Below are 144179 nucleotides of genomic sequence, written 5' to 3' on the forward strand. Positions count from 1 at the left end.
TTTCCTTACTCCACACGCCTAATAATAATCCCTCCAAAACCAAAAACAATAATAAATCGGTCATTTTCAATCTACGACTGTTTGTGGGACATTGCTGTGCGCAATTGGCTGCCGCGTTCACCCACAAATATACAGTCAATTCACTTTACAGTGTGTTCTGTGAAGCGCTTTGGGACGTCCTCCCGACGTGAAAAGCGCTATATCAAATGCAAGGATTATTATTAATGGCTCTATTCACATCCTACTTCGAGCACACAATTAACAAGGTTAGTGACAATCCCATTCACAATATTTGTTGGTCAGCCAGTTGTCTGAAATTTGCAGAAACCCATCTATGTGTTCTAAAAATATCAAAACCAGATTGGGTTCCACAATGTCACCTACACATGGAATACCAGACTTTCCCTGGAAGCACCCTGCTTATCAAATTCTGAAGCGCATTAGGCTCAGGTTGGCAAGAGCCAAGGCTTGGAGATCCCAGAGATTGCGATGGAGTATTGCTGGAGTTTACCCAGTTAAACTCGAACAACTAGTCACTGAAAGCATTGCCTAATAAACTTTCACTGCTTGCCGGGCTAGGACTATCTACTTATAGGACTTTGTATGTACTCTCGCGCTCCGCGACCCCATCACTCCCACCCTCACCCGACTCCACTGGCTCCCCATCCTTCAGAGGATCGAATTCAAGATCCTCGTCCTCACTTTCAAGGCCATCCATGGCCTCGCCCCCTCCTACCTCTCTGACCTGCTGACACCCTACCAACCTGCCCGCTCCCTCCATTCAGTGGGCTCCGGCTGCTCCATGTCTCCCGTCCGACCCGCTCTACCATCGGTGGCCGAGCTTTCAGCCTCGCACTCTGGAACTCCATCCCACAGTCCCTCCACCTCGTTTCCTCCCTTGCCTCCTTCAAGGCCGGTCTCAAGACCGTCCTCTTCGATCGTGCCTTCGGTCACCCTCCCACCTCTCTGCCTTCCCTCACCCCTACCCCACGCTTCGGTCCTGACCCTGAATATCCAGCGCCTTGGAACGTTCTCCAGACGTGAAAGGCGCTCTATAAATGTAATTTTGTTGCTGTTGTTTGTATTACAGGGTTAACAGGAGCCAACCGGGAAGAAATCCCTGCTGCGAGTATATGCCTCTCGAGATGAGCCAGGATGACTGGGCTGTCATCAGCAATTCCCTGGAGCACTGTGACCTGCCTGGGTGAGGAACTGAACCAGCTGAGACAGCTAGAGAGGGTTGAAACAATTCCAACATTCAGTTGCCAAAGCAAGTCACTTCTGTGGGCAAACGTGGTAGCGAATCTGCAAACAGCAATGCCCCACACACAGTCATGAAGTCACTGATCAATTTTATTATAAGAATAATAATTCTTGCATTTGATAGTGCCTTATCAAAAATTATTTGAGGCATCACTAGGACACCTGGAGAAATTACCTTTTTTTTTTGAATAGTGCCGTACTTATCATTTCACCCACAAAATATACAGTCAATTCACTTTACAGTATATTCCGTGAAGCGCTTTGAGACGTCTCGAAGATGTGATAAGGCGCTGTATCAAATGCATGGATTATTATTATTATTTAATGTCCACCTGACTTGTCAGATGAGAATTAGATGTTTAACATCTATGAGATGAGAATATGAGATGTTTAACAGGATGAAGGATGGCACCTCAAACAAAACAGCATACCCCAAGCACTGCACTGGATTGTCAGTCTCGACTATGCGAGTTCAAAGTCCCAAAGTAGAACTTGAACCCATGAGAGTGTGACTAACTAACAAGGCTCATCCATAGAACCAAAACTTTCAAGCAACTTTAGGTACTAAGGAGCAAAATGGCTAACTTTAGAAAAAAATCAATTTAATTAACCATATATGGATCGGATAGTGAACAAGACAGAGTTCAAAGCTATCTTTAGGACTACTTGTGTTGCATTCAGTTTGCAATCCGAATGAAGCACTCAGCAAGAACTCTCCCAGTAACAGAACTGTATATGTCCACTTTAAAATGCTCCTTTGCAGTGAACCCTTTTAACACTATTATGTAATATTTTTTAAAAATCAGAATAAGTATCAAACGGACTCCCGAAAAGTATCTGATGTCAGAATTTTTTTTCTTGGCAAACAATCTGAAGGACATAGTGAAGGACACACTTCACAAACAGGTTTATCCCACTCCCCATATGTAACTCAGAAGAATAGCAAAAACAGCTCAATGCAGTGTTTTGCCGCTCTCCCCCACCATCACATCTCCCCATGACGTTCGCACACAACTCTGCAGCAGCGATCAATGAATTGCAGTCATTCCCCCTCCATCCAGTGCGTCGTCCCCTTTCCTGTGTCCTTCCTGCCTGCAATCAGCTGATCCAGTGCAGACCCAAGTATCAAATCCAATTAGACTAATTAAACATAGACCTTTTTTTAAAAAAAACATATATATCATATATATATATAATTTTCGAAGTGTGCAGCACTGGTACAGTTCCTGCTGCACTGTATCCCATGAGGGCTGCCATTTAAAATGTGGGATGGCTTGGTCCTGCCCCCCCCCCCCCCCCCCCATCCCAGCAAACACACTCAATAGCAAGGTGACCATCAGCAGGCTGATGTGTAATAACACACACACACACACACAAAAAAGCTTCTAACATGTCCAAGCCTCCCCGATGGCGTGGGAAAGGAAGCTGAGAACGAAAGGCATCTCAGATGCAAAATGTGTGTGTGTGTGTGTGTGGTGTTTCTCACCCTCCTGGAGAAGTGAATGGGAAGAGACTGAGGTTCAATTATATAAAAAAACAAGATACCTACTGTTAGTTAATCCTGGACAGGCAGGTCTGCTGTTCTGCAAATGGTGTTCAGGTACTCCCATCGTTTATGAGCCAGATACCATCTGGAAAATAATCCATAGTATTTGCAAAGCTCTCGACCGGCCAGGGAACGGCGGTAAGGAAAAGGCACCCGATCCCTCACTTTCTCCCGTGGGTATCCATTGCAGGAGGCAAGTCTTCCAACAGTTTAAACCGGGATTGAGAAAGTAAAGCCCAGAACAACGCTTTCGGATGCACCCAAACCAGACAGCGCATCTTTGCTTTTTTTTTTCTGGTGTTGTGTGTCTTGAGTTTTTCTTGTTTGTTTTTTTTCTTTTTCAAATGAAAAAAAAACAGGAGAAAAGACACACCAGCCTCAGGTAAGTAAGTTCCCTGTGGGCAGAGGGGGAGGGGGGAGTGTGACTGTAAATAAATACTGTGAGATTCCCCTTTACTTCAGCAGCCGAGTGCTTCGCTGGTGAACCGAGCTCTGGGAATCGGACCCCGGCGACACGACATCCAGTTGCTTTTCCATTTTTTTTTTATTTTTCTTTTCTTTTTTTTTGGGGGGGAGAGGAGTGGAGGAGAGAGAGAGACGAGAGGGAGAGAGAGGGAGAGAGAGAAAGAGAGGGAGAGAGAGGACGGGGAAGGAGAGATGGTGAAGGAGAAGGAGGAGAAGAAGGTGGAGGGCAGAGAGAGTGAGGAGAGAGAGAGAGAGAGAGTGAGAGGGGAGGACGAGGGATGGGATTTTTTTTTAGTTTATTATCAATTCACTTTGTTTTTTTTGGTCGTTTCCTTCCCTTCCCCTCTCTCTCCCCTCTCTCTCTCTCTCCCCCACCCGCCGGCCAAGGCTTCTCAGTCGAAATAACCGTCGAAAACATCCAACTCGCCGTCCGTGTCGTAAGTCACCGACCCCGGGTCCGACAGGACGCCGAGGTCGACCAGCGCCTGGTCGAAGTCGTCGGGCAGGAAGACGATGCCCACGTTGAGGAGGATGTACTCCATCAGGAAGGCGTAGTACAGGATCAGCACGTTCACAAAGAACAATCCCACGTAAAACATATAGGGCAGCTCATCCGCCACGGGCTCCACAGCGAATCGCGGGGCTCAGCGGCCACCGGTACCCGGCGATGGCGGCGGCGGCGGCGAGGAGATGGGGGGACTGCGGCAGTGCTGGTGGCGCTGCTGCTGACTGACTGACTGACTGACTGGCGTCGCTGGAGGGAGGCGGCACTGACATTTGTTGTTGTTTTCTTCCTCTCTGATTGTTTTTTTGTGTGTGTGTGTGTGGGGTTTATCCTCTTCCTTTCTTTCTTTCTTTCTCTCTCTCACAGTTGCTGCTCTCGACGCTCTCTCTCTGTCGAGTGGCTGCTCTCTCTCTCTCTCTATTTACCTCACTTCACTCCCTCAGTGTGTGTGTGTGTGTGTGTGTGAGCCGCTACCCTGACACGGGCGCCATGACTCCCTCCCCCGCTCTCTCTCTCTCTCTCGCGCGCTCTCTCTCCGGCCCGGTTCCCGCCGCCTCCTCCAGCTCCCGCCCCTTCCTCTCCCTCTCATTGGCTGAGCCCGGGAGGTGGTGGTGGTGGTGGGGGGGGCCGGGCTGAGGCCCCGCCCCACACAATGACGCCCGCCGCTCATTGGCCGGACGCGCACGTCACTCAGCCTGACGCCACAACCCGGCTGGGGGGGGGGTGGACAACAGAACCACAACGACCACAACAACTTGCATTTATATTGCTTCACAGTGTGTGGGAGGGGGGGGGAGTGGGGGAACCTGGGGTGGGTGGGTAGGTGGGGGGGAGTCTGACCCCCGAGCCAGAGGCGGGAGAGGGATTGGAGAGGTGACTGTAAGCGCCATCACGGACGGGATTTGAAAGTGGGGAGGGGACAAGGTGGAGGGATCGGGGCGGCCGTGACTGATCGTGACTCCGCCGATGGTGGAGCAGAGGGGGCGAGGGACGAACAGGAGGCCGGAGCCGGCTGAGCGGAGGAGACGCGCCGGGTGGCGGAGTGTGGGGGTGAGCAAGTCGGAAAGGTAGGGAGGGAGAGGGGGCACGAAGGGATTTGGAAACGAGACGGCAGCAACTACTCGCTGCTGCCTTCTGGCACGCAGGGGTGACGTCCCACAGAGCTGACCGCACTGCCCGCCTCGCTGAGTCCGCAACCGCCGCGTGAGGCAGTGAGCCTGAACCCCGCAACCTCTCCCGCCACCGCCGCACAAGGCGGTCAATCTGAACCCCGCAACCTCTCCCGCCATCGCCGCACAAGGCGGTCAGTCTGAACCCCGCAACCTCTCCTGCCACCGCCGCACAAGGCGGTCAGTCTGAACCCCGCAACCTCTCCTGCCACCCGCCAAGGCGGTCAGTCTGAACCCCGCAACCTCTCCCGCCACCGCCGCACAAGGCGGTCAGTCTGAACCCCGCAACCTCTCCCGCCACCGCCGCACAAGGCGGTCAGTCTGAACCCCGTAACCTCTCCCGCCACCGCCGCACAAGGCGGTCAGTCTGAACCCCGCAACCACCTGAGTTAGTGCCGTTTACCTGTACCGCGGTTAACTCCCATCACGCGAGTCACCAGGAGCCACGGTCCCAGAGGAGGATTGTGATTAAAGTTATGATATAATAATAATAATTAATGCATTTGATATAGAACCTTATCATGTCGTTGAGATGTCTCAATATACGGTTAAGTGCAGTGATAGGGTGTTTTGTGATTTGATCCAATCTCCTCTCAGGCTGGAAGCTGTGTGTGTGTGTGTGTGTGAGAGAGGGTGGGGGGTGGGGGGCTGCTCCTCAGCCTGCAAACAGTTACCTTTTCATTATACTGGGCTTTCTGGCTGTCCGAGGGGTGTCATGAATTAAAATACGTTTGTAGCCCAAAGTCGCCCAATATTATAATAATAATAATAATCCTTGCATTTGATACAGCGCCTTGTCATGCCTTCGAGACGCCTCGAAGCGCTTCACAGGATATACTGTCTATCTTGTGGGTGAAAGTATGCTTTGCCCCCCCCGAAGCTGGCCAGGTTTTTAATTATATTCAAACAAATCGAAAAAAAATTAGCCCCACCTCTTTCAAAATCTTTCACCTGCCCCCCCCCCCCCTCCCCAAACTCCCCCCCCCCAAACCTTGCACAGGACAAGAAGGAAACAAAACCCGCCCCGTTTGGGCGCAAAAACCCGCCCAATTGGGCGAGAACCCGCCCGGCGGCCGATATCTGACGCGTCGACTCGAACTGCATCTCCCAGCGGGCTGTGCGGCGGTGGTGACGTCCGGTGACGTGACGGCGGTTGTGCCCGGGAGGGGAGGGGGAGGGGGAGGGGGAGAGCGGGCGCGGGCTGTGAATGTCACCGTCAGCCACACACACTCACTCCCTCACTCACTCGCTGCTCTCTGTAGGATGCGCCCGACAAGTCTCCTCCAGAAGTGATGTTCGGCCGTTCGAGGAGCTGGGTCGGCGGGAGCTCCGGCAAGTCCCCCCGCAACATCCATTCCCTGGAACATCTGAAGTGAGTGGTGCGGTTTGAGGGGGTTGTTGAGGGTGGGGAGGGGGGGCCCGGGCTGTGCCGGCCGGCCGGGCAGAGGAAGAGGATATCCGGGGGGCGGACGAGGCCTGTGGGTCCAGGCCGCGCGGCGGCGGGTGGGGGGTGGGGGGGAGATAGACACCACCGCGGTTTGAGTGTTAACTGACGTTCGCCGCGGCCGCTGCCGCCCTCACTGCCCTGAGGGGGAAAACATAATATATTTTTTTAATCAAAAAGAACTCTCCGCCGCGGGGATAGGGATTATCAAACGGCTTGAAATGGACTGTGTGTGTGTGAGGGGGTGAGGGGGTGGGGGGAGGGGATGGGGGGAGGGTGAGGGGGTGGGGGGGAGGGTGAGAGGGTGGGGAGTGGGTGGGGGGGGAGGGTGGGGAGGGGGGGTGAGGGGGTGGGTGTGGGGGGGGGATGAGGCTGTAGGATTAACCTTTGTTTACAAATAGTATCGATGAGTCCTTTCACTGCTGATGCGACAAACTAGTTTGTGTGGGGGAGGTGGGGGGTGGGGGGGGATGTCTTAAGATGTCTTCAAATACTGTATAAGCCTTTATAACCGCTCTGACCGCAGAGCCTCATCGCTCAGATTATTTTGTGGTTTGGTGTAACGGCGCTTAACGACATTTTTGCAGCGCCGTCTCCTTGGCTGGAGACGAGCGCTCGCAAAACAGCGTATGAAAAGTTCCAGGTTAAAAGTTGCAGAGTTGACTTCCACGGTACAGAAATATAGGCGCTGCTTTCGGTGCTGCTGATGCCACAGGACGAGGAGCTATTAGGATATATTGTGGACATATCATTGTCCGTCCGCCGTGCCCAGTTTTGCCCATCTTTAAGCGCTCCGGGACTCTATCCCGCATGAACAACGCCACCACAATTACATTTGTATTGCATCTTTCACATCGGGAGGATGTCCCAAGGCGCTGGATAATCAGTGTTCCAGACCTGAGCTGGGGGTCGAGATCGGGGAGCGCGTAGGGCATAGAGCATGATCTCAGGCACAGTCGAAGAGGAGGGTCTTGAGCCGGGTCTTGAAGGAGGCAACGGAGGGGGCGAGGTGGAACGATCGTGGGACGGAGTTCCAGAGGGTGGGGGCAAAGTGGCGGAAGACCTGCCCGTCCATGGTGGGGCGGCGAGGTGGGGGACGTGAAGCAGGCTGGAGCCCACTGACCGAAGGGAGCGGGCAGGTTGGTAGAGGGTTAGAAGGTTGCAGAAATAGCAGGGAGCGAGACCATGGAGGGCTTTGAAGTGAGGACCAGGATCTTGAACGGTATCCTCTATGTGATAGGAAGCCAGTAGAGTTGGACGAGGATGGGGGTGATAGAGTGACGGAGCCTGGGTGTGGGAGAGGACACGGGGTACAGAGTTCTGGATGATCTGGCCTATGGAGGGAGGAGTGGGGAGGCCGACAAGTAAGGAGTTTGCATAGTCAAGCCTAGATGTTATGAATGCGTGTATGAGGGTTTCGTTGGCCTGCGGTGTGAGACAGTGGCGGAGGTGGGGGAAGGCAGAGCGGGTCATGGCACAGTGTGGAGGCATTGGTGGGAGCCAATCAGGAGAGCCTTGGTCTTGGCATTCAACTGAAGAAAGTTAGCTCTCATTCCAGGACTTGATGTCTGACAGACATTCTGTCAGGACAGCAATGGTCCTGGAGTCGAGGGTGGAGGCAGAGAGGTACAGTTGGGTGTCATCCATATACACGTGGAAGTTGACCGCGTGTCTGCAGATGATGTCACCAAGAGGGAGCACATAGGAGAGGAGGAGGAGGGGAGTTGAAGAGGAGGGGACCAAGGACAGAGCCCTGAGGAACGCCGCACGAGACGATGCGGGGGTAGAGGAGAAACCATTTGTGGGCACAGTGTGAGAGGTAGGATCTGAACCAGTGAGAATACCAGCAGTGGAGTTCTGAATCAGTTGTAGTTGTGGATAGTAGAACATCACCATGGTTCAGTGCTCGGTGAGATGCTACCCCAGGTGAAGGGGGCCATATAAATGCAAGTTGTTGTTGTTTACCATTGCTTATTTGTGAGTTTACTTCTTTGTTAAAGTAAACCATTTTTTTTGTTTGGCCTTCACATGCAGAAACCCATCACCGTGCTTAAAAGTATCCTAAACAAACTGAATGTTCCGTGCATGCCACTACCACGTGGAATTTCCCATGTCCCAGAATGTAATGCACGCTCTCCGTGGAGGAACGCATTGTGCTTAACTGATGCTGGAGAGTTTTAGGCCCAGTCTGGCAAAAGCCAAGGCTTGGGGCCCTCCTGGAGTCTAACCAGCTAAAACTGCATAATTTACCACATTGAAACAGTGCCTGACAAGCTTTTCTGCTATTTATCCAACCCTGTCCTTTAAGGCTTTGACTTGCATGGTTAATAGGAGCTGAGTGGAAAGAATCTCTGCCCCCAATTGTCTGGTCTGCCCCTCCAAGTCATGGTGATGGGCCAGGCTGGCTGGGCTGTCATTAGCAGTGCCCTGGCATATTATACCTGGCTCAGGAACCGGACTACCGAGACTGCCATGGAGAGTTGACTCAATTACGACATTCTGTTGCCGAGCATGTCACCTTGGAGCTCAGAGGGGGACGCTGAAGAGGCATCTCAGCCAAAGGTCAACAAAATAGTTGTGCAATATAGATCAAACTTAATTTTGTTTGTTGTTTTAGAGACTTCTCACAGATAACAGTTTTTATAATAATGTGAAATCCATTTATATTTCTGCCTTTTCACCTTGATAAACCTTTTGACAGCGAAGTTGTACAACCTGCTCCCACAGCTTTGCCATTGTCATGTCTCAAAATACTTCACAGAATATACTGTAAAGTGGATTCACTGTGTATTTGTGGGTGAAACGCGGCAGCCAATTGTGCACAGCAGTGTCCCACGAACTGACGTGGATGAAAACCATCCCATTTTGCCTACGCTCTCTGGAGCTCCATTCCCGGAGTCCCTCCTACTTGCTCTCTGCCTACCCTGTTTCAAAGTACATCAAGATCCAACTCTTTGATGGCATTTTTGGTCATCTTTTCCTCTCCCCACCCCATCAACTCCCACTCCAAGCCAGCAGTGTTGAGCGCTTTGAGATGTCCTTGTGACGTGAAGAAGGCGATGTGTAAATGTTATGTTTCTAGAAGGGAAATACAGAAATATTGCTTGTGCGACTGGCAGATGTTTCTCAAATTCGGCATCTGGCCCACGGCAGCCAAAAGGTTGGATCCCCCTTCTCTACAGTGGAGATCTCTATACTGAGCTCTGTGCTAGTTCAGAATACTGAAATTCCTGCTTGATTTGTATCTCTATCTTTAGTGGGCACAATTATATAGAACAACAACAATAATCCTTGCATTTAATATAGGACCTTATCACGTCTTCGAGACGTCTCAAAGTGCTTCACAGAATATACTGTATACTGTAAATTTCGTGGGTGAAACATAGAAGCCAATTGCGCACAGCAGTGTCCCACAAACAGTTGTGGATTGAGTGACCAAATTTTTTTTAAGGGATTATTTATCTGGCCGGAAAATGTGGTTGTACAGCTACAATTATCAATTCTGTTTTTGCTTTTTTGATCATCTGATTTGCATCGCCTTGAAATTCTGGCTTTAATTTGTGTTACCATTTGTGCTTTAATTTGGGTTATAATAATCCTTGCTTTTTTTATACACTGCATTATATTTTTAATTTTCTTCCATTAATCTGTGTACTTTCTTCTGCTGTATCCTTAGTTAGTAAAAATAAAAGTCAAATGTACTAATCTCAACTATTCAGATATAGCCACAAGTCAAACAAAAACCTATTGGGTGTTTTGAATGCTGTCCTGGGGTTCTCTCGTACAAGGAATAGTGGAACAGAAAAAGTTGCCAGAAATACTGTCCTTGTGTGTCAACATGACCACAGCTAGAGTGGTACATATTTCTGTTCTATTGAGGAGGAAGGATTAATTTAGTTACATTGAAGGGTAAAGATGCTGACCTGTCACCTGGAAGAGCCAGATTTTGAACAGAATTGGTATGGTATGTAAGTAATGTGGAAATGCTCTGATGTATTTCTGTATTTTTGAATTATAATTTGAAAAAATATTTTCTCCAGATACATGTACCATGTCTTAACGAAGAATACGACTGTGACGGATAGTAATCGCAACCTCCTGGTGGAGACTATTCGGTCCATCACAGAGATTCTTATTTGGGGAGATCAAAATGACAGTTCTGTGTTTGAGTGAGTACCTTACTGTTTATTCTTCATCTGTTTTGCCTATGGAGAGTTTTATTATCAGCTCTCCCAGTGTGAGAATTCATCTGTAGAGTAAAATTTTAAGATTGTCTAGTGCCTAGAAATTTCTTTTGAATTGTTTTTTTTCCTCCTCTCCCTCTCTCTGTTTTGTTTGTTTTTCTTTTGTGTGTGGGTGTGTGTGTAAATATTAATAAAGAACGTTTTTTGTTGCAGCTTTTTCTTGGAGAAGAACATGTTTGTTTTCTTCTTAAACATCTTGCGTCAGAAATCAGGGCGTTATGTCTGTGTACAGCTGCTTCAGACTCTCAACATTCTTTTTGAGAATATTAGCCATGAAACCTCACTATGTAAGTTTTTCTTATTTTCTTATTGTTACTCCAAACTGTGCTGCCATGCGTTCTTCTTTTGTTTTCTCAAGACTGCAAAATGGGTGCATAGCACTGCCATTAAATATAGCAAATTGTTCTTTCTTTTCCTTGTTCCAAACACACATACGCAGACGATGCTGTTTGTCATCTAAATATGATTACTTTCCGGTATCCATTGAGTCCTGCAGTGTATTGTTAGTACGTTCATCTCTTCTAAGCCAGTCTGACATACTAAGAAAGTATTGTTTAGAGCACTCGTCTCAAAAGCGAGAGGAGACAGGTTCGGCGAAACTTAAGGCAACTTTCCTTACGCCTCTGTTTACCCAGCAGTAATTAGGAACCCCATTTGTTAATCGATTGGCGGATCACTTTCCAGGGATAATAATCCCTTAAAATAAAATGATTTGGTCACTCAATCCACAACTTTTTATGGATCACTGCTGTGCGCAATTGGCTGCTGTGTTTCACCCCCACAAAATGTATGGTATATTCTGTGAAGCGTTTTCAGATGTCTCAATGATGGGATTAGGTGCTATATCAAGTGTAAGGATTATTATTATCTGACCTATGATTTGTGTGTGCAAACTAATACTGTCTAATAATAACCCTTACATTTGCTTATAGTGTCTTGGATGTCGGGAGATCATCCTAAATAGCTGCCTATTGTAAAGTAGAATGACTGTGTTTTGTGGGTGAATCTGGGAACAAAAGAGGGAGAGAGGAAGGGTAAAGGTGGGTGAAAAGAATAACTAGATTTGAATCCTCATCCTAGAGGTGAAAGGAGGATGTGGCAACCTTCTGTACCACCTCACCTCTCTTCCACTTTGATTGCCCTAATTACACTTAATTCATTACAATTTATTTTCAGTTTATTCATCTGTCTTTCCACCTTTAAGAATTTATGTATGTTAATCTGTAGTTCTTTCTGCTCTTTCACTCCTTTTAAAATGTTATCACCTGTCCTTATTCTTCCAGCCAAAATATATAACCTCAAATTTGTCTGCATAAAATTTCATTTGCCATTTCTCTGCCCAATCTTTGTCTCTCTGAAGTTGCTTACAATCTTGCAGGTCAGGTAGCATCTATGGAGAGAGGAAAATGAGTTAACGTTTCAAGTCTATGACTTTGTCAGAACTGGGGGATGTTGATAAGGGAACAGATTATAAGGACAAGCAGAGAAGGGAGCGGGGAAAGAAAGACAAAAGATTTTGCCTTTTGCTAACAATCTTGTTCATTGTTAACTGCACTCTCTATATTTGTCAGGATCACACACTCTGTTAGCTTGGTTAGTTGCAGAGAAAGTGCTTTAACTTTGCTTCCGATGCATCTCAGTAAAACACTCAGAAAAATCCCCTGTACCTTCCGTACCTGGATCTCTGGTCTCTCTGAATGCAACTTGGTTGAGACTGCCCCAAAATCTTTACGTGTCAGATATTTACACCCTTCAGTCAAAGGACATTTTCATCTCATCCTTCTCACTTAGGATTGATTCATGACTCAATACTTGCTCAGCAATGCAATTCCACCTACTTAATTGGCATACTTTACCTGAAATTGAGATGGCAGGTCCTTTAACGTATTTTGATTAACAGATATTGGCTGCAAATTAAATAAAAACAACTTAAATCTCTGTTTTGTGCAGTGTGGTGTGGAGTTTGTGTATTTTGAAGAAACTTTTTTCTGCTTTGGATACTCTTGATTGCTGTGAAACCCATTCTTGTTGTGAAACCCAAACTTCATGTGTCTCAGCTAAAGTACTTTGAAAAGTACTTTTGTAACTATCATTTTTAAAACTTAATGAAGATTGCATAGTGGGGATGAAGTCAACTATAAAATCAGTGTGGTATACGGATCACTTACAGATATTCCTGACAATTGACTTCCCTATAGACAGTCTGCAAATTTAACAGTACTATTAATCTTTTACAGATTATCTGCTGTCGAATAACCATGTGAATTCCATCATTGTGCATAAGTTTGACTTCTCCGATGAAGAAATCATGGCATATTACATCTCCTTCCTGAAGACGCTTTCCCTTAAACTGAATAATCATACTGTACANTTTTTTTACAATGAGGTAAGAGTTAACATTGGAATATTTAACATTACATTTACTTTGTAAACGTCTGTAGGAAATTCAGCCGCTGGTTAGTAATGAATGTACTTCAGTGTTGTCGCTTGGCATAGTGTCGATAGGTGGACGGTAATGGACTTGAGCTAAAATTATTCTCACAACCAGTGATAGACCTGGAGTAGACATAACTGCATTAAGTAAATGCTGAAAAGGAAAAGCCAAATCTATAATATTTTTAAATTAATTATATTTCTTCTCCAGTAGAGGGCTCCCTAGTCTAACACCCAGGGCACATTACAAACCCAGGGTGATGTGCCACAAATATGGTATTTCAACTTAATTTTGATCTTTCCCTTATATTCACTTAGCATCCATTCTCTCCCTCCCCCCCCCCCCCCACTCTCAAATCCAACATTCCTAAGAGAAAGATTCACCCCTAATTATTGGGGCGCTCATCCACGTTTGGAATCCCATCATCATCACCAGACAGAGTTCCATGTATGTCACCAACACGTGGGAATTTACGTGTGTGGAATGCTCGGTAGTACAGTATAATGCATTCATTTACTTGTTTGTTTTTACCATTATAATGAGCTGTGTATTGTGGTACCGTCTCATATAGTGTAAGAAAGCATTTTGCTTTGTTACTCATAGTTTTATACATACATTGCCGGATATTTGAAAATACTTTCCAATGCATATTCTCCGAACCTAATTTTACTGTGTGCAATCATGCAATCACCCAACAATACACAGTCACTCCACTTTACATTATATTCTGTGAAGCACTTTGAGACGCCTCAACGATGTGATAAGGCGCTATATCAAATGCAAGGATTATTATTATGACAATGATATCATTTCCACCTTATTCCGAATAATGATTACTATTATATATATTTAAGGGTATAATTATTGTTGCTTTTTGAGGTCTGTTGCATAAAGAGGAACTGGGCTGAATATTGCCTCGTGCAAATGGGACATCTGCTGCACGCTTATTTTCACCAATAGGCTGTAAATAGAAGACCGTACCAGAACTAACTGCTGCATGAGTTTATAAACTGTCATTTTCTCATGTCGATTTACTCTTTTTTTAAAAGTTGCACTCAGATAAAAAAAGGTTTATAATTTGGTTATAATTTAAGCATGGGCTTACTAAACTGAAGGATGCACCATTAGTACCAGAATATCATTCACTTGCATTCTTGCTCAATAATGTCTCAAAGTTGGACATGTGCTGCAAGAGTTAAACTATTATAGCTATGTCTAGTTTAACTTGTTCTCCAATTTGCAGGATTAATTGTTCATAATTCCTTAGGACAAACCACTTATTTCAGTTTTTTAAAATAATATTCATTGTATTAACAGCTGTTGGATCTCCTGGGTTCAATAGCTTCAAGGGCCACATTCTAAGCAAAGTTCAATCAATGGCAGACTTGTGCGTTGTCAGGGTGCCACTGATATCCCTTCCTGTGTGCTCTAAGACGCTACCCTGCGTAGAGGGCACTATGTAAGTGCAAGTTGTTGTTGTGTGCTGTGTGCGAGAAGTACCACTGACGTCACACCCATTATTAAATGACGTCATCAGCGCCTCCAGCTTATAGCACACAAGCGCGATGCGTGCGACGTAATGGCTTAAGCCAGCTTCAGCACCAGAAACTGGATTTACAGTCCACAACAGACCCTCATTATCCCTTTGGGAATGGGTGCTATTTTTCTGTGCATAATTCCCTGGCGTGTATAGTGTTGACTGCAGGAAAATGAAGTCACTCCAGTTTGTTGAAGCTTATGTTGAAAAGAAAATATGGAGAATCATGGTTGCAAACGTGTACAGCACTCCCACAAGCTAAACCATTCTGACACACGTTTCGCCCACGAAATACACAGTCACTCCACTTTACAGTATATCCTGTGAAGCGCTTTGAGATGTCTTGATGACCTGATAAGGCGCTATATCAAATGCAAGGATTATTATTATTATGGCATCTCAAGAGAGTACTTTGAAGTGAAAATAAAACTTCAAGGAAAATAAGAAGATTCTTGAGAACTAGTTTAATCAATTTAATATGATCTGCAGTAGATTCCTGTTAGAAGGTAATGAATACCCAGTTGCTTTCTTGCTCACCTTTTATTGTCTCCTATAATTGCAGCATACTAATGATTTTGCTCTATACACGGAGGCCATTAAATTTTTCAACCACCCAGAGAGCATGGTCAGAATTGCTGTCAGGACAATCACCCTTAACGTGTACAAAGGTGAGTGCAGCACCTTAGGATTTTACATATTCTGTATTAACCCTTTTAATGAACGCTCACTGGACTCTAATGGAAAGTAGTATGTAGTGAGAACTGTATCAAAAAACCGAGAAAATGCTTTTCAATTAAGCACTACTTTAGTAGCTTTAGACCTGTTGTTTAGAAATAACATTTATTGTTAATAACGAAGTTAATTAATTCTAATACTGAAACTTGCTGACAATTTATTTTAAAACTTTTTTTTCTGGAAAAGGTACTTGTCTCAGAGTGCCAGAAAATTATAGTTAACCCTCTTCCTCTTCTCTCATCTCCACCCTCACCCCCCCGCCCCTCGCTGCAAGTAAATTTCTCTGTGCTAACCTATTAGATTTAAACTACTATTCGCTTAGATCATAGATAGATACAATTGGATCTAGCTTAAATTTGAAATCTATAGCCAGAAACTACTTTAGCTTTAATTTTTCTCCTTGGGTTAATTGCATGCTGACAGTAATACCATGTTGAAATGTAATTTGTAGTGCAGGCATCTTGTCAAATATAAGCAATTGCTTAAAAGGAACGGTGTGATGTTTTCTTTTAATTGATAAAAAATGAAAGTTCCATTTACAGATTTTTTGCTTTCTGTTTTTTGCAGTACCAGTCAATATCTCCCATTATTTTTTTTCTGCAGTACAGTCCACATTTTCTGTCACTGTATTACTGAAGTGGTGAAAAAAATATTTTTTGAACCTTTCTAATTTGATTCTATTTGGTTGGTTTAGAGTTCAAATACATTGTTGAAGCAGTTTACAGTTAGCTTTACTATTCATTTAAACTACTGAAGCAACAAATGGAAAAAAAAGGCAAAATACTGCCGATCCTGGAGATCTGAAATAAAGATAGAAGTTGCTGAGAAACCTCAGCAGGTCAAGCAGCATCTATGCAGGGAGGAAAGTGAGTTAACGTTCCAGATCGATGATCTTTCGTCTGAACTGGTCCATCAACTTCAAAATCATTCATTGCCCTTATAAAAACTAGGTTAGACAAACTTGCCATGCCCAGCCATTGTCACCCCTCACTTTGATAAGCAGACCAAATATGTTTTGTGTTCCTGTCCTTCCCCTCAAATAAACTGTTCAGTGAAATAACCATTATTTAGTTAATCTGGAAATCACATGCACTGTGCAGATGATCCTTTTTAAAGACTTTCTACAGTGCAGTTTCATTTGTTTGTTTTCAGTCGATTTATTTCCTGTAGTATAACTGCTGCTAACATGCTATGTCTTTTAGTCCCATGTGCTTCCTATTTCAGCCAAGCTAGTTATCTTCTGGAAGATGCCTTGCTGTCCAGTGCTTGTCTTAATAATTGTTATCTATTTTTGCCCTTCCTTCAATGATGATCCTCCCTATGTACCATCCCAGTCTCATGTAAGTTGATTAACAGCTTAGGTTTTTTTCTTAAGATTTTTTCATGTGAACTTAAAAAATAAACAAGGTTTCCTTAATAATTCAAAGATGCCGATATAGTACAGTAGCTGCATTAACTTGTTTATTTGTTGGAGATTAAATCTTCTATGGGGCAACTAAACCTGAAGAGAACTTGCATCAGAATAAAATTGATCTATAAAAACCTTTTATAAGGCTGTGTTTTTCTCAATTCGGACAGAAAGGTAAACACTCTTCTTATAATGGCCACAAAGCAGTCACATTTAAGACTGATGCATTTGTGAGTAACAGTAATAAATCAGACGATCTTAATAAAACCAGGAAATGGTTAATTTTTAATAGCAAGTTTGTTTAAGTCCTATTTGCCTTCCATAAAATTAACCAGGTGTTTGCAATGCATGTATCAGAAACCGTTTTATATTGCATTTAAAATATATAATTGTATTCCTCTAATTCTGTTTTAATTTTTGTGCAAATTTTATACAGTGACAAACTATTTAAACCTTTGGTGCATATTTTGCGAAGTTGTAGTCCAAGGTGAAAACACCAATCAAAATACAATTATTAAAGGTGCCAGCATATAGTCCCAAAGCATGAATCATGAAATCAGAACTAAATATAGTGCAGCCCCACTATAAAGCGCTTCATTAAAGCACAACTTTGCTACGTGGACTTCATTTATTGCACATGTGTGCAGCTGGCCTTTTTGCGCTAATGTGCATGTGCAATGAATGGTCACCAATGCCATGTTATAATGAGGCTGTATTACAGAGCAGCCCCATTTAAACTCACCTCAGATGGGTGTAGGTTCACATCGAATTCGGGTCTTCCGTGCACCAGAAGCGCAGGATCAGCCAGCACTGACCAGCCAGCTTCTTGTGCTGGAAAGTGGCCAACTTCTGTGTTGTCCATTGATGCAGATGCTGCGCAGAAAGTATCTTTGTCATTTCCTGTATGCTATGCTATGAGGATGGAATGGCAACTGACATTTTCAGAAGGAAGTCACTTGGGTTGTGAATTGACCGCATGCACATCGCACAGGAAATGATATCATTGGGGACTCGCTAACTCCTCGGTAGTAGGTTATTTCTCAGGCTTTGTTATACTGGAGCCTCTGCAATACTGTACCCAGACAACTGTGTTATAATGGGGTATGGAGTTTCATTGTATGTGGAGTCTGCACGTTTCATTGTAAAATTAATTATTTTGTCCCAAATTTAAGAATTAAATTGATGGCGAACTTCTCAATTGTAAATAGATATTGTGATATGCCAAATTAATATCAGCTTTGATGGCCAAATGATGATGATTCTGATGACCTCCAGTACTAATATTAATTCATGGGTAAAATGATGCAATAAATGCACTTATCATTAAATGCACCGCTAACAAAATTCAGCTGGTCCTAAATCTACTTAATTGTGGTTGTACTCCCAATGCATATGTACTTTGTAAGTACAAGGCAAGTAATGAGTTCAGAAGAAATACACTTGGAGTTTTTGAAGTAGATTATATGCTAATAACTTGGGTGTCATCAACATTGGTCATTCACTTCATGACTGTTTGCGGGACATTGCTGTGCGCAAATTGGCTATCGGGTTCGCCCAAAAAACATAGTCACTGCTCTTTACAGTATATCCTGCAAAGCCCTTTGGGCCTCCTCCTGATGTGGAAGGCGCTTTACCAAAAGTTAAAATGATTATTATTATTTCAGTTAAGAAGTTCAAATGGAAAATTTCATTTTTAGATTTTGTTAACCAACACCATTTATTTACTTTTTACATGGACAGTGGACAACCAACTTATGTTGCACTATATCAGGGATAAAACAGCAGTGCCCTACTTCTCCAATCTAGTTTGGTTCATTGGCAGCCATGTGATCGATTTGGACAACTGTGTGCAAACTGATGAAGAGTAAGTTTTTATAACTTGATAATTGCCGATTATATGCACTTTCTTCTCCATCTTAAAGACCCTAGGCAATCACCTACCTCTAAGCATGTGTTTAGTCACTACATTTTACAGTGAATCCTGTGAAGCCCTTTGATTCGCCTTATTGATATGAAAGGCATTGTATCAAATGCAAGGAATATTATATAATTGATATTAATAATTATATAGTAAGAAATGGAGAGGTTGGGTTAATTTGTTGCAGCATTACTCTGTGTTTGACATTTCTAAACTGTGCCAATTTCACAGATTTTGATTAGATTTCACTTCTGAGAATCAAGCTTGCTAATTAGATGCTTCTTAACTTTTTTTTCACCTTTGTGTTTCGTAGGCACAGAAATCGGGGAAAGTTGAGTGACCTGGTGGCAGAGCACTTGGATCATGTGCATTATCTGAATGATATCTTGATTATTAACTGTGAATTTCTGAGTGATGTGCTGACGGACCATCTGCTGAACAGGCTCTTCATTCCATTGTATGTCTACTCCTTGGTTAATAATGAAAAGGTAAAGACTATTTTTATATTTACATAATAATTTATAAATAATGTGTTTGTTACATATACAAAACCATACGAGGCAACTCGTTACAATGTGGCTCCAATATCTGAAATTGTCATAACTTCTGTGAAGTGACCTCACTGGTGCTTTCTCCAATTAGTGGAATCCTGAAGCTCAGTGGTTAGAGCACTCACCTCACAAATGAGAGGACCCAGGTTTGATTCCCGGCAGGGCGAAATGTTGAGCAAATTTCCTTACTCCACACGCCTCTCTTTACCTAGCAGTAAATCGGAACCTGGTTGTTAGTCGATTGGCGCATCGCTTTTCCGGGGGTAATAATTCCTTCAAAATAAATAACAATAATTTGGTCACTCACGACTGTTTGTGGGACACTGCTATGTGCAATTGGCTGCCACGTTTCGCCCAAGAAATATACAGTTAATTCACTTCACAGTATATTCTGTGAAGCGCTTTGAGACATCTCAAGCACGTGATGATGTACTTACTATGCAAGGATTACTATTATTATTTTATGAGCAGTTGAACAATGACCCACCCAACCTGCCATCTAGGTTTTCAAAAGAATTCTTCAACATACCCACTTATCGATCAGTATCCCAGAGTGTGGAATTTAGGTTATGTCATTATACAACTTTTACAGCGTAACACTATCTGATGTTCCACAATCTGTCGGAACACTTTGCTTATGTCTCCATTTATAATGGTGAAACTAAAATATTCCAAAAAGGCCAAGTGGCAAACCTACTTTCAGTGGGTGTGTTGTAGTTCAGCAAAATCCCAGACGATGTCACTATTGTAGCATTGCACATTTGGTGTGTGATGTACAGAACAATATTATATTGCATCTCTAACGCAGTGTGCATGAACAACTTCAAAATCTATGTTCAGCCATAATAGCCTCAGCTCAGGATATCTGTTTAAGCATCAGATGGTTTGCTATGTTTACCTGTCATAAAGTTCAGAATTTGATCCCATCAATTCTGGAGTCCTGAAGCTCAGTGGTGAGGGCACTTGCCTCGCACGTGAGAGGACCTGGGTTTGATTCCCAGCAGGGCAAACTGTTGGGCAAGTTTCTTTACATGCCTCTGTTCACTAAGCAGTGAGTAGAAACACAGTTGTTAGTCGATTAGAAGATCGCTTTTCCGGGGGTAATAATCGCTTCAAAAAAATCAATAATCATAATTTGGTCACTCAATCCATGATTGTTTGTGGGAGACTGCTGTGAGCCATTGGCTGCTGTGTTTCACCCAATCTAGTCAATTCACTTTACAGTATATTCTCAAAGACATGATAAGGCTAACTAATCTAACCAAGATTTTAATTTAATATTACTTCCCTGCTTTTACCCCAACAACTAGGTGACACTTTTCCTGATCACAAGCAGTGGGTGGGGTTGGTCGCTGGGAGTTGATGCTGAGGTTAAATATTCATGTTTCCCTTTCCAGCATTAGCAGTGCTGCAGAGACAGCAATCTCTAATGAAGATTTTCGGTTGCCCTATTGAATTCAGAAGATGAATTTTGCAACAAATGTGCAAGCCCATTATAGGGGCCCATTGTAAGGGCTTTTTCTGGTATATTCCTTTACTGCACATGGTGAATGTGTTACAGCTGAGAGTAACCGATAGTCAATGGAGGGAAGAAGCAAAGAAAGGATTTGAAAGTGAGGGAAATAAAATTGATGAAAGTGAAATTGAATAGGGAAACTGGAAGCTCAACTACTATACAAGAAAAAGAAAGTAAGACCAAGAGAAAAGTCAGCCAGCAGTGTTGAGGAGAAGCTGAAAACTGAAGTGGACTAGAAACCTATGACAAATGAGTTTCATCGGTTTTACTATGTAATTCTTATGAAATGATGTTGCTGCTCCTCTCATTAATGTAGCAGTGGTTTTGATTGGTAGTAACCGTATTGGACATTACTGAGCTGTGGTAATAATTAAAGTAAAAGTTTTGGTTTTTTCTGAATTTTAAATTTCAGGAAAATGACATTGTGGAGTCCTGTAGCTCAGTGGTTAGAACACTCGCCTCACAAGCGAGAGACCTGGGTTCAATTCCCGGCAGGGCAAAATGTTGGGCAAGTTTTCTTACTCCACACGCCACAGTTTACCCTGCAGTAAGTAGGAACCCGGTTGTTAGTCAATTAGCGGATCGCTTTTCCAGGGGTGATAATTCCTTCAAAAAAAAATAACAATAACAAATTAGTCACCCAATCCACAACTATTTGTGGGACACTGCTTTGAGCAATTAGCTGCAGCATTTCGCCCACAAAATATACAGTAAATTCACTTTACAATATATTCCGTGAAGCTATCAAAGAAGTGATACGGCGCAATATCAAATGCAAGGATTATTATTATTAAAATAATACATTGTGTATGCATATGTGGAACTTTATTTGGGTTGGATTCTCTTAAGCATGGTGAAAGTGTTTACGTGTTTCAGATACCCAGGTAACCATAAAAAAAATGCTGAATGTTACTTTCCTCTCCCCTTCTCCAAATACAAATTTCAATTTTTTGAAACAATCCTTTTTATAACTTAATGATGTGTAGAACAAAAATATTTATTGAATCTATTTTATTTCCCTCCACCCCAGACTGCTGATCGTCCAAAGATCAGTCCCCAAGTGTCGCTCTATCTCCTCTCCCAGGTATAGTACTTCAACATTTACTCCTACAAATTTTAATTTAAAATTTTTATAACTCAACTCGAGATGAATGCAAACTAACTCTGGATAAGTAGTCATTCCAAGGGAAAAGGATCCAGTGATGAGTTATCTGATGTGATGAGCTAGCCGTTGGTCCTCGCAGTCACAGTGACAAGTTAAGCCAGGGTCGAGTTATCAGGCGTTTACTGTACTTTACCCCATAGATAAGGAAAATTGTAGAGTCGGAGAAGATTACTTCTTTTTACATCACAGTGACCAATAATTAACAGCAGTAGCCGGGGACAGGTTGACCACTCAGCTTTTTGACCATGCAGCATGGAAGAAATGACAATATTGTGTTTGATGGGGGTGGGGGGAGAGTGTCCTTTTGTGAAACGTTTCTCTCTTTCCTCCCTGTCACCACACCACCTCAAATTTGTTTCCTACCTTTGTTGGTCAATTCATATTGAGTTTAAATTCTGTGGTTTGAATCTACCTTTTTATTACTTTGTTCAATGGGCCATTCATCAAATGTGTCTCAATTGTGAATGTTTTTTGTTCCCGGTTGCACAGTGGGAGCTTATGGTTTTAAGTTACTTAATAAATGTATGTGGTTTTCAATTAAAATGTACACATTCTCAAAATTGTAAGAGAATAATGTCTTCTTGAAATGTTGTATTTTTAGAGTTGTCTAAATTTTACTTTATTCCTATTTCCCCGCCAAAGAGTCGCCTCAATGACTTAATCTCCTTGGTCGTTCTTGTGACACAGCCAATAGGTCTTTGGACCTATTCAGGGTAAAGTCCGATGATACCATGGTTTGCCATAGTGGGATTCTGACACTTTGTAATTTAGCTGAAGTTTATTAAATTTGAAGATCATTGCATTAGAAGTCAAACCACTGCTGAGCTTAAAACCTTGAATCGCAGAGATCAAATAATATCTCCAGACAACTTACAGAACTATTAAAGGAAGAAGCTGTTGGTAATTTGCCACCAATTTTACTTGGTATTTGTTTTATTATGATCTGTTTTTAGATTTGGCTTTAGCAGTACATTTAATTCCTATCTAATGACAATCTTTTTTTGGAGTCCTGTAGCTCAGTGGTTAGAGCACTCGCTTTGCAAGTGAGAGACCTGAGTTCAATCCCCGGCAGGTCAGGGCAAAACCTTTGGCACGTTTCCTTCTCCACACAGAGCCTAATAATAATCCCTCCAAAAAAACCAAAACAATAATAAATTGGTCATTTTCAATCCACGACTGTTTGTGGGACATTGCTGTGCGCAATTGGCTGCCGCGTTCGCCCACAAATATACAGTCAATTCACTTTACAGTGTGTTCTGTGAAGCGCTTTGGGACGTCCTCCCGACGTGAAAAGCGCTATATCAAATGCAAGGATTATTATTATTATTATCCTGAATATTATGATGCAATACTTACTGTAGTGTATTGTAGCTATTCAGTGATTTTGCATGGCTGTGTTTTTAAAAAAATAAAATTCTCTCAAACTTGTTTACATGGTAGTTTGCTATTGCTTGTGATATGGTGTGAAGCCAGGATTATTGGATAGCAAGAAGAGTAGTGGTTAGCGCCCTCGCTTTGCAAGCAAATTCTTCCCACTCAGTTCCTGTAAATCCTGCAAGTCAAAGCCCTAAGGATTAGGGTGGTCACTACATAAGCTTTTCATGATTAGGTAAACCAGGTGCATCTCTCTGGAGAGACTTACATTCGATTCCTGACACAGAGAAATTTCCGTGCAAAGGTGGAATTTATAGGTAGAATTCAGTCTGGATTAGATACTGCTCGACAGGGTGATGTGTTTCTACAACCCACAAACTATAATAAATGCAAGACAATAACCCCTTAAATCAGTCAAGAGTTCTATAATATTATTAAAGCTTCCATTGCACTCTAGAAAGGCTAACACATGATGCTTCTTTTCTAATTGTTAAAATGTCTCTTTCAGGTCTTTTTAATTATACACTATAGACCATTGGTGAATTCTTTGGCTGATGTAATCTTGAATGGGGATCTTTCAATCTTTAATCTCCACTCTGAACAAGATGTTCAGAAGCGTGCAGTAAGTATGTCTCCAGTGATCACTTTCATTGAAACTGATATCACTTTAGGGATAACCGGAATAAATTCTCTGAATCAGTGAATTACATTTCCATTAATAGGCAAAATTGAGATCAGATTTTCATCTTCTGTTGTGTATTCAGGTACTCTGCATTTCTTGCTATCAATTTTAAATAATTTCATCTTTTGTTTCGAACTCAAACTGTACTAATTTTTATAAAATTCAAGAACAATTACGAATGTTTTAATTGTTAAACCGTTTGCATCACATCCTGCTTAGGCTTCTCCAGCGCTCTTCTCTCAAGTTTCCTGAGTTCCAAATACTCAGCAAACACTGGACAACTTCACGTCCCCCTCCCCCGTTTCATGTCCCTCACAGGATTCACCCTACCATTTCTGTCCTTACTCTCACAATTGGCTGCTGCGTTTTGCCCACAAAATATACAGTCACTACACTTTACAGTATGTTCTGTGAAGCACTTTGAGACATCTGGAGGTTATGATGAGGAGCTATTTCAAATGCAAGGATTGTTATTACTCTTAATTTTATCCCAGAATACCTCCAAATGGATTGTTCCAACTCGCTCCCTGCTTCCCCTTTTCAAAACATACCTCTTTAACAGTTCCTCCATCATCTTAGTTTTATGTTCAATTTAATCTGGAACATCTTCCCTTGCAAAGTGAAACAAGTGAAATGCTTTATATTGTGAAATGGCAATGTGTCCTATTGTGAAATGGCTATTTGTCCTCTTGTGAGAAACATCAGGGTATTTCTTTTTTTCTAACGTCAATCTTTCCTTCTTCTGTTTTCTTTTTGCATCTGATCCCCTGTGACTGTTGTAGCTTTCTCATTCCTCACTGACTAGCTCTTCGTCTACACCAAAGGTTTGTATTATTCCTTTTTTGATTATATTTTTTGATATAGGTTCTGTCATAAACGATAAACTTTTATTAAACTTTAAGACCTTTCAATCCCAACACTCCTTTTGTTTGTGCATGTCTGTCAAAAGGTTCATTTCATAATTTGCAGCACCTTCAAATGTTAATACACAGAAAAAACTATTTTTGTTTGGTGTTTACTGGCTATCTAGTAATGGAACTCTATGTATAACATACCTTTTATATCCCTGACATAGAGAAATGCATATAAAAGAAGTTTTCAGTGAGGGTTGTTGAAGTGTTCAGTAGTAGTATTGCTGACATTTTTCTCTTTTATTCTTTGTTTTCTCATATTGCTACACTAGCTGTATCAAGAGTATTTTGCTTACAGTCAGTTCACTTTACAGTATATTTTGGGAAGCTCTTTTGAGACATCTCGAAGACGTGATGAGGCGCTATATCAAATGCAAGGATGATTATTGTCTCTACTCCTTCTGCTGCTGGGCCAATTCTAGTGCTTGGCTGATATGTGACATGCTAGGGTTGAACCAGGAATCTTTCTAGTGTGCATATGTGAGTATGACTGATTTATCAGGAAAAGATAAACGAGGATTATATAAACGTTAGCAATGATTGTGGATATAAGTGGATGTGCTTTCAGTTGTTATTTCTTCTGGAGTCCTTAAAGTATCAAATGGCAATGTCAGTTCTACTATATCAAGCTTTACAAACCATATCCTGTAGAATGCAGTAATGGACTGGAGTAAAATGATGATAAATTCATCAGATTTGTGTTTCTGAGATATGGATACTAATTTAAGAGTTAAACGTTACTTGCTATTAAGGTTGTTATTGATGGAATATGCAATTCAGATTCCCAGTGTTGCTGTTTCCCTAGAGTTTGATATATTTTTAATTAAGTGATGCATATTGTCTAATTTTCTGTGTATACGGTTAGTCCACCTGATTGGGTATGCTGAAACAGCAATGGAGCACATGCAACAATAAAAATAATTATGATGTGGTTTGGCTCCATAAAATCTGACCTCACATTATACCTAAGATTGCCTTCCAAGACAAACTAGTTATAAAATAAGAGATATAAATGAATTGTGGCTTTTGTTGAACCCAAGGCATCTCCTCCCCCGCCTGCTATCCACTCCCTACGCTCAGCAGGCTCTGACCTGCTCCACGTTCCTCTCCCGGCCCGCTCCACCATCGGTGGCCGAGCCTTCAGCCTTTCTGCCCCCACCCTTTGGAACTCCATCCCACAGTCCCTTTGCCTCACTTCTTCCCCAGTCTCCTTCAAAGCAAGTTTCAAAACCCTCCTCTTCGACTGAGCCTTCAGCTGCCCTCCACCCTCCCCGCTCCTGACCCCCAGCTCGGGACCAAATGCCTAACTATCCAGTGCTTTTGGACGTCCTCCTGACGAATAAACTTTTTTATTCATGCCTCAGTGAACATAATCTTACTTAGTTAATTCATTAAATGTACCAAAATCCACTAGAGTTTTCCTTTGATACCTCAATCCTCTGGTTTACGTTTACTCTGCAGGTTTCCATTGTTGGAGACATCTCCTTTAAGTGGAGTTCTTGCTTTTTGTGCTGTTGCTAAACTGCAAAATTATTTTCACCCTGAAAATATCATTGTATCAAAGTTGAAACAGTAAACCATAAATGTCCCAGTACCATCTGCTGTAACTAGAAATTGAAGTTAGTAAGAGGTGTTATCTTATCGTGAGGGAGTTAATCTTGTAATCCTACCAATGTTTTTTTTAAAACATTTATAGTCACGGGTTGGGCTTTCCTGGTAACTACCCATTAATCTTACATACTTATTTTATGGTGGTGTTCACGTGGGATAATGGAGCCATCCAGTCCATTGAGCCTGTTTCACCAGTTTAGGAGGTGTGTTAGATCTTTGCAAATCTTTTAATCTCAATCCCTGACTTTTGCCATACTACTTTATCTTTGCTGCTACTATTTGTACAACAATTTCCTCTTAATTTTTTTAAAAAGCTTTTCATCCTTTTGGATGAGACGTTAAACTGAGATCCTGCCTGACTAGTCACAAAGCTTTGTTCTGGCACTCCCTGGTACATCTTCACCCTTCTTGTTTTCCAATCCTTACTAATTCCTTACTAATCCATATGGAGATGAAAGAATGCACCTGAATATTTTTTAAATGAAAGAAAGTGAATGTTAACAGTGGTTCTAGATTGGTGAGTTAGGTTGGGTTGAGGATAGGGTGTGTTTGTGGTAATGGACACAGTTTTGCATTGGAAGCAGTTGGATCTCATCATCCGGATTTTTCTAGTAAAACTGAAATTTACCTACTGTTTGAATTTTCTGGGAATACAGAATGCTCAGCAAATATTCTCTACTGCACATTTGAATAGAATGCATGCATACATCATGAGTTACTCAGCTGGGACTAGAGCCAGTGCAATTGCCAACTCAGGTGACCAGAGCTCTAACTCATATTGGAGTTGCTGTGTACGCCAAAGATAAACCGGTATTCAAGTAGTGGCTTGTATCTGTCTCCCTTCATTCTACAATAGAGCGTATTGAGGTCCATAAAATCCTAGCTACCATTGCAATGCGGCACAATTACCAGTTAGCGCTTCAGCATTCACCGCCCGCACACGTACAGATCAGCCAGCAGACTTCTAGCTTGTCTACTCGCTCGTCAATTCACTTCCTACGTACCTCCAGGAAGTGCCTTTGGCATCATTTCACAAAGGAAGTAACTAACATAAGCAGTGCATGTGTGAAACGTGCAGCAAGTGATGGCAGCGACAAGTCTTTGCTTATAATAAACTGCTAATAATAATAATAATCCTTGCATTTGATATAGCGCCTCACCACGTCTTCAAGACTTCTCAAAGTGCTTCACAGAATACACTGTAAAGTGCAGTGACTGTATATTTTGTGAGCGTAATACAGCAGTCAGCGCTAATGTATCAATGCTCTGTATCAAGTTATTTTCCGTTGAAGCTCAGAGCAATATGCTCTTTCATTTAGTTTGAGATGTTTATCCAGCATTCTAACAGGTGCTGTTTGAGATACTGGATGTCACTATGCCAGGTGCCAATGTAAATTAAACAAAAATTGTCTACGGTTATTAGCTGGAAACATTGCACTTGCCTTTTTTTTACAGGAAGTCCCCAAACTTTTTCAACCACTTTGTTCACCTTTCAAGTGCTGCTGTTCTCAGTGGCTCAACACTCAGGGTGGATTGGTTTGTCATTACCTCCTCAAGAGTGTGCTTTGGGATCCCACCGGAGTTTTGTCAAACTAAGACTGCATAGCCTACCGTTGAAAGCACTGTCTGTCGAGCTTCCTGCTGCTTGTCCAGCTAGGACCACCCTACCCATTGAGGCTTTGGCTTGCAGGTTAACAGGAGTTCGGTATGAAGAACCCTTGACTCCAGTGACTGGTCTGTCCCTCCCAAGTCCTGCCGATGAGCCAGGCTGCTTGGGCTGCTATCAGCCACATGCTGGAGTACTGCAGACTTGACTGGCTCAGGAACCACAGAGACCGTCACATAGGACTGACAATCCATTGGTGAGCCTGTCACCTTGGAGCCGATTCAGATTCAAGGTAACCCTGCTTACCTTACTTCCCCCCCTCTCCCCCAGCCCCTGGAAGGTTTGAGCACACGTCTGTGCTGAACATTCTAAATGGCTGAGAAAATAGAGTAGATCGAGACTCTGGTGGAATTTCTTGCTTTGTTTTATTTGCTGTGTGTCATTTTCATCAACAGCTCAGCATAAGCAAGTAACTACATTATATCACTCTATGGTTAAGGTTTACATTCACCTACACATTACATAGTCACTGCACTTCACAGTAAATCCTGCGAAGCACTTCAAGATGTTGCCCCAGCATGAAAGGCACTATAACAAATGCAAGGATTATTATTCGTGATGATGAACAACAAGGCTGCCAATTTCTTTGGACTCTTGAAGGTTGCACATTATTTTTGTATTGTAGTATCATAGACTGTCTTCTGAATGGGAAGAATTTTCTTTTAAGTGCAAAGTTTATCGCTATATGAAATGTACTGTGATGATCAAAATCTGCCGAATGTAAGAGCTGAATTCTTAATCCTTTTTAGGGAGTATAGAAGAGCTCTTTCAGGGAATCAGTACAGGCACGATGAACTAGATAGCCTCTTGTGCTGTAAATTTCTATGTAAAACATTAATAATATTTCACTTAAATGTTTGAATCTGCAGAATATTTGAAACTCAATTAAATTATTAAGATTGTATCTATCCTGACGGTAATGTGCTAAAACACATCAATATAGTCTTATTGCAATCTTACAGTACATTTAAGGCCTTTTTTTTGTTTTCAACATGACTTAACTTTGTATATTGTTTCTCTATTTCTTAAAATTCAAGCACCAAAGCCACTTTGTGATTTTTGTTTTCATACTGTTACGTATGAGTAATAAATGTGCTTTGGGGAGGTGGGATGGGGCTGTAATTTAGTAATGGCTGCTGCAGGTTTCACCTTCCTTCCTGTTTGGTGAAAATTGCCACAAGTTGTTTCCTGAATAATTGATGTGCGGTGTGATTATACCTGCTTTGGGCTTGTTTGGCTTCTAACCTACTTTCTCTTTCCTGTAAAGACTGCACAATTTACGGGTATTGCTGTTGTACCAGTAAATTGCAGAAGATCAGACCAAGAGGCAGATGGACAGAATTAGTTTCTTACCGTACACTGATTAGAATTAATTACTGTAGACCATGGAAATGTAGACCATGTATGTGTTAAGTTTTGTGGCAGATACTGATAATTTAAGATTCAGTGGTCAATTTGACTGTTTCTTTGCAGATTCCTCTTAGAATCTCTAAGCATTATGCATTGTATTAACCACTCTTCAACTCTGTGTTTGCCTGCATTTGCAGCACCAATTTCTGAATGTTTAAAAAAAATTCTCAACAGTTCAGAGGATTCAATTGAACCATTGGTACAGTGTGCAAACACCTGAGAATGTTCACATTGGACAGGTCCACTGAATGCATTATATTGGATGGGCATCCCTTACATTTTATTGAAGAAATGTCTTATGCTTACAAGACTGAATATGGTTAGTCGGAAATTGTGACTTTAGTTTACCATTTTCATATTGATTTTTTAATATTCGTACAAAGATGGAATGGAATAAGATTCAATGTCGATATTGTTTAAATGACCAAAAGCACTTGTCTATATTATAGGCAGAGTTGGATTAACCAGGTTAACCCATAGATTGGGACCCTGAGGTCTGAGGGGCCTTGGGATATGATTAAAGTCCTTAATTAATACTTCCCAGCCGTGTCTCTCTCGGCGTTGCTCTCCACTATGAGGCAGCGAGGTAGGCGACGTGAAGAGGGGCGAGGCTGGAGGTATGACTTGTACTTCCAGCTCTGCCCCTCGTACCTCATACAGTCTGATGAGATGGAGCAAGAGAGCTGGAGCTGGAGGAATGAGTCATATCTCCAGAAGGTCAAACAAGGTGAGAGACAGCTGGAGAACAGTAACCATGTCTAGCAGCAATAGAGCTTGCTTTATTAGTGCCGATAAAAGATTTTGATGCAGATAGCAATGATGAATTTGTGCACTTTCTGGATTTCATATCACATATTACATGGGTGAAAACTGCAAGAAATGCTAAAAGTATATAATACAGAATCACTCAGTGGAATCAACATTCCCAAATGTGGCCGTCACTCTTTGTATGTTCTTAACACCAACAGAACCCATCTGTGAGGTGAATGCTCGTTCTCAAAGATGAGTCTAATCAAAAACCTCACTCAGATCTACAATGATCCAGGATAGATTGAATGCACTTGCAAACATGTCTATGCAGCACAATTTGACAAGCACGCTAAGTTTTGATCATTTAGCCGAATGTTTGCAAGAAAGTATTCTAAAAAGGTATTGGGTCCCCTGATCCCTTATTCTGACCCTGATCATAGGTGCTTGTTCACTTGACAAGGATATAATGAATAACACGAGTGAATCCCACATCCAGGTGGGCTTTAAACAAATGCGTGTTACATACTGTATCTTGATTTTCTTTTAGCACCTGGAAGTAGTTGGAGTTGGAAACAGATATTGGCGAGTTGGATTGCGAGTTATAGCAGATGAGGGAGAAGTTAATGAGGATGTTCGTTCTCTTTATACACGAGTTTCCAAGAAAATATGTTTATTCCAAGAAAATATGATTATTCCAAGAAAATATATTTATTCCAAGAATGGTACAGCTGCATTAATACCATGTCATTATTCTGTGAATCTATTATTGAAGTTGATTGGTTTTGAGACTGATGTTGTGAGTATTTCTCAAATATTGCAATATGAATGGAGTAATCCCGCCATTTGTTAAATCGTGGTGCAACCGTACGTGGAGTATAGTATATAGTTCTAGTCACCGCCAGTGCAAAAAAGATATTGCAGCAATTGAGAGGACGCAGAGGAGGGCAAACAGGACTGGATTATGAAGAGTGATTAAGTAAACTGGGCATGTTCACACTAGAAAAGAGAAAGGTTGAAAGGTGATATGATTCTAAAGATACCAGATAATGTTTGATGCTGCTACAGTTTTTTTAAAGTTGCAGAGCTCACATCTCAACTACATAATTCACTGCAAATTTGGATTTGTTCCAAAATTTGTTCCCAACCCAATGCAAACAGTCTAGCAGGGTGTATTTTTATATGTAATTCTCCATATAAGGTATTCTTGGTGTCAGCTATGCTTGAGTAAGTTCCAAACAGAAGTAAGACACTTTGTCATAGAGATGAGTACCTTATTGTGTTTTACCTTACCTTATTGTGCTCTTCCTAACTATGGAGTATTGAGTGCTAAGCCTTCTTGTCTACTGGTTATATTGAGACAGAATTTATGAGATTAACATTGGCTGGAAAATACCTAGTAGAAAAAAAAGTTAAATCCTCAAATGTCCTTGTGCAGAAAGTGTTGAGAACATCAACAGAAGCTGTCATCACTTTCTTCCGAAGAAACTCTTACTCAATTCCTCCAAGCTGTCCAGCTACTTACCCATCTCCAACATGCCTTTTCTCTTCACAGTGCTGGAATGGATCATCACCTTCCTGCTTTGTTCCTTCCTCTTCCACCACTCCTTTTCTGAGGCCCACCCCAACCCACTCCCCACCCCCCCAGCCATTGCATGGAGACTGCCCTGGTTAACATCACCAACGACCTCACCATCTGCAACTAGGGCTTTCGTTTCCTCTTTGTTCTTCTCAACCTCTCTACTGACTTCAATTTCATAGACCTTTCCATTCTCCATGGGCTCTCCTCCTTGCTTCATCTCTACAGTTCTGTCCTTCCTTGATTTCCCTCTTGGCTACTCTAGTGACTTCATTTCATCTCTTTCAATGACTTCCTCCTGCCCCTGCACAGTTACGTGCAGTGTTCCTTGGGGCTTTATCCTTGGTTCCTCTCCTCCATCCCCACTTTACTCCCCCTGTAGGCATGAGGTCCACTTCCACATGTGACATCCAACTCGTTATTTCTCTGCCTGTACCCTAGTTTCCAAGACTACTGCTGTTCTGACTGATTGCCTGGCAGACATCAATTCTTGCATGAGCTGTAACTTTCTACAGCTTTTTGTCAACAAGGCCAAGTCTTTTCTGTTTGGCTTCCATCAGCACCTTCTCACTTCAAGCACTGACTGCATCGACTTACGTGGTCACTCAATCCACCTCATGGAGCCGGTACAGAACTTTGGTGTCTTCTTCAACCCCAAACTGTATTTCAAACCCTAAATCCAAATGCATCAGCATCCAAGGCTGCACTCTCAACCTCTCAAAATCGGTCAGGAACCTCGAGGTTCTGTTCGACCTTGAGCTGTCCTTTCTCCCTCATAGTCCTGGAGTCCTGTAGCTCAGTGGTTAGAGCACTCGCTTTGCAAGTGAGAGACCTGAGTTCAATTCCAGGCAGGGCGAAACCTTGGGCAAGTTTCCTTACTCCACACGCCTAATAATAATCCCTCCAAAAAAACTAAAAACAATAATTAAATTGGTCATTTTCAATCTACGACTGTTTGTGGGACATTGCTGTGCGCAATTGGCTGCCGCGTTCGCCCACAAATATACAGTCAATTCACTTTACAGTGTGTTCTGTGAAGCGCTTTGGGACGTCCTCCCGACGTGAAAAGCGCTATATCAAATGCAAGGATTATTATTATATCCGCGCCACAACTGGCACCGCCTTCCATCACCTCCGGAATATCGCCAGACTACGGCACTACCTCACCCCTCACGCTGCTGAAACTCTGGTCCACGCCTTTATCACCTCAAGGCTGGACTATGGGAACTCTCTCCTCGCCGGCCTTCCCGGCACCTCCCTCCACAAGCTGCAGGTCATTCAGAACTCTGCAGCTCGTGTACTGTCCCGCACCAGGCTTCGGGACCACATCACTCCCACCCTCGCTCGCCTCCACTGGCTCTCCATCCCCCAGAGGATCGATTTCAAGATCCTCATCCTCACCTACAAGGCCATTCACGGCCTTGCTCCCTCCTACCTCTCTGACCTACTATCCCCCTACCTACCTGCCCGTACCCTCCGTTCCTCTGGCTCCGGTCTGCTCCACATCCCCCGCCCCAACCGCCCTACTATCGGTGGCCGGGCCCTCAGCCTCTCAGCCCATAGGCTCTGGAACTCCATCCCCCAGTGCCTTCGCTGCTTCCTCCCTTTCCTCCTTCAAGGTCGGTCTCAAGACCTTTCTCTTTGACCATGCCTTCAGCTCCCCTCTCGACTCTCTACCCCCTCCTCGCTCCCTCCTTTCCCTCCCCTCACCCTGACCATTTCCCCCTTGCTTGAGTCCTGACCCAACTGTACAGCGCCTTGGGACGTCTTCCCGACGTGAAAGGCGCTCTATAAATGGAATCTTGTTGCTGTTGTAAATCCTGGCTCTCACATTCAGTTTTCCCTCAGCTGTGCAACATTATTCACCTACAGCAATATTTCTCCCTCTGGGCTCCTGAGAACCCCATCCATGTGTTCATCATGGCCAAACCTGATTACTTCAATGCCCTCCTTGCTGGACTCCTTAGTTCCTCCCCACACAAGCTGCAGAGCATCCAGAACTCTACAGTCCAGGATCTGCTAGCCTGTAACCTCATCTTCACTCAGATTCAGGGACCCCTCTCACCCCCCAGATCTTTGTTTTACTTTCAAATCCCTCCATGGTCTCAGTGTCTTCTGTAACCCGACTGCTTTGAGATGTCCTCCCAACATGTAAAGCGCTAAATAAATATAAGTTGTTCTCAGCAGATGGGTGACCATCAAACTTTTTTTTTAGAATCGAAAAGGGGGATAGATATCCAGTCAGTTGAAGTTTCCTTGTGAGCTTTATGTTTGAGGTTTGGGAGTTTTATCAATGCCATTTCTCCAACAATGTGGCACAGATAAATTGCTTCTATTGGTTCAGGTGGGACAGAGCATTGGTGTACCAACCTGCTTTCCAAGTAGCAGGACATTACCTTACATTCTCAAGGTATGAACACTGCGTAACACAAGTTTGGATGGAGTTTGCCTTCAATCAGTCAGCAGAATGAGATCTGAAGATAAAATAACACAATAGACTTTTGTTCGTATATTTTTTACAATGAAATCTGGATTGCAATGCATTTCTCTTGGTGCGTTAGTTAGCAGGCTAGAGTAATTCATTACAGCATACTGTAAGAGACTAACTGAATATTAATCAAGTAAGTTAACAGCCGTACTGGGAAAGAGAAACCTAATTTAACTGTCATAACGAGACTGCATTGGTCATAGTGTGGTCATGGCTTATATGAAAATCATGTGAAGCCTCGTGGAAATAAGCTAGTTTAAGTGTGGTAATTGTATGAAAAACGCAATAGAACTCCTTCCTGAAATGAACAGATGGTAGTTCCCCAAACTCTTATCAGGAAGTAAAGCTTTATAAGTCTTAATATGGACAGACTTTGTCATATCAGTTTTCAGCCTGACTCAGTTGGTAGTTCTCCCACCTCTGAGTCTGAAGGTTGTGGGTTCCAGACCCACATTGGGACCTTGAACTCAATTCTAGGCTGATTTTTGTGGGTCAGCCAGGTGTCTGACACACACATGGAAACCCATCACCCTGCTAGTATCCAAACCAAACTGATAATTCTATGCATCCCACCTACAAATGGAAATTCCGGAGTAAGAACTCTAATGCAGTGCTTGAAGAGTGCAACATTTTCAGAGATCCTGTCCTTCATATTGGCTACATATTTACGTTAAACTCCACTGTTTCGGTGAACACTAAAAATCCCATGGCACTATTTGAAAAGAGAAGGGTGTTTCTTCCAGTGACCTGGCCAACAATCCCCCAGATCAATTCACTTCCTGGCTGTTTATGGGACATTACTGTGAGCAAATTGGTATTTTTGCCTACAAGTAGTCACTAGACTCTACAGAAAAATAGTGTTTGAGACGTTTTGATGTGCCAAGGTACTATATCAAATAAGATAGACGCAAAATGAGTTGCTTATCTTACAGGGGTCTACTTTCGTATACAACTGAAAGTCAGTACTTTGATGTGTGGTCGGGGAAGGGAGGGGAGTGGGGTGGGTAGGGCTAGGACTGATCTTTGATGTGGAGTTACTGTAAATGTGTAATCAATATCAGCAAGGGGAAAACTTCTTGCGACGGGGTTTATTTTAAGTTGCAAGTTTGTGATTTACAGTAAGGAACTGTACTTTCCATTAGAAATGCTGTAAAATAATAGGTTTGTTTCTGAATAGAGCCTCTAATTGTGGACGTGGTCAATCATTTCCTTACTTGAACTTCCAGGGGATGCTTTTGATGGTTGCATTTTTTTACAATCAGCGATAAACAGTGGTTTAAGTTTGGCCCAAAGGGGCAAGTGCTGACATCAGCATAATGGGCCTGCCAGTGATGAAAGGTTGAAACTTGAATGTCCTAGTCGGACGTTATGGAAACGTTTTTAAAATAACATTGCCAACATTGCCAGGTGTCGAGCTTTCGATGTTTCACCAAACCCACAGAGTCTTTGGAAAGATCTCTTGAGATCAGTCGACATAAGGGAAAAAAGAAACTGCAGAAAAGGGCAAGCAAGGTTAAACTCATTAAAAAAAATTCAGTGATTTTTGCAGCCAAATGTCCAGAAAACTCCACTGGGAGTTGCTAGTTTCCAGCGGTGTGCTGCATTGTCTGAGGTGTCACAGCTGTGAGCTAGTAAGTAATTCATTGGAAATCACTGTGCAGGAATTAGATCAACAAATAGCGACCTAATCCTGGAGGCAATTTCTGTATGGCCAGGAGGCGGGGATGTTCCAAGTTTTGTTCCAATGTCCAAATATTCCATATTTTTTGAAATATGGTCAAAAAATTATTTGTCATTGGAGATTGAATTAGGAAGCACATCTTAACTATGTATTGAAATTAGTAAGCAGTTCACATAGGAGTGGAAAAACCCTGTAAGCCCATCACCCCAGTCCGAGCCAGATTCCTTGTCTCTCAGCAGATCGATTTCTCAAGGACTTCACTCTCACTTACAAATCACCTCACACTCTGGAACTTCCCTATCTCTCCGACTTCCTCCAACAGATAACTTGGCCTTGATGCATATCCTCTGCTTTATCCATACCACCATCGCTGCCCGAGCTTTCCAATTCTTCAACCCGAACCTCTGGAACTTCTTCCCTCAACTAATCGGTCTTGCATCCTCTGTCTGCACATTGTTAATAATAATAATAATCCTTGCATTTGATATAGCGCATTTCACGTCTTCAAGACGTCTCAAAGCGTTTCACAGAATAGACTAAAGTAAATTGACTTTATTTTTTGTGGGTGAAATGCGGAAGCCAATTGCACACAGCAGTGTCCCACAAACAGTCGTGGTTTGAAGTGACCAATTTATTTATTTTTTCTTGAGGGATTATTATCAGGCATATGGAGTAAGGAAACTTGCCCAAGGTTTCATCCTGACTGGGAATTGAACCCAGGTCTTGCATGCAAAGCGAATACTCTAACCACTGAGCTGCAGGACTCCACGAACCACTTCCAAGACCTTGTTCTGTGTAAATAAATGCAAGTTGTTGTAAATAGGGTGGATGTTAGCAACTGTTTGTTTAGTCCAACATTTCTTGTGTTCAAAATTCTTTTGAATTTTATTCTGTGGATTGAATTTTGACCTTGGTTTTGTTTTGGCCAGGTGTCGAGCTTACGATGTTTCACCAAACCCACGGAGTCTCTGGAAAGATCTCTTGAGATTAGTCGACATAAGGGAAAAAAGAAACTGCAGAAAAGGCCAAATTATAAAAATGTGGGGGAAGAGGATGAAGAGGAGAAGGGTACAGAGGAGAAGGAGGATGACGCCGAAAAGGTCAAAGGTACAGAGTCTAGTATGAAAGGCATCAAGACGAGTGGGGAGACTGAAGGTGAGTGCTGTCACAACCAATTGTCACAATTGGTCATCCCCCTCACTTCCCTACAGTCCAGTGATCATTCAGGGCCTCTATCCTATTAATGCCACAGCATTTTCTGGAGAAAGGTTTATGAAGAATGTAGGAGGATCATTTAATGTTTAATCTGTGTATTGTAACATTGTGCATTTCTGCATTGCATCACAAGTGGCCAAGCATAAAAATTACGGACCAATTTTATTTGAAGTAACATGTTTCAAGCAAATCTATATTTATTAAGGGTAGCACCCTTAATGCTGGGACGATGTCCCCAAGGTGCTGACAGTCCAGGATTTGCACCCAAGCTGGGAGTTGGTATTCAGGGTGTGTGTGTGGCCCAAAACAATAAGAATGGGGAAACTTTAGTTCATATGCAAAGTGCTCCAGTATTATATGCTCTTTGGTGGTTCATTAGTGACATAGGGCTATAAATAGATTAGCTTTTTGTTGGTACACGGGGAAATCTAAGGAAGGAAATAATGCTACCAATTGAGGGAAGCCTAATTGAGATCCATGGTTAATTAGAGGTAGATTATATTGCCCTGGTTTGCTCTAAGATGCTGAGCTCTGAAATCTCTGATAATATTAGCTATAAGACTATTGTCTTAATTTAAGAATGTGCAAAGTTTGGGAAAATTCTTGAAGATTATTTTTAGTTTAATAGTAATAATAATAATAATCCTTGCATTTGATATAGCGCTTTTCACGTCTTCTAGACGTCCCAAAGCGCTTCACAGAATATACTGTAAAGTGAATTGACTGTATATTTGTGGGCGAATGCGGCAGCCAATTGCGCACAGCAATGTCCCACAAACAGTTGTGGATTGAAAATGACCAATTTATTGTTTTTTTGTTTTTTGGAGGGATTATTATCAGGCGTGTGGAGTAAGGAAACTTGGCCAAGGTTTCGCCCTGCCTGGAATTTAACTCAGTAGGCTGATGCAGCTGCAAATATGCTGCTGTATGTTATGCAGGGACTTTTGGTCCTCCCAACATTTTAATGCCCCTCCCCTGCCTTTAGTAAGAAATGTTGTTAAGCTTTTCCAAGTAAATTACATGTTATCTCAGGCCCAATGCATATTCATATTAAGAAAATGATGAAAATTTCAAAAATGCACTTGCATGTAGATGGATATCCTCCTACATCGTTGTAAACACTTTAAAACACTGTGACTAAATTTACCTTTAAAGCACCATGGTACTGATCTCGCCCTATAAGCCTCAGTTTTGTTTGCGAGTTTCCTAAGTTATTCTAAATAAATGGATTAAATCATAGATAAATACATATACATTGTTATAAATGTATTAAATAGTGCTGATGTATTTTGATATACATGTGGTTGATTCAGTTTACAAAGTCAATTGTTGCTGAAATAGAGTATGTACACTTGGCAAAGGGCAAGATCAGTTTAAATTTCATACCATGTTCTTTTTAAAGGAATTGTGGATGTTTACTCTGAACTATGCTTTCCTTTTTCTTTTGCAAATGCACTAATTCGGGGCAGAGGCTAACATTTCCTAGCTGACGCTCAATGCTTTTGTTATCGCTTTGAAACTTATCTCATTAAACAGGTTTACTAAGAACAGTTTTATATTATAGCTTCAAACTTTATCCTAAGTTTTTTTCCTTTTCTTCTGTAATCTCACTAAATTTCAAACTATGAAATTATTGTGTTTCTAGCTGTTCTATGTTGCAGTGAATTTTGAGATACCTGTTATAAAATTCACAGAACACAACCACATTTAATACTGAGGGCGAACTATCTTGAAAGTGTGATTTCAATTAACTTCTGGATTGTATTTGTTGGATTGTTTAATCGGGTCATTTTATCTTCCTGTGAAAGAATTCCATCACTTTACTTAAGTGAAATGGTTTGTGTACATAGGAACAAAGGAGATTAGTTCTCTGCTTTTTGACCGTGCCCTCAGCCGCCCTCCTACCTGTCTGTGCTCCCTGATCTTAACCCTGACCCCCCCCACCAATGCTAGGGTCCTGATCCCCGACTGCTCAACGCCTTGAGACGTCTTCCTGATGTGAAAGTTTTTGTAATGTAATGTTTTTGGCAGTAAGTTTACCAGTCTTTAAGGGTTTTTCTCACTCTCCATAAACACACACTGGTACTCAGTAATTCACTAACTGGGAAGAATAGCCACTAAATGTTTCAACATTGTTCTATAGAAATTTATAGTATGAAAGGCCACTTGGCCCATCATACCTTTGAATGGCTCTTTAAAAGAGCAATCTGTTCATAACCATTAACCTGCCTTTTCCTCATACTCCTGCAAATTATTCCTATTTAAATATTTATCTAGATCTTTCTTAAAAGCTAATCCGTACCCTGCCTTGACCACCTCAACAACCAGCAGGGATTTACACATCCAAACAGCTCACTGTATTTTTAGAGAAAAAGATTCTAATTGTTTCCTTTTGTTCTCTTTCTAACCATCTTAAATTAATACCCTCTTGTCATTGACTCACTGACCGATGGAAATACATTTTCCTCTCAACTCTATCAAAACCCTTCATTTTTAAGATCTCTATCAGGTCTAGCCACAATTTGTTCTGTTCCAATGAACAGAGAAAATTGAGGTTGAGACTTGATGCTTGGTAAGAGACCTGATATTTGGCAGTAAGTTTATCAAGCTTTAGCAGTGCGGAGTGTAAAAAGGCCTTTATCTCACTTCTTTATGTGACATGCGCTGGTAGGTTATTGTAACGATATCACCTCACTTTCCTGTTTATTGTAGCTTCTTGTGGGGATAGCAGGCGAGAAACTTGCAACGGTTTCTGCCCCTTTGTCCTTTTTTTGGATGGGGGAGGGGAAATATTGTTTTTTTATGTTTTTACCTTGAATTCAATCTAATAATGTATTCTAATATAGGAAGTGAATTTAGTTTAAATTGTCTGACTTGTTTCAGTTGTCTGAAAGCATGACTTTGCTGCTACTTCCCCTCTTGCTTCGTCTTCGAAAGGAAAGGAAAAATTTTCTTAACTGTCATTGGAATAATGTAAATGTCTCAATATTCAGATTCCAGAATATGACGTGATCTAATTCCATTCTGGTTGATGGGAATAAAGGAATAAACCAAGGTATTAAAAGAGAGGAAGGGGGAAGAGATTCACAGCCAAGCCTGACAAGAGTCCAGAGCAGAAACTCTACCCTAAATGCTCTGCTTCATATGTAGAGCTTGTGGTGCAGAGGCAAATTGCAAATTTTCCCCTGTCTGAAATAAGGGGAATTCGTAAAGTTAGCATTTGAATCTACAATCTTTAAAATTGTATATGTTCCAGAATGGCTATTATCCTCAAGAGGTTAAAACTTGTTAAGTAACTTTTTTTAAAAAAAACTTAGACATCAACAGTTGAAGCGCATTTTGTTTTTTTTCACAAAGTCGACAAAAGTTATTTTGTAGAATTTTAAGGATCCTAACCAAAACTTGCTTCTGCACTAATCAAATTTCTGCAATAATATACTGTGCATGTAACATTAATTGGAGTAAAACCTGTTGTGAATGATTTATTACAATTGCCTAATTTCTTTCTTAGCAAAAGCCTGATGTCTGACACCGATTTTAAACTATTTGCAGTTGGACTTCCTCAATTACCTGACCAGCTAAGCCAAAAATTCGTCCTGGTACCAGGGGGTCAAAATCCTGTACACTGTATTTAGAAGCAAATTGCATTCTCCAAAATGTTGACGTGGAAATTTACAGCACACAAGAAAGCCATTTGGCCCAGTGTATCTACTCTTTCACTGAGCACATCTTAAATCAGCTCAAAAAGATGCCAAAAATAAAATTGTAATTTTTATTGTTCTAATGTACACAAAGTAGATTACGTGGGCAAGGCATGAATTAAAATGAATGAACACGAAAGAACATCTAAACAAGAAATTATTCATCCAGATTGTATGGAGAGGACCAGAAACTTACACAACTAATTTTAAAAAGCCTTGAATCATGTGCACTGACAATGTAACACAAAACGTATGATATTTACTGCTGCATCATGCGCATTGAACATGGGACACAATACATATGAGTTGCTATCCCAAAAATATATTTGTTCATCAATCTATGTATGAGACTTAATTTCACCAGGACATCATTAGGTTAATTGTATTTCCGTTGCAATAAGATGCTGAATTACCACTAGTCTGCCTTTTTATTAAAAAAAAGCAGAATAAGCCAAGTTGATTGTAACATAGAATTTGCTTTATATATATATATATAAAAAAAACTAGGGCATGTCCTGAGCAGTCGTACAGTATTTCAGATGAGTAAACATTTTCATGCTTTCAAAAAAAGATTTTGACCCTCGTGTCAAATTCACATTTGAGGTTTACACTTCTTTGATGTGCTGAGCAGTTTTAGGCTATTTGATATTTTAATTACACAGCCAGGTCTTACCATAACTAATTATTTTTTTCTATCTCAATGCTTTTTTACTGATGTGATTCTCTAAGAACTTCTAACAATAACTGATTCATGATCTATGATGCTGTGATGTTTTCTGGATTTCTAGGGTAGTGGGGGATTTCAATCCCAATTTGTGCAATGGTTTTGAGAACAAAACTAGCTGCATCACATCTTCAGACTCTTCTGTGAAATGTATTTATTCCTTCGAGGATAGTTGTCATTGTCAAATACGGGAGGGGAAAATATCTTCCCTTTAACTTTATTTTGCTCAATTTATTACTAGAATTGGTTCAGAGATAATTCTGTGCATCTGAAGTGCAGCATTCGTGCATTAATCCACAATGGATTTCACAAATTGTACAATTTGTTATTGAATACGGTAAACAATATTAATGACAACTTATGTTTGAAGGAAATATTTTTGGAGGCATTCATTAATTCCTTATTTATTCTACAGGGGCTGGTTAAGGGAACATTCTGTTAGCCACATTAATCTTTTCCATTAAGACTATTTTATCTCCTGCCCCCACCCCCACTCCTATCTAATCTGTGCATCTCTCAATCTCCCAATGGGATGTCAAGAATGCAAATTTCCTACAAAACTGCTGATATTTTAACCTAGTTGGTACCGTTCAAGTCGGTAACTGAGGAATTGTGTGTAAAACCTGCATCCTTCCTCTGTGATACAGTGCATTAGATCAATCCACTCTCCTGCCCAGGAGTTTACAACTAAGAAATCAATGGTTTTATAATGTAACATAGCTATTTTTTGTAGCCATTGGTTATGATGACCAGATGTGGTCAAGATTGAAAATTACCTCCTGCCTTGCAAATGTCAATTTTATTTTTGTCACAAGATGTTTGGGAGATGCTCAGGAACTTTGAATATGAAGGAATATGATCATTTCAGTGGGTTAAAACCATCTCCTTTCCTTCTGTACATCAAACTGAGAGATGCTTGTGCTGTAGTGCACACCTTGGGGCCAACAATGAGCCTTATTATTGCTCAGGAAAAAGACAGAAGCAAAGTGAAACTCCTTTTACTCTATAATATGTCTTAATTCACCCTCAGGAAAGCATCTCCTGTTGCCCAATCTTTATTTTCTCCATCAACCAATCTTATGGCCTCTCATATGAGGCTTCCCAATTTTATTTAAAATTATAGGTGCTTTTTTTTTACCATAAAGCCGACTGGTACTTATTATGACCTAAGAGGAGACTGCTAAAAGCACATATCTGTTCACACCAAAACAATCCAAGGACCATGACATGCAAAAAAAAAACTCAGCCAACCCTTAGTAATGGTCTGGGTGTTCTAATTCCTCAGCTCGGTGGGCTCCCAGCACTCCAGGGCACGGATACTAACAGACCAGGCAGCCTGGCTCATCAGCAGTGCTGGCTGGTCCATCAGCAGTGCCCCGGAGTACTGGTGACAGAGATCTTACCCACTCAGCGCTTGTTAAGCCTTCCAGCCAAAGCCCTAATGGTGCACCCAAGGGGGCAAGCAGCAAAATGTTTCTCAAACAGTGCTATTAAAGGCAAACTTCAGGTTTAACTGGTTAAACTCCAGGGATGCCTCTATTCTGGTGAAAACTAGAAAAGGTAAGCATAATCAAATAAAATCTGAGGTATTTATGTTCGTAACTGGGACTCTTGATCCAAATCAATCGACTTTGTTAGTTAAAAATACAGTGTGTTTTGTTTTAAGAAATTGAAATGGTTATTATGGAGAGATGCAAGATCATAGATCCCCCGCTTTCATGCTTGACTGAACAAAACACCACTGACGAAGAAAAGACGGCTGCTGCTGCTGCCAAGATAGACAGCCGAAAAAACAGGTACGTTTGTTATTTGTGAAGTTGAGAATCCTGAAGAATGTTGGGAAAAGGTGCAAATCATTGGATTCTAGGCACATCAAAGAGAAATGAGACAAATGTTCTCTTAACTGGTGAAAAATAGCAATTTGTTCACTGTCTTCATAAAAGGATTCTCTGTTGTAAATATTTAGCGGAAAGGAAGGCTGTTTTTAGTGTCTGTCGGCTCTATTGTAATTTCTTTGGGAGATTGGCTTTTTTAAAAATATGTTTAAAATATATCAAAATTAATCACTTTTTATGTCAAATGCAACTTTATGTCAAATGCAATTTGAAGATGCATTTGATGTCTCAGAAATATTGTACTTCATTGTAATAATCCGCGTTTGATATAGTCTTATTGCGTCAATATCTCAAAGAGCTACTCAAAAGAGTTTTTTGAAGGAGCAGCTATATTTGGTCAATGAACTTGGCAGCCATGTTGCACAAGCAGTATCCCACCATCAGTCATGAAGTTATTTTTTATCTGAGGGATTGTTAGCCAAGGCATTAGAAAAGCTTTGTTTTTTTGTATCGCTATGGGATCTTAATGTTCGAAAGATCAGGCAGACAGGACCTTGGTTTAACGTTTCATCCGAAGAATGGCATCTCCGACAATCCAGTACTCCCCCATCACTGTATTGGAGAATCAGCATAGACTATGACCACAAAGTTCCATTGGATGTTTTACCCCAAAACCTTCTGATTCAGAAGCAAGAGTGCTATTAACTGAGCCAATCTGACAACTTCTGTATTTGGCAGTTGTTTAAGCTCTGTGTCTATGATCTGAGGACAGTTCTGGGAATTTGTTGCTTCTCCATTTTCATAAAACCATAGCAATATGTGAAAACCTAAAAATCATGCTTTTCACTCGGGTGTTTGCTCTTCCAAGAAACAATCAACCTCCACCCAATTATTTGCTCTTATTTCCTGATTCTTTACCCATATCTTGTAACGCTCTTCTGCATCCGTTTGTCTAAAACACTTCCCATTGACTGCTGTAACAGCTACCCCTAGCAAACCAGTTTACCATCTGTGTTTATTTAATCCCTTCCCCTACCCAACATATTAGCTAGGAATATTGCATTTAGATTATTTGGTAGTATACTACATTCCTGTTTGTAAATGTTCTGCTTACAGCTGACCTAGCTAAAGGTCACAGAAGATTTCAAATTGAACTTATTTATGACTTCATAAAATTTACTCTTTTAGCAGCTTTTACATTGGGAGGATGTCCCAAAACACTTAAATTCCAAGTTCATTGCACTGTATATTAAAAATGGTCTTATAGCAGTAATCATTAACTATATGATTTATCAATTTTTCTTTTTTTATGCTAACTTCGCAGGCCCTTTCTCGATATGGTGTACAATGCACTGAACTGCACTGAAGAGGATTATTATACACTGTTTGTTTTGTGTCTTCTTTTCGCATTGTCTCACAACAAAGGTTAGTCTTGGTTTATCATTAAATTGAGAAAATGTGCTTCTCGTTTGCTCTGGGTTGCTGCTCAGGAGACGGCATTTCCATGTGCAGTTCTGTCTATGTGATTGTTTATTTCCTGCTGCTCCAAAACCCTTGTAATTGGCTGCTGGATATTTGCACAGTGACAAGGCAGGCAGGGTGCTGAATGAGGAGGAGGTGACCATAAGCACGGTCAAAGAGTTAGAAGGTTTAAAGATAGATAAAGGTGAGGCAGATGGATTGAGGCAGGGAGTTCCAGAGGTTAGGGGCACAGTGGCTGAAGGCACGGTCACCAATGGGAGGGCGGAGGAGTCAAGGATCAGGCTTGTGTGAGAGTGAAGGGGATGGGCAGAGGAGTGGGGTATGAGCAGGTCAGAGAGATAATTAGTGAAAACATTGCACTGTATATGAATTTGCTGTAGAGCATCAAAGTGAACTTACATCACAAATATCAATGTTGCTGCTTAAAGTGTTGATAAATAATTCTTTTTACTCTTGTATTTATTCATTATACTTACACATTTATACTTTTGTTGGATATTGTTTTGTGATACTGCTCATCACAATCTTATTTTACTCTGACTTGTCATGCAGAGCTTAGTGGATTTTGCTTACACTGTGCTCATTTCCAACAGTTCACAATGTGTAAATAACCCAGGAACTATCTCAATATGTTGGAGTTGGGGTAGTTTTAATTCAGCTTCTTCCCAATATTTAGTGTCTTAGTCTAGTCTTGTTGTCCTCCGCTATTCTTTTAAAAGCCTTCTTCTGACTGGAGGCAAATGTGCAGTGGTATCCCCCAGGGGTTGGAATTGGGACCACTGCTCTTTTTGATCTATATAAGTGACCGGGACCTAGGTATAGGGTGTACAGATTCCAAGTTTGCAGATGATACTAAGCTAGGAAAAGTAGTAAAAGATGAGGAGGATAGTAGCAGATTGCAAGAGGACATAGACAGACTGGTAAAATGGGCAGACATGGGGCAGATGAAGTTTAATGTGGAGAAATGCAATGTGATGCATTTTGGGAGGAAGAATGAGCAGAGGCAATATAAGCTGATGGTACAATCTTAAAGGGGATGAAAGAACAGAGTGACTGGGGGTTCGTATAAGTAAATCTTTGAAGGTGGCAGGACAGGGAGATAAAGCTGTTAAAAAAGCATTCGGGATCCTCGGCTTTATAAATAGAGGCATAGAATACAAAAGTCAGGAAGTTATGATGAACCTTTATCAAACACTGATTAGGCCTCAGCGAGATACTTCGTTCAGTTCTGGGCACCACACTTATGGAAGGATGTCAAGGCATTGGAGAGGGTGCAAAGGAAATTTATCAGGATGGTACCAGGAATGAGGGACTTCAGTTATGAGGAGAGGCGAGAGAAGCTGGGATTATTCTCCAAGGTTAAGAGGAGATTTAACAGAAGTTTTCAAAATTATGAGGGGATTCCATAGGGTGAACAAGGACAAACTATTCCCACTGGCGGGTGGGTCGGTAACCTGAGGCCACCGATTTAAAGTAGTTGTTAAAAGAAACAGGAGGGGATGAGAAATTTTTTCACATGGCGAGTTGTTCAGATCTGGAATGCATTGCCTGAAAGGGTGGTGGAAGCCGATTGGATAGTAAGTTTTAAGAGAGGAGTAGCCAATTATTTGGGGAGGACAAGTTTGCAGCACTATGGGGAGAGAGCGGGGGAGTGGGATTGAATTGGATAGCTCTTTTCAAAGAGCCAGCACAGACACAATGGGCTGAATGGCCTCCTTCTGGCTTCCCATCACACAGAGGATACAGTTCAAGATCCTGGTCCTCACCTTCAAAGCACTCTCCATGGTCTTGCTCCCTCCTGTCTCTCCGACCTCCTAACCCCCTACCACTCTGTTCGTTCCATCCGCTCAGCGGGCTCCAGCCTACTTCACGTCCCTGCCTTGCTCGCCACACTATCGGCGGGTGGGCCTTCCGCCACTCTGCACCCACCCTCTGGAACTCCGTTCCGCAATCCCTCCGACTCGCCCCCTCCCTTGCCACCTTCAAGACCCACCTCAAGACACTCCTCTTCGACCGTACGTCCGATCTCCCTGCTTCCCCCCCTCCCTCTACCCTCTCCCACCCTGACCCCCAGCTCGGGTCCGTAACTCTGTCTGTCCAGTGCCTAGGGACGTCCTCCTGACATGAAAGGCGCTGTACAAATACAATTTTGTTGTTGTTGTTGTTCTGTGCTGCATAATTCTATGTTTCTATGATTCTGCCCCACCTATTCTAGATGTGACACCTGAAACGATCACCTATTGGTTTAAGACTAATTGACTAGTTACTCTAGTTTTCCAGCATTTTTTATTCTAATTTCAGATTTCCATCATCTGCAGTTTGTCTTTTTATCTCATTTCTTTTCTATTGCTTATCACCAGCATAGTCTGCGTCTGGACCAAAGAAACCCATAGCTTTCTGATTAATCAGCACTTCTGTATGACATCCTTCCTGTTAGATTTCTCAAAACTCTTAGTCAGTTTTATAACTCGAATTCTCAGCTTGCTGTCATTCACAGGAAATTAGGAAAATGGATGAATTTTTCCTTTGTGTGTCATCTGGCTTCTCTCTGACTCAGTCTAAGTGGATGCTTCAACTCCCTGCTTGGGGATGTGCTGCATTTGGGGAGGACAAGGCTATGGGGAGAGAGCGGGGGAGTGGGATTGATTTGGATAGCTCTTTTCAAAGAGCCGGCACAGACACAATGGTCGAATGGCCTCCTTCCATAACTCTATGATTCTATGATTTTGGAGGTGCATCCTTCAGATAAAAACATTAAACCGAGATCCAATTTTCCTGTTTAGGGGGATGTAAAGAGAAGGGAATTTCTCCCAAGTGTTCTGGCCAACAAATAGGAAATAGGAATTTCTCCTAGTGTTCTGGCCCTCAAATAAAATTCACTCACTTCATGGCTGTTTGTGAGATATTGCTTTGCGTTCAGCAGCAACAGACCTGCTTCACAACCTCTACCCTGTCCATTGGCGGTTGGGTTTTCAGCCTAACTGCCCCACTCTCTGGAACTCCGTCCTGACTTCCCTCAAGATCCATCTCTTATCACCAGCATAATCTGTCTGGACCAGAGAAAGCCTTAGTCTCTTGTTTAGTCAGCACTTCTATGTGATATCCTTTCTGTTACATTTCTCAAAACTCTTAGCTTTATAACTATAACTTTGTGTCAAAATTAGGAAAGTGGAACAGGATGGTACACTTTGGGCCTTTGGTCATCTTGGCCCGCAGCTCGGGTCCAAACCTCTCACGTCCTCCCAATGTGAAAGGCACAATATAAATTAAATTTGTTGTTGTGCGCAAATTGCTGCTGCGTTCCCCTAAAACTACTCAGTCACTGCACTTCAGTAAAATTCTGATGAACCCCATAAGCTATCTCGATAACATGTTAAAAGACACTATATCAAATGCAAAGATTTTTATATAATTTCAACCATCTGATTTTTTTCCCCCCTTTCCTACAGTCTCTATAGTTTCAACAGAAAACAAAGTTATAGGGCTCAATAAATTGCAGTTACTTTAGTTAATCATAGAAACAGGAGTTGGCCATTCGGCCCCCGAGCCTGTTCCGCCATTCTATAAGATCATGTCTGATCTGTACCTCAACTTCAGTTACCGGCCCTTCCCGTATCCTTGATACCCTGACCTAACAAATATCTATCCACCTCAGTCTTGAAAATGTGAATGAATCCAGCACCCACCGTCTTTTGGAGGAGGAAGTTCCAGATTTCCACTGCCCTTTGGGTAAAAAACAGCCTACTGATTTCACTCCTAGCTCTAATTTTAAGACTATGTCCCCAAGTTCTGAATTCCCCCACCAGAGGAAATAGTATTTCTGTATCTACCCTATCAAATCCGTTTATTATTTTAAACACCTCAATTAGATCACCCCTCAGCCTTCTAAACTCAAGGGAATAGTGACCAACTTTATGCACCGTGTCCTCATAATTTAACCCTTTAAGCCCTGGAATCATTCTGGTGAATCTGTGCTGCACCCTTCCAGAGCTAATATATCCTTCCTAAGGTGCAGCGCAGTACTCAGATGGTATCTGGAGATGTCTCGAAAAATCAAGATGTTTTAAAAGACAAAATATTAATTTATTGCTTTTCATTTTTGCCTGTCCTGAAATGAGCTGGTTTAAGATTGAGTGCCCGTTGTCTTACCTAACTGGTTGTTTTTCGCAACTGATTGCAGATCCTGTATGGTGGACTATGTCTCATACTAATTATGGGGAAGCCTTTGTGAAGTCCATTCCCCCCCCCCCCCCCCCCCCCCCAAGAACTTCGGTATAGAGCCATACAACACAGAAGGCCTTTCAATGGCCATTGTGTTGGCTCTTTTGAAAGAGCAAAATAGTATAAAATTGTCCATTTACCCAGTCCACTGGACAAGGTCATTTGCTGTAGACTTGGATGACTGTGATTTCCTAATTGGGTGCAGGTCAAACTGTTGAGATTTGATTCTGGGTAAATACTTTTTTAGAGACCTAAGTGCAATCTACAAGGTTTCTAAAAGCTTTTGGAATCCCCCCTCAGGCTAGTGTATGATTTAGCACACTGTTTTATGAGATTAGCAGATCTTCTTTCACTCCTTTATTTAAAAGTTCTAATCAAGCCCAACCAATTGTTGATCACAAGTTTCGTCAATCTTTCATTCTGAAGGAAAAGTTGAAAACGACAAGACTATGGATAATTTTGTGCAGCAGGCGACTGCTGGCCTCATGAATGCATACTTTCACACTGGGATTTCAGAACCACATGAAACACTTGAGGTTAAATATGAGTCCTTTCATAATGCAAGGCTCTTTTATTAGCCTTCGCATCAGAATCAGTATTGTTTAAGATATGCTGCAATATGAGCCAGCATTTTGTAGTTTACCTGTTTTGTTTGCCTCCGAAGTCTAGTTATTATAATCAAAAAGGTTTGAGTCAACATGATGAGACTTCCTTGACAATTGAGAAGATTTCCAGTTACAACTACATTCCTATGTATCAACTTGTTCTGACTACACTTTTTACTGTTGAATAATTTTAAGGTCATTTAGCTTCAGTGCTTGTTATCTAGGTTTCAGGCATGACTACACTGCTTATGCCTGGGGTTGCCTTTTCACAATATCGAGCAGCAGGATTCTCATCAGTCCATTGCAAATAAATGTTTACCTCATAATCCATGAAATGCTATGAGTGATTCCTGTATTAGATTAACTAAAACACAGTTGACCTTGGAATGGTGTGTTTCATTAGATTGCAGTCACTGCTTTTGTCTCATTTTAGTTAGAAACCTTATGTGTTGAATGCATATCAAGGAACATTAACCCAAATATTCTTTCCTCACCACCAATTAGTGTGTCCTAACCTGCTATTCAAAGAACAGATGATCATTAAACAGGATTTTGAGCAGAATGTTTTGTAGTGATTTACACAGATGTCATATTGCTTGCCCTTTTTTGATCAGCCAGGTGTCTGACACATGCAGAACCCCATCACCATGCTTAAGAGTATCCAAATCAAACTGAGAATTTCATGCATCCCATCTACTAATGGAAATTATCCTTTAGGGTCACATCCTGCCTACCTAATTCCAGAAAGTACTAGGCACAGGTTGGCAAGAGCCAAGGCTTGGGGTCCCCAGAGTGTGCGTTGGGGTAACTGCTGGAGTCTAACCAGCTAAACCCACAGAGCTCGTCATTGAGAGCACTGTCTGTAAACGTTCCCACTGCTTGTCCATCCAGAACCACCCTACCCTTTGGAACTTTGGCTTGCAAAGTTAACAGGAGCAGAGCATAAACAATCACTGCCCCCAGGGGCTGGCTGGGTGGTCTGTGATCAGCAGTGCTCTGGAGTACTGAGGACCTGCTTGGCTCAGGAACTGAACTACCAAGACTGCCAGAGAGGGTGGACTTGATTCTGACATTCCGTTGCCAAACACATCACATTGGAGTTAATACAGCTCCAAGGAGACCCTGTTTATCTTCTCCCCCGCAGGAGGATTGTTTGCCTCTATAAGAAAAGGTGCTCCAGAATTACCTTTGGTGTTTTGCAGAGTGCTATTTTAGATTCAACTTTACCTCCAAATAGCCCTCCATTTCGAAATATCGCAATGTCATTTTTGAAGGAAGCGTCCTGATTTTTTTTAAAACAAATTCTATGAGGTGCTTTGAGGGATTCTCCTGACGTGAAAGTTACTGTACCAAATGCAAGGATTATTATTATTGCATCTTATAACCTAAGAAATGCTTCATTTGCTTTAATAATAATGATGGAAAACTAGTTTATTTTTAAATCTTGACGCAAATCTCATTTTTCAGGTATAGACTCAGCTCTGTTAGAAAAGGTCCACGTTCCTTCGACGCAAGCTGAGGAGAAGAACACATATAGCCATATACTAGCAGAAAGACTGATCAGAATAATGAACCAATCATCACAGCCAGGTGAGATTTGTTCCCACGTTTATCATTAGCTTCTGTAAGCATCTCTATCTGCCATGTCAAACTAAGTGAAAAGTATGTCCGAATGACCCTTCAACAACAACAAAATTACATTTGTAAAGCGACTTTCACGTCGGGCGGATATCCAAAGGTGCTGAACAGTCAGGGATCAGTACCCTAATACAGTATTTAAATAACTGGTGCTCAGGAAGTGGCTTTCAGTGAGAATGTCAGGATCTACACCAAACCCACATTATGGTGGAGTTTTACTACTGTATCCTTGTGCCAGCCTTCCTCTGTATTGCCTGTTCCTGAATGCCATGAGCAACTTTATTAGATTACAACACCCCAGCACCTGCAGTCATAAGTTGCAGTTTATTAAAATCTTCACATCCTTGTATGAAACGCTATGTGCCAATCGCTCAGATCCGTACCAGGCTCCCTTTCTGCCAGTGTAGGGGGGTAGAGAGATCCAGAGGGTAGAGGCATAATTCCCAAAAGCTTGTTACCTAATCATAATGATGGGATGGAGGGGGCAAAGAAACCACAGTAAGTGGATATTAATCTCTCAAGAAAAAAACAATAATAAGTTGGTAACTCAATCGACGACTGTTTGTGGGACGCTGCTGTGCGCAATTGGCTGCCACGTTTCACCCACAAATATACAGTCAATTCACTTTACAGTATATTCTGTGAAGCGCTTTGAGACGTCGAGAAGATGTGGAAAGCACTATATCAAATGCAAGGATTATCATTATTATCTATCTTCCCAAATCTCCTTTATGCCTATGTTCACCTCTCCTCCCCAGCTGTATCTAGAGTATTCTGAGATATTCGGTTCGACCCTCAGTTGGCTCCTGTGGTATGCAAATAGAAGTGGTGTGCAAACAAGATCAGCTGGACATGTTATCTGAATGTTGATTTCGTTATTTACATCAAGCATTCATTCCTAAGGGATTCCTAGCAACAGATAAGTCCTGTAGCTCAGTGGTTAGAGCACTCGCTTTGCAAGTGAGAGACCTGAGTTCAATTCCAGGCAGGGCGAAACCTTGGGCAAGTTTCCTTACTCCACACGCCTAATAATAATCCCTCCAAAAAAAAAAAACAATAATTAAATTGGTCATTTTCAATCTACGACTGTTTGTGGGACATTGCTGTGCGCAATTGGCTGCCGCGTTCGCCCACAAATATACAGTCAATTCACTTTACAGTGTGTTCTGTGAAGCGCTTTGGGACGTCCTCCCGACGTGAAAAGCGCTATATCAAATGCAAGGATTATTATTATTATTATAATAAAATAAATAACTTCAAATTTCTTTGTAGAAGTGACCCTGACTAGGTTGATAGCACTCTCACCTCTGAATCACAAAGTTCAATCAGGGCTTTGAACTCAGAAATCCTTCAGATGAAATGTTGAACCAAGGTCCCGTCTGCCTGCTCAGGTGGACATTAAATTTTCCGTGGCACTGCTCAAAAAGCGAAGGGCATATCTCCCCATTGTCATCAACAGGGACTAAATGACCTACATATCCACAGTGCATAGAGTTCACATAATCAAATTTGCTCTATTGTGATGCTCAAGGCTGCATTGTAGCAGGAAAACATTTAAATAGAATGCTTTTCTCTACAATTAAAAATGATCAATAATAATAATAATCCTTGCATTTGATATAGCATCTTTCACGTCGCTGAGACGTGTCAAAGCGCTTCATGCATTTTTGATAGTGCCTTTAGCATCAAAATATCTCAAACGCTCGACTCAATTGCTGGAAATCTAATGCAAATCTATGATGAATGAATAAAAAGAAAATTGGTGATGCACATAGAGTATGAGGTTTTATTTAAGGGGAAAAGAAAAATGAGATGGCTGAAAGCAGAAGTTTCAAGGAATTTATTATTAATTTCTTTTTAACTACTTTCCAGGAAGGCTAAATTTACATCTAGCATTAACGCAAACTGCGGCCTGAGTGATGTCTTATCTTTTCCAAAAATACTGTATAGCCACTTCCTGTACGTAGTGTCATATGGCTGTATCATCACCCCCTTTTTCATTTCTACCATGAATAATACCATGAATGCCTGTTAATGCAGTGCCTTCACCTTGCTTCCTCCCTTTCCTCCTTCAAGGCCGGTCTCAAAACCTTTCTCTTTGACCGAGCCTTCAGCTCCCCTCTCGACTCTCTTCCCCCTCCTCGCTCCCTCCCTTCCCTCCCCTCACCCTGACCATTTCCCCCCTCCTCGCTCCCTCCCTTCCCTCCCCTCACCCTGACCATTTCCCCCCTGCTCGGGTCATGACCCAACTGTGCAGCGCCTTGGGACGTCCTCCTGACGTGAAAGGCGCTTTATAAATGGAATCTTGTTGTTGTTGTTGTTGTTGTTGCTCTCTTCCCTTATCTGTTGGTGTTTATAATGTGAGCTTTTAATTTATGTTCTAGTGCAGTTGAGTTGTAATGATCTTTACTCGAGGGAAATTACAGTTATAATGCGGTTGGTCATTTTCACATATTCACAATGGGGAGATATGCCCTTTGCTTTTTGAGCAGTGCCACGGAAAATTAGTTTCCCACATATTCACATTGTTTGTGTTGACACTCCAGTGCAATGCTAGGATGAGTTGCACTGGACTGAGGGTTCATGCAGATGAGGGTTAAACTGAGGTCCAGGTGCACGTTAAAGATTCCATGTCATGATAGGTTATTGAAAAGAGTTTCTCCCAGTGTCCTGGCCAACAATCTCTAGATAAAATTGTTCATTCACTTCATCGCTGTGTACGGGTCATTCGCTGTCCACAAATTGGTTGCCAATTTCACCCATAAAATACAGTCACTGCACTATTCAGTAAATCCTGTAAAGTGCTTTGAGGCATCCTCCCAAAATGAATAGCATTATATCAAATACTATAGTGCCTTTTGCTTCTGAAGGACATCCCAAATTGCTTCACAGGGTTTACTGTAAAGAGTAGCTGTTGTATTTTATGCATGATTACATTAACAACAATAATCAGCGTTGCTATTATTTATGGGATAACTTTGTTTTTTTTTACAGATGGGAAAGTTCGATTGGCAACATTGGAGCTTGACTGCCTCTTACTTAAACAGCTTGTACTATCAAAGGGAACCTGTATTATTAAAGATGTACATCTTGCATGCCTGGAGGTAAATGTTTTGGACCCTTTCACATTTTGCTGTGCACTATGACCAAGAGAATTGAATGCAGGAAGAACTTGGTGCTCCAAGTTGCACCAAGTGTTAAGATAACCACTACCCTCCCACTCATTGCTTCCACAGATCTCAAACCTGCATTGTAGATCTGTGATCATTTCCTCTTAGACCCATGGGCCAATAGCCATTTGTGGATCAGTGCAATAAGGCAATGCTATTACTATTTGTAGCTGCACTGTACTGTTAATAGATAAGAAACACAGTTAAAAGTATTTTGTGTTTAAGACACTGATTTCTTTATATTTATAAAAAATATTATTACAAACATCACAGTTTGCAATACAAACAGCTAGTAATTGATGCATAGAGAACATTATTTTTATTCAAAAAATGTTTTTTTTCAAAGTTAGAAGTTATACTCTTGAATACAACTGATTTTGGACATTAGATGATAAAAGTTCATTCAATTTCTGTGAATGTTTTGCACTAGGTGTCACTGTTGTGACCCACAAATAATACTTTGAGAAAACAAGAAAATTGCTCCTGAAATCTTGATTTACAGTAATTATAATATATAATCTTTGCTTTCAATATAGCACCTTATTAAGTGCTTCACAGGATTCACAAGTGTGTGTACTGTAGTGTGTGTTTTGTGGGCGAACGTGGCAGCCAATGTGCACACAGCAATATCCCACAAATACCATGAAGTGAATGATGAATTTTATCTGGGGGAATTGTTGGTCAGGACACTGGAAGAAACTACCTTCTCTTTTCGAATAGTGCCATGGGATTTCTAAAGTCCACCTGAACAGGTAGACAGGACCTGGGCTTAGCTTATGAGATAGTGGAGGCCTTATGTCTGATCTTCTAAAATTCCTTGGATTCTGGAACAGTCCCGATGGATTGGAAGATCGCTAATGTCACACCACTATTTAAAAAAGGTGGAAAGGAAAAGATGGGGAACTATAGACCAGTTAGTCTCACATCAGTGATAGGAAAAATTTTAGAATCATTGATTAAGGATGTGGTAGTGCAGTATTTAGGGGAGCACAATTTTATTAGGCCAAGTCTACATGGCTTTACAAAAGAGAAGTCATGTTTGACAAATCTCATAGAGTTTTTTGAGGACATTTCCAGTAAACTAGATAAGGGTTAATCAGTGTATGTGGTCTACTTGGACTTCCAGAAGGCATTCGATAAGGTGCTGCATAAAAGGTTAGTCCAGAAGATAAGGGCCCATGGAATTGGGCGGAGCATATTAACGTGGATTGAGGAATGATTAACGGGTAGGAAACAAAGAGTAGGGATAAACGGGTCCTTTTCAGATTGGTGGGGTGTGACTAGTGGAGTGCCACAAGGATTAGTCCTTGGGCCTCAGCTATTTACCATCTACATCAACGATCTAGATGAGGACATCGAAGTTAATATATCTAAATTCGCAGATGACACAAAACTAGGAGGAAGTGTCAACACAGAGGACGACATTAAAAAAATGCAACGAGACATAGATAGGTTAGGTGATTGGGCAGGTAGGTGGCCGATGACGTATAGTGTAGGGAAGTGCGAAATCATCCACCTAGGTAGCAAAAACAGTAGAGCGGGTTTTTTTTAGAAGGGGAGAGATTGGAATGTGTTAGCGTCCAAGGGGACTTGGGTGTCCTTGTACACCAATCACAGAAAGTTAGTCTGCAGGTGCAGCAGCAATTAGGAAGGCGAACGGTATGTTAGCATTCATTATGAAGGATTAGAGTATAAGAGTAGGGAAGTCTTGCTGCAACTGTATAGGGCCCTGGTGAGACCACACCTCGAATACTGCGTCCAGTTTTGGTCTCCTCATTTAAGGAAGGATGTACTTGCCTTGGAGGGGGTGCAGCGTAGATTTACTAGGTTAGTACCAGGGATGAAGGGGATGAGTTACGAGGAGAGGCTGATCAATTTGGGCCTATATTCTCTAGAATATAGAAGAATTAGAGGGGATCTTATAGAAACCTATAATGGTCAACTAGAAATTGGGGATAATAGTTCTAACAGTAATTTAAATAAAGATTTGTCGAAGAACATCATTTTAACTTTTCTCTGACACCACTCTGAGCGTCTGTATTGTCTGGGAAATTTAAACACAGTACACGTGACATTGTTGTGTGATAATGTCTTATTTATATTTCAACGTCTAATACAGGCTTGAGATTGTGCTGAATATTGGATTTTGTAGCTTGCACCAATTTGCAAAATGTCAAGATTATAGAAAAAGGATTGTGAGGAGGGGAAACTCTACTTCGTTGTCGTTTCACCTAACCATGCTATGAACTCTTCTGTAAAGGTTATTTCACTTCTCCCCATTACTAATACAAACTTATTTTAGGTTTGAATGCATTGGTTTCCAGCCAAACCATCTTTCTGTTTGCAGAACTGTGTTTAGTGTCCTTTTCGTTTTCTGTGCACCAAATAGCAAAAATTAAGTTCCTTCTTAAAAATGAGTCAGGTTTTTTTGGTCAGCTGAGTATCTGACACATCACAGATTGCATTCCAACTATACATGGAAATTCTCAAGATGTTTAATGGAATAAAGGCACTCTCCCCTGGAAGGATGCATTGCTTACCTTATTCTGGAGAATATTAGGGGCAAGTTGGCAAGAGCCAAGTCTTGTGAAGCCCAGAGTGTTCATTAGGGAATTTCTGAAGTTTACCCAGCTAAACCCGCGTGGGCTGTCATTAACAAGCTTTCCAGCTGCTTGTCCAACTCAGACCACCCTACCCATTAGGGTTTTGGCTTGCTGGGTTAACAGGAGATGAGTATCAAGAATCCTTGCCTCCATTGACTCGTCTCTCCTTGAAAGTTGTCTCGATGAGCTTGGTTAGCTGGGCTGTCGTCAACTGTGCCCTGGAATACTGTGGATTCATCTGGCCTGCAGACTGCCCCAGAGAGTTGGCTTGATTCTGACATTCTGTTGTCAAACGTGCCAACTTGGAGCCAGTTTAGCTCCAACGAGACCCTGCTTGCCTCTTTCCCTCCGACTAGTTGGTCATTTGACATCTAACAAGTGCAGGTTTGAGTGCTCACTAGATGAATGGCAGGTACTAGGACCTCTCTGTGAGCGTCCTGGTGGGCAGCACACCTCAGCATGAAATGCGCAAGAGCATTGCCACCATCTTCCATACCACAGCCCACGTACATGCTCCTTCCCACTGAGAGATGGCTCCACCAGTTGGATTGTGTATTTACTCAGAAAGATATTCTATTCAAAACCTAGTCAGCAGTGTTGCAAGTTGAATCTTGTCGGTGGTCCAATGTCTGAATGATTGCTAGTTTCAGGAATTCTGTTTCGTTATTGTTTTCTAAAATCATGAATTAATGTGGAAAACCCCTCACTATTCTGTCTTTTTTAGCAACTTTGAAACCTTAAACCTGTGTTTCTCTCTTCTTTCTGGGATAAACCAATCTCCCCATTTGTAACCATTCGACCAAAGTTCATCACATTATTTGGAGGGTAGGAGAACAGGAGTAGACTACTCTTTATAAACTCCTGCTCCAGAATAGGTGTTTTTCGTGTTGAAGTAGGTAAAACAAATTGACCACACCTAGCTGTCATCCATTGTTTCTATATATAAAGGTTTCATTTTTGTGCAGATCATGAATGTTGTTTAATTAGAATTAGTTTTCGTATTGTTAGACGTTTTATATTCACCATGATGAATTAACCGATGTGACTCTAATGGGGTCAATTTGAGGGATTTGTCCAATGAGGAGGGTGTAGATTTCAAAGAAATTTGGTGATGTTTAAATTTGAAATGATGGTAATAATAATAATAATCCTTGCATTTGACCCAGCCTCATCACGTCGATGAGACATCTCAAAAAGCACTTCATGGAATATATTGTAAAAAGGATTGACTATATTTTGTGGGCGAAACGTAGCAGCCAATTGCAGCAACTGGGTTCGTACTTACTGCTTGGTAAACAGAGGCGTGCAGAGTAAGGACACTTGCTTAAGGTTTGACCCCTTCCAGGAATCAAACCCAGGTCCTCTGGTATGCGAGGCGAGCACACTAATCACTTCGCTACTGGATTCCAAAATATACCAGAGTGCCACATATTACTAGAGAAAGAGCATCACATATTACAGGACAACATGAAAATGTATTTAGATTTGTTCTGAAGAAAATGGAGACTTTCTTGAAGTAATTAGCTTCTTCACTATCCCTACATTTGAGGCCATTTGTAGAACCCTGTCAGTTATTGAATTGTGCTGTCAAGATAATAAAATATTATGTACAATAAAAAAGGATTAACCAAAATTAGTCTTATTTATCAAGGAATTCTAAACTTTTTACTATTTACACAGTACAATCCATTTATTATGCCAATTTTATGCCAATTATTGACCATTGTATGCTTAAGAATTGAAAACTATTTTATGATTTGGTTTAAATTAATGCAGGCTTTAGCAGTGAGGGATTTTTGGCACATGAAGCATAGCTGTTTCTGTTTTTAATATTCCAGGAAAAGTTGGTGTAGACCTGGCATTATATCACAGGAATAATTCAAAGACATATTGCACTCCCAAACTCAGACCAGTCTGTTGACATGAGCCTCAATACTCTCTCCCTTTCTTGAAACAACACAACATTCTGGTGCTTCCAGTCCAGAATGTCGTGCCATATAAATAAATATCTCAGAACTAGATTTAAAAACATTTACTTGCATATAACTCTGCTTTTAAATGGATCCACCATTTTTTGGCATTCCCCAAGTTGCAATTGGCTGGGAGTACAGGTATGACTGGTGCTTGACCTGATGCCTGTAGCATCTGAGTGAAATGCTTAATATTATTGACGTTTCTGTCAGTCGTTCACTCTTCACTAAATCTATTCTGTGTTGAATTCAGTATTTTTTTTTGAAAAAAATAATCCTCTAAGCTGAATATTCTTTATTTCTCATTCAATAATGTCTCCATATACTGGTCAATGACTATAACTTTGGCTTTATGCATTCCGATCCATCCCTGCAGCAACTCAACAAGTGCCTTTAGTTAGTTTATGGCCACAAAGTCAATGTCACACTTCTGATACTGTAAGAGGTCTGCACTGGAGGAATGATTTCTTATCTAATGTTTTGGTCGAAGAACAAGACTACCTAGGATCCATGGTTGTGCTAAGGGAGACCTCAAGCTTCAGAGGAAAGATTTATCAGCCATCTTCTGTCATGGTTTATGGTAAAGTCATGGCAGTGTTGTCTTTTGTGATCATTAAGCAGGGATCATTTTTAATTTTAATGCAGAAAGGTACTTTGGGTTAAGGATGTCATGATCAAGTACTGCATTGTAACTCCAACCTGCTCTATTGTGAATAGTTGGCATAAGAGTTCATGTCTGTTTCAATTTCTCCTGTTTCCCGCAGTGTGGGTTTAGGGGTTTATATCAGGCGCTGTTCCTCTTCCTCTTCCCTTTCCCCTCTTCCTCCCTGGTTGTTGGTGGTGTGATCATTAGATAAACATTATTGCTCTTCTGATTTTAATTTTTCATTTCTTGTGTTTAATAAATTATAGTGTGGATTACAAGAATGGTACCAGAATGAGGGATCTTGATTATGAGGAAAGGCTAGCGAGGTTAGGATTATTCTCGTTGGAGCAGAGAAGGTTACGAGGAGACCTAATAGAGGTCTTCAAAATCATGAGGGGATTTGATAAGTTAGAAAGGAAAAAAACTGTTTCCACTGGTGGGTGTGTCGGTGACTCGAGGTCCCAGAATCAAAATAGTCTCTAAAAGAAGCAGAGGGGAGGTGAAAAGAAATTTTTTCACGCAGCGAGTTGTTTGAATCTGGAACGCATTGCCTGAAAGGGCGGTCGAGGCCGATTCGATAACTGCTTTTAAAAACGCGGTGGACGGGTATTTGAGGAGGACGGGTTTGCAGGTTATGGGGAAAGGGCTGAGGAGTGGGATTGACATTACATTATTCTTTCCATAGAGCCGGCACAGACTTGATGGGCCGAATGGCCTCTTTTTGTGCTGTACAATTCTATGATTCTGTGATTTTCCAGTTTTCTGGTTAGGATAATATTTAATACCTTCTCTCCCTCTTCTCCCCGTTGTTCGGATTAAAAGCAATGTCCATTTTTCTATTTAATTTTCCATCTTCCTTTCTGCAGGGCGCAAGGGAAGAAAGTGTCCATTTATTACGCCGTTTCTATAAGGTAAGATTCCCTACACATCTGAATTTGTAGTGACAACTGGCGATTGAACACAATTTTATAATAGACTCAATATTACAATCGTTTAATTTGGGTTTGGGGAAAAATGAGAGAATCAAAGAGCAGAGTGTTCTCTCTGCTTTAATCTTTTCCCAGTCAGCAAATTCGAGTGTCTACAGTGTGCGTAAAGGGAGGAAGAATAAAGGATTTCAGATTAAGTAGAAGGTTGGTTGCATGCAGATTTAAAGATTAATGAAAGTATAATGGAGTGGTTGCATTTTTCTTCTCAAAGAAGGGAAGAAAAAATGCAAACTAATGTTTCACTTGTGTCCTAGAGTTCCTGCTGTGCAAACGCAACTTCAAGGAAATCCTAGCAAAAAGATTTTTCAGTCTTTTAAAGAGAAGTACTTGCATTTTGCAATAGAAACAAGTTTATCGATCTTTTGTGGTAGAATATCAAGACTTATCCCACTTTGTGACCAAATTGCTGAACCACTATTATTTAATGGTTATTATTGATGTTGCTCTTACTGATGCTGCGCTCCCTATTCAGTTTTCCTAACAATAATAATCCTTGCATTTGGTATTGTGCCTTACTATGTCATTGCTACACCTCAAAGCACTTCACAGAATATACTGTAAAGTGGATTCACTGTATTTTGTGGGCGAAACGCGGCAGCCAGTTTTGCCACACAGTAATGTCCCCAAGAAAGGCATGGAGTGAATGACCAATTTTATTTTGGGAAGATTGTTGGCCAGGACAACTCCCTTCTCTTTTCAAATAATGCCATGGGATCTTTAACGTCCACCTGAACAGTGGAAGCCTGTAGCTCAGTGGTTAGAGCACTCGCTTTGCAAGTGAGAGACCTGAGTTCATTTCCCGGCAGGGCGAAACCTTGGGCAAGTTTCCTTTCTACACACGACTAATAATAATCCCTCCAAAAAAACAAAAAAATAATAAATTGGTCATTTTCAATTCACGACTGTTTGTGGGACATTGCTGTGCGCAATTGGCTGCCGCGTTCGCCCACAAATATACAGTCAATTCACTTTACAGTATATTCTGTGAAGCGCTTTGGGACGTCTAGAAGACGTGAAAAGCGCTATATCAAATGCAAGGATTATTATTTATTATTAACAGGCACATGTTCAGTTTAACTGAACATTTCTCAGTTTAACATCTCATCCAAAGGACAGCATCTCCAACAATACAACACCCTCCAGCACTGCAATGAAATGCCAGATTAAACCATGTGATTCCATGTCCCAATTCAGGGCTTCTGACTGAGCTGAGAGTGGTACCACTGGCCAGGTTGACACACAGCATACAGTCATATAGGCGATTGCTATTTAAATAAAGTTATTTAAAAAGTTGATGGTGGAGAACAATTTTAAAGTGTTCCCTATAGCAGGGCACCATCTCAGACATTTAATTATACCTTAGGGTGCAACTTTGGAACTGTCTCCCTTAATCCCTCCACCTTGCCCCCTCCTTCCCCTTTCTCAAATCACGCCTTAAGATATTCCTCTCTGACTGTGCTTAGGGTCACCTACCACCTCTCCCTGGCTCAGCGTCAGGCTCTGCTACTTTATAAACGCTCTGCAATGTTACCCCATGTTAAGGGTGTTATATAATAGCAAGTTATTGTTGTTATTAGGGATTCAGGAGAGGTCTGGTCTTAAAAAAACACTATCCTAGTTTGCGGAACTAATTGATTGTGACCCAAAAACTCAGCATTTTTAGAAAGCAATGTTTTATACCTTCAAAGAATTTGGGTTCATTTTATTCATTGAACATTATAGTTTATTTTGGGAACCAGAGAAACTTATCAAGAGATTAAAAATGATTACCTTAGATACAGCTCGAAAATAAGATTTACCTTGTGGGACAGGAAACTCATCCCCAATATGCTGTGATCATTCCTCCTTTTTCTCCACGAGTGTTTCTTATAAACGGAATATAAATCCAGTCGCGATCCATGTTGATTTTGTTTGTTTTAAAATCTACAACAGTAAAAACGAAACTTGGAAACCTTATCTCAAAAAATACTTGAGATAAAATTTCAACATCAGTTTATGTTTGAACCATCTGTTTCTGTGTGTTGCTCATATTCATTTACAATCAGTTTCAATTCTCAACTTGCCTGTCGAAATCCTGGTTGGAGCTTAACTGCTGGCCACTTTGTCACATTTTGATATCTGTGAACATTAGTTTTTCAGTGATAAATTGTTGATAATTTCTGTGAGTCATTGGATCTCGGATTAATTTGAGAAATGGCATGCAACAACTTGACTTTCTGTTTGGGAACGGGTCTGTGCCGGTGTATCTGGGTGCTAACCAGTCACCTAACTGAACTCTTACACTTCCAACCTGCAGAAAGTCTCTCTTTGTTTGTCCCACATGCTTGTGGAAACGTTTTAGCTGCGTTTTGAATGGTGAATTTCATAAAACTTATACTGGTTTATTTTTTTTAATTAAAAAAAATTGTTTGGAGTATTTTTGTGAGCATTGCTTTCTTTACTTGTCTAGCCTGTGGTCTGTACCAACTTTTTAGTTTATTCTGTGAGAATCATTAGCATCATTTTTTTTCCTTCAGAATTCTAGACATTGGTTGTCAAATAAGACTCGCTTAGAAGTTTCATCCCAATACCCCAATTTGGTCAATTTGTTTATTAAATAAGGTGAATGTGAGTGAATTGGAATGCAACTTCCACAAAACCTAATTTTTGGAGCAAATACTCTGTTTTCTCAGCAGCTGCACTTACGGCATTTTTGAGTATCAATGCCAAAGAGCTTCCAGAATGTCCTTGGGACGTTCTCCCGACGTGAAAGGCACTGTACAAATGTAATTTGTTGTTGTTGTTTGCTGTTTCGGTGAATAATGGGTAGACTTATAAATATAAGCACCTTCCAAAATGTACCTTTTATAATAATTTCCACATTGTTTCCAGGATCACCTGATAAGCCAGCTTATTATCTGTACTCAGAAATATACGTTGTACCTTTTTTTGAAAGAAAAAAAAGTCCCATGTATTTTAATCGCAGACATGCAAAACGGTGGTTTGCCTCATCTAGTGATTATTTATTTCTCTCCTCATTTTCTGCTTTCTTGTCTCTCCTGAGGTAATGAATCATACAGGGTAGGTTGCCAGCTACCTTGTAGTATCTCATTAAAGTAACTGCGCTTGAAAGGTCAGTGAGTAGTGGGGTGCTAATCCACAGCTGAGCTCCATTCAGCCCTCAAGCACCATGCGTGCTTTCAGTAGAATTTATTGAATAGAAATGACTTTGTCAATTGTATTTTCTTCCCTTATCCAAGTTACTGAAGCCAGTGGTAAGGCATCAATTACCGCCAGATTATTTCAGCAGTAACCAGGCATCACATTTTAGGCTCTTGCTGATCCGTGGTCAGCTCTGCACAATGTTCTGCATTCACTGATCTCGTCACCGGAAACTTAAAGACAGTGATTTCTGTGAACGTCCCTAAGATTAAAAACTGCCTTAACCTGCAGAAAATAAGTTAAACCAGGTGTAACATTTGAGTCTTGTGCAAGTCTAACTTGTAACTTAGAATCTAAATTGGTAGCCTCAGTGGTAGCCTCATTTGTGTCCAATCTTGAGTATTACTATGTCCAATATATCAAATATCCACAATGGATATTCCAGACATTTAGCCTGACTAATATGTGACTAGTTTCATGTTACATTTCTGTCCAATTGGAAGAGCCACTGTAGATAATTCTTGACGAGCACTGCAATCCAGGCACCTGTTAGAACTGTAACTAACTGTAAGAATTTGGGGCAAGAAAATCTGAGAGGACAAAAGCATTCAACTAGAATGTGTTGCTGAAGAAACAGATCTTGGTTTCTGGTCCAGTCAGTCAGTACTGAACACACAAAAACGTGTATTCAGTACTGACTGATTGGACCAAATTGGTACACACAAAAATGGCTAAAAGAAACTAAGGCTATTCGTTATCCATGAACTGAGAGCATCTAAAATAGTTAATACTAGCTGTACCCAGTGCAGCTATGCTTGCAACCAAAAGAACCAATATAGAATGTAGATTGGCACACAGCCAGACATTTCATCTTTATCTATACTCATCTGAGAGGACTCCTGTGGGAGGATTCCTTTTGGAGTGCTGTTGCGGTTCTTTCAGCATTGACAATAAGGAAAAGGTGCAATTGATGCATCAGAATGTCTCAACTTGCTTGACTGGCTGACTGACTGACTGGGAGTATGGCAATAGGATATTGAGTGACTCAATTTTGAAAAAAACACTTGTTTATTTCAAGAAATATTTTACTTCACAGTAACTTATTCAATTTCTTCACGTTAAAGGATGTTACACCAATAGATTTTACCGCTTCTGTGAAATAGCACCGTTTTTACTGTTTTTACTATGAGGACCATAGAGTGTTGCTTCTAAGTAAACAATATGATGAAACTACTGAAAACTAATTAAAAGCAGACTCATCTGAACTTTTCATTTGCACTACATTCTGTTAAAATAAATATTGCAAAAATAGCGCAGCCCAGTTAAAACATGCTTTTTTATAGCACAGAATTTGATTCCATTTTGCATGTGGTTCCATTTTGCATCCCGACCCAACTGTCCAGCGTCTTTTGGGACGTCCTCCCGACATGAAAGGCGCTCTATAAATGTAATCTTCTTGTTGTTGTACATGGCCAGTCCACATGTTTTCCATATGCTAGTCAGGTCCCACACCAAAATGGCCATCTTCCAGGTCATTAGATCTCTGCTGAAGTAGCTTTCTGTGTGCAAGCAGGTATACCAATGTTACTTCCCACTTTGCACATACATAGCACATGAAGTGGCATTAATGACCCAGAAGTCAGACATTTTGGTAGGAGGGGAACAGTTCTAGTGGGAAGTTTGGTAGCTGGAAACGCAGCGTGCACAGTGAAGCAACTAGATACATTTACATATTCCATCCATCGCATTATAATGGGACTCTACATCCCATTTGCTGTAAATCTGATGCCAGGGATGGAAAAATGACCACCTTTCAACTTGATATTTAGAGGATTGCAACTCTTACTACAATTTGTCTCTTGGCTTGCTTGGCCTTGGCTGACTATCTTAACAAATCGAGGTTTGGGTCACTGTAAGCTACTTGTTCCAGGGATGATGCCCAGCACCACGACGTAGCAAGATGTGCCAACTACAATGGGAAATTGTTGTATCATGGGGAAACCAACCTCCTAAAATACAGTGAAATTACAAGTATCTAAAGTCAAACTTGGTTTTCTCTGTGGTCTGTTTTTCTCTGGTTCTGTTTTCCTGGTTGTAGAAAATGGAATGACAGCATGAGCTGATTTCTCGCTGTTTCCCTCTCTGCTCTCGCTTTTCCTTTACAGTCTGTGATGGTCTTCTATGAGGAACATGTAGATATTGGGCCTCTTGAGTATCAGATAAATCAGAGATACAGTTTCTTCAAATGTTTTGTGTCTGGTGACAATTTGGTCGTTTTTATGGTCGTTCCCGTCACTGGATGATCAAAAAGTCTTATTTTTCAGCTACCCTGTGATCTAAAAAAAATCATAATTTCTTAAAGACTTATTATACATTGTAGTGGTATCATGACTTTTTGTTCACCCTTCATGTGGAAGCACATCTATTTACAGATGCTTTGCACCAGGATAAAATTATTGATAGCGTCGTCTTGTGTATTTTAATGCTTTTTGCCGGGGCTGCTGCTGAACAATTGGAATTGTGTGAAGGTGTCAGAACTCTAAAATACGGTTTTAGTGAATAGAGCTTGAAGAAATGTTTCAAAGTGCAATGAGAACACTTCATCAATAAGATACTACAAGTCTCTGCCTTCTGACCAGATGACTTTGGACAACAGACCAATCTTTAATTCTTCAAATTAGTAATGATGGTTGTGCTGAGATAATCAGTGGATGACAAAACTAAAATAAGGGCTCTCTTTTCTAGGGGGAAGAAATTTTTCTGGATATGTTTGAAGATGAATATAGGAGCATGATGGTAAGTAATCATGCTTCATTGAAAGATGTTGATGATGACGACAACAACAAATTACATTTGTACAGAGCCTTTCATGTCAGGAGGACGTCACAAGGCGCTGGACAGTCAGGGATCTGCACCTGAGCTTGTGGTTGGGATCAGGAGGGGTGGAGGGCGGGGAGGGTAGAGTTAAGAGGGTGACTGAAGGCAAGGTCGAAGAGGAGAGTCTTGAGACAGGTCTTGAAGGAAGCAAGGGAGGGGGCGAGGTGGAGGGACTGTGAGATGGAGTTCCAGAGGGTGGGACGGGGAGGTTGGAGGCCTAATTAATATTAATATATTCAAGTACACGGTGAGAGGCTGAGTAGGTTGGGGTCACATTAAATGCAATAAAATACTGTTAGCCCAAACCAATGGGATAGAGGGAGGGAACCAGAAACTGGAATTTTCTGCTGGGTGTAATTACAATAATTAATTAGCAATGGCATTAACTGACTTTTTCTGGCACCAGCTTTTTCCAGTGCCGAAAAATGCTGTTAAAAAAACGCCGGTACCGGCATTGTAATTGTTTGATCCTGAGAACAAATGAACCATCTTCAGCTCGCAGGATTCAAACAAATAAAGTCGATATCCCTGGCTTTACTTGAGGCCAGTGAGCACAGTGAGGCGAGGGGAATGCACTAGAGTAGTCTGGCGCCCAGGTCTCTGGGGGGAAAAAAATAATAATGGTGCTTCGGGCCCGCTCCAGCTAGTTCTGAATTCCGGATATCCGGAGACTGGTAAGCCAGCAGTTTACTGTAATACATTCCTTAGAACAGAGAACATTTGATTGAGGTATTTAAAATAATGAAAGAAAAGCACAGGTTAGCTGGAAGATGCCTCTTTCCCATGGTAGAGGGATCCATTACAACAACCTCAATTTATATTTGCACAGCACCTTGCACACCAGGAAGACTTGTCAAACACTTCGCAAGGTTGGCTGAGCCTTAAATTCAGAAGTAAGACGGTTGGAGTTGAGGTCAGGAAGCATTTCTTCACATCGACGATTGTGATACTCGGGTAGTGGAGGAATTATGATGAAAGGCTGAATCGCCTGTTCCTCTTTTTCTATGCTCGGATCTCTATTGTTTCAATAAAGTGTAGATTAGGGATCAAACTTTGGACCTTTCAAATCTTTATGGTCTGGCTTTATCGTATCGTTTTTGTGAGTTCTTCCCACTATTTTGATATTAACCAAATGTTTAGTAGACTCTTTCAAACCAAGTCTGATCTCAATCGACCACTGCCACCACATGTTTCTACATAGTTTTTCATCCAGTTAGCTAACTTCCATGAACCATGACTTTTAGTTTGTGGAACTTTACACATCGACTTGTGAAATTCCAATTTAATTACACCCACCAAACACTTCCTAGGAACCACGAGTACATTCAGATAAGAAGGAACACTGGTTAGACACAGGGAAAGCCATCAACATTATGTCCCAACTGCTTCTTCCCTAAGTAGAAACTCCCAGGGTCTAACTGTGACGTTTCTATTTCACACAATGCCATCTTTCTAGCCACTGGGGGGTTGTTAACTTAATCTTAATTTGTGTATTATTCAAGTCATGATGTGGCGTTGCTCACTAGGAATCAACTTAAGTCTAACTCATTTGATATAGATCCTAATACACAAATTGTTTGATGTAGGGGGAAAAAGTCTTGATACTTGTATTGTCCCCTTCTCTCCTATAAATTGTATTTTCATTGAATTGGAGTAGGAATAAATAAGCAGAATGTAAACCTAGTTCAATTATTGTTCATTATGATGATAAAAAAAGAATGTGTATTTAAACCTTTTTTTTTCTTTCCCAGAGTAAACCTCTGAATGTAGAATATCTGATGATGGATGCATCTATCCTGCTGCCTCCCACTGGCACTCCTCTAACTGGCATAGACTTTGTAAAAAGACTTCCTTGTGGTGATGTGGAGAGGACAAGGAGGGTGAGCACTTCATTACATTTGGGGACTATTTCAAAACTTATTTTCAAAATTGATTTATTTCATTATGATTGGGTTTCTCTCAGCACTTCGAAACAAATATAAAACCATAAGTTGAATGTGGATTTCTTTGCTGGCCTTTGATGTTTACGCAAATCTAAAAACAAAAGCGATAGCTGGTTTTCCGCTCCGTATCTCTGGGAAGACTGGGGTTGAATTTAGCTTCCCCATATATTGATCTGAGGCCAGACTATAAGCTGCAGCTCTAGTCGCTCGACCATTGGGGCTGCTGAAGATTATTATTAAGGCTTGTAGTCGTTGATCTCTGAACCGTTCAGTTGAATTACTACCTACGGTTCCCTTGTGGTTTAAAAAAAAAGCCAACTTCCCGATCATCACCAACGACCCTTCCAACACATTGTGCAGGAAGCTATTTGCAAGTAGCAAAAGCGGACAGCGTGCAGGACGTGACTTCAACAACAACTTGACAACCCAGGAATCGGGCATTGTTCACCACAGGAAGGCGTGTCAGCTGCTGCCATTGTTCAAAAAGTGTATTATCCGTGCTTATACACACAATGTACAGGAATGATGTGGAGGATATTTTGACATTTTAACCCTGTTATAACTTGATGTTTGGGTTCAGGGATCCCGAACAGTGCGTTGCTTTGGAGTTCTGTAATTAGTATTGTGAAAGGGCTTTTCTGTAAGTAACTATCATGAATGCCATTTGCTGAGCAACCTATTGACAAGGGAGGAGTTGATTGTCTATGGTTTCTAGACATCTTGTACTTGTAACGCAAACATTGGTTTCAGGTTTCTTTAGTCGTGTTTTCCTAGAAAGTTCTCCTGAAGATAAGTGCAGCCTCATTATAATACTTTGTCTGGGATCCATATCAATTCCCAGCTTGGTGCGAATGGTGGGTATGAACTTGCAGTGAGCCAACCAGTTGGTTCCAGTACCAGAAAAACAATAGCCAACGTTTGGGTCATCAGGTCATCTTAGTGACATTCTGAGTGTGCGCAAAGTGGGAAATGATATTGGCTGCAGCTTAATGATCTAGAAGTCGGTGTAAATCACCTCAACTGCTTGATCCTGGACTTTGCAGGATGCTGCATCATCAGGATGCTGCTGCATTCCCAGAAGCTCATATCCATAAAGGAGGACTGCTTGTACACAGATCTTGGGGAGTCCTGTAGCTCAGTGGTTAGAGTCCTCACCTCACTAGTGAGAGGACCTGGTTTTGATTCCCAGCAGAGCGAAACATTGGGCAAGTTTCCTTACCCCACGCTCCTCTGTTTACCTAGCAGTAAGTGGAAACCCGGTTGTTGGTTGATTGACGGATCGCTTTTCTGGGGCTAATAATCCCTTCAAAAAATAATATTAATAATATTTTTTGGAGGGTAACCTAAGTTATCCCTGAGGTTAAAGTTTGAGTGCTCCTAGCTTTTGCTTTCTTCTTTTTCAGGCTATCAGGGTTTTCTTCATGCTCCGTTCTCTGTCCCTGCAACTACAAGGCGAGCCTGAGACACAGCTGCCCCTAACCCGGGAGGAGGATCTAATTAAAACAGACGACGTGTTAGATCTAAGTAGGTATTTTCACGATATTGCTTGTGCTGCTCACCTCCTCTTTCATGGGATCCATTGGTATTATTTAAATGCAATTGTTCAAATTCATTAATAACCTTTGCATTTACTGAAAGGGCTCTTTACAATAGATTTCAGCCAGTGTGAATTCCTGTGTTATGTAACTATATTTCAGAGAATGTCACCGAATGTGAAATGATGTAAGTTACTCTACTCTAAACATACAATAAATTTACAGATTATCATGAAGTTTTAATATTTATCTTGAAGGACAGAGATTATAGGTTCTGAAGTGATTACTTACTGCCATTCATCTTTATTTTCAATTAATTCTGTGAGATTAGGCTTTATTTTTGCCAGTGTGCGTACACCTACTATTTTTTCATATGTAAACCACGTAAATCAACTCACTGAATTTGTTTTGTTTTTTTAAACTGCTGTTTATGGTGCTGAGAGTGAAGCCAGATTATGCTTCCCATTTCAGGGTCTTGGAAAAAGTAGAATTTTGAAGTGTTTGTTTGTTACCTCTTGCCTTGTGTTTACACTCTCCAGAATGTTAGAATTCGGCTTTTGAGAATTGCTAGTTTCAAAAGATTGCTGCAATTTCTTAAGATGTCAGTTAAAAAACTGGTTCCCATTTAAGTTGAGCTCTTCTACTTCTGAATTTGTTATTGATAAACTGAATTTTCAAAGAAAAAGAAACTTGTAGTTAGATCACCGCATTGTGGAATGCAGGTTAAATCCACCTCTTTAATACCTTAGTTTCCAGCCCACTTGATACTGTTCAATATCTTATATAAAATTATACTCTGTGAGCAATGTGGTGAAGGTGTAAGTCTAGTCATGCAAAAGGTTCAATAGGAGTTGAACTTGGAAATAGGTGCTTTCTGTGTCATTAGTCAAATGTTCCATACGTATTTTATACGTGTGTAGGAGTGCACCATGTGATTAGCAGACACCAATGGTTTTTGAAGCACACCTCACTAGCTTTACAGTAAATATTGAACCACGCACTCCAGTTTAGATGAAAAAGTGGGAAGATCTGAAATTGTATTTTCTTTGTGGTATTTTCTGTTTAGGTTTATGAGGTGGGTGTCTTGCAAGTGGTTTGTAATCACTCTATAGATTTGTGTGTTTGGCTCCATTAGAAACACATGGAGATTAAAATTGTTCAGTATCCAGAGGAATCCAGCTCTTGACAGAAAATCAGGTGTTCACCTCATTGATGATTGCTGTATGCTGTTGCACAAATCTCTCTTACAAATGGGATGTGCAGAGGTGTTAGAGTGAAGAACCACAGCTTATGGGAACAGCATATAGCATTATTATTCCGCACTTTGGGATAGCATCGTAGCATTGGTGGCTTGTGCTGCATGCTTCTGACTTCGGATGCGGATTGACCGACTCCCTGACAACCACTGGGAACTGATCTACCCCACCATGAGTGGATGAACTTTCATCTCCATTCTGGGATGGAGATCTCTGGACTTCACCCAGCTGAGCTGAGGGGATGGTGGTGATTGAAAGCTGGTCGAAACTTTGGGTCTTAAGGCAGGGAGGGAAGCAGAAAGTCAATGACTTCTAAAGTAGACAGGGATGGAGTTCCAGAGAGTGAGGTCAGAGTGGGGTGAAAGCTCATCTAGCGATGTCGGTGCAGATCTGATGGAGGTAAAACAAACTGATGTTTAAGTGGCCACTTTATAAATCATTGGTGCGACCGTACTTGAAATACTGTATACCATTCTGGTCGCCGCAATACAAAAAGAATATTGCAGTGGTTAAGAGGAGGTCAATCAGAATAATTGGGAGGATGGAGGGGAAACAGTTTTTCATCTTAAAGAGCTGCATCTTATTCAATGTGGGAGTGCCTTGCCAGAACTGGGGAATGTTTCAGTCATTTTTCAGTTTACAAAACCACAATCGCTTGTCCTTTCCTTGGTGTTGCAGAAGGTTCGGTACACGTTTCAACTNAAAAAAACAGAAGTGAGAAACTTTCTTTGATAATCTGATGCGTGGCTACTTCTGTGATTATATTGGCAATGCCAACAAAGTGGTGTAACAGCACGAGTAAAACATGTTCATTTGGCAATCATTTATCATGGGTTTTGGGACATTGGAGAGAGCATTTTTTCTTGCTAAAAGGTCTTTTTTGTTCACTGTCAGTTGTTTAAAACCCTCTTCAATATTTCACATTGGTAACTCATTGTAAATTCACTTAATGGATTTTTCCCTAATTTCTGTGTTTCCATGATCTGGGCCCACCATCCTTCTGCCCTCTTCTTTAAAGCTCCGAAACACTAATCGTGTGAAGGAGGCCTAATTAAATACAAGTTATTGTTTTTCTTCAATCCTGTAGCGTATTGGTTAGAGCGCTCACTTCGCAATCGGGTTCGATGATTCACGTGCAGTGCGAAACTTTAGGCAAGTTTCCTTAACTTCACACGCCTCTGTTTACCTAGCAATAACTAGGAAGCCGGTTGTTAGTTGATTGGTGTATCACTTTCTGGGGGTTATTATCCCTTTTTTTTATCTGGTCACTCAATCCATGACTGTTTGTGACACACTACTGTGTGCAACTGGCTGGCTGCCGCATTTCGCCTACAAAATATACTGTCATAGCTCTTTATAGTATATTCTGTGAAGTGCTTTGAGACGTCTCATCGACGTGATAAGGTGCTATAGCAAATGCAAGATTATTATAATCCTATATGAAACATTCTCCAGCCTAACATTCAACAACAACAACTTGGATTCATATAGCGCCCTCCACGCCAGACAGCGACTCAGAGCGCTTTACAATAACGGATCCCGGGACCGAGCCAGAGAGAGGGCAAGGAAGGTGACCAACAACAACAACAACAACAAGATTCCATTTATAAAGCGCCTTTCACGTCAGGAGGACGTCCCAAGGCGCTGCACAGTTGGGTCATGACCCGAGCAGGGGAGAAATGGTCAGGGTGAGGGGAGGGAAGGGAGCGAGGAGGGGGGAAATGGTCAGGGTGAGGGGAGGGAAGGGAGGGAGCGAGGAGGGGGAAGAGAGTCGAGAGGGGAGCTGAAGGCACGGTCAAAGAGAAAGGTTTTGAGACCGGCCTTGAAGGAGGAAAGGGAGGAAGCAAGGCGAAGGCACTGGGGGATGGAGTTCCAGAGCCTGGGGGCTGAGAGGCTGAAGGCCCGACCACCGATGGTAGGGCGGTTTGGGCGGGGGACGTGGAGCAGACCGGAGCCAGAGGAACGGAGGGTACGGGCAGGTAGGTAGGGGGATAGTAGGTTGGAGAGGTAGGAGGGAGCAAGGCCGTGAATGGCCTTGTAGGTGAGGATGAGGATCTTGAAATCAATCCTCTGGGGGATGGGGAGCCAGTGGAGGCGAGCGAGGGTGGGAGTGATGTGGGTGCGAAGCCTGGTGCGGGACAGTACACGAGCTGCAGAGTTCTGAATGACCTGCAGCTTGTGGAGGGAGGTGGCGGGAAGGCCGGCGAGGAGAGAGTTCCCATAGTCCAGCCTTGAGGTGACAAAGGCGTGAACCAGGGTTTCAGCAGCGTGAGGGGTGAGGTAGTGCCGTAGTCTGGCGATGTTCCGGAGGTGATGGAAGGCGGTGCCAGTTGTGGTGCGGATGTGAGGGAGAAAGGACAGCTCAGGGTCGAACAAAACGCCGAGGTTCCTGACTGGCTTTGAGAGGTGGAGAGTGCAGCCTTGGATGCTGATGGTGTCAGCGCCTGAGGTGCGGAGGCGCTGACGTGAGCCAATCAGGAGGGCCTCGGTTTTTCGCACGTTGAGCTGAAGAAAGTTGTCTCTCGTCCAGGACTCGATGTCGGACAGGCAGGCTGTCAGGACATCGGTGGTCGTGGAGTTGAGAGTAGAGGAGGAAAGGTAGAGTTGGGTGTCATCCGCATACATGTGGAAGTTAACCCATGTCTGCGGATGATGTCACCAAGGGGGAGAGGGTGAAGAGGAGGGGACCGAGGACAGAGCCCTGAGGGACACCACATGAGACAGTGTGGGGGGTGGAGGAGAAGCCATTCGTCGAGACAAAGTGAAGACGGTGAGAAAGGTACGACCTAAACCATTCAAGGACAGTGCCTTGAAGGTTGAGGTGGGAGGACAAGCGGTGGAGTAGGATAGCGTGGTCGACCGTATCGAATGCTGCCGATAGGTCGAGGAGGACGAGGAGACAGAGGGAGCCCTGGTCACAGATGGTCAGGATATCATTGGTGACCTTGACCAGGGCAGTTTCTGTGCTATGGGCAGCACGGAAACCTGACTGAAGGGGTTCAAAAAGAGAATGGGTGGAAAGGAAAGAGCGCAGTTGGGAGGCGACAACTCTTTCCAAGACCTTGGAGAGAAAGGGGAGGTTGGAGATGGGCCGGTAGCTTGATAGCTGCGACGCATCAAGGGAGGGTTTTTTCAGGGTGGGCGTGATGATGGCAGTTTTTAATGGAATGGGGACAGAGCCAGAGGAGAGGGACAGGTTGATGATGTCAGTGATATGTGGGGCAAGAAAGTGGAGCTGGGAGATAAGGAGTGGAGTGGGGATGGGGTCAAGGGAGCAGGTGGTTGGTTTTAGGGATAGGATGAGTTCAGTGACAGAGGGTGGGGAAACGGGTACGAAGGTGTGTAGGGGAGGATGGGTAGGAGTCGGAGTGTGGGAGGGAAGGGGTGGGTGGTGGGTGGAAGTTGGAGGGGAAGTGACCGCGGAGCGGATTCCCTTGATCTTGGATTCAAGGAAATCCAGCATCTCCTCGCAGTGAAGGTTGGAGGAGATGACCTGCGCGGGGTGGCGGGGGGGACGGAGGAGTCGGGTTGTGGTGGAAAACAGTAGCCTGGGGTTGTTCTTCGCCTCCAGGATTATCCTGGAGTAGAAGGACGACTTGGCCGAGGCTAGAGTGGAGCGGTAAATTTTGAGGAGGTCCAGCCAGATTTGTCGGTGGACCGTTAGGCCAGATTTGACACAGGTGCGTTCAGCAGCCCGCACCTGGCTTTCAGTGAGCGGAGGTGGGTGGTGTACCAGGGGGAGGAGCGGGAGTAGGAGACAGTGCGGGAAGTGATGGGGGCAAGAGTATCGAGTGTGGAGGAGAGGGTATTGTGGAGGAGGGAGAGAGGAGAAGAGGGGTCGGTGAGGGTTGAAGGCCAGAGGGAGAGGAGTTCAGAGGACTCCAAGGCATCGGTTAGGGATTGTGGGGGTAACTTCTTCCAAGGGCGGTAGAAGATGGTGGTGGGTCTGGTGGAGGTGGGGAGGGGGGTGGAGGTGGTGAAGGAGATGAAGTAGTGGTCAGAGATGGCCTTGTCGGTAATAGTGACATCCGAGACACTGAGGCCCCGGGTGATCACCAAATCGAGTGGGTGGCCGTGACTGTGAGTGGGGGAGTTTATGTGTAAGGAGAGGTTGAGTGAGGAGAGCAGGGAAGAGAAGTCTGTGGAGATGGAGCAGGAGGGGGTGAAGTGTAGGTTAAAGTCGCCCAGGATGATGAGGCGATCGGAGCAGAGGCAAAGAGATGTGAGGAGTGTTGAAATGTCAGAGATGAAGGTGGGAGAGGTTTTAGGGGGCCGGTAGAGGAGGAGGATTTTAAGGGAGAGGAATGAGGGGTGGGAGAGGGTGAGGTGCTCAAAGGAGGGGAAAGAGCCAGAGGAGTAGGGGGATAGGGCAAGTGGTGTCCTTGAGATAAGGGCAACACCACCGCCACGGCGGTTGGGGCGGGGGATGTGGTGGGAGGTGTAGCCGGGTGGCGTGGCCTCCGTGAGGGGGAAGGTGTCGCCTGGGGTGAGCCAGGTTTCTGTTAAGGCCATGATATCAACGTTCTCATCAAGGATGAGATCGTTGATGACCAGGGCCTTGTTGCAGAGGGAGCGGACATTTTGCAGTCCGATGTGGAGGGAGCGGTTGACAGAAGGGTGTGTGGGAGGGGAGGGGGGTCCAGGTTGTGAGGCAGGGGTGGGGGGAAATGGGGATGAGGGAGGAGAGGTTGACTCCCCGGGTCTGTGTCCGGGGTGGCTGGCGAGTGTGGTGGGGAATGGGGCAGTCGGTGTGGCTGCTGCTGGACAGCCAACGCCGAGTGCCACGGTGAGCCCGGCGGAGGATTCCCAGGCTGGAACAGAGGGAGGTTGTGGGAGGGTCAAGTGGGGATAGAAGACGAGAGGGACGGAGAGAGAGGAGGAGAGAGCGGGAGAGATGCAGAGGGGGGAGGGTTTGGGGGGAGAGAGGAGGGGGGCGGGAGGGAGGGGGTGAGGGGGCTCGGGTCAAAGCGGCAGCCATAGTGCGCACGCGGGGACCGGGAGCGAGCGGTCAGGTGGATGGCATTATCCCGTAGATTGGGGCAGCGAACCCAACAGGACCATAGTGGGCTCTGATGTGAGCCCTGGGGGGGGGGGCGAGGAGGGTTTTTTTTTTTTATTTTGTGCACTTAGCTGCTTCCCCTTCCATCCCTCTGACTTTGTCTTCCAGAACCCTTATTTCTTCTTTTATTGCCGCAATCCCTGCTCCCTACTCTTTTGCTCTCATTTCTACCTCGTTCCTCATCGATTAGATGAAACTTATCAATTGCTCCCTTCATCCCATTCCCCCCACTCTTCCCCAACTGCTGATCTCGCACTGTCGCTCCTCTAACCCCTACAGGTGGACACAGTCAACCTGTCCATCTCCTCTGGCACTGTCCAGCTTCCCCTCAGAACTGCTATCCTCGCCCCTCCTCAAAAAAAGCAACCTTGATCCATCAAATGTCACTTACTATCTCAAACCTGCATTTCTTTTCTAAAGTCCTGGAACTAAAGTTGTCGCCACCCAACAGAGCGGTCGAGGGGAGGGTGGCCTGACTGTCCAGTGCAGTGCTGTAGGAGGGGAGGGTGGCCTGACTGTCCAGTGCAGTGCTGGGGAGGGAGGGTGGGCTGACTGTCCAGTGCAGTGCTGGGGGAGGGGAGGGTGGGCTGACTGTCCAGTGCAGTGCTGTAGGAGGGGAGGGTGGCCTGACTGTCCAGTGCAGTGCTGGGGGAGGGGAGGGTGGGCTGACTGTCCAGTGCAGTGCTGGGGGAGGGGAGGGTGGGCTGACTGTCCAGTGCAGTGTCGGGGGAGGGGAGAGTGGGCTGACTGTGCAGTGCTGGGGGAGGGGAGGGTGGGCTGACTGTCCAGTGCAGTGCTGGGGGAGGGAGGGTGGGCTGACTGTCCAGTGCAGTGCTGGGGGAGGGGAGGGTGGGCTGACTGTCCAGTGCAGTACTGTGCAGTGCTGGGGAGGGGAGGGTGGGCTGACTGTCCAGTGCAGTGCTGGGGGGGGGGAGGGTGGGCTGACTGTCCAGTGCAGTGCTGGGGGAGGGGGGGTGGGCTGACTGTCCAGTGCAGTGCTGGGGGAGGGGAGGGTGGGCTGACTGTCCAGTGCAGTGCTGGGGGGGGGGGGGGGGGGCTGACTGTCCAGTGCAGTGCTGGGGGGGGAGGGTGGGCTGACTGTCCAGTGGCTGGGGGGGGAGGGGGGAGTGCAGTGGGGTGGGCTGACTGTCCAGTGCAGTGCTGGGGGAGGGGAGGGTGGGCTGACTGTCCAGTGCAGTGCTGGGGGAGGGGAGGGTGGGCTGACTGTCCAGTGCAGTGCTGGGGGAGGGGAGGGTGGGCTGACTGTGCAGTGCTGGGGGAGGGGAGGGTGGGCTGACTGTCCAGTGCAGTGCTGGGGGAGGGGAGGGTGGGCTGACTGTCCAGTGCAGTGCTGGGGGAGGGGAGGGTGGGCTGACTGTCCAGAGCAGTGGTTGGGGGGGGGAGGGGGGTGACTGTCCAGTGCAGTGCTGGGGAGGGGAGGGTGGGCTGACTGTCCAGTGCAGTGCTGGGGGAGGGGAGGGTGGGCTGACTGTCCAGTGCAGTGCTGGGGAGGGGAGGGTGGGCTGACTGTCCAGTGCAGTGCTGGGGGAGGGGAGGGTGGGCTGACTTTCCAGTGCAGTGCTGGGGGAGGGGAGGGTGGCCTGACTGTCCAGTGCAGTGCTGGGGGAGGAGGGCTTCATTCATTTTGCTCACACCCACTGCTCTACCCACCGCCTTCACTCGGCTGGCACGGACCTCGTCCCCTCCACTCCATAATTTGCGGCCGTGCTTTCAGCCACTGTGCCCCAAACCTCTTGAACTCCTTGCCTGAATCCCTCTGTTTTGGTCCCTCTCTGCACTTCTTCAAATCACACCTGAAGACTTTTTTCTTCTATGGTGACTATCTCCCCTTCCGTTTCCCCATCAACTCATTCTGCTATTAAGTGCTCGGTGAATCTACCCGCGTGAAGGGTGCTACGTAAATACAAGTTGTTGTTGTAAATAGAATAAGCAGCGCACATGCTACTTCAGATCGCAAGATTGAAGAGTCTTGATACAATTCCTGTTTAAGGCAACTCCCTGATCAACGAAGAAATTGTTTAAAAAAATGCAAATCTATGTCCTTCATTTTTAGAATTTCCGTTCTTTTCTGTTCGAGAAAATGTGCCAATGATAATAATTGAGACATTTCCCGTCAGTATTTTCTGAATTTCTAATATTAGTTTCTTCTGTTTTACATCAGCCCACTCGATGTGGGTGTGTGCCCAGCACCACTGGTGCCTGAATCTGTAGAACGTCTCCTGAGATCATGTTAAATCATTTGAAGTTTTGATTATTTCAGTCATCTTTCTTATGAGTCCAGCATTCTTTAATATCAAAACCAGCAACTGATTAGGCTTCAGGATTGTGATTTAGAATGCTGTTATGGAAAGAATTAATTATTATTCTCTCCCCAATCACTAATAAATACACTGATGTAACATACATTGTATATGTTACCTTACCCAGATCCCTGTGTAATGTTGAAAGGATACAATCTCTATGCAATTTCCATAATATGAAAAGAACTAAGATATAAAAGAGCAATAAAAAAAGATTGTTCTAGAATTCTATGGACAGAAAAAAACTTCTAGGTCATTGCCATGAGCTGAAAGATACTTTACTGAATAAAGTGAAGAGAATGGGTTGTTAGGCGTATCAGATGTATGATGACATTACAGCCTTGCTCATCGGCAGGACTTGGAAGGGTAAACTAGTCACTGGGGGCAGGGACTCTTCCATTCAGCTCCTGTTAACCCTGCAAGCCTAAGCCTTAACGGGTAGGGTGGTCCTGGCTGGTCAAGCAAGGAGATACATTTGCTAGTATTTGCTGTCTTGGAAGTTCTATATTAGTGCTTGACCTCACACTAACTCAAATCTTCCTCTTATCTGAAGCATTCAACATCTCTCTACCAACTCATCCCCATGCTGTTTGATGTGTCACTCTCTCCATGTACAGACCTTCAAACTCAGATATTCTATGTGAACATTATATAAGAGAAGGCTGTCCATTGGATCATTGTTAAGAGCTTTGAAAGGCCCACCAGACGATGACCCATGTGTGATTTGCACTTTATTTATACTGCACGGGTGGGAATTGCACTGCTCCTGAAATAGCCTCCTCCAGGTGCTTACAGCAGTTGGGGTTCCAAGTGCTTTGTGTGTATGAGCCTCAGTAATGTATGTTAGTTGCTGCCAAATCCATGATTGCTGTACAACAGGTGGTCCAGCCTTTTGGCTGCTAAGGGCTGGGAAACATCCACGGGCCGCATAAGCCTGAGCCCCTGGTGACCGTCTCCAATCGGACAGTCCTGTTGTAGGTAGGAGCGCGAGTCCTTAGTGACCGTCTCGTGATTGCCTTGGGTCCTGCATGTCACCTATATTTTCTCGTTGGACAATGTAGTTGGAAATAATTCACGGGTCGGATTAAATCATTCCCCGGGCTGCCAGTTGTCCCACCCTACTATAGAATAAAGAACGCTATTCTTCTGACAATCCTCTTATACAATTCCTCAGCCAACAACTTGTTCTTGATTTCTTTAAATAAGAGCCAACCATAATGTGCAAAGAAAAACTATCCGAATCCCAGCCAAACCTCTCACAATTTAATAAGTAACTGTTAAACTTTTAACAGTATTGAGTTGCTACTTGTGTTTACCCATATAAAAATAATTCCCGACCCTTCAGCAAGTCCTAAGTGTATCTCAAAATAATCAGTTAGCTGATGCAAAAGTTCCAAAATAAAATCTTTTTAAGATCTCACGTTCAGTGTGTGACATCTGATGAGCAGAATGGCGAAGTCAGACTTTATTTGGACTTAGCGCAGCTAATGTACATTGTTTTGTTAGTAAGTGTCAAAATTCATTTTGTATCTGTTCCTGTAAATCAGCACAGAGTAATTAGAGGATTGATCTATTTGTCATTGCCAGTTAGGGGTTTCCACATGTTCTGTTTGACTTCACTCTTCCTATTTTGCTTCTTATCTACATCTATTTGTAGTAATAAAGATGACAGACAGCTGTTGTAAACTTGCAGCACGGACATTAATTTGGCACTTCTTTTCAGTACTTCTCTTTTACAGTAAAAGTGCTTCTGTAATTTGCATAAACAATTTGTACAATTGAACCAACTTCTTCTCTGCCAAGAGTCTGTCTAATTGTGGTTAATCGGAAAGCAGACTTTCTTTTCCAATATCTCTTATTGTGATTCTTTATTGCAGGTATTTAGAAAACTTTACATGAGCTACGCCAGATTTCAGTTTAGATTTAAAATGATTAGTGTTTCCCAGAATACCATTTAGGTCATGGGTGCCCACAGTGTAAGCCTCGACCATAAGCTAAAGTCAAGCGCGGTTTAAACCTACAATCATCTGACCCAGAGGCAAGAGTGGGGCCAATAAAGCCAGATTGGCAATTTTAGATCTTCTTTCTCATCTGCATTTATGTCCCTGGTTTGTCCAGAAAAATATTTGAAGCTTAATAATATCTATAAACTAGCTAAAGGAGTTGTTTTAATTCATTCTTAATGTTTAATTTCTAGTTGGAAATAATTTGATGCATTTAATTTTCTTTACAGATAACAGTGATTTAATTGCTTGCACTGTGGTTACCAAGGAGGGCAGTCAGGCCCATCGATTCCTCGCCGTTGACATTTATCAGATGAGCTTGGTTGAACCTGAGAGTAAACGGCTTGGATGGGGAGTGGTGAAGTTTGCAGGTCTCCTTCAGGTAAGTTGCTGATGGTTAGTGGTTCCTGTATAAGTTATATCGAGTGGTTCATCCCGATTAAGTTGCTGTGTTTTGAGAACATTTTGCTATTTGTCATCTTGGTAAGTACCATTTTGGAAAAGTGTTCAGGTGATTGTAGTCCGTGGTATGTTCCAGGCATTTGTGTGCTTTTTGCAGTACAAATGCTAGTAGTTGTGTGGCAGCAATAAGCAATGCAAGCAGGATGTTGCACAATACTGCTTCACCTGCAGTTGAGTTCAAGTCCTGAGACATCACAATCAAACTGTATTGTGTTCTGGTTAGATCACATCTGGAGCATTGCTTCCAGTTCTGGGCAATGCAACATTAGTTGGCCATAGAGGCGGTGCAGAAACCAGGCTGATCCCCAGTGTTATGGGTTGGGCTATGAACATTGATTAAACAAGCTAGGGCTCTTCAGGCTTGAGAGAAAACTTCTCGAAGCGGATCTTACAGAAGCGTAAATTTTAAATGGGATTGAAAAGGTAAACTCAGAACAGTACTTTAGGAATCACCAAGACAGTAGAAGAAAACATAGGTTTAGAGTTGCAAAGAACAATTTCAGGACAGACACCAGAATATTTTTCTTTACCCAGAGGCAATTAATGACCAGAAGAGGTTGCCAAGAAGTTTGGGTGAGGCCAGGTTGTTGGATTCATTTTTTTAAAAAAGCACAGCTTGATGTTATGATGGGAAGATGGTGGGGAGTCTGGAAATATGAGATCAGATGGTCTGAAAACCTTCATCTGAGCCATTCTCGTCATCTTGTAATTTAGGAAAAGAAAAAAACTTGCAGAAATTGATGAAAGTTGCATATGACTGATTAAAACTACTTTGATTTTGTAGGACATGCAGGTCACTGGTGTAGAGGATGACAGTCGGGCTTTGAACATCATCATCCACAAACCAGCATCCAATCCTCACGCCAGGCCCTTCCCTATCCTCCAGGCCACGTTTATCTTCGCTGATCACATCCGTTGCATCATCGCAAAACAGAGATTAGCAAAGGGACGGATTCAAGCACGGCGAATGAAGATGCAAAAAATAGCAGGTTAGCATTGATTATCTGTAACCAATGGATCAATGCTCAGTGACCTTTTTAACCCACAGGCTTCAGATTTATACACGTCCATTTCGCAGAAGTTTAGTTTGCATTTATTCGCAATTATTACATCATATCCCATCTGCAAAGTTTTTCGTTTTTAGCTGAAAGCCATGGACTCCAGTAGACTCTTCAGTGAACCCTACACAACTGAGGACCCAAGGCCACCATATCACTGTTATATTATGCCAGTAACTTAATTCCAAAAAGAAGTTTCAAGCTTGAGAAACGGGATTAATTGCTCGCTTTTATGAGCAGATCATATTTTTCAGGGGTGTTTTTCTCAGTTATGGTCTTCTGTTTTTTTTTGCAAAATTCACTTATTCTCAGATTCATTAAAAAAGATTAATGAAAATGTAATGACATTCCCGGGTCGTTACGTGTAGGGACTTTGACATTGTGGGCAAACCAGAGCAGAATTTTGGCCATTGCTCTCATCAACAATATCATTACACTTAACAATATCCAGCATATTTTGCTCAATTTATTTCCAAGAATGACAGCAGCTGAGTGCTTCTGGAGAGCCAAAGTAACAAACGGGTTTGTGCATTAATATTGTATTACTATAATGTTTTTATTTACTATCCATTTTTGATTTTAACTGATGTTATAAATGCACATGTATAATCCTGCCAAAAAAAAAATTATTTGCTCACTCAGTCCACGACTTTTTGTGGGACACTGCTGTCAGCAATTGGCTGCCACATTTTACCACAAAGATACAGTCAATCCACTTTACAGTATATTCTGTGAAGTGCTTTGAGACGTCTAAAAGACGTGATAAGGCGCTATATTAAATGCAAGGATTAGTATTGTTGTTGTTATCATGTCAGTGTAATGCTTAGGTTGGCTTTCTGTGAAGTGGCTTTCAGTTCTCATTTTTGTCCCAGGCTTTTAGTGATTAATTAGAAATTGTAATCAGTTATTGCCCCAACAGCAGGACATTTTAATAAGGTTGTCACATTTAAAACTTCTTATCCAGTGTTTTCTTGAAGCTATGACTAGAGCTGCAGCAGGTCATTCTCTGAAACTCTGTTCATAGCAAATTATTCACAGTCCGTGTTTGATTACAGCAAAATGCTAATCAAAAATGTGACAAGTGACAAAGGTTGAGGGCTTGACATAGAATGGGTCACTAAAATTTGAAAATGACAATAGATTGTGAGTGAAAAAGATGTGTCGAGGAAGCACTTAATTGGTGAGAGGAGAAAACAGCAGGGAAAAACAAGTACCAGCAGAGAGGAAGTACAGAGAGAGAGAGGAAGCAGCCAGTGATGATGAAAGTCTGTGTTTCTGAAACTCTTTGAAGTATTGATAATCGTTGTTTAGCTTTTATTATTTTCATTTTCATCTTTTACTTAAATCCTTTACACTTTGTGCTGTGTATTTTAGTATTTTGTTTGAGTACATTGCTAAGTACGCTATTATAATTGAAAAACCTTCGGCTTGCGAAAGATTATTGATAATTTCACCTCGTAAGGACGAGACTGTGAAATGAAACTCCGTTTGTGAATTGTCCGTTCCAGGCAGTCTGGGCTTGCCTTTGCATCTACGGGAAATCAGGGCACAGGCTCGAGAGGAACGACCTTGTGTACAGCTCAAAGTAGGAGCCCTCTGTGAAAGCAGGCAGACTGCGGAAAGCATTCAATAAGATGAAACCCGACAAATATACAAAATCATGACAAATATTATTGAGCTAGTTTAAATTTCCAGCTCAGACATTTTGGCACTTCAAGTTTTTACAAGAATATTAATCCATTTCTCTCTGTCCCAGAATGCAGCCTTACTGCTAGCTAAAGAGAAAGTGATGCTCTCTCCACACTTGCATTTTTTTCCCCCCAGATTGCTCTTTTCAAATCGAGTTTTATGTTTACGGTGGCACCGAGTGGCAATGAGTCATTGAAACAGCGATTTAGGCCAGAAACCCAACTAAATTATTTAAATATAATGGATTTGGTGCTTCAGCTCGGGCAGTTCCGTGGACTGTAGAAAGTTTACAAAGTCTTAACCCAAAACTAGTTAATTGTTCATATAACAGGCTTTAGTAATCAAATGTTATTGAAATATCCATTCCAACTCTTCTCTCCCCCTCCCCATCCCAAATGGTACCTATGGTTATTTAAACAGTGGTTTAAGTGTCAAAGAGGTTTGACTGTAAATCACTTTCTTACCTCGCTTACAACTGCCGTGTTTCTGAAATGTAGGTCTTTGACACTTTGAGAAAATGGCATGAGTGTCTCTCACACAATATATTTGCCATGCTCATCAATTGGAGCTGAGTTAGTACTGCTAAGGGTGACTGTATTTCTTATTTCTTTGGCGAAACTGTTGCAAATTCTCCCATAGGAAATGGCTACTGCAAACATGCACCCGCTGTTTGACTAATTATTAGGTGATGGTTGCATTATCTTCAGATTGATGTGGTGAGTTATTTTGCAATTCAAATAATGGAATCAAAAGAGACCAGTTTAGTTATTTGATGGATATTTTATTGCATGAGATAAAACATTTGCACGCGAACACAGAATTTAACATGCTTGTATTTTCTTCCAGTGTGAAGCCAAAGTAATTCAAAATGAAATAAGGTGCACGGGAAACGTTTCAATCTTGTAGCATATGTGGTAAAGTTCCATCCCAAATTGATAACCGTTTGTTTGATGTTATTTTTTTCAAATAGGCATTTATACCTTTTGTTTGAAATGTAATGGTTGCTAACAATAAATGATTTTGATTGTATTTTCTAGCACTTTTGGACCTTCCTGTGCAGCCTTCCTCTGATGTCATGGGATTTGGACATGGATCATCTTCTACAGCCCACCATCTACCTTTCCGATTCTATGACCAGTCTCGTCGTGGAATCAGTGATCCCACCGTTCAGCGTTCCGTGTTTGCTTCTGTTGATAAAGTTCCAGGTAATGTTTGATATGTGTCTACTTGTAAGGGCACTTCTTTTAAGCTATCCAATGTAAGAATAATTAATGGACGTTAGCACTTGGAGAACTACATACTATATACGTTTTCATCCCTCATTGCATTGAAACCCACCACCTGATCCCTTGACCCTCATCCCCACCCTCTCTTGACCTCCCAGCGCCACCTCCTTGCTCACTTGCTAATGGACATTGTTAACTTCTCCCTGTTCATGGGTACAGTTCCCACTCCTTCAAAACCGTTGTTATCACCCCACTTTTTTTAAAAAAACTCCCTTGACCATCCATGCTCCCCTAATCACTGTCCCATCTTTAACTTTCCTTTCCCATCCTCACCCCCATCCTCACCCAGCTTTGCTGGCTTCTCACCTCCAATGGATTGAGTTCAAACCTTGAATCCCTCCATGCTGTCGTCCCCACCCTACCTCCGTGACCTCAAACCCTACGACCCGGCCACCCGCTTCACTCAGTGGGCACTGGCCCACTTCATGTGCCCTGCCCTACCCACCCCAACATTTAGCCTTTCTGCCCCATTCTCTGAAACACCATCCCTCCTTCACCTCATTCAAGGTCCGTCTCAAGACCTACCTCTTTGACCAGGCTTTCAGTTGTCTTTTCTCTCCCCAGCCCACCTCTGCTCCCCCCGCAACCCCTCTTCCCCCCCGGGCCTCGCCTCGGGTGCCAGACCAGTGTTAAGCACCTTGGGACGTCCTCCGAATATGAAGGGTGCTATATAAATGTAAATTTGTATTGTATCAGTTACATTTGAAAATGAAATGGTTTAGAGGAGTTACACTTCTCAAGGATCCCCAAACTCTCAATGAATACTCATTCTGGTATATGATTCTTGAAATCATATTTTATATTTAGTTACATGTTAAAATATACATGGGTTAGTGTAGCGCCCATATCTCTGGTCTGTGTGTTGGGACCAGTTCGGCCATCGAGGTAGGTGCTGTTTGACGATCTTGTATGCCTGATCCCGGTCCTTAAACCAGATTTCACTAAGCTACCTGAAAGCCAAGGCAAAATGTGCAGGGCATTCTATTATCAGCCCGTGAACTGGCCTCCCATGTTTTGAATGGACAATGAGCAGAATTCAGGAATGTGTAACGAGATGTATTGTTACATTTGGATTGTATATAAACTGATCCATACCTTGGAACCATGAAAGGAATTCAGACGACTTCATAAACCATAGGAGTAACTTTTTGCCTTTTTTAACCACTGAGAGGCATTTTAAACCCTTCTTTGGAAAACATCTCCAGATTTGTGTGTCATTTAGTAAAGCTTTTGAAAGCTACTTTGATTGTATTACGATACATTACAGTACAACATTTATGAGGTGACGTGCTTGGCGACAGAATGTCAATCAAGTCGTGACTGTTGGTGGTCTGGTTCCTGATCCAGGCGGGTCCACAGTACTCAAAGGCTGATAACAGACCAACCCGGCTGTCAGCCACGCTCAGCATTGGGATCTGGAGGGGAAGCCCAGTCACTGGGAGCAGACAGTTAACTCTGCCTGTTAACCCTGCACTCCAAAGTCCAAGCTAGTTTAACACCAAGCAGTATCACAATGTACACTGTAGGATCCCCAAGCCTTGGTTCTTGCCAGCCCTAATTAGGTGCCTAATAAGCAAGGGTAAGCAGGGTGCATCCCTCCAGAGAAAGTGCACGCTCCATTACAGACATAGGAACATTTCTAACGTGTAGTTGATATAAATACAGTACGGGGAACTCTGGTGAAGGAGAGGACACGAGATGCAGAGTTCCAATGGAAGTAAAGGAAACGGCCATTGTATAGGAAGCAAGCCAGGTGGCTGTGCATGTACACGTTAAATCTGGCTATTCTGCCCTTATTGTAGGACAGATTGTGATTTTATGGATTCCAACCAGCACGTTGTAATGGGGTTCCACAGTGTAGTTCAAGAACTTGGAGCCATGGAAGTGTCTCGGTTCAAATTATTGTCTATAAATTAATTCATTATCAACTCATTTATATGCACTTTGGATTGTAAAAGCAAGGGATAGTCGTATCATAAATTTACAATAGGAAGGTTTGAAACAAATTCTAGGTTGGAGAACAGATGTCTTTCAACGTTCCTGTATAAACACACAGAATCGTTCAGAGTTTCTAATATATTACCATATAAAAAAAACGAAATGCAAACACTGAGAGGAACTATAAGACACTGAAATCGATACATTCAGCAAAAGATTGATTGAGCCCAAAATATTTATATTACAGCCTTACAGTATGGGTATCACCATTTTCATTCTAACGTGTTTGTTACCATGTTTTTTGAGCTATTCAAGTTTATTCAGATTATGTTTAACAGCAGTTACTAGGTTGGAGTGACACTGTGCTTCTGACGTGCTGCATTTGTCAGTTCTAACAATTCATATGAAATATGATTTCCCATAACTGCATCTGGGTAGGTTTTCTTGTGTTTGCCTCTGGAGCATTTCCAGGGCTGTTTATTTACTTAGGAGTGTGTTTTTCTCCAGTGATGCATTTCCTGGAAGTTTCTTTCCATTAACTGATTCCCTAAAAAGGAATTATTTTGACATTCGTCCATTCACAACTTCTAGTCCCAGTGAGCTGTTGCATGCCAAGTCATATCACATGTTGGGATTTAGTCACGGTTTACTCTTTGCGTTCAGATCTGGCAGTTTCTACCTAAACACAAACTACAGCCAACTGACTGCCGTAAACCCATCGCCTCCCGGCGTTTAGGGCACTGTATAAATGCAAGTTGTTGTTGTTGCCATAAAGCTAAGGCTTAGGGGGGAAAATCAGCAATAGTGACGGTGCCTTTAATAATAATCCTTGCATTTGATATAGCGCTTTTCATGTCTTCTCGACGTCTCAAAGCGCTTCACAGAATATACTGTAAAGTGAATTGACTGTATATTTGTGGGCGAAACGCGGCAGCCAATTGCGCACAGCAGTATCCCACAAACAAACAAACTTTGTTTATAACCTCTCCTTGGTTTAAAATAAACACGTCAGTAGATTGGAGTGATACTGTACTTCTGGTGTCCTTTTCTTCCTGCAACATTTCTTCCAAGTGTTTTTCTTATATGTGTCTTTGAGCAATAATTTCACCTTGACAGACAGCAAGAACAGTGACAAGCTATATGATTTTACATGGTTTAGGGTCCAGCAGTTACCCGAACGTACACTCTGGGGTCCCCAAGCTTTGTCTCTTGCCAACCTGCTTTCTCGAATTAGGTAAGCAGGATGTGTCCCTTCAGGGAGAGAGAGAGAGAGAGTGCATTCCATTCCAACAATCTATCTCTGAGATTTCCATGTGTAGACGGGATGCATGGAATTCTCAGTTTTGTTTGGATACCCTTAAGCAACGGTGATGGGTTTCCACATGTGTCAGACACATGGCTGACTAAAACAAAAAAATATTTTGGCTCTTTCAGCTTGTATGCATTTGGAGCAGATACACTCTGGGACATCTTCTCCACGTAGGTCTAACAACAACTTGCATATTACATATTAAATGTATTATATGCTCTAACATGTACGTATTACATCGACCTGAAACGTTAACCCACTTTCAACTCTCCATAGATGCTGCTTGATTTGCTGAGTATTCCTAGCGACTTCTGATTCTATTTCAGATTTCCAGCATGTAGAATCATAGAATCTTACAGCACAGAAAGAGGCCATTCGGCCCATCGAGTCTGCGCCAGCTCCTAAAAGAGCAATCCAACTTAATCCCACTGGCTCGCTTTCTTTCCATAGCCCTGCAATCCTGTCCTTCCCAAATACCCATCTACTTCTCTCTTAAAAGTTGTTATTGAATCGGCTTCCACTACCTTTTCACGTGACCCTTGACCAGGACGTAAGAGAGTAAACTTGCCCTGTTATTTAAGGCAAGCAGTGTAGCAAAGCAATGATTTATTCTTGTTGCTCACAAGGAAAATTGGTTCCAGATGCAAACTCCGAAAGAAAAGTTATATAAATGTGGAGGGTGTTCAGAGCTTAAACCTGCTCATGGGGCCAGTTAAATATGTTAAATCACTTACTTTGCACTAATATATCATCATGGCTCAGACCATCATATTTCACCAGTAATGTTATCCCCATGTCCTGTCCTCCCAACATGAAAGGAGCAATACAAATGTAATTTTGTATTGTATTGTAATTCTTCTCTATGTGCAATTTTCAACAACAATAATAATCATTTGATATGGCTCCTTTCGCATCAGGAGAACGTCTCAAAGGGCTTCCCTGGGTTTTAAGTCTAGTGACCGTATATTTTGTAAGTATTCCCTGCAGGCATTTTGAGCATAGCAATAATGATTGTTGGCCAGGACACTGGAAGAAACTACGTTTTCTTTTCAAATAGTGCTTTGGGATCTTTAACATCCACTTCAACAGGAAGACAGGACCTCGGCTTAACATCCCATCTGATTGACGACACCTCCGACAATGCAGTGTTACCCTCAATGGTGTGTTGAAGTCTCAGCCTAGAATGAGAGTTCAAAGCTCTGGTTTGGGGCTTGAACATATCCTCTGACTCAGAGCCAAGTTTACGAATTGAAACAGGCAGTGTATTTGCTTAACAAAATCTCACTTGCTAACTCAGACTATTAGGGAAATCTGTTTTCTTATTGTAAAAGAAAAATGTTGTTTGAAGAAACATTAATGTATGCCTTGTAATAAAATGTTTCACTAGATTTCAGCCAAGCTTTTATAAAATAATTTATTATATGATCACTGGATTCCTTTCAAACTTGGCACAGCAAACCTGCTTGTGTGCTTGAATCATCGCTCTCCAGCTCACTAATGTATTACACATGTACCAAATACTTTCTACAGGAGCTCTTTCATGAAAAACAAGCTTGTAACTTTATCTAATTTCAGAATCGAGTGGAGGGTTGCAGTGGGTAGGGGTTATATTACAGATAATAATAATCCTAGCGCCTTATCACATCATTGAGACATCTCAAAGATACTGTATGGTGCTCTTTACAAAGCTCTCACCTTGTGTCTCAGTGTAATAAAAAAATAGAATCTCATTTCTTTGAGTTATAGAAATATTTGATATGTTTATATGGTAAAAAGCATAATTTGAAATCTTTCGATTAATGTTTTGCTGAAAGGATTTGTCAAAGCATTGTCAGTTTGATATCATTCACAAGGAAAAGTCTTTTATTTAGTATGGTGCCAATACACACTCATCAAGCTACACCTAATGTTCTCTGGAATGAAGTAAACAGAGTGTTTCCCTCCAGGGAAAGAGTGCGTATTCCATTCTAGACCAGAGAAATTTGTATGTGTAGGTGGTTAATATGTATAAAACTCCCAACTGGTAATGCAAAAAATAATAATCCTTTCATTTGATATAGCGTCTTATCACGTCGTTGAGATAATAAATAATAATAATAAATAATCCTTGCATTTGATATAGCGCTTTTCACGTCGGGAGGACGTCCCAAAGCGCTTCACTGTAAAGTGAATTGACTATATTTCTGGGCGAACGCGGCAGCCAATTGCGCACAGCAATGTCCCACAAACAGTCATATGGATTGAAATGACCAATTTATTATTGTTTTGATTTTTTTTTGGAGGGATTATTATTAGGCGTGTGGAGTAAGGAAACTTGCCCAAGGTTTGTCTGTCTGTCTGTCGACCCCTATGTCTCATAGGGCTTGACAGAAAATATTGTAAAGCAAATTGACTGTATTTGTGGGCAACAAGTGGCAGACAGTTGCACACAGCAGTGTCCCACAAACAGCCACTGATTGACTTTTTTAAAGGGATTATTATCTCTTGAAAACGATCCACCAATTGCCTAACAACCGGGTTCCTACTTACTGCTCGGTAAACAGAGGCGTGTGGAGTATGGAAGCTTGCCTATGGTATCAAACCTGGTCCTCACTTGCGAGGCGAGTGTGCTAACCACTATACTTCAGAACTCCACATGTGTGGTAATTGGATACATCTATTCCCTTCTTGGAAGTTAATTTGCATGTAAGGACTACAATGGTTAGAAGATGATTCATGTCTGCCCAGGTGGGAGTATTATTTCAGTGGAAGTGGGGAATGCAGCTGAGGGGAGGTCCAAACAAAAGAACACAATCAGCCATTAAATGCACACAGTCGTTTATATCCTGCAAAGTGCTACGCTTCATAGAAATGTGAAAGAGTGAATATAAGGCACTATTAAAAAGGTCAGACGTTACCCAGCTAGATCATTTTTAAGCAGTATTTGTTAAATATTCTGAAAGGGTCTATTGAAAAATGCTAATTTATAAGCATGTTCAAATTCCTGAAACGGGGCAAGATTTTGAAATGGATTGTGTGTACTTCAGAAAATGGAGCATCTGACATAGGACAAACTGCGAGTTCTTTGTTTTACAAACATTGTACATCAAACATTGGTTTACTTAGTCGCATCTTTTAAGATAAAAGACAAAATGCAGCCAGACGGCAGAATAATTGTCTAATCTTTACAATCAAATCAAATCTTTACACACTTACAGCCAAGTTAGTTTATTACAGACCATAAAATCCCCCACCAGTCCAAACTGAGTAACTTGTTTCAGCAAAATCGCTTAAGGATCGATTTCAAGATCCTCACCCTTGTATTCAAGTCCCTGCACTCCTCTGCACCCCCCGACCTCTCTGACCTCCTCTCTCCTCAAAACAGTACCCGTTGCCTTCATTCCTCCGGGTCCTCCGCTCCACCCTTGGCGCGGCCGCGTGTTCAGCCACTATGCCCCTAAGCTCTGGAACTCCCTTCCTCACTCCCTTTGCCTCGCTCCCTCTCTTCCTATTTTCAGGTCTCTGCTGAAGACCTTTTCAACCGTGCCTTTCGGCACCTTCCCCCCCCCAACCCCCCCTTGGCTCGGCGCCGGGATCCGTTACTGTAAAGCGCTCTGAGACGCCGTCCAGCATGGAGGGTGCTATATAAATCCAAGTCGTTGTTGTTTGAAAGGTCCCCGACATTTTCTTTAATGATGAACAAATTAATAATGAGACACAGACTCCTAAACGCGGATACTTAGTGGGAGGGGAGATGTCTCCACGATTTACACTGGTGAAATGGCCAAATATGTATTTGATTTGCTCGTCTTTACCATTAATACTCTCGCCCCTATTCAATCCCAAATTGCTTTGCATTGGCTCAATTCTGGTCACAAAACATATGACACATTCCTCTCCTCAGCCAACTCTTCTGGAATCTACCTGGAGGGCAAACGTAACATCAGGCTCCGATTCACCTCTTCTGCCTACCCTTTCTTGCTGTCTCCAGTATCAGTCAAGTCGACCAGCTCAGTGCTCAGCTCCCTGGACTTTACTCCCACCCCCCCTCCTTTCCATCTTACCTCCATATCCTTCATACCTCGTGTTTCTGTAATGATTGAAGATGAGATTCCTTACTCTCTCAGCAGCAGTTGTTTGTGTTCAATTTGTCAGTGAACCAGATCATTTTGAATACTCAATGCACTGCTGCAGTTTATTAAGTGTTGAATTAAGATGCCATAAACAATTTGAGACTAGTGTTGTGGTATCTGTTTGCTTGCTGAGCTCTTACAGAACAAATGTGTAGTGTAATATGTAGTGAAAGATGCAGATTTCAGGGAGTTTCTGGCCTTGCAGAAATTTCCCAAATGTCAATATCAAACCAACAATTGGTCATCAGCAGTGCCCTTGCAATGAATTTCCCTCGCTGGACATGCAGAGGGCTTGCAGAGTGGCAGCATGTGTATGTTTTCAGAAGATCATCAACATACCATTGTTCATTCACTTGCATTTTTTAAAAAAAAAGTTAGAGAAAAGTTTAGCATGCTTGTCGTTAATTGAAACTCACAATCCTGACCTTCACTGAGGTGCTTGTAGAAGTTCTATATAGAGCAGTAATAGAGAACGTGTGGTTAGCTATTTTGTTGGAGGAGGAGTTCAAATGTTGGGGGTTTCGGTCAGCCGGGTGTGTTGACACATGCGGAAACCCATCACCGCGCTTAAAGAGCATCCAATGCAGACAGAATTCCACGTACATAATGCCACCTACACACTTGAAATTTCCCTTCGTCCCTGAAGAGACACTAAACTAATACCGGAGAGTACTGTGACAAGAAGTTTCAAGAGCTAAGGCTTGGGGATACCAGAATCTGCGTTGGGGTAACTGCTGGAGTTTAACCAGCGAAACTGACATAGCTTGCCATTCAGGGCACCAGCCGGAACCACCCTGACTGCTGGGGCTTTGACTTGCAGGGTTAAAGTGAGAACTGAGTGAGAAGAATCTCTACCCCCAGTGACTGTTCTGCCCTTCCAATTCCTGCTGGTGAGCCGACCTGAGCTCTCATCAGCAGTGCCCTGGAATACTACGAAGGAGCTCAGGAACCGGGTTGGAGACCGCCACAGAAGTTTGAGTCGATTCCAGCATTGTGTTGCCAAACACATTACTTGGAAGCCGGCTGAACTATAAAAAGACCCCGTTTAACATCGATATTAGTCAATAGCCGGTTATCAAATAATTGTAAAGTGAAGGAAGTGGCACACTCAGTTTTCTCGGGAGCTTTTGCTGCAAGTACAGGCAAAGCCAAAATTTCAGGGGAAATTTGAGCAACAGTGTTGCAAGCAGGTCTTAAACCACTATGGCTTAATCAAGCATTGCTTCATATCCTAGTTATTAGTTACTGATTACTTGGCCCAGAGCTATAAGCTGTATATTTAAGCTAGCTACTAAAGGATGCTAGGGTATAATTCATCTGGTGTATTTTTTAGGCCTTGGGCAAGATCTGTATTGATTGTGGGACTGGTGTCGGACTTAATAATAATAATCCTTGCATTTGATATAGCGCTTTTCACATCGGGAGGATGTCCCAAAGCGCTTCACAGAACACACTGTAAAGTGAATTGACTGTATATTTGTGGGCGAACGCGGCAGCCAATTGCGCACAGCAATGTCCCACAAACAGTCATGGATTGAAAATAACCAATTTTATTATCGTTTTGTTTTGGAGGGATTATTATTAGGCTCTGTGTGGAGTAAGGAAACTTGCCCAAGGTTTCGCCCTCTGCCTGGGATTGAACGCAGGTCTCTCGCTTGCAAAGCGAGTGCTCTAACCACTGAGCTACAGGACTCCAATTATGTTGAACCCCTCTCTCATCACATGTTTAACATTTTTAAGCCTCACCACTTATGGTGATAAGAGCTTTAATCAGTAGGAGGTTCTTGTTACTCAGTGAATGGTACCAGTTTCTCTGATTTTGATAACAATGTGGTTTAAGTAGGACAGGCTCTCAATAAATTTAAGTATAGATGACTTTCAATTAATCCCTTGATAGCAATGCATCCTGCAGAGTGCTGCTGATACTTTGTCTGTGCCTCTTAAATGCATTCTCTTTAAACTGTAAATGAAACAATTACAGTTTCATTTCAATTCCTCCACGAATCCTGTAGGATAGTGGGTTTGATTCCCGGGCAGAACAAAATCTTGGGCATGTTTCCTTAATCACATGCCTCAAAAAAAAAATCGTGGATTGGTCACTCAATGACTGTTCGTGGGACATTTCTATGCACAATTGGCTGCCGTGTTTTGCCCACAAAACACAGTCAATTTACTTCACAATATATTCTGTGAAGTGCTTTGAGACGTCTCAACAATGTGGTAAGGCGCTGTATCAAATGAAATGATTATTATTAACGTTAAAACTACGATCCTGACTGCCTGTCGTTAAGTGGATGTTAAAGGTCCATGAGACTTTGAAAAGGAATGAGTTTCTCCCGGTTTCCTGATCATTTACCCTCCAGATTAGTATCATTCATCTCATAGTCGTCAAGAGACTTATCTGATCTGATCTGGAGTGTGCAAAATGGCTGCTGTGTAACCAAAAAGCCAAATGAAATGTTGATCTTTATCTCAGGGCCTGGAATACAGAGGGGAAGAAATGATGCCTCAGCTGTATAGAGCGTTAGTCAGACCCCATCTGGAGACTGCGTTCAGTTTTGGGTACCACACCAAAAGATATATTGGCCCTGGAGACGGTGCAGCACAGAATGTTACCAGGCCTAAAAGGGTTAAGTTACGAGGAAAGGCTGCATAAACTTCGATTGTATTCCTTTGAGTTTAGAAGGTTGAGGGGTGATCTGATTGAGGTATATAAGATAATAAAGGATTTGATAGGGTAGATACAGAGAAGCCATTTCCTCTGGGTGGAGGATTCCAAAACAAAGGGGCAAAGTCTTAAAATTAGAAACAGGCCATTGAAGAGTGAAATCAGGAAGCATTTTTTCACTCCAAGGGCGATAGAAATCTGGAATTCTCTCCCCCAAAAGGCCATGGATGCTGGATCCATCCACACCTTCAAGAATAAGGTTGATAGATTTTTGGTCGGTCAGGGTATCAAGGGATATGGGGAGAAAGTGGGAAATTGGAATTGAAAGGATTAGATAAAGATCAGCCATGATCTAATCAAATGGCGGAACAGGCTCGATGGACTGAATGGCGTCCTCCTGTTCCTATGCTTGGAATTAAAACAATTGCTGTACTTGACCGTATTTACTATGAAACACCTTTGGCATTTTGATGGGTAATACAATACAAAAAAGCAAATTCCTTCTTTCCTAAATGGAACCTTTCATAATTCTTTGCACAAATTACAAATTTAATCAATTTGTAGCTTCAGGCAGTTGCACAATATTAGGTCAGTCACACAGGAATAGTTAGACTGCACCAAGAGTACTGGATCCAGTTCTGGTCTCCATAGCATAAGGGCCTGCCCAAGCCATAAAGGTAGGGCAGAGGAGAGAAATGAGGATGATTCCCAGTGTTGGAGGAATGAGCAATGATTAGACAACTCAGGCTTTTCAGTCTTTAAAGGAGCTGTCACAGAGGGGACTTTATAGATGTACAGTATACAAGATTTTAAATAGGATTGAGAAAGTGAACCCAGAATAATGTGTTCAGATATACCAAGGGTTGCAAAGGCAGTTTCAGGACAGACACCAGGAATTTTTCATTTTTGCCCAGAGAGTAATTAATGATGCTGTGATGGGAGGAGTGTGGGCATTCGGGAAAGAAAGGTCTTTGCATCCAAACTGATCTTGTGAGGAATTGCATAGAATATAAACACTGGCCTGGACTAGTTGGGCCAAATGGCCTGTTTCTGTGCCTAATCACTCTTCATGTGCTTGCTCACTATGTTAGAAGCTTCTGGCTTTGGCACTTCCCTTTTTTTGGGATCAGCCGGGTGTCTGACACATACAGAAACCCATCACCGTGCTTAAGAGTATCCAAACCAAGCTGAGATTCCTTGCATCCCACCTACACATGGACATTCCAGAGATAGATTGTTGGAATGGAATGCGCTCTCTCTCCCTGGAGAGAGAATTAGCTAATTCTGGAAAGTATTTTACAATTTTTTTTTAGAAAGCTTCTAATTTTCTATGTGGCATCCTATAGCTTAGTGGTTAGAGTTCGATACCTGGGCAGGGAGAAACGTTGGACAAAACATTGGGCAAATTTCCTTCTCCACATGACTCTGTTTACCTAGAAGAAGGTAGGAACCCAGTTGTTAGTCGATTGGTGGATTGCTTTTCTGGGGGCAATAATCCCTTCAAAAAATAATAATAATTTGGTCACTTCAATCCACGACTGTTTGTGGGGCACTGCTGTCCACAATTGGCTGCTGCATTTCGCCCACAAAATATACAGTCAATTCACTTCACAGTATATCCTGTGAAACGCTTTGAGACATTGTGAAGACATGATAAGGCGCTACATCAAATGCAAGGATTATTATTGTTATTACTATAGAGAAAAGGACAAGACACATATCCTGTTGTTTGATGCAATATTAGAAGTGTAGCAGGTCTAGAGATTACTTTGCATTCTTCAGGTAGGAAATCATGGAGAAGGTGCAGAGAGTAAAGGATTGTTTTACCTGCTTTCTAGGCTTTGCTGTGGCCCAGCACATTAACCAGCAGGCGCCTTCGCCAGCGTCGTCCCCCTCCCCACCTTCCAGCGGCACCATAACAACTAGCACAGGCTGCAGCGGCTCCATGACCAGTGCTGCCTCCACTCCTTCAGCTGCTAACAGCCCCGCAGGTAATTCTCTCCGTCTTTAGCTCCATCAATAATAATCACTAGCTTCAGCCAGAGATTTTTGTAGCAAAAGTTACAAAGTTAAGGGTTCTCTTAACTTGCATTTTTTTTCCAGTTGAACTTAACTTAATTCATATATTTAAGAAAATCTGACTAATTATTAACGTTCCAGTTGTAAACCCTCATATTTCTGTTGCCCTTTTTAAGAACGTGAAAGTGTGGTATTTGTGGATTTTTGTGGACTAGATTTACAATGAACAATACACGCTTGATAAAAATGTCTATCTATGCATTCTTCTGAAGTTCATGAAGGTTATTTAACTAAAGGAAACGACTAATCAGTCCCCACTAGTATGTCTATTGTTCTTAACACAATTTATTATATATTGTGTCAGGTCAATGGTTGAGGGAAGCAAGTATTTGTTTTGACGGACATTGTGTTCAGCACTATTAGATTTGATAATTATAAAATGTAGTTTGTTAACTGGATACAAAGGAAAAACATGGAGATAGTATTCTCTTTTAAAAAATTTAGAATATTCCCATGAATGACTTAATGTACGGTTTGATTAATGCAGTTCCATTTACTTCTACAGATTTGACTAACTTGAGGCCAAGAAATCTTGCCTATAGTTAGTGGGGTTTTTGAGTCGAGAGGCCAGACTCTGAATTACAATGTGACTTTGTTTCTAAGTGCAAGTATTTCAGTGATAAGGTTGTGGCGATGTAGATTTGCTGGACTCCCTTCTTTCTTGCAGGTTTTAGATTTAACTTGCCTGTCTTTCAGCTTCAGGTATTTGTATAATTATAGTATCTTAATCCTATTGTAATGTGATCTATGTATAGAAAGCTTTGTTGAATTTTTCGTGAGGTGGTGCATCTTCATTTGCCAGTGATTGTCATCTCTTCCACTCTCTCGCCTGAGGCAAACACTGGCATCTCCCTAACTGGAGCACAATAGAGATTGAGAGAGGTACAGACACGAGTCTGTATTTTGTATTCTTTTGGCACAGTGAGCTGGAGCTCTATCACACTGCTTCCGCCTTGCTTGCCTTTTCTCCACACCTGTCAACAGTAATAATGCGACGATGGTGATATAAACTAAAGTGCGATTTGTTAGAATAAATAGGGTTTTCCTATTCTCACTGTACATTGGCATTGTGATGTTAAGTTGCATCGCACCTGAAATCATTCTGAAGTCAGGAGATGAAGTAGAGATGGCAAGTTAATGCATTAATGTTACAAGAAAAATAAGCTTTACTTGATTTTTATAAGTAAACAAATCTTCACGGCTGTACATTTTAATATAGTTAATGGTTTCTGATTTCATTATTCATATAAGAACCTGAGGTTTTTGTAACATTGCAAACTTTTGCTTCGGGTTTATCCTTTCAGCATACATTAAAGGGGAAATTTGACCAAAGCGTAATGGAGTAAACAGAGATGAAGTAGTGTAATATGACTCAGTAGAAGTGACCTTTTACACTGCTGCAAGATAGCCAATGCTTTGTATCCTAAAGGTCCACGTGGGTTTGATTTAAGTCATGGAAGAATTGTCTGTTAGAAGTGGGTCATTTGGAATTCTTAGAACCAAAGAAGTTTACAATAGGAGAGTCCCGTTCAGCACATCATGCCTGTGCTGTGTTTTGAAAGTTATCCACTGTATCAGAGATGCTGTATCTATTAAAGTGTTATCTTACACCACTGCCAACAATAACAAATTAGGTGTGTATAGCACCTTTCACATCGGGAAGATATCCCAATGCGCTGGACAGTCAGGGATTTGGACCCGAGCTAGAGTTTGGGATCAGGAGGGGTGGAGGGGGGAAGGTGAGTGGCCAAAGGCACGTCGAAGAGGAGGGTCTTGAGACAGGCCTTGAAGGAGACAAGGGATTGGTTTTACGCAAAATTGACCAGGCACAGGGAGAATGTCGCCATTAAGATTTTGCCCACAAAATAAATAGTCACTTCACTTCACAGTATATTCTGTGAAGCGCTTTGAAACGTCTCGAACACTTGATAAAATGCTACATCAAATGTGAGGATTATTATTATTTATAACAGTCAGCAGGTTTTAGGAGACATTGTTTCAGGAAACAAATCCGATGATTTGTTTCTGACCAATAAGCAGCCTGCGCCCAGCTTGAGCTTGAGTGTAATTTTGGAATTGCGTTAACATTGACCTCCAGAGTCTCAAGTGATGATAATAACATGTTTGTGTTGTATCTGTTTTGTCTTCTGTGCAGTGTTGTCTGTTAGCTGGCCTTGGTTGAGAGCTCAAGTATGCCAGTTTATAGCTGGTCAATGTTACATTGATATCTTTAAGATTAAAGTAAGAATGTTTTGATTACAGTAATGAAATGTCCACTGTATACCGTGGATGGGGGTCTTCAATTATGTGGAGAGACGAGAGAAGCTGGGATTATTCTCCTTGGAGCAGAGAAGGTTAAAGGCAGATTTAATAGAGGTGTTCAAAATTACGAGGGGTTTTGATGGAGTAGATAGGGCAAAACTGTTTCCTCTGGCGGATGGGTGGGTAACCAGTTTTAAGATAATTGGCAAAAGAACCAGAAGGGGAGATGAGATATTTTTTTACCCAGAGAGTTCTTGTGATCTGGAATGCACTGCCTGAAAGGGTAGTGGAAGAAGATTCAGTAGTAGCTTTCAAAAGGGAATAGGGTATATACTTTAAAAGGAAAAATTTGCAAGGCTCTGGGGTAAGAGCGGGGGAGTGGGTCCAGTTGTTTTTTCTTTCAAACAACCGGCAAAGGCACGATGGGCCAAATGGCCTCCTCCTGTGCTGTAAGATTCTATATGTAAAGACCTGTATTTGTTCACTCGTATTTCTCTTGCTATTTGCCACTCCTTCCTCAAACCAATGGTTGCATTAAAACCATTTTAATCCTTTGTGATACCTGAAGCTCTTGTTAGATTGGCAAGTCAGATGTGGAGTAAGCACTCTTGAGACCCGTCAGGCGTGAAGGGCGCTATATAAATGAAAGTTGTTGTTGTTAAACTAGGCAATTAATAGAGATCTTTTCTACCCAATATTGAACTCGCTGCCTAGTTATGTTCGGATGAAATTCACTTCATTTCCTAACATTAGAGCTCTTTATTTCCCGAACACAGTGATCTGGTTTGTCAATAAAGATGAATTTTAAATTCCTACATTAAATTAGTGAAAAAATTAGTACAGCATTGTGTTATCTATTCTTGGTGCCTTGCTAAGTATTTGGAGCAGGGTGCGATTATATTTTTAATTATAATGTTACACAGAATCTGTGCTTTTCTTTTAGGAAAGTCCCAGTCGAGCAAATAAACCAACTATTCTAATCTTTCAACCCACCTCCCAGCATGGACTTAGATCAGAACAGAATTACAACCCCGCAATCCATCCACGCACCTTTCGTTTTAATTTTGTAACTGTTCATCTGCTCAAATATAATAATGCAAATTTTTTTGTGTAATAGTTTTAAATTCAAAGCAGCTTGTTTACTCCCCAACCTCCCCCAAAAAATAATCACTAAAAACTTGCTCGATGTATATATTTTTTTGAAGACGTTATTATTTAGACTATTTTAGACCTCATGCCTATTTTAAGCCCTTAAAGAACTCTCAATCTTTCAGAAAGTTCACTTACGCACAGCTGCGGTTGACTTTTACCAGAAACATGGTATATCTGACATCTGGTGCTGAAAAAAAAAACGCCTTTTTTCCATGTTATCAGAGTGCTGCAAGCAATCCCTTCACATCCTGGCACCTCCCTACCTTTCTGACCTGCTCTCTCCCCACTCCATTACCCATCGCTTGACTGGTCTGGCCTCCTGCTTGTCCCCTCTGCTCCATCATCGGCGGCCATGCTTTCAGCCATTACGTCCCCATGCTTTGGAACTTTCTTCCCCAATCCCTCCTCCTTGCCCCTTCCTTCCTCTCCTTTAGATCACGACTGAAGACCTTCCTCTTTGACCATGCTTATGATAACCCTCTCTCCCCGCCCCACCTCGCTCCGTGTTAGCCTCCGACACTGTTAAACCCTCTGAGATGCTGTGCCACGTGTAGGGCGCCATATAAATGCAAGTTGTATCAAATCCTGTGCTTTGCCCACAGGAAGCATTACTAATTTCATAACATGCGGAATGAGTTTGTTGACGTAATTTGACAAAGGAAGTGATACTGGATGACCTAATGTTTATTTGTGAACTTCAACTTAACATGAGCTCTGAGATATTGGATCCAGATCATCGCATTATAACACGCTTCCCTACACATAGCCTCTTCTACACAATGTTATGAGCCAAGCTAACGTACCCTACATCAATTGAAAAGATATTCTGGACCTAAAGCACCTTAAATAATGTACCTCTTCGAAACGGGCCTGAGGTCACTTCACCCATCTCCTACTCCCCTTGCTCAGTGTCCAACACAGCATCTCAGACGTTATCCTGCATTAAACAGCCTGATCTAAATGCTCTTTATTACTGTTGATGTGACTATGGTCCTACCAGCTTTTTGCATGTACAGAACTGTGAAATCAAATGTTTGTTTCCCCACCAAAGCCCCTTCATAGAATGATGATGTTCAGATTTTATTGCTGAGTGAAGTCCTGTACTGTAAATTCACTAGAAATAAGTTTTGTTAAGCCTGATATCAGAAATTTATGGGATGTATGAACAAAATCGAATGCAACTTTTTGTCCATATCTGCATTATTTTTCTGAATTAAAAATCAAGCAAACATGTTATATGTACTCCCTCTATTGCGCCTTCTTACACACACATGTTTATTCAGAGATAGACTTATCCATGTAACTGCTGCTATGATCAAACACTCCATCCATCCCCTTCATATCAACAAGTTGTGTTTCAGTCATTTCCACACTTAGAATGATTTAGGTTTTAATGCTTCCAGAACTGGAACTGTGTGGTTTTCAACGAGAAAAGTGCAGACATAGATTGCCACAGCAGCTGCTTTGGATGCTATCCAATAAATACAGTAACCACTTCATAGTCCTATAAATAAGGAAGTTACTGACATTTCAGCACAGATGTGATTTAGCGCACTGAATGAATGGATCTTGTCTATAAATAGTCACTACACATTACAGTAAATCCTGACTAGCACTTTGAAATATCCTCCTGATGTGAAAGGCGATATATCAAATGCAAAGATTATTTATTTGCAATGCGTATAATTTTGTGGCAAATAATGCTGCCATGTTTAGGCCTTTGGTCTCGCTAAATAAAACAGTCCCGAGCTTCCAGTTCGTAAGAGGGCAAAGTAGAAGGTAGAGTGACTGATGTGATTGACTGTTTGGGACTTTCTGTTTGTCACTGGGTGACAGTATTAAATCAGCTCACAAAACAATGCTTCGGGCCTGAGTTTAGTGCCAATGCAGCAAACACATATTGGCTTATTTGTGTTCTGTGTGTAGGTGTGACTACTGCCAAATGAGTTTCAGTCACTACAACACAAATTGCACTGGATACTGTGTGTGCTGCAAGGTCACACACGCAATAAAAGGATGTCATAAATATGTCCCCAACTCTGTCACGTATTCTCTCTCACTCTCTTTGTCACACACACACACACACACACACACCCGCACAATCAGTTGAAAAAATAAGTGGAGAAACGAGCTTGGTTTATAAAAATTCCCCATCTAAGTATAGTGCTTATGAATAAGGTTTCAAGTGCATATATAAGTATAGAGGGAGATTCACAACCCTTTTTTGCAGTTTGTTTATAGCTCATTTGCCGTTTGTACACCAATTCTGATCAAGTATCGTCTACAAGTACTTCTGGACTAAATTTTCCAGGTTACGATCTTCAGAAATTGCTACTTTCAACCCTCCTCACTGATGTCTCATAGCTGACGTCAGTTGAACTGAAATCAGTGCCTGTGTGCAATGGAAACTGTTGGGGCTCCTCAATGCACGATGCTGGATTCAAATCAATGTTTTTTTTTAATTAAAAATCTGTTAACTTTTGTCTTATCGGAAAAGCATTTCCCAATATTATTGTTTTTATGGTGTATATTGATGGGAGATTACAATATGTGGCGGAACGCTATAAACAAAAGGTGTAGAGGAGACCTATTTTGTAGCTCTGTTAATTTAGGACTCACCACTATGGCCTGTTTCGGTCCTCTATGTTCCTAAGTCAAGCTAAAAGGGACATTCCATCTAATGTTGTCTGTGCTAAATGTGAAGCTTTGGAGAAATTGCTATTGTAACATTCCTAGATCAACAGGAAATGTATTACTTATCATTTTGATTTGATTTTATCCAACAGAGGATAACTATTTAAGATGAAAATGAACTTACTGATGGTTAAGCTTTAAGGATTTAGTAAAATGTATATTATATTAATCTTGTTTTTGTTTCAGCTTACTGCTGGAGATGTTTTAAACTACACAAAACTCTTCATTCATTCTTGTTATTTACGGGAATATTTCTTTCGAAACGTTTCTACTTTGTGTGTTGCTTTTTTTGTATGCTCTCAATTTGTCGAGTTCTAAATGGCTGGTTTACTGCATGAAATGTCCTGAGATTGAATGACAGAGTGCTGGGGAGCTTCAATGTATGTCAAAATGCCATGTTTCTGTTTGTGGACTAAATTGAAGTCTTTGTTATTGTTTGTTAGCTACCAAAACGTTGTACCCATGAACAAATCCACTTCTTTCAATTCCATTGTCGTACCTTCGCTATGATCTGTCCCTCTGTTCTACTCCTTTTAGTCAGGCCTGGCAGGAGAGGAAGACGGCGAGTATTTAGTCTTTCAGAGGCTGAGAGTCGTGGCGGACACTGGGTTTAGGCCTCCAGGCAACAACTCATACAGTACAAATGCAGGCAGGTTTATGTTCCATTCCCCCAGCCTCATCATTTAATTTAGTCATCCCATCATAGTCTGTGTATTTGAATTCAGAGCAAGTAAAGTTTGGCATGTACAGTATATATATTACTTACAGTGTGACTACAAACCTGAAATATTGCACATAAAATCATCAGCCAAGACTTCAGAACCATGCTCTCTGTTAACAAGGGGAAGATTTTTTTTAAAAAAACTGCAAAATTTTGCATTTCTGTACGTCACAGACAATCATCTGATTCCAAATTAAAAACCCATCAGTCTGATACTCTCATCAGCGCCTTGGGACGACCTCCCGACGTGAAAGCGCACTTTACAAATGTAATTTTGTATTGTATTTGTTCGTCTGAGTTGCATGTTAGCTGTACTACCAGAAAAGACTGCCTGACAACAGGTAAATGTTTTGCCGCCAGAGAGAAAGAACGGATTTTATTTTCAATTCTTCTCTTCGCCTCTCCCTCCCACGTCATGCCCTAATTGCAGACTAGTTACCTGGACTGTGTTTTTACCAAAACTGTAGCCAAGACAATTCAGTCCCACAGACTGAGTGCAAAGAGTAGCATTGTCTGGTGGGAAGAGGAATTAAAGGTACATCAATGAACCTTTGGGCTAAAGTATATTATATCTATGATGTATTTTCCCCGTTTGTGGTTGAAGAGTATGTCACATTATCCTGAGCTTCAATTTCACCCCTAAGTGGAGAAGTAGTGATTGTAATTATGGTGTAAAACTGCCTTAACGTATTGGCGCTGTGCCTCTACTGAATTAAACCAGTTGGTGGTTATCCCTTGTGTTCACTATCAACAGCCCTGTTCCAAAAACTCAAAACTTACCGTGTCATTAATATCAACACCTTTCTGTTCCTTTTAGAGTATTTTTGACTGCTTTTCGGGCAGTGCTAACAATGTGATTGTGGTTTTGTTGCTCAGCATGATGTGTGATAGTTGAAACAGACACGCCTCCAAGTACTAGACTACTGATAACACACTGTCTGCCTAAGTACTGACGGTCTCATGTCACCGGCAGTCACTGAAAAGAAAAAAACATCGAAAAGTAGATTAGTTTCTCTTTACGATTCAATTCACTGTAGTAAAGGCTTTATTGTAAATTGTACATAGGCTTTATTGAAAAGTACTATTATTCTACCAATTTGGATTGTAACTAAACAGTTCAGAATATTCTTCAGCATATGTATCTACTAATTGTTCAGAATTGTTCATTAGATCCTGAGGAGTAACCTTATAACTTTTTATTATCTCAAATATGGAAACATTACAAGACTCATGTGGAGGAAACCTAAATCAAATGGAAAGTAGGTGCACCATGAATTAGTGTGTGCTGCCCACTCATTGCGCAATCAGAAGTTTTTTTTAATAACAAACTGAACATTTATATGCAGTTCTAGACGGTTTCTGGCTGACGATTTTATGTGCAAAGCTGTACGTTGTTTGACAATACGAATTTATCCAGTGAAGGAAAAATGTTTTGTTTTACTTGTCACTAAGTGGAACTTTTTTTTAAAAAAAACTGAAATGGTATTTTTCACTTGCTGAAAAAAGTTTACTTGAAGGATAACTGGAAGAAACTAACCCTGAAGGAGAGTGAAGTGCCTTTGGTATGGTGAGGGGCTGTTCACTAAGAGTAGGTGAGAGCTGCAGTCCGTCAGGCGGTGTTAGCAAGCAGAGAAAGGCAGTGCTGAGGGCTGGTAATGATGGGAGAAACAAACTGATGCTTGTGAACTGCCAAGTTGCTTTGTTCCTTCGGCTTAATCCAAGTTGGAAAGTAACGGGGCTCCAAGTTGACAACTGGAATTATCCAATCCTGGTTCAGCCTCATGCAGTGTAGTGGTTAGAACACTCGCCTCGCAAGTGAGAGGACCTGGGTTCGATTCCCGGCATGGGTGAAACGTTTCCTTACTCCACGCACTTCTGTTTACCTAGCAGTAAGCAGGAACCCGGATGTTAGTCAATTGACGTATCGCTTTTCCAGGGGTAATAATCGCTTGAAATTTTTTTTTGAAATAATAATTTGGTCACTCAATCCACAAGTGTTTGTGGGACACTGCTGTGCCGCATTTTGCCCACAAATCAATTCGCTTTACAGTATTTTCTGTGAAGCGCTTCGAGACATCTCAAAGATATAAGGCAAATGCAAGGATTATTGTTATTTAATTTCTCTGTTTTAGATGATTTCAGATCGTGAAATGTTTTAAGTGACTGAGGCGCATGAGCGCAGTCGGTTTGTAGAACAATGATTCCAAACTGCAGCTTCTCTTTTCCTTTTTTTGATAGATACCTTCTGATAATTCTTGTTTGCATGGACCTATCAACTTATGTGTCTTCATTATTTTTTCTTACTCCGCATCCTGTCACTTTTGAGACACTTTATTAAAATGCATCCAAATGATTACAGTGTTAATATAAAACCGCAAGACATACCACAACAGGTGTTGTGTCACAGTCATTTGAAGTACTGGCCCTATGGATACCCAGTTAAGCCACAAGTTGAACTTCGATTCTCATTGTGGTAAATGAGGATCCTTTTACAAGAAGGCCTTTATATATTGTATTTATCAAAACTTGGCCAATGATTTAAAAGGACCTGAAGCAATCTCCAGAAATGGGATTAAGGTCATTTTATATACAAATGACAGCGGTGCCACTGTGCAATTGTTTTAAGAAGGGTCTTTCACACTGCACAGCACATATCAGGGAGTCGCAATGGCTTGACTTTTTTTTAAATCCCTTTTTAAGCTCAATGTTGTTTGCCACAGGACTGACATGGTCTAAATACTTTGCTTTTCCAAGTTAAACAAATGGGATACAATGCAAGTCTTACAATAACGAAACCCAAGCTATCCGTATACCTTCAGTTGTGAAACCCTGTTTTGCGTGTATTTGAGGAGGTTGACTTAGGTATTCTCCAAAACATTAGCATCATAAATCACGATTGCACAAAATACATTGTGTTGATTTCTCGCCGACTATGCCATTTGTTTTAGATACAATTTTTTTCTTCCACCCATTTGGGTCCCTGTATAGACGTCCGTTTCTCAGTCAAAAAGGACGTTTCTCAGTCAAGAGTGACCTACTCCAGACATCTGCAAATACTGCTTTTAAATCGTCACAAAACAATGTATGAAAGCAGCTCACTTTCATACACTTTGAAACATCTTCTTTCCTTGCTCTGTGCTCCTTCAATTGGGGTTTTGTTTCTGCACTGTATTCCCTTGTCATCACTTGGACACGCAGCTGACCNAAAAAAAACTCCAAAAGAAAAGGTTAAAGCCGACGAACCACTCAGTCAATATAAATCTCAAATTATTTTTAATAGGAAAATGACCTAAATTAATATTTTGTGTTCCTTGTCAACAAGATGCAGTCTAGTGATGCAGTTTAAGTAATTTAATAACGTAAACTGTTCCAGTGCACCCAATGATTTTTTTTTAAGTGCTGTTTCAACTTCTGGTCTCTGTGGTTTCCCTGTGAAAGTAACTTAGTGGTAGTTTCAGAAATATTGGTCAAAGTATCAGCATTTCTCCTAATATGGGAATGTTTTCTTGGTTAAACTTTTATGTACAGTATGTTGAGACGCATTAATTATATATACGCCCACAAAGAAGGCAGGAGAAATTCCACAAGGGAATCAGTATTGTCATTGGCTTTATTCAATTTTCTGAAAAGCTTCATTTTATGTCATTGAGCTCTGCAACTCAAACCACCTCAAAAATAGTCTTGACAAGATTCTTCAATTTCTTCCTGAAGTACTTTTCCTAAAGTGACAGAGGATCTGTTATGCCAACTTCAATTGAATCTAATCCAATGTGTCTGGTCAAAGTTCTATCAACGCATTGCTTGCACTGCCTACGTTTGGTCGAACTTTTCTTGCCTCATTAAGGTACGACTGGGCAGCAAGAGAAAATGGAGCAGTTTCCAGTTTACTACCTATGTTGAGCCACTTTGAAATGTTCATGGTTCAGTTCTCATGGGAGAAAAAAATCACCTCTTTTCGCTTGGCTGGATTTCAGACTAGAAATCAAAATTTAACTCGTGTCCAATTTAGATGCTTCAATACCTGTGTGGGATTTGTAGCTTAAGATGGTTGAGCGAGTCCTTGACTGCCAACCAAAAAAGTCAATAACCCAAGTAGCAGAACCACACACCACTCAAGACTTACCTCATCTTTTTTATTCAGTTTAGGAATTGAATGGAGCTCTTCTGTCAATTCACAAGTATGATCAGACAAGAGGCCAGTGTTCTGTGATTCTCTGACCAGCTCTAGGACTTGGACTGAAGTAAACAAGAGATGGACTACTTTTTGTTTCTATATGAATGTTTATTGCCTTCATATAGAAACAAAAACTTGACATCTCGCTTCACTTACTTAATACTAACAAATAGAGAGCTGTTTAACACTAGTTCCATCTTTTCTTTTCATGACTGAATAAGGGATGAGGACATGCAATAACTACTCCTTGGTATATTGTGTACTATTGCTGGCAAATCACACCAGTTCTGGCATTATTTAGGCCAACGTTATACACACCATTCAGGGGATTGAAAAGCACAGAGAATGTCTGCCCTGACCGTGTTTGTTTTTAAGTTCAAAATGTACCTTTCCTTATCCTGTCTCCAAGTGAAACTTGAGTATGCAGGCAAAGATCTGCTGGCGACGAAACTCCATATCTGAGAGCTCAGTTGTTAACCTTAAGGAAATAATTCAGACATACAACTCCAGTACTTTAATCATCAGACCAAACGCTTCCAGTTGCATTTTTAAGTGTCATATTTTGATAGAGATTGTTTATCGAAGTGGCAAGACAATGAAGTGGCTTTGATCCCTGCTCTATTGAATTATTTCTATGTGTTGCTACAAGGAAAAGGGAAGGGTAGGAGTTGGCAGGAGCAGGTCGTAAGGAAGTTATTGCCAGTTTGTCAGGAAGTCCACCCAACCTCTCGGCTGCAGAAGGTCTGAGACCTGGAGATGAAGTAAAGGAGAGAGATTAGTTTTTTGTTTCTATATGAAGTTCTATTAACTTCGAATACAAAACAAAAACTCGACGTTTCACTTCATTTGATTAAGAATGCTAACAGATAGATAGCTGTTTAACGCTCATTCCCACATGTCTTGTATGTATACCACCTTCATGCTTCATTTTACTGCTCACCTTCTGTGCTTTCACAGTTTCGTTTTGGCAGCTAAGGTTTTTTTTCCCCGCTGCTGCCTTGCTATCTTTAATTTTGTGGGTGTTTATTTTACAGGAACGTTTCGTTTTAAAATTGCCTTTGAATAAAATCACATGTTAATTGAATTGATCAAGAGAAGAAACAGGAGAGCAATGAATGAAAATAAGTAGTTGATTATTTGAAAACATAGTGTAGTCTTTTACCCTGCAAATTGGTCTTTATTTAGGAATCCACTGCTGTGCCTACAAAATACACCGTCAATCCACTTTATAGTATATTCTATGAAGCGCTTTGAGATGTCTCAATGATGTGATGAGGTGCTATAACAAATGCAAGGATTATTATTATTATTTTGACTTGATGTGGTTGCACCCTACATCTCAGTGATTGCCTGGTGTGATGATCACCATAGCGATGCCCATTTTATTCCCTCGTCTTGGTGCATTCTCAGTTTTTCAAAAGAACAGATACATGCATTTACCTCCAAATTTTATAATTGGATAATCATCAATATCAAATAGGTGAATCCACTAAATTCCCTTGTTCATAGTCAATGAAACCATGTGTAAAAATGTGCTGCTCCTTGGGGAACAGATAATTCTAAGACTGAAGTGGCTAGGAATTCAAAGAGGGGCGTTTTAACATACTCCATAGCTTCATAATAATAATAATAATCCTTGCATTTGATATAGCACCTTATCCGGTCTTTGAGACATCTTAAAGCGCTTCACAGAATATACTGTACAGTGAATTGACTGTATTTTGGGCAAAACACTTACCATAATGATTACCAAGGAGTTAATGTGCTTTTAACCACCCAAACGTGCCTAAGCTTTGTGGCAATCAGAAGGAATCCAAAATGGGTGTAAAGATCTTTAAAAGTGAATATTGTGTGTATTTATTTCGATTTTTTTTGAATTCTTAGATTGCTCAAATGAAAAATGAAGTACAAAACTTGTGTGTTTTTTTTAATATCAATAGATGGACCCCAGATTCAGGAGCAGCCTCACTTGACTTTTCCAGACCATGTGGAGTTTGTGAACCAAGCCGATTCCTCAAACACGATGGCAGAGCCTGGTGCCCACAAGAGCAGTGTACCCCGGGTCACTGAATCTGAAGCAACTAGTCTGGCTCCAAGCTTGACCCCTGCCCACCAGCCAACCATATCCCTTCTTTCTGATGACAACACTGACGCATTAAGTGTGGAGTCACTGACTCTTGTCCCACCTGCCGATGCACAGCATATCCGAAGTGTGAGCACTTTATCCCAGAACTCCGTCTCTAATACTGTGCGAGAAAACGAGGACACTGAAACAACCGAGTCACCAGTCAATCCCACAGAGTGAATGGAGAGTAACTTCTCATCCTCCTGGGTTTGTATAGACTGACGCATTTCTCTAAAACAAGGGAGCTAAGCCTCTAGTCTTAATGCTAAGCAGAAGATGTAATAGGTCTGCAGAGGCCTACAAAGTAGGTTTACTGCTTGTAAATGTAGTTTCCTGATTGATCAAATGGTAACAGATGTGCAGTTAAAATGCAGTTTTCACTGTTCAGTTAAAACCCATTGGTATAGTTTCAGTAGTGAAGCAGATTCATCAATAAAGTGCTGTCCATTGATTAGGATTGGATAAATACCACCTCCATTGACCCTGCCCTTTCAACAAAGGGATTTTAAGAGAAAGGTGCATAGTGCTGGCCTATATTTCTTCAACTCCTGTGTCGTTCTGTTACTGTATTCACCCACTTGACTATTATCAGGCTAATTTGTTTTGTATGAAACTGTTGGTAGAAAAATATTTGTTATGGCTTTAAGGCCACCCAAATAAATCATTAAATGTAGGTGGTTTATTAATGATGAGGATTGGAAAATGGAAAATGAATCCACTAACTTATCGTAACAGAGTAAAGATAGGGGTACCAAATGCCCCACTCATAAACTACAGCTCATTTTAAATAGACCTTGGTGTTAGTCCTCGTTTTACTGTATTTAAAGTATACACACATACACAAAATATTGTTTGTTGTTCTGGCAATGACAGATGCTTTAATTAAGTATAATAAACTGGGAAGAGCGAGCGGTGATGTGCTGGGAAGTCAAAACTTAAAAATACTTTCCTGTTACCAGAGGGTGGTTCAAAGAATTAACAAGGGTGAGTATTCTTGAGTGGATGATTACTATAGATGCCACTCGTGTATGTTGTATGGACAACACAGTACTGATTAGTACTTGGGGACTGAGTGCGGATTTTTAAACTACACTTTTACTGGTTACAAGAATGAGCTACACAATTTACACAAGGCTAAATTGAGATCACTTTGGGTTCACCATTCGATTTGGTGATTCTTGTAGCAAGTTGTTGCTCTTAATTTGTCTCATTCCCCCTTTTCCAAACACCGGATAATTCACACCACTGGATAGATAATTTCTCACTGACACCTCCTGTTTCAAATGTGTTCCATTATCGATAGAGATGAAGAAGAAAAAATAGGTTCAGAAGAAAATTCAACAAATTTGAGATTGTGTATATTGAGTGGAATGAATAGAATTTATCCCACATGCCTATGATTTGTTTCATCCATTTGTCACACTTTTTTAAGCCGTTTTTAATGGGAAATCTGAGCAAGGCTTACAAAGCTGGCAGGATTGACTCTGAGTAGAAGATGGGGATTCAATGGGAAAATGCAACTAATTGTTGAATGATTTAAACCTCATTGGTAGGTCAGCAGTAAAGGAAGGTGTGTTTGAAATTTTCTGCAAACAGAAAAGGCATTTTAGAAGGCAGTTTAGTATGTAACTGAGAAGTAGTTTGTGGTATGTTTATACATCAGTGACATCAGGACCCAGTCTCTTGAGGTAAACTGTACATAAGTAAATTCTCAGGAAATCAGCAGTGGCTTTTAATGGTAGGCTTATCAGTTTCTAGGAGCTCATTAAGATAAAGATTTATGCAACAGACTTGATTGACTTTTCCTCTATTAAATAACCACATTGACCAGTTCTGATGCAAACAATGGTTCCTTTTTGAATTCTTTATTGAAAATTGCACCATACATTAGTTCAGCTTTTGACATAGTTAAAATTGATCCGATTTGCCACTATAGACCCTAATTTGAAACACTTCTTTCTGAGAATCTGGCATTGATATGAATCACACTGATAGCACTGGTCACAAGGGCAAGGTGAGGTGTAGCAGTTAATTGTACAATGATGTTGCTTCCACTGGAGTCATTGTTTTATGTCATGTGAGTTTTACTCTTGTTCTGTCAGTTATCAATCCAAACTTTAACCTGCTAAACTCCAATCTAAAATAAAGTTCACAGAACTATCGGAGTAAAATAAATTAAATGGGTAATGTGTTCCATGAACAAAAACATTGTGGCTGACTTCAGTCGAGAAGATTATTGTTTTATAAGGTAACTACTATTGCCACCCAAGAAACAACATAACAGCTACATCCAAGGTCAACACTTACTTCCTGATGAATCAAACATTCACCTTACGGTACATTGTGGGGAAAAAAATTCCCAAACCACATTTCCTGAAGTGTTGAGATGACATTAGGTGACCTCACCAGAGCTAGTGCAACTACCACACAAGTAAACATCTGCCCCATTTTATTTATTTAAGACTTAAAAATAGCCTAGCAGGAATATTTTAAAGAGTTTTGTGGTCTCAATGTGAAATTTCGCTTTGTAGTTTGCAGCATTTAAATACTTCAAGAATCCAAGCACTAGAATCAGTTCACTTGTTGATTAAAAATATTGGCCTAACAAATTCTATAAGTCGTGCTGATTACCTATCCTGTGTTTGTGAGCATCACCACAAAAAGCTACTTACTGTTTGCTCGTAATATCATGACCACTCGTAGAATTAATTTCTGTATTTCAAGATTAAAGGTAGATATGGGAATGCATTTGCCGTTGTTAAAAAGTACCTTCAATATGCTGCAGTTTCTGCGTATCATTCGTACAATGTTATGTTCATCCAAAAATATATAACTACGTATTCAACTGATATGACACGTCAAAATCTACTCAATAAGTAGAGGACACCATCACTCCATTACTGGTTACACCAATAATCCAATCGGGTTAATTTGTAGGTTTAGTGTCTATTTTACTAAAATGGCTTAAGGAAGCCTGTGCTTAATTTGCTGAGGAATGACTTGCTGAGATTTCTTGTACTTATTCAAGACGTAAGTTGGCAAACTTACCCCAGGTTTCTGTTGAAATGGAAGCAGGAATTTCAAGTTAACAAAGTTTCTGTTTTCATTTCTCAGTTAGCTGGCCACCTTCATATGCCACCTGTCATTGCACGAGCAGGAGCAAGGCATAGAAACAGTCCTATACCTTGGAGTCTACTCATCCACACCAACGTGAATGTCTCTTATTGCAAAACATGGATCTGAAATCTCAGACCTACAAACTAAGGATCGATCAAAGAGCACAAACTGACAATGTTTGCATGTTTGCTTTTTAATAACGAAGCCGTACAGTTGGTGGCATGTTAAGAATTGGGGAACAAAAATACATTTTGCACTTTCATGTTTTTCTCTCCCTCACTTACATAGAACTTAATTCCAATTCCAAGGAAAGGTGAGTTTTTTCACACACATTAAGAAGTGCATGGCTGATGCCTTTCAGCTCTCTTTAGCATAAAGGGCTCTCAAGATTACACTCGAAGCTTGGAAATCCTCCCATCATATATTCTAAAGCTATGTCAGAGACACTGGAGGAAGAATAAATGGAATACTTCCTACATTTTTAGGCATAAACAGAGTCTCCCCCTCAGTCTTGACAATGCATGTATTGTTTGTGCTCAGGCTAAACTTACACAGGCTGTATAGGGAGTAAGGCATCATACCTGGGGTGAATCTCCTTACCCCTAACATCATTAGTTTGTAAGCCATTGATAGCAAACAGAAGAGATTAAAAAACATGAAGTCTGTCAGAGTGTAAATGTTGGTGCTAATTTATCATTATTTGAGGCCAGGTGCAATAAGGTTGAGGTCATTCTCAGTGGGGGAAGAGATTATACCCCACAATATCTGAAATATTGAATTTGGACAATGGTCAAATAAACAGCTGGAGGCTTTTGGCAGTTTGATCAGAGCCATCCAGGGAGACTTGCTGTTCTCATGGGAACCACTGATTAAGAGACCACAGAAGGCATCAGTTCTTTGAGTTTGAGTTGCATTTTTCTGCCCAGGAAGTTGCGTTAATGAATGCTGATGTAAATATTAAGGTGCCTATTAAGTACAGTATATGTTACTCTTCTTGGAAGAGTTGATTGATACTGACATTCGACCCGTAACATGAACATGACCTTTTGCTGTTGCTTAAGAAACTGTGCACAGGTGTTGAAACTAATGTACTCCAGTAGTTGCACAATGAAGGCTATATTAATACTGCATATATACTTAAAATGTACAGGACACATTTCTCCCAAGAGCTCAGTGGGTTTTGTATTAATGGATTAAGATGACTGTTGTAAATATGCATTGTGTGTAGATTGTTTTAAAAAAAAGAATTTCTTTATATCAGATTAAGCAATACTAAGATATTTACACTGATGCGTTGTATTTTCCTTAGTGGTTTAGTTAAAGTACATCTTTACAGTATTTCAACCTGGATAAACGATTTCACTCCATGATCACCATCGGAATATGTAAAACAATTGTAAATTATATGTATATTGAAAATGGGTTACGTTTTGAGTCATTTGTTGTGTATGTATACATGCAGAGTGTTTCTCTTACTTGTGTTTGACGCAAGGTTCCTTTTATGATTGAGGCCTGTGTGGTGACTATACACTCAGGTAGCACAGACGAGGGTAAGTGGCCAGGAAACAACAGGAACACACAGAAATGGAACCCGTTTGTCATCCAAGCCACAGCAATAAATGTAAGATAATTTTGCATTCACTTGCGCGTTGCATTGTGTGGCTTACTTTTACCCTAGGGGACAGTTGTACTATTGAATTTATTGCTTGTTAGCTGTTCAGACAAGCTGAACAACAAGATTACACGTGTATAGCGCCTTTCACGTCAGGAGGACGTCCCAAGGCACTGGACAGTACAGCATTTCAGACCCGAGTTGGTGTCAGGAGGGGAAGGGGGGTGACCGATGGCATGGTCGAAGAGGAGGGTCTTGAAGGAGGCTAAGGAGGGGGCGAGGCGGAGTGATTGGGGATGGAATTCCAGAGGTGGTCTGGGGGCAGAGTGGCTGAAGGCTCTCCCGCCAATGGTGGGGTGGGTGAGTTGGGGGACGTGGAGCAGCCATGGAGGAAGTGGGTGGGTTGGTAGGGGGTTAGGAGGTCGCAGAGGTAGGGTGGGGTGAGGTCATGGAGGGCTTTGTAGGTGAGGACCAGGATCTTGAACTGGATCCTCTGAAGGATAGGGAGCCAATGGAGTCGGGTGAGAATGGGAGAGATGGGGTCACAGAGTTTAGTGCAGGAGAGGACACGGGCTGCAGAGTTCTGGATTACCTGCAGACTGTGGAGGGAGGAGTTGGGAAGGCCGACACTCAGGGCGTTTGCATAGTCGAGCCTGGAGTGATGAAGGCATGAACAAGAGTTTCAACGGCCTGAGGGGTGAGGTAGTGGCGGAGTCGGGCGATGTTACGGAGAAACCTATTTCCTATTGGGCATTTTTACAAATGGGATATACTATATGAACAGATCACCAAATTAGTTCACTTTTATTCATTCATGAATTCCAAACAATATCATTTACAGATTTCTCACAAGATCGGAGTGAACTACATAACTGTGTTCTTGGGTTTCCTTTAAATATAGGGTTAGAAATTCCAGTCCATGTCCAGGCAGGAACATTGCTAATATCAGCCTCCAATGGGATTTCTATATTATAGCTACACACCGTGGAACAATATAACAAACCACTGAAAAAGCAATGTGATCGTATGGATCCCAATTACACTCTCCGCTATCTGATACTACTTTTAAACACCTGTCTCAGTTTATCTCATGGAATTTGTGTCACACATCACACTCTGTCTGCCGCAGGTAACCTATTTGCTGGTCTCTGGAAAAGGAACTGAAAGGGTTGTTCTTAAAGGAGCCAAGCGCAGACATGACGTGAATTTCTATTGTTCTAATATTGCTGTTGCTAGGAACCGTGTGAAACGTGCAACTCTCCAGCTGAAGAGAACAAATACAATGCAGAATTACATCAGGTAACAGACTTGCTTATGAATTAATAAGAGCAAAATGCGCACTCCATGACCTGACTGCCTATAACCCCCACCGCGATCATCTTGTCTGCACAGTTCCTTTGAGGGATTGGAAAGCAGTTTACGATTCCTGGGCTGTGCCAGCAATTCAAATCACTGAAGTTATTGCTTTTTTTTTCCCCTTTGCTTTCTATCTCCTCAAGGACATCCAAATTTGCCTTCCATCCAGTGAACATCTGTTGTTGAGGTTAAAACCAGAGTAGAGTGTGCTTGAGTGCTGAAGTTCCTATAACAACATTGCACACTGCATGCAAACTGGTTGCAGAACCACAATCCTGCAAACTGTCGAGGCAAACAAAGCTTCCGGCTGTGAACCCAGTGTAGTGCGTGGCCACAGACTGTTTTACACTCACTTAACTCTTCGTAATTCCATTCTAGTCCGCTTACTGGGAGAGCGAAACGGGGCAGGTTCAGATAAATCAACCTAAATGCAGGATAAGATGGCAGGTTGGAGACATAGGGGATTTATGTTCGTGCATTTTGCACATTTGTTCTTAGAGATAAACATTCTAGTAAAGCAGACTGCTGAAGGAAAACCACGTTTTTATTTTAAACTGAAGTTTGCAGCACTACAATTGCAATAAGTCAGGATGAAACACTGACAGCAGTGACCTGACTTTTCTTTCACATCATTCTTGCAACAAACAACCTCATCACTTTATTACTTCTATACAGCTGGAGAGATTTGCCGTCATGTTCGAAAGTGCAGCGATTTGGAGCTGGGAACCCGATTGATATTATGCTGTTTGTCTCTGCAGTATTTGCTTACTGAACTCGAAGTATGAGCCTGGCTCAGTTGGGTAGCACTGTCACCTCCGAGTCAGAGGGTTGTTGTTCAAGCCTCACGTTGGGGACATTGAGGTCACAGTCTAGGCTGACAGGCCAAAGTGTTGCTGGGGAAACTGCATTGTCGGAGGTGCCGGTCTTCAGATGAGATGTTCTCTTCATCATTTCCAAATCAAAGCGTATCACTCCATTCTTACCCGTCTCTTGACTTCACAACTCTACCTCCTCGCCCAATGCTAACGGACACTGTCCATCTCTCTTTGTCCCCAACACAGTTCCCATCCCTTTTAAAACAGCTGTCATCACCCCCATCCTCAAAAAACCTTCCCTTGATTCAATCCATTAATACCCCTCTTGCATCTTACCACCCTCTTGGCCCCGACCCCCAGCTCAGGTGCAAATCCTCCATTTGTCCAGCACCTTGGGACGTTCTCCCAACACGTAAATGTAATTTGGTTAAACCGGGAACCGTCTGCCCATTCAAGCGGGAGGTGAAGATCCCGTAGCCCTATTTGAAAAGAGAAGGAAGTCCTGATGTCCTGGACAGCAATCCCCCAGGTAAAATAATTCAACAACAACTTGCATTTATATAGCCCCCTCACGCAGGATAGCGGCCCAGAGCACTTACATTCTGTTTTGGGGACGTGGCTGGCTGCTACGTTCGTCTATAAATACACAGGCACTACATACTTTACAGACACTTTGCCTGAAAACTCTTTGAAGCTCTGAGAGCTTTCAACATAATAAACCTGTCAGAACAAATACAAAGATTATTTTTATAGTTCTTCCCAATGCTTCATCTCTCTGCCCAAATACAGGTTGGGACCTGATCTGAATAGAAGCCCTTTGGCGTTAAAACCAATGAACTCTCGACTTATTAAAGTTTAAAAAAAAAGAGAAATAGCTTTGTGAGAATCCCCTGACAATATACCGCCTGGCAGCGATTCGGTTAGATTTTTCTTCCAGTTATGTTACAGAATAGGATGCGTTTAGGGGAATATTTATGATTTTAGTTTGAACCCACTTGATGTGGGAAAATTCCAATGGTGATCAAACATTCCCATCATAAACTTGTTTATGGCTGAATTTATGTCTGTGTCACATAATAACCAATAGTTATCTCATATGCTGTTGCAGTTCCACAGAACACACATCTCATCTCTTACCCTTCCCCCACTATTTCTACGTGTAGTTTAGCAGTAATACTGAAAGCCCCTGATATCAGAGGAATGGATGACAGAGCTTTGTTCCTCCAGTAGTAACCGAAATACACCTCATATAATCAGAAAGTCCCTGTTGTAATTCCTACTTTACAAGCTTTACCTGTGCCTTAGCGTTCATTTGTTTTCACTTTTGTTTCTGTTTTTCGCTTCCCTATTCCATCGTCCTTCAGTTTTATTATTTCTTATCTTTTCCAACGATTTTGGCCGTCAATCTGTATCTTCAAAGTCTGGTTGTTTCTGCCACCATCTATTTTTGAGGATGACTGTGTACTGTGGGGGTGTAAAGTCGATTCACTTTACAGTATATTATAATATATTTGAGACATCTCGATGACGTGATGAGGCGCTATATCAAATGCAAGGATTATTATTTATTATAATCTGAAAATTACTTTTGCAGCCCCTGAAGAACAGACGGTTGTTAGATACAGCCAGGCTGATGTCTGCTGTAATGATTCCAGTTCAAAAGCAAGAAGATGGGGGTCTATAAAAGAATAAATCTGTTGGTGGACCACCAAGGCAGATAGATCTCTTAGCACTGTGGGCCAAGGCGTTCACCTAAAAATGATAATCCTTGCGTCTGTTACAGTGCAGTCACTATAGAAGAGCCGTGTGAAAGGCGCTATGTAACTTCTTGTTAACATGGCATCCAGGAGAAACCCCTTTCTCTAATATGGGTTCTACCCGAACAGGCAGACAGGACCACGGTTTAATGTCTCATTCAAAAGGACGGCACATACAACAATGCAGCACACTCCCAGCACTGCCTTGGCACATCAGCCTCGACTGTACAAGCTCCAAGTTCTGATGTGGAGCTTGAATCTTCGACCTTCTGACTCAGGAGAGAATGCTAGCAACTGAGCCAGCCCGACAGTGAAACTAACTTCACTCCCAATCCAGTGTGCTACTCTGGTTAAAATGGTGATTCTACTCACCCAAGCTCAAACATAGGTGGAGTCCTGCAGCTCAGTGGTTAGAGCGCTCGCTTTGCAAGCGAGAGACCTGGGTTCGATTCCCGGCAGGGCAAAACCTTGGGCAAGTTTCCTTACTCCGCACGTCTGATAATAATCCCTCAAGAAAAAACAATAATAAATTGGTCATTTCAATCCATGACAGTTTGTGGGACACTGCTGTGCGTGATTGGCTGCCGCATTTCGCCCACAAATATACAGTCAATTCACTTTACAGTCTATTCTTATCTTTTCCAACGTTGCTTTGAGACGTCGAGAAGACATGAAAAGCGCTATGTCAAATGCAAGGATTATTATTATAGGTGAAAGCTCTATAAGGTGGGAGATGATTCCCGGATGAGAAGCATTGATAAGTACTGACACAAATCGTTTCATTATTGGAGTTTACAAGACCAATGTATGGAAGATTTTTTTTCATACTAATGGTGGAGTTAGCTTTCTGTTCAGTGGGTTTAGCAGAACTGATTTGTTTTATTTTTACATGACTGAGCAAATGCAATTAAATTATTTTGTTTGAAACTCAAAGCAAACAGGATGGTAGGCTACATTACCAAATCAGTTGGCTTCTGATCCCCAGATGTTATATTTAAGCCGTATAGTGAGGTCAGGCCTTAGCACCTAGACAGTCATCATGACATAATGGAGTATCATTCCCCTCCTATCAAGGCCTCGGGGGCTTGTTTTCAGGAAGCAACTGAGCCACCTGTTAGCAGCAATGTGGGAAATCAAACTGAGAAATGATATTTACCAGAAAACTGAAGCAGAACATTTGAAGTGATGTTTGTGGAAGTATGAATGAGCCCAGGACACACAAGGCCATTGTGTGCTTGCATTTCCCTGAAATGAGCTGTACATTCTCTTGTGTTGAAAGACTTCCACAAAGGAAAGTGGATTAAACAAAGAATTTCAAGTAAAACACATACCAGGAAAGAAAGGTACATTGGAAATGAAAGAAAAACACAAGCGTGGTGATTAGCTAACTTAATCTCTGGAATGCTCTCGGTTGATCTCTCCGCCTTACCCCATCTCTCCCCTCTTTCAAGTCCCACCTGAAGACTTTCCTGTGCAACTGTGCTTAGGGCCACCTCACCCCCACCTCCGGCTTGGAGTCAGGCTGACACCTTGTTAGTTCCAGTTAGGACATTACTCTTATTTTCTCTCAGGAGTTTCCCACTCCCACCCTCCTCCCAATTGAAGTTCCCCATGAAAATTTCCTACGTTGTGAAGTCATGTTGGGTCGTCGAACAAATTTCCCACAACCAAATCGATCAAAATCTAAATGTAAATATTTGCAGAAAGTCTGGACCAAGAGTGCTTTGCGAATGCTTCTTTTTCACTAGAATGGCCTATCATCCTTCCAGAGCTCGCTCCGATTTATAATGAATATCTTCTCTTATTTACATTAAGTTGAATCTAACTATTCTAATATAATTTTATTAGAATATTAATTTTATTAGAATTTAAACATTATTATTTAAAGCATCATCGCCCTCAGTGACCGTGTTGTCACTAGTGTGGAGGGATCCAGTTTCGGTGGGGTGGGGGAGAGACTTTAACTGTACCCTCTCACCATGGGGTTGGTGCCTAGGGTCACCTCTCCCCGGCTCGGGGTCGTGCTCCAAAACTGTCAAAGGTTCTGGGACACGACCTGCCGGGACAATTATGGAAATGTGTGGGTTGGCTTTGGCAGTACAGCAAACACAGGAATCTGTGTGGCCTGGTAAATATTGCAGCAATTTGCAAATTGTTACTTTTCCCTCAACTGTACAGTATTTATAATGAAACTGACACCACGTATCTCCCCCACCAAATCCCCTCACCTCTCCCTCCCTCGCTCCCTCCCTCCCAGAAGGTGGAGTGACGTTAACATTGGCTGCAATTCACACGGTCATTAAAAGTTTACAATCTGGGGAACTCCACAGGGATTTCTATAAGACTTTCTAAGTTATATATAATAGGTTATTATTATTATTACGTTATCTCTTTGAGCCAACTCCCCTTCTCTTAAACCTTCCAAGTCAGTCACATAGTGGAGGGTTCCATTACCCAACATTATATACAGTAATGATCACTGATACGCAGGCAGGCTTAAGACTTGCCTCTCTATAGACCTATTGCCCGACTGCAAGATGTTGACCTGTTCTAATGATATGCTGTCATATAGCGCCTTATCAAGGCAAGCTACACGGTTTCAGTTGGTTGGACTCCAACAGTACCCACACTCTGGGGTCCCCCAAGTCTTGGCTCTTGCCAAGCTGCACAATAATTTTCCGGAATTAGGCAAGCAGAAAGCGTCCCTCCAGGGAGAGAGCACTCATTCCATTCCAGCAATTTATCGCTGGGATTTTCATATGTATGTGGGATGGAATTCTCAGTTCGGTTTGGATGCTCTGGATATATCATGGCCATGGGTTTCTGCATGTGTCAGACACCAGCCAAAAAAACTCACGAGGCCAAGCCTCCATATGCCCAGTTTGATACGACTTTACGGACCTTGTATTAGGTTACTTGCTGATTCTGTATTTCTTTGAAAACAATAAACAAAGAGAAATCAATGTGAGGATTATGTATCAATTTACACAATCAGTAACATAACTCCATAAACCAGGCACTTTGAGACGTGAAGATTTGATAAAAGTGCTCTATCAAATGCCCAAAACACTACCCGGTGACACACTGAATCAGCTGCTCTCCAGCAGTGCTGTGACTTGAGTCTTCAGACCTACATTTGCTTCAATAGTTTAGCTCAGAAATATGCTGCTTTATGCACGATATATTCATAGTCAGCCTAAAGCAACTATTAACCAGCATTAATTAAAGGAACATCAAAAACCTTAGGCTGATAAATGCAATGTGTTGTTTTCCTTGACGTTTAAGATTCTGTGGCACTATATAAAAAGAAAAGGGTGTGTGTTCATTCACTCTCTTGCTTTCTCTCAGCAGCTCACACCAGTGACGATACAGTTAAATGTGAGCCGACTGCAGGCAGCTGTCTGATAGTCTAACATTTCTTTGAAGCTCACTGATTTTCTTTGAAAGGAACCATTAAAGGAAATCAGGAACATGTGGTTATTTCGTAGCTGAGAGCGTAACCTCCCATTAAGAGGATTTTCTTGGCAAATGAAAGAACAAGAGGAAACAATACTCAAGGTCTTATGATTTACTGGGAAGAAAATATTTTAACTCTTTCAGGATCACAGCAGCATCTGGATCAGCCTTGTTGCTCTGTGCCAAATGGAAAATGAGTATAATAATAATAATCCTTGCATTTGACATCGTGCCTTATCATGTCGTTGAGACAACTCAAAGCGCTTCACACAATAGATTGTAAAGTGAATGTATATTTTGTGGGAGAAACATGGCAGCTAAATGTGCACAGCAATGTCCCACAAACAGTCATGGATTGAGTGACCAATTTTTTTTTGGTGGGAGAGGGGGTATTACCCCTGGAAAGCGATCCACGAATCGACTAACAACCAGGTTCCTACTCACTGCTAGGTAAACAAGGGCATGTGGAGTAAGGTAAGGCGGGTCCGCAGTATTCCAGGGCAATGCTGATGACCACACAGCCAGCCTGGCTCATCGGCAGGACCTGGATGGGCAGACCAGTCACTGGGCGTAGGGAGTCAACCCACTCAGCTCCTGTTAACCTTGTAAGCCAAAGCTCTTAACGGGTAGGGTGGTCCTAGCTGGACAAGCAGTGGGGAAGCTTGCCGGACAGCACCCGTGGAAGCGCCCCGCAGTGAGAGTGCAGACCGGGAGCAGAGAGACGGAGGGCAACGGGGAGAAAATAAGAAAAATAATTGTGTGTGCTAATTTCGTAAGAAAAAGATTGAATTGATGGGGAAGCCTGAGGGAATCCTGGAGAGTGAAAATCACTTGTCAAATTGTGCAGCAACTTCTAAGCATTGAATTTCCATGTCCCCACACGCTGTTACATAAGCATTGTATTCTCTATCCACTGCCACAATACACAAGTGCACCTTAGGCCTTTCCTCAGTCTCCCTTTTTTGAGGCAGATTACATTGAACAAAGTATTGCCAAATGGATCCGTTCCAAATATTTAAATAGCTGTTCTTAGAATGGCTGTCACCGGAATGCAGATTGGAGGGGTGTTTCAGTTCAACCAGATCGCACTACCAGTCCAATAATTACAGCTTTCGTTGGAAGTTCACAACTAGAATTGGCTAAGAAATGAGAAAATAGTAAAGTTTGTCCTGAGGTTATGAAGGTAATAACTAGATAAGGAAACAAGGAATGATAGTATTGGTTTTGTCATTAAAGGAGCCTGGACGAATAGTAAGTAACCCAACGGACAACACAATCTAAGAATGAGATGAATGAATATTGTGAAATTCAATTGTTCAAGATACAGGTTATGTAGTGGGATCAACTAATGGTAACTCAAGACCAGTGATAATAATCCAACCTTTCAGGCAGAGTGTTGACTCACAATTCTTTGTAACATTTTGATTTTTCAAAGGAAACCAGTAGTGAGATTTCCCTCTGTAAACAATAGTGAACAGGGTGCGTGAGAGGAAGTGATGTTACTATTATGGAATCTACGCACAAACATAAGGGAATGCAATTGTTGCTTTTGTTTTCTCAACCCAAGGTGCCGGTCTCGCTCGCCTGGTACCACTCATTGCCTGCGGATCCAAACGTCTTGCATTCTCATGCATGTATCATGTCGGGGACTTTGAATTCATGGTCTGAACTGACTCTCCAACACAGTGCTGGGGGAGCACTCCATTGTCGGAGGTGCCGTCCTTCGGATTAGACGTTAAACCGAGGTCCTGTTTGCCTGTTCATGTGGATGTTAAAGATCCCAAGGGCACTTTTCGAATAGAGAAGGGAGTTTCTTCCAGTGAACAATTTGCATTTATGTTGCACCTTCTGTGTCTCAAAGTACAGGGGAGTCAACCCTCTGCGGCAATCACTCTCAGTATTCTGGTTCCTGAGCAGGTCTGCAGTACTCCAGGACACTGCTGATGGCAGCCCAGCCCAGCCTGTCATCAGCCAGCCGAGCTGGACAAGCTGCAGGAAAGCTTGCCAAACAGTGCTCTCAATGGCCAAACTCTATAGTTTTAGCAATTTCAACAGTTACCCGCAATGCACACTTTTGGGTCCCCAAGCTTTTGCCAACCAACGCCTAATGCTCTGCGTTTAGGTAATCAGGGTGCGTCCCTCCAGGGAGAGAGTGCGCATTTGATTCCAAACAGAGCAATTTCTGTGTGTTGGTGGTATACATATGTGGAACTCCGAGTCTGATTTGGATACTCTTGAGCTTGGTCATGGGTTTGGGAGGCCAGAGAGAGGAAGACGTCTAAATACCTTGAGTTTCTTGCCCTCCCTGTGCGATAAGCTTTATTTCTTGTTTAACACTTTGCCACTGACTCATTTGAGATGAAGAAATCCTTGCATATAGAATTTGAAGTAAAACGCACCCTAAAGCTCGTCACCAATGCTTTGTGCTCACTGCTTTCTGTAATCGGATTAAAACAGATTCCCAAGGTATCAGGTAATCAAAGGGAGCCCCGGGGCCTGATTACACCACCATAAGCCCATGTTATCTTAAGATTCGGAAGCTCATTTTTTTTTAGCCAGCCGAGTGTCTGACACACGCAGGAACCCATCATCGTTCTTATGGGAATCCAAACTGTTGGAATCAGAAAGAATTTTCTGCTTAAAATATTATTGTTGTTCAGTTACAAATGCTTATGGAGTCGTTAGTCCGTATTGGAATGATTTGTGGATACCATCAGCCTAATCAGAGTCAGCTTGTTGTTGTAAGAGTTTATGTCTAAGTGTGAGGTATGCTACGGGGTAGTTACTTTAACTTTAGATAAAATGTTATGGGAAAATGACAGTATTTCGTGCCTTGAAGAGTTCAATTGGTTCAGAAGTAAGAATGTGTTTAATAAAGCTGCAGCTCTCCCACCAGCTGTTGATGTAAAGGTTCTACTTTGTTTATATTAGGATCAGCTGATGGGTAATGTACCCAAGGACGCTACCAGCCTCTTTAAGCTACAGCCTGAAAACAACTCTCAGGTGGGTGAGGATGTGCAGATCAGCACGCACCATTCTGATGCTTAGTAATAATAATCCCTGCATTTTGATACAGCGCCTTATCACATCTTCTAGATGTCTCAAAGCGCTTCACAGTATACACTGTAAAGTGAATTCACTGTGTGTTTTGTGGGCGAAACGCGGCAGCCGATTGCACACATCAACGTCCCACAAACCGTCAGGGATTGAGTGATCAAATTATTATTTTATTTATTTAAAACGATTTTGGAGGGATTATTACCCCCAGAAATTGATCAGCCAATCAGGTTCCTAAAACAGGACTAAAAGCCAGCTTCCTACTGATCACTAGGTAAACAGAGGTGTGCGGGGTAAGGAAACTTGCCGAAAGTTTTGCCCTGCCCCAGGAATCAAACCCGGGTCCTCTCGCTTGTGAGGTGAGCGCGCTGACCGCTATGCTAAGGGACTTGGGTTGCTGAGCTGATTTCTCCTCTTCGGGTTGGTGGTGTCCTCCTGCCAGGGCCGCACAGTGGCTTACTGGGTCCTTGGCATCACTCAGCACTGGCAATGATAGAGATCTAACACAGCAGCTGGTACAGTGCCAGGCGGCTTTAACAATCAGCAAACTGTGCAGCACCAGAATGAAGTTAGAGAGGGTTGTTTGGTGATATAAACCCTTCCTGTTTCTCTGCACTTTGGGGCTGTTTTATTTATTTTTTCTTTGCTTTCCATACGCCAGCCTGGACATTTCCTGTAACTGACTGTTTTCCTTTTTGTTTTGCTTTCCTGACTGGATGCACGGTGGTTAGTTCCTGTGGTTTTGTTTGTGTACTGGAACTCCGAGCTTCCTTTGCCCTTTCCTCTCTCACCCCGTCTCGCAAATTGAATCTTTGTTTTTAAAAAAAAATAAAATGTTGATTGGAGTAAGGGAGAAATTTTCAGCTGAACACAAAATATGGCATAGCAGAATAAAGAAGAGGTGTCGCTGAATAGCACTTAATAATAAATAAAATAATAATTTGGTCACTCAATCCATGAATGTTTGTGGGTCACTACTGTGCGCAATTGGCTGCCGTGTTTCGCCCACAAAATATAGGCAATTCACTTTACAGTATATCCCGTGAAGCGCTTTGAGACGTCTGGAAGACGTGATAAGACGCAAGGATTATTATTATGATGAACGTAACTGATGTTAGAAATTAGCCCCTGACCTGCCTCCCAACACATATCAATATCACTGAACTGCCAAGAGGCAAGTCTCAGCTGTGAACTCGAGACATGCTGAGCAGATGTTGTGAATGTTTTTATAGCTCTCAGGGATTCTGTCGTCAAAAGTGAAACCATGTGAACAGTTAAATGAAAATGAAACTAGAGATTGCTTTACATTCTGAGGCCGCAATCTTTCTTTTAAAAAAAACACTGGTGCCTCTTCCTGCAAAGTAGCTTGGGGAACAACGTCTGTTGGTAAAGTATTTCTGGTTGAGAAGGAACGTGGCCAAATCAACTCTGTGTGTGTCCCGGCCAACATCCTCTGGTTACTGGAAACTAGGCATTCACCTCATGGTGGGATCTCACTGTGCTTGCCTTAAACAGTCCCTACACTCAACTATAAAACCCTAGGAGACTTTTCAATGGAATGACGCACTGGTTTCTCGCAGAGTCCTGGCCAACATTTATTGCCCGGCAGTTTGTGGCCAGTTGCTGTGTCAAATTGGCTGCCGTGTTCACCTACAACATGCACAGTTTACTGTAAATATGGTATTATTTATAATAATGCTTCCCAGTGTGGTTATAACTGATTTATTTTGCATTTGGTGGTATACTGGGTGGGGGGGGGAGGAGTTGGGGCCTGAGGAGAGAGAGGCTAAAAAAAATGTCTGTTTGTTCAGTGTTGGTCGATTGGTGGATCATTTTCTGGGTGTAATAAGCCCTTCAAAAAAAATAAGAAGAATTTGGTCACTCAATTCATGACTGTTTATTGGACACTGCTGTGTGCAAGTGGCTGGTGTGTTTCACCCACAAATTACACAGTCAATCCACTTTACAATATATTCTGGGAAGCTCTTTCAGACGTCTCAATGATGTGATAAGGCGCTATATCAAATGCAAGGCTTATTGGCAAATATACATAGGTTTATGGCCTATGGTCACCTCCCCAACCCTTTCTCCCTTGCTTGGCATCCAACTATACAATGATCCAAGATGGTGTCTGTGTGAATGGTGCTTTGTGTGAACAACATCTGTGGTTTAACATCTCCTGTGTCCATCAGATATCCATGTCTATGACTTCCCATAGATTTGTCAGGAACGTGAGTATCTGCACAGTCATTCTTTCTTTCAGAAAGGGAGGTTTCATTTCCCGGTAGAAGGGCTGGACATTCATACGGCTTGGTTTCCTGTGCACGCCCCTAAGTGGGGAAATGATGGATGATGCAAAATAAACCCAAACAGATGGGTATCAGCCTGACTCAGTTGGTAGAACTCTGGCCTCTGGCTCAGGAGGTTGTGTGTTCCTCTGCACTCTGGGGGCTTCCGATGCTCAGACAGGATAGGGAAAGGAATATCTTAAAAGAGGGAATGTTTCCCTTAACAAAAAGCTATAATAATAATAATAATGATGATGATCATCCTTACATTTGATTCAACTTATATCAGCCTGACTCAGTGGTAGCACTCTCACCTCTGAGTCACAAGGTTGTGGGTTCAAGTCCCACATCGGAACTTGGAATTGCATAGTTTAGGCTGACACTCCATTGCCATATTGGGGGGGTATTCATTATCGGAGGTGCCGGCCTTCGGATGAGATGTTAAAGCAAGTTCCCATCTGTCCGTTCAGGTGGATGTTAAAGATCCCACGGCACTATTTGAAAAGAGAAGGGAGTTTCTCTCTCCTGGTATCCTGGCCAACAATCCCCCGGATAAAATTGGTCACTGACTCCATGGTTGTTTGTGGGACATTGCTGTGCGCAACTAGCTGCCATGTCTCACTCACAAAATATAGTGACTCCACTTTACAATCTAGCTGGTAAAGCACTTGGAGATGTCTCAACAACATGATAAAGCGTTGTATCAAATGCAAGGATTATTTTTATGAACACATCGCCAAGGTGACTCACAGTGCTTTACAGGATATACTGTAATGTGGTGCGACTGTGTATTTTGTGGGCAACAGTAAGCAATAAAAAATTCTGTATTATAATACAATACAAACATTTCTAAACTAACCTTCTGGCTGGAATTGCCACTCTGATAGTCAGTCACTGTATGGCAGGTTATGTGTTCTCAGAGTTAGCGTGTGTCTGCATTTTAATCATTTCCAAAATGAAATTGGTTGTTTTGGAAACAGAACATCACTTGGGCTGGAAGTTTATACAAGGTTCTGTGCACATCGAGCTCCATAGAGACCAATGGTAAATCCTATGTTAATATGAGATCACAAGTGTCTGCGAGTGAGATACAAGACAATAAATCGAGACAAATCCAAACAGGGACTCTTGACCTCTGTAAATAGGATCAAGCGCCAGCTGATTATTATTATTAATATCTTTCAAAATACTCCTTGCATTTGATATCACCTCTTATCATTGAAATATGTTCAAGTACAGGGTGTCCACAAAGTCCTGTTACACCCCCTGTTATAAACAGTGACATGATATGATATGAGACTACGGAGGAACTGAAACAAGTTGTCAGAGATGCTTTTCGTCTCGTCACTCCATCCATGTTACAGAAGATGTGGCACCAAACATGGCGACAGATCATTATCTGCCAAGAAAATGATGGAGTTCACACATTCACACCGATTGATCCTCTAGAAGTCTATAATAATAATAATAATAATCCTTGTATTTGATATAGCGCTTTTCACGTCGGGAGGACGTCCCAAAGCGCTTCACAGAACACACTGTAAAGTGAATTGACTGTACATTTGTGGGCGAACGCGGCAGCCAATTGCGCACAGCAATGTCCCACAAACAGTCGTAGATTGAAAATGACCAATTTAATTATTGTTTTTGGTTTTTGGAGGGATTATTATTAGGCGTGTGGAGTAAGGAAACTTGCCCAAGGTTTCGCCCTGTCTAAATACAGTTAAACACTTGTAACTGAACACAATGTAGGTACTTCTAAATACCTACCATCATTCTTGCACATGTTTCAGTTGTTGGTCAGTGCACTGTAGAAACAAAAGCAGGGAAGAAATCGGACATTGTGAACATTCTGTACTTCACCCGACTTTACTTACTGTGAGATGACACTTTGTGACTGTGATTAAAGACTCTGTGAAATTTAGTTACTGCGCAATCACGACACAGAAGATCTTTGCAGAAGATGCAGGCAGCCAATTTGCACACCACCAGTGTCCCACAAACAGCCATGGCGTTAGTGACCAATTCTCTTTGACCGAGCCTTCAGCTCCCCTCTCGACTCTCTTCCCCCTCCTCGCTCCCTCCCTTCCCTCCCCTCACCCTGACCATTTCCCCCCTCCTTGCTCCCTCCTTTCCCTCCCCTCACCCTGACCATTTCCCCCCTCCTTGCTCCCTCCTTTCCCTCCCCTCACCCTGACCATTTCCCCCCTCCTCGCTCCCTCCCTTCCCTCCCCTCACCCTGACCATTTCCCCCCTCCTCGCTCCCTCCCTTCCCTCCCCTCACCCTGACCATTTTCCCCCTGCTCGGGTCATGACCCAACTGTGCAGCGCCTTGGGACGTCCTCCTGACGTGAAAGGCGCTTTATAAATGGAATCTTGTTGTTGTTGTTGTTATCTTGGGGATTGTTGGCCAGGACACTGGGAGAGAGAAACTCCCTTCTCTTTTCAAGTAGTGCCATAGGAATCTTTAACGTCCACCAAGACTGGTAGACCTTTATTTCCTCCATCCTTTATTCCATTTGAAACACATACTTGAAAAGACATTTTTTTAATGGATGAGCAAGACTGGAGGCTGTGAGTCTCGATCTCTGAAACATTTCTCGCATTGCACTGTATACAGGAATAAGCAGGAAACATATTTAATCATTTGTGATATTCAGAGCAACAAGGGATGTTCTTTCAGTATTATTATTATTATTACACCCCCTCTCTCTCTCTCTCTCTCTCTCTCTTTATAATCCTGCTAAAAGCATCTGATTGGAGCTGTGAGTGGAACAGTGGCTGTACAAATTAGGGGGAAATAAAATCCACAAGAAATCATTTGAATTGAATTTGCCGTAAAGCAGGAGGACTATTTCAGACCAATCTGACTCTGGAGTTTTCCTCTTTCGATAAAGGATTAGACTAATGTCTGGTTTATGATCTGCATTGAGAGCATCGCTTGAAGTAGTCAGTCTCCCGCAATATGCGCTGATGATCCTGGACTTTGTTCCGGCAGCTTTTACGGGATATGTAAAAAGGAGAAGACAGGCTTTAAAAACCATGACCCTGACCGATGATTTAATTCAAACCCTGAGTATCTGTGTTCGGGGAAGCAGCATCAATGAGCTTTTCCAGTAAGTCTGGTAATGTCAGAAACTCTTGTGGTTAACTTATCACATGTGTCAGGTTAAATGGTGTTAGTGGTTCTGTGCTAATGAATATTATTTAACTCAGAGTTAACTTTCTGACTTGTTGGCTCTTTGTTACGGGCAATATTAATTTTAATCCTTTTAATTGTGATAACTTACGAAATAAATCTCTTGTGAACAAGCAGGTCAACACTCAAAGGGGATATTGCAATTGATCCTTTCTGTTTGTTTTTCTATATAAAATGTGGCTTAGCTAATTTGCATTAGGTGAGAACAGACACAAGCCAAGGCTTGGAGACGCTAGAGTATGTGTTGGGCGTAACTGCTGGAGTTTAACCAGCTAAAAGAATATAATTTGCCATTGAGAGAATCTAGTTTAGACTGAATCACAGACCTGGCAAGCTTTCCGCTGCATGTCCAGCCAGAGCAAGCAACATCAGTGTGAAGGTTTTGTGATGTCTCCAGTAGCTTTAGCATTGAAGAGTAAAATAATACTATCTCTGAACAAACACCAACTAAAACCGCTCGCGCTGGCAAATGTGTAACAAGACAAACAAGGTCTTTTTATGAGAATGAATCTGAAGTAATGATTCAAAGGAAAAATTTCAAAAAAGTTCCCTTCCTCACTGGTGCTTTTTCTTTTTTTTTACTGGTTGATAATTTGACTCAGATCAAAGTTTTCAAACACCGAATGTCACGAAAGTGAAACTCTCTGACGGCCTTTCTGCCATCGATGCTCTCAAGCGCTGCAGGTACAGGAATACGAGACTGTTACTGTACTCAGTCGGGGGGGGGGGTGTACCTTCCTGGTACACAGCGTGTCGGACGCCACTTTAAGTCAGTTCTTGAGCACTTTGTGCGCTGAGGCTGTGAGCATTACTGGACCCAACAGCTCTGTGATTCAGCCTAAACTCGATTCTCTTTCCTGTGTCTGTTTGCTTCTCTCTCTTTCTCTCGCTCGCTTTGCTGTCTGTTTTTTCACTTGGATAATTCTATGTGTGTGAGTGTCTTTCTGTCGTTCAGGTGCTCGATGCTTATCATTGTAATGACACCTTCGCAAACAAGCTACACAATAGAGATTATTTTGAATTGCACGACAGGGATTATTTTGTGAAATGAAACAACACACTCCCTGACCAGCGCTTTTTATATCCCTTGAAATAATCCTGCAAAGTCACACAATGTAACAGTCCTGGCCACAGGAAGCGGTTTATTGCTGGGAACAGGATATTGTTTGTTTTCGACCCAAATGCCCTTCTTTATTTGTTTATTAGTATTTCTGGACCATCGGGTTTCCATACCGTTCTATTCAGGACATTAAGTTCTTAATAACTCGACTCTGGCTCAAGTTGTCACTACCACTTAAGTCGTCATGCTGTCAATCTCCCAGCCGCATCTGTTTATGTACAGTATTTATACATATGCCAAACTCGCGGATAACTAGTCACTGAGCCCTTTATCCTTGGAATGATGAGTTATCAGGAGTTACTGTAGTTTCTGTGGAATCACTTGTTTTTGTATTTGGGGTTTGCAGAGGATGCCATCTCATCATGTCTAAACCACAAAGAGCCAATTGACGGATTTACAGACCATCAATTATTCCTGCTTCCCTCTATTCCTTTCCATTTGCTTTGTCACTTCTGTTTCTCTCTGTGCAGTTTTCTGTTTCTTACTGTGCAAACACACCCTGGTTCTTGCTTCATACTCCTGCCCCAACCATCCACAATACACCCTACAACCACCAAATACCTTGCCCGCCATCAAATTCTGCCGCACCCCAGGAGTCAGATGCTTCATGGAGGCAGCAGCAAAGCTTAACAGTGACTGGGTTCAAAGGGCAACAAAAGGATTTGAACCTCGTTACGCAGTGAGAATATCAAACTTCCCATTGGATCCTCATCTCAGTGAATTCCCACCATTCCAACATCTGGAAGCCAAACATTTTCACCCATAAAAGGGGCAGAGAAATTAGTGGGGCGTCCTGCCTCAGCCAACGTTACACACTCCATGCGATGTTGGCACATCATTGACATTATTTATCCCTATGGAGCCCTATAGTACACAGCGGCTCCAGCGCACTCACCAGCTCGGGAGCTATCGTGTCGCATCCAGCTGTGCGGCCCTAACTATAGGCCAGGCTGTGGTTTCAGGAGAAGAGAAAACTGAAGGAGAAAAAAAAAATAGCGGAGAGAAATATTTAAATTGAAAAAAGAAATTGCTATGGGCTACTTCTCGCGATCTGCCAATCGCAGAGTGGACTTGTTACTGTAAGGCTGGTGTGTTGGGGACCTGTTGACGAACTTCCCACCTGCAGATCCGAGGATTCCTAATGGACGTGTCTCTCAGTGGTTAAGGAGCACGAGGCAGGGTCCGTTTTACAATAACCCAAAACATGCACAAAATTAACTTGTAGAATGTTCATCATAAATTTTATTTTATTTAAAAAAATATCTTGTTTGTCAAAACTCTGCATAGCAGAGAGTATCAATGGGAGTTTTAGTCCCACATAGTGTAAACATATCGTTTCAATGTAAACAGTTAGAATGTTCAAGTAAAACAGGATGCTACAAAAGGCAGTAATCCAGGTGTGGACACGACAGGTATTTGCGGCCATCCCTCCAAAATGCCCAGGTTCCATTAGCTCCTCTTCACGTGTCCTGGTGGGGATAATGCTGCTTTTAAATCCGAAATGGAAAGACGTCAAGATACTCTCTGAAAAATGGATTTAACGGGAGCCGAGCAGTGTTCTCCTTCCCAAATGATTCAATAATCCTTTTCCTGCAGATCTCCTGCAGAGACTGCAACCTGACCTTCCGAAGAGGCTTGCCGAGAAACTTCTGGGGCGAGACTGTAAAGTGTTCGATTAACTTCATAACACAGTCGAACGACTCGTTGTGGCAATCCAGCCTGAAGAGTCCGTCCCGCAACCGTATCCTGGTGCTGATGGCCTCGCCGTGGGTACTCACACTGAGCGAGAAAAAGCAATTGTTCTGACTGCTGTCCCTGATCAAGAAGGTGCCCGGAGGCTCACTCTTTAGCTTGCTGTGAGCAACTTCCACTGTCATCGGCCCCCAGTAAAACCCACTGGCCTCCAGGTACCTGGATGCCCTGTTGACAATGAGGTAATCATCCATAGACCTGAACGTCGAGAAGTGAGTTTGCGGCTGGTGTCTGGCCCCGTCCCGCGGCTCTCCAGGCTGTCCAGGCTGGGCTCCGGCCTCCGCGACCTCCACTATCTGAGGCTGCAGTCGCTCTCTGGCATTGGCGGCTCTGTCAGTCAGATCACTGTCCGCCACCATCCTACAGCAACCACCAGCTGGGGTGGGCTCCCATCGCTAGCAGCCTCTTTGCAGTGCAGAACAGCAGTCCTGTGAGAGAGAGAGAGAGAGAGAGAGAGACAGTCAGACTGTGAGCTCCTGGAAGACTTCAAAGTCAGCACAGTAACAATAATAAGGGGTTGTCTTCCCATCGTTTCCTCGAGCTCTTATTGTGGTTGAGAGATGGGTTATCAGAAGGCGGACCTGTCGCTGTGACATGGGCAGGTTTAAGACAGCCACAGGTTAGGATAGGCGAGCGCTGTGAGTGTAATGTGTCACCAACTTCTGCTTTAGTGACCTGTGCCACAGACACGCTCACAATTCTGTAAGGTTCCCCCCCTCCCCCCACACCCCCCCCCCACTGCTCAGCCCCACGCCCAATCCCCGGGCTGACATGTAATGAAAGCAGGTCAGGTTTAAACACACTCAATACCTTCACCCACTCTCATTATCCTCCCACCCCACCCCCCCTAACCCCCACACGCGCACTCAATACCCACCCCCCTACACACTCATACACACGCAATACCCTCTCACCCCCACACACACTCAATACCCTCTCCCCCCCAAACCCTTCCAATACCCCCACACACACACTTTTTGTTTTTTGCAGGTGTAACTGAGAGCCATTATATGTTGTAATGTAGAGCATTTCTCTCCCTGTCCTGTCCTGTAGTGCCTGAGAGGGGCTGAGAGCTTCAGCCTCAATGTTCACTGCCTCTTTACACCCATGGTGGTGAGGGTGGGGCACGACCCCCCCCCCCCTCTCCCCCACTTTCCTCAGCTCCAACAAAACATTTCAACAGCAACTTCAGCTCCGCACACAAGTCTAAAGCCATGTCAGTCAGTCTGGCCGCTGCCCAGCCATCACCATCAGCCATCAGCCATCACCATCAGCCATCACCATCAGCCACCGGGTCTCTCTCACTCACTCACACTCTCAGCCACAGCGATCCTCAGCGCAACATACAGCACCGGCCACTGGCCCTCCAACATGTCCCGCAACTCAGTCACTGCAAACCTGACTGCTCACACCGGCTACACACACACTGCACACACACACACACACACACTGCACACTATACACACTACACACACTGCATACACACACTACACACACACTGCACACACACACACACACTGCACACTATACACACTACACACACTGCATACACACACTGCACACTACACACACACACTACACACACACACACTGCACACTATACACACTACACACACTGCATACAAACGCTGCACACACTGCACACTACACACACACTGCACACTACACACACTGCATACACACACACACACTGCACACACTGCACAAACACTGTACACTACACACATTAATAATAATAATAATAATCCTTGCATTCGATATAGTGCTTTTCACGTCCCAAAGCGCTTCACAGAACACTCTGTAAAGTGAATTGACTGTATATTTGTGGGCGAACGCGGCAGCCAATTGCGCACAGCAATGTCCCACAAACGGTCGTGGATTGAAAATGACCAATTTATTATTGTTTTGGAGGATTATTATTATTATTAGGGCTCTGTGTGGAGTAAGGAAACTGCCTGAGGTTTCACCCTGTGCCGGGAATTGAAATCAGGTCTCTCACTTGCAAAGTGAGTGCTCTAACCACTGAGCTACAGGACTCCACACTGTACACTACACACACTGTACACACTATACACACACTGTACACACTATACACACACTGTACACACTATACACACACTGCACACACTATACACACACTGCACGCACTATACACACACTGTACACACTATACACACACTGCACGCACTATACACACACTATACACACACTGCACACACTATACACACACTGCACACACTATACACACACTGCACACACTATACACACACTGCACACACTATACACACACTGCACACACTATACACACACTGCACACACTATACACACACTGCACACACTATACACACACTGCACACACTATACACACACTGCACACACTATACACACACTGCACACACTATACACACACTGCACACACTATACACACACTGCACACACTATACACACACTGCACACACTATACACACACTATACACACACTGCACACACTATACACACACACACTATACACACACACACTATACACTCTACACACACACACTGCACACACACTGTACACTACACACACTGCACACACTATACACACACTGTACACACTATACACACACTGCACACACTACACACTGCACACACTATATACTACACACTGCACACACACACTGCCCACTACACACACACTACACACACACACTGCCCACTACACACACACTGCACACACACACTGCCCACTACACACACTATACACTACACACTATACACTACACACTATACACTATACACAATACGTACAACCCACAGTACCCACTGAGGGCTCTGATGTATGAATTGGGGCTGAAAGCGGATTCTTACCTCTTCTGCATCAAAAACGATCGCTGTGATCGGAACAACTGCCGCTCAGCGCCGCTCCGGGCACTGCACTGTGCAAACACACACACACACACACACACACACCGGGGAAGGACTTTGTTTAACAAAAATACCCCTTCGGCTCCTTTAGTAGTTATACCACAACCTCTCCCCCGGTCCCGGTCCCGGTGTCGGTGTCAGTGTCGGTGTGGGTGTGGGTTTAGAGGCTATTGTAGGGGGAGAGAGAGAGAGTGAGTGTGTGAGTGTGTGTGAGTGGCAATGCCTCTCTCTCTCTCTCTCTGTGTGAGTGTGTGTGTGAGTCTCTCTCTCTCTCTCTCCTGTAAAAGGTTTTTATCCCAACTCCTCCCCTTAGAGTTACAGAGGGAGGGGGTCAGTGGGGGGAGGCGATGCTCTGGGGGGGGGGGGGAGGGGGGGGAGGAGGTGATGGAGGAGCACTTCCAAGAAATGATTGGGGCTCTGGTTTCAAACGAGGTGTCTCTTCTCGAGAAATCCTCCCATTTCACTTTCAGTTTCACTTCTCGTCGCTTCTACAAAATGTGTTTACGTTGTTGGTTTTTTTTTTGGTGTGTGACTGTGTGTCTGTCTGTGTGTGTCCTTTGAAGGGGGGGAGAAAGGGGGGGGGGGGAAGGGTGGGGAGGGGGGAGGGGAAGAAGAAAGGGGGGAGAGGGTGGGGGTGGGGGTGGGGGGGGGAGAAGGTTTGCGGGAGGTTAAGCACAAGGCTGTATTTCCTGCGAGCGTTACTCAGCCGTTGGCGTCTTTCACGCTCGAGCCTCACGGCGACTCCGACCCGGCTCTGTAAAGAGACTCGGCGTTAAAGGAAACTTAAAGAGACTCTCCCGCTCATAAGGAGGCGAGACTTGCCGCCGGTCTCTTCGTGGGCAGCGTCCTGAGTGCCGGCGAGGCTCGGGCGCGGAAGCCACGCGGGCTGGTTTCCCCGCAGCGCCCGGAGTTTTACCCGAAATGACAGCAGGTTTAGAACGAGACTGGCAGCGCGCCCGGTTGGGTCGGGCGGGGGGGGGGGGGGGACGGGGCGGGGCGGGGGGTAGGGAGGGTGGTGGGGGGAGTTTGAGGGCGTCATCTCAGGGATGAGGGGGCAGCTTCCAGTTCAGAGAAAGCCCAGGAGAGAGGGTTTTTTTTTGAGTGGGGGGAGAAATAATAATTTAGTCACTCAATCCGCGACTGTTTGTGGAACGCTGCTGCGTGCAATTGGCTGGCATCTTTCGCCCACCAACTACACAGTCACTTCGCTTTACAGTGTATCCCGTGAAGCGCTTTGAGACGTCTCAACGACGTGATAAGGCGCTGTATCAAACGCGAGGATTATTATTATGAGAGTTCAGAGCGAGGTGGCACCTTGCGAGCCTTTACTTTTGCTGTTACAACAATCAGTTTACGTCTTAAAAAAAAGTCTTTTCAAACAAACCTGTATGTTTTTAATTAATCTAATTTTTTTTTATTTATAAAAAAAATAATAAACTTTGGCTCTAATCCTTTGGCTAATCATCTAACTCTGTTGCAGCACGAACCGTTTCACAAGAGATGTGATGGGTTTGGTCCCCGTTTGCTGCTGCGATCGCAAAGAAATGTTGTGTTTTCAGATGAAAATAGATCTATGTATGCAGCCGAAAATATCCAGCGCCTCTCTGCCTGGTGGAGAAAAAAACGTGGGGGGAGAGAAAGGGACAGTGAGAGAGTCTGCTCCTGGCTGGGCTGGGGGCTGTGTGTAGTGTTTGCTCTGTGGGTGTGTGTCTGTGTGTCTGTCTCACTCACCCTAGTGTGCCCTGTGCCTGTGCTGGGCTGAGGGCTGTGTGTAGTGTTTGCTCTGTGGGTGTGTGTCTGTGTGTCTGTCTCACTCACCCTAGTGTGCCCTGTGCCTGTGCTGGGCTGAGGCTGTGTGTAGTGTTTGCTCTGTGGGTGTGTGTCTGTGTGTCTGTCTCACTCACCCTAGTGTGCCCTGTGCCTGTGCTGGGCTGAGGCTGTGTGTAGTGTTTGCTCTGTGGGTGTGTGTGTGTTTATCTCTCTCTCACTCGCTCACCCTAGTGTGCTCTGTGCCTGTACTGAGGACTGTGTGCAGTGTTTGCTGTGTGTGTGTATATGTGTGCATGCGTGTGTGTGTGTGTGTGTCTCTCTCACCCCAGCTCTGAGCACACGTGCTTTATGGTAAACCAGCCTGGGACTGCGGTGGGTGCCTTACGTTCAGAGCCAGATATGGTCTCCTCACTACACGCTACAAGAGGAAGCGCAGTTGCACCGCAGAGTTTTACTATAAAGTTCAGGAAGGTGTTTGACTCTTTCCCGGAATCGTTTTCTGACCTCCTTAGACTGACTGGATTTCGGGGAAGTGTCACTGAAAGTGTAAACTATCAAAAGCTGCTCAAAGCTCCACAGATGACATTACCAGCAATGTCACCAATGATTTTTTTTTATTCATCTCCCCCCCCCACCACCACCATTTCCTTGAATCCAACCAAATCCCTCGTTCCCCACTGCAAAAGGCAAGTTGAGTAAAACGCTCCAGAGTTGTTATGGGGAGGGGTGGGGTGGGGGGAGAGTGGAGGCTAATTGGCAATCAGTCATTTGAATGAGTTAACTTACTGTCAGAACCATAGTGAGACAGACCCTCTCCGTTGTAATTTTTTTACACACGCACACTGAGGTGCGAGCTATAATTAGTGCATCGATGGATGGGTCACCAGAGTGTAAACCCTGTCTGGTTTTCTGTAAGTGTGTCATGTGCGATACGGTAAAGTGAGACAGTGACTGAAGTGGGAGAATTCACCACTCATTCAAAGCCTGCTGACTATCGGCACACAAAAGCAGTTAAGACAAAGCACTTCCTCAACGTAATGTCAAATTACTCTTAGCGCAAGATAGCGGAGATACAAGCACACACATTAATCCACCTTGGATGTCCCTATGAAATATTTAGTATTTATAAAACATAAAATATTTTGCCACCTACAGAACTGTGATTTTCCACACGGGGCAAAACTACAGGGCAAATATGGTACCATTTTTGGTCCTCATTTGCTCATCAACAAATTGTTCCGAAATTCTATTTTGAATGAAAATATTAAATGGTTCTCAGAACCGCACCAGAGGAACACGTGCGATCCAGTGCGGAGTGATCTGAAGGTGAGCTGACCGGCTGACTTTTGTTTAGCTTGTTTTACGATGTGAGTATCTAATGCAAAGCAATGGGATGTTACGAGCATAGCGTATATATGTGTGTGTGTGTGTGTGTGTGATTCAGCGAGGATGACATTTGTGGTAAGGTTCAAGGGTCAGTTTTTGGTATAAGGTTTAATCATAACTGTTAGTTACCAGGTGAATGTCTCTGCGCAAGTGAATAGGCAAACTGTGTAGAGGAACACGGAGCTCTACAATGAAGCTCAGGTGCATGGAAGATGCTAGATTGTCTGGAACATCCCAGTGCAACCAATGTAAGAGTCAGTGACCGCGAGGGAGGGGGCTATATTCGTGCGTGGGATATTTTTACAGAGATGAATAAAAAGCATGTTGGTGACTTATATTTAGATGATGGTTATTTCTGTTTAGTCTGGGGGCGGTGTGATATTTGCACCACTCAGGAACAAAATAAGCACCAGACAAGCAGATAAAACCTTAGCTTGCAATAGTTAGTCAGCACTCAATAACCCAGGATATGGGAAGCATTCTGGTAAATTTTGGTATTTGCAGGCAGACACAGGTTCAATAACTAGGTCATTGGTCACTCAGGGACTTACGAATATGTAACCATTGATACAGTATGAGAAACCTAACTATTCACTGGATTTAGCCATTGTTCCAGCATTAAACCGTGGACGAGAATAACACACCCCAATATATAACACTACTGCACAAACCAGAATAATACAACCTAGTGTATGACCCACCTTAAACCAGAATAACACAGCCTATGTATAACACTACAGTACAATGGGTATATTGCACCACTGAACATCCTGGTAAAATCTGAATGGAATTAAAGCCCAGAGCTGTCTGACACCGGAATCTCCTCAGCAACCTATTTTGTGGGATGTGCTCTGTGCATAGTTATGCCCCAGGGAATCCAATCTTCACAAATAGCTGTCCCATAAACAGTCGTGAAGTGAACAATCAATTTTATTGTTGGGGATTGTTGGCCAGGACACCAGGAGAAACTCAGTTCCCTTTTCTGTTCCATGGGAGCTTTAGGGTCCACCAGAACAGGCAGATAGGTCCTTGTTTTAGCATCTCATCCAAAGGACTGCACATCTGACAATGCAATGCTGACTCCCAACACTGCATTGGAGCGTCAGCCTAGTCTGTGAGCTCAAAGTCCCAAAGTGGTGTTTGAACCCACAACCTTCTGATTCACAGGCTACAATAAGCCATCATTAAAACCCTCTTAAAGTAAATTACACAAAACTATTTCTTGAAGAAACATATTTCTATTTTCGTTTCTTCCTCCATGGATGCTTCCTCCATGCATGCTCTAATATTCAACTGATAAGCAGCTTTAAGGGTATCATTAATATTACTTCTGCCAAGAAATATGTTTGCATAAGTCTGGACAAGGCTCTGCCCACACCCATCACCACAAGACCAGTCCTTCATTCTCCTCCGATGATCCAGGCTGGTTTACCCAGCCACTGGGAAAGCCCAGTGGGACTGCCAGTCATAAGTGCATTTTGAGTTCAGGTCTTTTCAGTAACTTGCTAAAATCCAATGGAGGATGTAGTAATTTCTTAATTTTCCAGTAATTTTCCAGTTTAGTCAGAACTGCGTAAGTGTTTACCAGCCTAACCTACTGATAAATTAAATGCACTAGCCTCTAAAATTCTTCATACCATTGGCGAATTGGAATGTGCTCCCCGCTTACGGTTAGGCTCTGAATATTTGTGGGGCTGGTGAGCACATACTTTCTATTTGCAAATATAGCTGTTTTTATTTAGACTGGAAATATTAGCTGCACCACTATTTGAAGTTTTACAGCGTTGCCACACAAGTCTTCAAATTCACAGAAGTTCCCTGAAGGAGGACGAAGATTTCTTTGATAACATTGATGGATCTAATCCTGATGTCTTTCAGGGTGTTTTGTTTACCCCACTTTGGGGTCAAAATTTACAATATGCTTGTGAATGACGTTCCAAATGGGGAGCACGTAGATAAGGTAAAGGAGGGGACCGAGCAAGGAGCCTTGGGTTACACCACAGGTGAGAGCGAGAGGCGAAGTAATTGGAGGAGACAACGTGAAGGTGATGAGTCAATTGGAACCAGAGAAGTGCAGACCCACAGGGAATGTGTGTGTGTGGGGGGGTGGGGGGGAGGTGATGTGATTGAGGAGAAAAGAGAGCTCAACAGTGACAATGGTGCAGCAGATAGGTCGAGGAGGGGCAGAGACGTCATCAGTGATCACAATTCATAAGATCTAAACCAGAAGGATGTTTAAAGCTGAATTCAGTGTAATTGTTTCATTTGCAGCAAGAACTCCTGATGGTAAGATTAAGCACACTAGTAACAGCAACTCACACTAATAATTGGTAAGAATGGGTTAATGGTGGCTGACGGAATACCGATAAACTTATTAGTCGGTGTAAACTATGTTCAGTGTTTTCAATAAATAAACAGAATAAATACTTAAACTGGAGGTCTGAATAAACCACAGCCCATTTACAGCAGGCTGTGTTCAGTGTTATTACACAGTGCTTTCTATTCAGCAGAGTTCTTTGTAGAGCAAACAAGATGAATCATTCACACTGATTAACAAGGAATTTGGCGGTAGCTGGAATTGATCCATCTTCCGGGAGCTCTAAAGAACTGCACAGACAGACTGAGATTGTGTGTTTCTGATTCATTTTGAGCTGGAAGAGCGCACATGTTCCAGGTAAACTATCAGTTGTTTCGTCTGAATATCCATTTAGTCGAGACACAAAGCTTTTCATTCGGCAAACAGCCATACTACAAGAAACTGATGGAGGCAGAAGTTTGGAGACACAACCTTGCCAATTTAAAAAACACACAAGAGTTGTATAGTCTCTAGAGTAAAATGGATGTTTCTTTCCTAATTTTCTAAGAATAACAGACAAATTATGATTTTGGAGTTTTAAAAACTCTGGGTTTTAAGAAATCTAATGGACCATCATTTAATAACAATAATCTTCACATTTTGTTTTGCCCACACAATACACAGTCAATTATAATAATAATCCTTGTATTTGATATGGCGCTTTTCACGCCTTCTGGACCTATCAAAGCGCTTCACAGAATATGCTGCAAAGTGAATTGACTGTATATTTGTGGGAGAAACACGGCAGCCAATTGCACACAGCAGCGTCCCACAAACAATCGTGGATTGATTGACCAAATTATTACCTTTTTTTTTTGGAGGGATTATTATCCCCGGAAAAGCGATCCGACAATCGACTATAAACCGGGTTCCTACTTACCGCTAGGTAAGCAGCGGCGTGTGGAGTAAGGAAACTTACCCAACATTTTGCCCTGCCGGGGAATCAATCCCAGGTCTCTCATTTGCGAGGCAAGTGCTTTAACCACTGAGCAACAGGACTTTACAGCAATTCACTTTACAATATATTCTGTGAAGCACTTTGACACCTCTCAAAGATGTGATAGGGCTCTATATCAAATGCAAGGATTATCATTATTATTATTACATTTGTTATGGCACCTTTTATGTCAAGAGGACACCCGAAGCACTTCACAGGACATGCTGTAAAGTGTAGTGTGACTTTGTGTTTTGTGGGTAACTGCGGCAGCCAATTTTGTGCAATTTACACTCAGAAATGCCCCACAAACAGCCAGAAAGTGAGCAACCAATTTTATTTGGTGAATTTTTGGCCAAGACACTTGGAGAAATTCCTTTCTCTTTTCGAATAGTGTCACAGGTGTCCACCTAGGCAGGCACAGATGGGAGCTCGGTTTCACGTCTATCCAAAGGATGAGTTGCATCATATGAAGTGGGAAAATGGTTTTGTTCTGGTCCTTACCCCATACTACTCCTGTGCTTTTATTGCCACGCTTTAGAAATAAAAAGAGAAAGCTGCATATTTGTAGATGGACTTATTACT

The 144179-nt window shown here is 42.3% G+C and overlaps 3 protein-coding genes across 6 annotated transcripts; 1 reads left to right on the forward strand and 2 right to left on the reverse strand.

Moving 5' to 3' along the window:
• Positions 1 to 3603: 3603 nt before the first annotated feature.
• Positions 3604 to 5373, reverse strand: dexi (Dexi homolog (mouse)). Its single transcript, XM_042341151.1, has 2 exons — positions 5352 to 5373; positions 3604 to 3917 (listed from the first exon to the last, which is right to left on the reverse strand). Exons 1-2 carry the CDS (start codon positions 5371 to 5373, stop codon positions 3667 to 3669), a joined length of 273 nt encoding a protein of 90 aa, XP_042197085.1. The 3' UTR covers positions 3604 to 3666.
• clec16a (C-type lectin domain containing 16A) lies at positions 4822 to 115470 on the forward strand. Of its 4 annotated transcripts, XM_042340956.1 has the most exons (27): positions 4822 to 4846; positions 6211 to 6320; positions 10433 to 10561; positions 10790 to 10923; positions 12874 to 13022; positions 15170 to 15275; positions 16677 to 16682; positions 18491 to 18614; positions 18982 to 19156; positions 21766 to 21819; positions 23783 to 23896; positions 24739 to 24780; positions 36979 to 37204; positions 43356 to 43485; positions 44849 to 44949; positions 51300 to 51422; positions 54465 to 54574; positions 60726 to 60770; positions 66735 to 66785; positions 68618 to 68746; positions 70213 to 70333; positions 81214 to 81365; positions 82230 to 82434; positions 85230 to 85397; positions 97344 to 97496; positions 104230 to 104341; positions 110528 to 110578. In XM_042340956.1, exons 2-26 carry the CDS (start codon positions 6241 to 6243, stop codon positions 104304 to 104306), a joined length of 2904 nt encoding a protein of 967 aa, XP_042196890.1. In that variant the 5' UTR covers positions 4822 to 4846; positions 6211 to 6240; the 3' UTR covers positions 104307 to 104341; positions 110528 to 110578. The 4 variants fall into 4 exon arrangements, with proteins under 4 accessions (XP_042196890.1, XP_042196887.1, XP_042196889.1 ...); XM_042340953.1 differs by lacking the exon at positions 104230 to 104341 and having other exon boundaries at positions 110528 to 115470; XM_042340955.1 differs by lacking the exon at positions 104230 to 104341 and having other exon boundaries at positions 36979 to 37156; positions 110528 to 115470.
• Positions 115471 to 133760: 18290 nt separating this feature from the next.
• Positions 133761 to 137287, reverse strand: socs1a (suppressor of cytokine signaling 1a). The gene is made up of 2 exons (XM_007904882.2): positions 137092 to 137287; positions 133761 to 134669 (listed from the first exon to the last, which is right to left on the reverse strand). Exon 2 carries the CDS (start codon positions 134598 to 134600, stop codon positions 133980 to 133982), a length of 621 nt encoding a protein of 206 aa, XP_007903073.1. The 5' UTR covers positions 134601 to 134669; positions 137092 to 137287; the 3' UTR covers positions 133761 to 133979.
• Between the last annotated feature and the right edge of the window lie 6892 nt (positions 137288 to 144179).

Source organism: Callorhinchus milii, unplaced genomic scaffold (assembly GCF_018977255.1).
Source record: "Callorhinchus milii isolate IMCB2004 unplaced genomic scaffold, IMCB_Cmil_1.0 Scaffold16, whole genome shotgun sequence".
Taxonomy (NCBI): domain Eukaryota; kingdom Metazoa; phylum Chordata; class Chondrichthyes; order Chimaeriformes; family Callorhinchidae; genus Callorhinchus; species Callorhinchus milii.

What these genes read in the sequence shown, in the direction of transcription:
- dexi (XM_042341151.1), bottom strand. Translation starts at nt 5,373, where the DNA reads ATGGGAGTTAACCGCGGTACAG. An exon ending in GGGAGTTAACCGCGGTACAG is followed by an intron (nt 3,918 to 5,351) that starts GTAAACGGCACT and finishes GTGGCCGCTGAG; the next exon opens with CCCCGCGATTCGCTGTGGAG.
- socs1a (XM_007904882.2), bottom strand. Translation starts at nt 134,600, where the DNA reads ATGGTGGCGGACAGTGATCTGACTGACAGAGCCGCCAATGCCAGAGAG.